The sequence below is a fragment of the Cetorhinus maximus genome, unplaced genomic scaffold (assembly GCF_964194155.1).
Source record: "Cetorhinus maximus unplaced genomic scaffold, sCetMax3.hap1.1 HAP1_SCAFFOLD_196, whole genome shotgun sequence".
NCBI lineage: Eukaryota > Metazoa > Chordata > Chondrichthyes > Lamniformes > Cetorhinidae > Cetorhinus > Cetorhinus maximus.
This window is the reverse complement of record NW_027596175.1, coordinates 196,975-341,153: the sequence shown is the minus strand read 5'-3', so window position 1 is coordinate 341,153 and position 144,179 is coordinate 196,975. Positions and strand designations below refer to the sequence as shown.

The 144,179-nt window shown below is 45.8% G+C and overlaps 1 protein-coding gene across 2 annotated transcripts; it reads right to left on the bottom strand.

Annotated features, from left to right (window-relative positions):
* Nucleotides 1-51,321: 51,321 nt before the first annotated feature.
* Nucleotides 51,322-135,565, bottom strand: LOC144673002 (patched domain-containing protein 3-like). 2 transcript variants are annotated; one of them, XM_078535003.1, is made up of 6 exons: nt 135,415-135,565; nt 99,076-99,155; nt 76,056-76,842; nt 55,730-55,851; nt 55,488-55,633; nt 51,322-53,713 (listed from the first exon to the last, which is right to left on the bottom strand). In XM_078535003.1, the coding sequence occupies exons 3-6, from the start codon at nt 76,782-76,784 to the stop codon at nt 52,053-52,055; spliced, it is 2,658 nt and encodes an 885-aa protein (XP_078391129.1). In that variant the 5' UTR covers nt 76,785-76,842; nt 99,076-99,155; nt 135,415-135,565; the 3' UTR covers nt 51,322-52,052. The 2 variants fall into 2 exon arrangements, with proteins under 2 accessions (XP_078391129.1, XP_078391128.1); XM_078535002.1 differs by lacking the exon at nt 135,415-135,565 and adding an exon at nt 99,394-99,517.
* Nucleotides 135,566-144,179: the final 8,614 nt, after the last annotated feature.

The following is a 144,179-nucleotide window of genomic DNA, read 5'->3' as shown; positions in this document are numbered from 1 at the left end:
CAATTGAACCTGCCTCCACCACCCTCTCCAGCCATGCATTCCAGATCCTAACCACTCACTGTGTAAAAAAAAATCTTGTCATGACACCTCTGATGTTTTTGCCAGTCGCTTTAAATGGATGCCCTTTGGTTCCCAACCCCTCCACCAAAGGGAAAAGCTTCTCTCTATCTACTCTGTCTAGATCTCTAATGATTTTGAACACCACTATCAAATATTTTTTAATTGTCTCTTCTCCAAGGAGAACAACCCAAGCGTCTCTGATCTATCCTCATAAATGAAGTCCGTCATCGTTGGAGCCACCTTTTTTGCACCTTCGCAAAAGCCTTCACATCCTTCCTAAAGTGTAGCACCCAGGTTTAGGTACAATCTTCCCGTTGAGGCCAAACGGGTGCTTCATAGATGTTGATCATAACTTCCTCGCTTTTGTGCTCTATGGCCGGGATTTTCTGCCCCTGCCAGCGGTGAGGTTCATGGTGGGCAGGGGTGGAGAATACGACAGGATGAAAGGAAAAAAAAGAGTTCCCGATGGCAGGAAATAACTGCAGAAACTTGCGGTCCCGTCACGGCGGGATAATGGAGGTTCGCTATTCCCTCTGAAGGCTGTCGGGAACCTGCTTAGCATATAATTAATGGAACGTGAATGGGCACCCAACTGGAATTCTCTTCCACCCCCCCACCACCCAGCATATCATCCAGCCTGCCAGCGGTATTTCTGACCGGATCACCATCACAACGCCGTGTTGCGGACTTACCGGTAAGGCGCAACCTGGCCCATTCTGTGGGGGAGGGGGGTGGTGGGGCTGGTGTGTGTTGGAACACAGGGTCAGGGAGGGCAGAGAAGATGGGTGGTGGGGTGGGAAGGCTGGAGGGGGGGAGGGTAGGAGGAGTGGATGGAATCATGGAGTCTTGCAGGTGTGGGGGGAAGGGACCGGAGTGGTGCAGGGGCCATGGGAAAGCAGGGGGACAGTGATGGGGGGGAAATGGGGACAGTGTGGGGGAGAATGCAGGGTACAGTAAGGGGGTAGGGTTCAGAGGGAGAGGTCTGTGGTGTCGATGGAGGAATCTTGGGGGGCAAACTGAGGGTACTGGTGGTGGGAGGGCACAGTAACTGTTGGAGGGGGCTGTGGGATGCAGTAAGGTGGGAGGGTGAGAGTCCATCTGTGGCGGGTAAAGTGCCAGTTTTGGTGGTTGGAGGGGAGACAGAGGTGTACGCGTATCCTAGGGGTGGGTAGGACAAGGCTGGGCATTTGAACCATGACAGGCGTGGGATCATTGGAGGGGGAAGGCAGTTGAAGAGTTATGGTGTTGGGCTGATGTGTGATGGAGGTGGGTTGAAGGGTGACATAAGGGAGGGTGAAGGTAACACCAGGCCAGTGGTGTGGGGGAGGGGGGGAGGGTGGGGTGGCGGCGGCGGAGGGGAATCAATGCTGTAGGGGCGACAGGACGTGGATTACAGCAAGAGGGTAGATGGTGTTGGATATGGCCTGAAGGCTCACATGCACCATCCTGATGCTAAGACACTGCACTGAGTGCACACCCTTGATGTCCAGCTCAAGAAATGCTGGCTGGGAGGAGAGTCATCAGGTGAGCCATGCTGGAAGTCAGTTCAACTGTACAACTGAAGGGGAACTCTAATAACCTGTCCTGACAAGTGTCATGAAATCCATTGATCTTTGGATCCCTGTGTGCTAAATTAGCAGTCTGTGGAGATTGTAACATTTAAAGGTGGAGAATGTTCCAATGCTTGTTACATTTGTTCCTGCCTAGCAACAAGGGTGGGACCCACTGGGAGTGTTTTGATGGGTCAACAGATCAGTTCAAGGATCAGTGAACAGTTCTTGAGGCAGTCAATTAGTTTTGGGAGAGTCAGGAGTGGGGGAATAAGCACCATGCAGCCAAAGTGCTGCTGTTAGCTCTGAAGAGCTGAGAAGAGGGCTCAGGGGAAGCCATCGTAATCAAAGAGGGCCCAGAGGAAGCCATTGTAAACAAAGGAGGCTTAGGGGAAGCCCATATATAGCTGGATGCAGCTGGGAGACAGGAGTTTGGAGAAACTCAGGGGCAGTACCAGCTCAATGAAGCTAACTGTATAGCAAAGAGCTGAAATTACGCCAGTAAATAAAAGCTGAAGTGCTGACTCGAGAATCCAGGGAGATGGAATCTCAGAAGGCGGGATTGAAGCCCTGTGAGGTGGGCCATTATAAAAACCATCTGAGTGTGAGCAACTTTTGAAGCAAATTCCAAGGACAGATCTTCAAAGGTGAATCTGGAAATCCTTCGTGAGACAGAGTTTGAACAAGATTGCTTGACTTGGTGTTTACTGATGCCTGGGTGGGTTTTTGTGAAATCCATGGACTCTGTCTTGGCTGCATCTGTCATTTACTCTGTAGTGTGATGTGTAGTTTGTCCGTTAATTCACATGTACCTCATACTTACCCTGAATGTTAGAGTATAAGATACACATTGTAAATTGTTTTATTTTTCTGAACTTGTATAGTGAAGTTTGATTTTATTTGTTCAAAACCTATGGAATCTTGTGGCTTTATTCCAAAAGCAGGTGCCTTGAATCGCAAACTTTATATACTTTAAATAAAACATTATTGGTCTCTAACCGATCTCCCCTCAAGTTCTGGTGTCTGGTCAAGGAAAGTAACACAAGAGAAAAGTCTCTCTATAGACACAGAAAGGCAGTGGAGGGAAAGAAACAGTGTGCATGGGAGGCTTCTTGCACATGGCTCCCAAGGGCCTTGGCAAAGATTGATGCCTCCAGGCACAAGCACGATTCAGGGGAATGGACCCAACCTGACTTGGCCCTTGAAAAGGGGAAAACGGTGGGGGTGCTGTACACAGGCATTTAACACAAGCAGCAACAAGAAAAACCCAGCTATAAAGTACAATGAATCATATGTTTACAATGCATCAACATTTATTACAATGCTTGTAAATCCATGATACCAGAGTGAACTTAGAATTTCTTAATTTTCCTTAATCTACCAATATATCTAGGTGCTTCCTCGACATTCGCAGCAGAGACGGAGGCAGCCTGTGACCACTACGACCTGTTGTCTCCAATGATTTTGGCAAGTGTCCTCTGGGAGCCCAAGGCCTGGAGGGCCCTGGCCTTCTTTGGGCCTCCTGTTTGGAGGAAGGTGCACCTTCAGTGGTTCCAGAGACTGGACCTGATGGGGTCACAGGCAGAGGGGACTCAGAACGCATGGACACCTTTGGAGAGTCCTGGGTGGAGACCCCAGGAGTGAATGCCTGATGTTCCTTCCCCCAAGGGCACCTCCCTGGCTCCTTGGGGAGAAGAGGCAGCTGGATGGTGGTCAAGGTGCCCACCCACTTCTCGCATAACCACTGTGAGACCTCACCCATGACTACAAGGCCGGAGTGCAGGTCTGAGTGCATCTTCAGCAGAAACTGTGCATTCTGTTGGACCAGGGTCGCCATGGTGTCTGCTATCTTCTCACGGAGACCTCGATACAACTGTGTCAGTGCCATGACATCAGAGAGCAGGGGGACAGACTCCTCCGCTTCACGTGCCACTCTACTGAGGGACTCTGCCACCTCTACCTGATGTTCCCCGCATCTTGCTGCATCTTCAGCATCTTGTCCATGACCGCTCCCAGAGACTCATCATCAGGCTCAAACTTAGCAGATGCCTCTTCTCCAACAATCCTCCAAATGCCGGAGACTTTGGCTGTAACTGCCTCCTCCTGTTGTGGACCCGCATCTGTGAGGTGATCACCAGAATGTGAGGCCCAGCTTAAACTAGGCCTATAACCTACTGAGGTGAGTGTCTCTGGGCTGGTGGAGGGTGCAGGTAAATGCTGTGTCAGCTCTGCAGGTGATAATTCATCATCCCCGTCCTCTTCCAAGGTCCTCTGTGAGCTGGGGCTGATTTTAGGCATGAGGTTTGGCCTCACCCTCTTACTGCAGGCACCTGTAGTGGAAAGAGGAGAGAATGAGTGGCTGCCTGGGCTGCCTCCTACTTGCAGAGCCTCACGCTCAGGTTTCAAGTTGCTTCCTCACTGGATGGCTGGGGGAGATCGGCCTCGCCGTCACTACAGGCACTGTCACATTCCTCCCCTGCCAACTCGGCAACCCGTGTGCAAGGTACAAGTGGGAGAGGGGGAAGGTTTGAGGGAATACAGTCCACTTGCCTGTATAAATGTAGCTCCAACAGCACTGAGCAAGCTGCATTCACAGCAGGACAACACAGGCCGCTTGATTGACAACCCATCCAGCACCATCAACAATGAGTCCCTCCACCACTGACCCATTGGAAACTGTGTGTGCCATATTAAAGATGGACTACTGCTAGTCCCCAAGGGTACTTCAGCACCCTCCAGACCCATGAGCTCTAGCAGTTAGAAGGACAAGGACAACAGAGGCATACATCAGCGGCATCTGCAAGTTGCCCTCTACGCCAACCAGCGCTCACCCCCAGCCCCCACATCCCTCAAACAATTTGTGCCTTTATTGTGGCTGATTCAACAACCCGCTGTTGCCGCCCTACCAGCAGACCAGACGGAATACAGTGGGGCTATGAGGCAGCACCCAGCACCTTGCAAAGGGCTTTTATACATGGGCAACACAGATGCTGACCTTGCCACTGATGCCCACATCCCATTACTCATCCAGTGAAGTGAGAATGCGGAGTAGAGGGTTCACTTACCCCGGCGATGTAGGTTAGATCATTCATTCAGTTTCGGCACTGCAGGGCAGCCCTCCTCTGTAGAGGTGTGGCATTGACCACCCTAGCGAACTCCTGCCAGGCAGCTGTGGTGAGATGGGTGGGCCTCCTCATCCCATCCCTGGGAAAGAGGACATCCCTCCTGTTCTCCAAGCCTGCAATAGAGTGTCCAGTGAGACATTGCTGACGCATGGGACCAGTGCCTGCTGCTTCCTGGATGACATGTCTGTCTTGCAGAGTCCTTGCATGATATATGAATGTCCGGGTGCCTTTTAAATATGGTGCCCAGATATGACAGCAAGGTACGCAACTTCCTGCCTGCCCCGCCACGCGATTTGGTGTAAAACCTCTAGCTGCATAATTAATGAGCTCAACATCGTGCGACGGCGAATTTACCTGCTACATTCTGCGGCGGAAGTCCCTCCAACTTAGCTGCCCCATCACGGGACTTAGGCCCAGAGTGGTAAGTCCCGGCCTCTGTCTCTATGTATAAAACTTAGGACCCTGTATGGCGGGACCTGGGTTTTATAAACACTTTCGCAACCTAACTTGCCACCTTTAGCAATTTGTATACATATATTCTAGATCTCTCTATTCCTATACCCTCGTTTAGAATTATATCCTTTAGTTTATATTGTCTCTTGTTGTTCTTTCTATCAAAATGTAGCACAGCCATGTATCCACCCATTCTACCAACCTATGTCCTCTTGAAGTTCAACAATATCCTCCTCAAAGTTCACAATGCCTCCAAATTTTGTGTCATCTGCGAATTTTACAGTTGTGCCCTGTGCAGTCCCGTGGCCTAAGACATTAATATCAAGAAAATCCTCCAACTGCTCTCTGCATCCTGTTACTCAATCAACCTCACATCCATGCCACTACTTATATTCCATAGGCCTCAACTTTGCTGACAAGCCTATTGTGTGACATTTTATCAAATGCTATTTGGAGTCCATTTACACCACATCAATGTTACTATCCTCATCTGCCTCCCTGTTACGCCATCAAAAACTGTATCAAGTTAGTTAAACACGATTTGCCCTTAACAAATCCATGCTAGATTTCCTTAATTAATGCACTCTTGTTCAAGCGACCGTTAATTTTGTCCTGGGTTATCATTTCTGAAAGCTCCCCCATCACCAAGGTTGAAGTTGCAGGTTTATTCTTACAACCTTTTTTAAACAAGGGTGTGGCAATTGCAATTCTCCAATCTTCTAGCACCATCCACGTATCTGAGAAGTTTATGGTCAGTACCTCTGCAATTTCTGCACTTACTTCCCTCAGCATCCTCGGATGCATCCCATCCAGTTCTGGTGACTAATTAATTTTATGTATAACCAGTCTTACCTCCCCTTTGGCAATTCATAGCCCGTCCAGTATCTGAATTACCTCCTTTTTTATTATGACTTTGGCAGCAACTTCTTCTTTGGTAAAGATAGATCAAAGTACTCACTTAGTACCTCAGCTATGCCACCTGCCTCCATATGTGGCCATTTTTAGTGACCAAAGAGTCTCACACCTTCTCTTACCACCATTTTACTATTTATATGCTTATTGAGGACTTTTGGATTCCCCTTTACGTTAGTTCCGAGTCTCATCTCATACCCTCTCTCTCTGTCTCTCTTATTTTCTTATTAGCTTCCCCTCAGAACATTCTATAGTCAAAAGCAAAAAACTGCAGATGCTGGAAATCCAAAACAAAAACAAAAATAAAAATGCCTGGAAAATCTCAGCAGGTCTGACAGCATCTGCGGGGAGGAATACAGTTAATGTTTCGAGTCCATATGGTCATACGGACTCGAAACATTCTATAGTCAACCTGGTTGTCAGTTATATTAGCAAGCTCACATCTGTCTGTACCCTTTTTCTGCTTCATCTGTTGCACACCACCACCTTCTCAAGGGCAGTTAGGGATGGGCAATAAATGCTAGCCTAAAAACATCTAAAAATCTGGAATCCTGTGCTCTCCCATATGATGCCATTCTTCACTGTTTCCTGAGTCAAATTCAGTTCCTGCATGATTGCCTACACCTCCCCCAGCCACTTCACCTTTAAGAGGTCCTGGTCAATTTTAAACAGTGTAGTCCTGTGTTACCTGGTGCGAGCAAGTTACAACTTTGAACAACCAGCTAACAGCAGCATGGTTAGTGCTGACAGCAATCAGCAATCGTTCGAATGAGCAGGCAGTGTGACGTTGGCGTGCAGTAACCTGGCAGAGCAAACACCCACGAGAGACTGCCAATTTTGAATTAATTGAAATCAGTGAATAGAGAGTTGGACAGGGTCTATGGCAGGTGCGTGATCCGCTCTGACAGGTTATTGCCCATGTAGCAAAGATGAAAATTTATTCCCTTCAATCGTCACAAACATCAAATTATTTTGAGCTTTCTGATAATCAACACAGTTCAGAAAATGTTCCTTTTTATTAGCGTACATAATAATTGATTTATCGAAACGAGAGGCAGAAATGTTTTCAAATAATTAAGTAGGACCTGCATTAATAGAGAAGTTCATCAGAAATTATGGTTCTTACCTCATGTTCTACTCTATCTCTGCTTTTCTCTGGTCAGCTTGAGAGCAGTGCAGTAATTTATCTCACAAACTTCTATTTAAGTAATCTCACTGGAGGCAGTACATTGATTTTTGACATATATTAACTGGAAATTGTTTTATTGGTTTGATTGGTTTAATGATTAAAGCATTTCCAGTTGCAACATCATGAAGGGTCAACCAGTGCAATTTATGGAGGATCACAATAAAAATTGAAAGGCTGGCTTCAGCTCAAGGTCTTAATGACATGCAGATTGGTATCAATTAACCACAATTTACATAAGAGGGTGCTGCAACCCTCTGATAATTGGCCTCTTTCTGAGCGCTAAACTTTTATGATCAAAATTAATGTGATTTTTATTCCAGGCCACAAGACATAAAATTATATTTATTTCACTGTGGATTTGCTAGTAAGAAGCTGTCCAATAATTAGTATAGTTTTGATGTTTCTTTTGGTAGAAGCTGCTGCTCCCTTAAGACAGACATTTTGCCACCGTCTTGTTTTCAGTGATAAAAGCAAAATACTGCAGATGCCTGAAATCTGAAATAAAAACAGAAAATGCTGGAAAAACTCAGCAGGTCTGGCAGCGTCTGGAGAGAGAAACAGAATTAATGTTTCGAGTCCATATGACCCTTCTTCAGAGCTCTGAAGAAATGCTGCCAGACCTGCTGAGATTTTCCAGCACTTTTTGTTTTTGTTTCGTTTTTCAGGGAGTTCAGTTGAAGATCCTGGACCAGAAGGTATGCAATTACTAGTTTTAAAATTGTGCCGTAAACAATTGTAATCACCGTACCAAACATCAGCCTGAGAGTGAAAAAATATATTTTAAACATTGTAAATCACAAATGCTGAAATTTTTAATTTAAATTTGAAACATTTAAATTAAATTTAGTACAATTTCTTCTCCATATATATATGAGTACAAATTCTTGGTAATTCGGCCTCAAAGAGTAATTATTATGTGGACTGAAGTGGAGACAATTTTTATATCCAATGTCGCCAGTAATTGAAAGCAGCATTTTATTTGGTTAAAAAAACATACTAGGTGGGAAATTCAGGCAGCGCCGCCCGATTCCACACAGTATTTTTCATTGAAATGAGCGCCCGGACCTGCGTCCCCTGTGTGCACCCGAACACCGAGAACTGGCGCAATACTGAAGCCAGGATCCTAAATTTGGATAGTGCAAGTCCTGGCAATGCCTGCGTTGTCCACTCCTGAAAAAAGAAGCATGAAGCTGCAAGATGGTTCCTGCAGAGGCATTATACAAAGGGCCAGGCGTCCTGAGTGCAGTAAGTGCAATTTAAGCAACATTTTCTTAACTTAACTTTGGAAAGTTTCTGAAAGTGATACCAAGTGTGTTTGAGGTGTTTTTGTCAGTGTTGCCTCATCCTCACCGGACGGTGGGGGGGACCTGCCACACCAAAGCTGAAACAGATATTGGGATAGCAGTGACAGTGCCTCTGGAGCTGCAGCACCATGCCCTAAGCCAAGTTGGAGCCAAATCCATCCCTGCTCCTTGACGTTGGCAGAAGGTTGTCTGACAGGCTAGCCAGTGCACCCAGCATCTCTGTGTACATAGTCATTCAGCGCTGTCCCGTGTGCCGCCTCATTGAGGTCCACATCTGAGTTCTTTGCAGCAGTACTTGTCTGCTGGCACCTCGCCCTCCGATAAGCTGACAAATAAAACCAGCCTTTTCCCCTGGCCTGCTTACAGCCCACTTGTGCCCAGTGATTCCTCATGTGCTGATACCAACTCAATGTTATCGTCCAAGTAAGTGCAGTGCCAGTGTCTGAGTGGGTGGGCTGCAAGAGCTAGATCAAGTGATATGGGCGTCTTTATCATTGCTTTGCAGTTGCTCTCTCCCTTTCTCCTTGAGCTGCTGTAGCTGTGCAAGCGATAGTGCTTAGGTGTCCAAAAGCAGCCAAGAGCTTCCACTACAGAAATCTCTATTCCCACATTTCCCTTAACAGGTAGCCTGTCTTTAAGAAAAAGCAGGCTGCCTTTACCACATGGTCTGTAGCAATGCTGCCAGGACCTCTTGCTTTGTGCAGAGCTCTCCAGCAATGTTGAGATGAGGCAACCTGTCCCAGAGGCACAGGAATCATTCAGATGGGATGGGAGGCATTACCCACCTCAACACAACAGGCACAGGCACGCCGCAGATTGCAGCCCCCATGCCTAAAAATTAGGGCACATGAATTTTGCACCCATTATTTCAAACCACATTAAATAACAGACAGACCAAAGGTGAAGTGCCCAAAAGAATATGAAGTAAATTTTTAGACTTCTCCACATAGCCTGTGATCTGGAGGAGCAACTGTCCATTATAGAGACTGCCAATTTTCAATCCCTTGAAATCTGTCTAAATAAGTGGGTGATCCACTCTAACAGATACTATCCATGTGGTGAAGATGAATATTTATCACTTTCAATAATCACAAATATCAAATCATTTCAGGCTTTCTAATAAACTATGTTATTCAGAAAACTCTCCTTTCTTGAAAGATACCTATCATGATTAGCATAAAATAATATCGACAAATGGAAATGAGAGAATGAAATGTTTTCAGATGGTAAAGCAAGACCTGCACTTATATAGAAATTTATCAGAAATTATTGTTCATATTCTACCCCATCTCTGCTTCTCTCCGGTTCAGTTTGGGAACAATGCAGCAATTTACCTCACAGAGTACCAACTAAATCATCACACAAGAGGAAGTAATTTTTTTGACAGCTATCAACTGGGGGAATTCCAGTTGGTTAAAATACTCAGTTATTTAGTTTCATAGCTTAGTTTGATGATTAAAGCTAACAGTTCTCCTGTTAAGATGAATCACCACAAACCTCAAATAATCTTGAGCTTTATAATAGTCTTTGGAGAATTTGCCCTTTTTAACAAAACTAACATGATGAATCATAAATAATATTGATTTGTAGATGCAGTGTCTTTTTTCAAATTAATAAAAAACCTGTGTTTATATGGGAAGTTACCAAATGTCCCAGCGTGTTTCATATACAATGAACGATCAGAAGTTGGGTGATTGCTGTGATAATCTATCTTAATCTCAATAATCTATTTAAAGGGGAGTTAATCCTGTATATATCACCATAAGAGATTTGTGAAGAAATCACTTTAATTAAAATCCTACATACAACATTGATATTGAAACAATGAAGTAATTCCTGAAAATAAGGAAAACGTATATTCGATTTTCTTTTTCAATTACGGTTCTTACAAATTTACAAACAACCATATGAATCAGGAGCAGGAGTAGGCCACTCAGCCCCTCGAGCTTGCACAGCCATTCAATGAGGTCATGGCTGATATGATTGTAATCTCAACTCCACAGTCCTGCCTACCCCCGATAACCTTTCACTCCCTTGCTTATTAAGATTCTATCTACCTCTGCCTTAAAAATATTCAAAGGCCAGAATTTTCCCGGCGTCGATTTGGGGGCGGGGCCCGCTCGCCGAGGGGAAAATGACGTGGGATGACGTCGGGAGGGACCCCTGACATCATCCCGGTCCCTTTAAATTTTCAGGAAGGCGGGCAGACAGCGAAATTAGCTGTCCGCCCGCTGACCAGTTGAGGCCATTGACAGGATAATTAAAGTAATTAAAGGCTCTGTCCGTCCAACCTTAAGGCTGGCAGGCAGGCCAGGAGCCCCAGTGGGCTTCTGATAATACATGAAACCCCATCCACTGGCGGGATGAGGTTTCATGTTACTTTTTAAAAACTTTAATAAATGTAATGTTATATTTATTAACATGTTCCATCTCGTGTGATATTGTCACATGAGGGGGACATGTTAATAATATTTTTATTTTTCTATTTTTAAAGTTTTTTAGACTGTCACTAATCTCCCTGAGACAGCACTTAGTCTCAGGGAGCAGTGCGCTCTTTCGTGCACATGCGAGAAAGAGCACACTTTGACAGATGGGGAATCCCTCCCGCCATCGCACAGGAAGCGCTATGCGCTTCCTGTCAGGCAGGCCGCTGGGTGGGCCTTAATTGGCCCACCCACTCAAAATGGCGGTGGGCCCCGTTTCGGTGGCAGGGGTCAGCTGTCCGCCCGCCACCGAGCCGGTGGGGCCTGCACACCCACCAAGGGCAAAATTCTGCCCAAAGACTCTGCTTCCACCGCCTTTTGAGGAAGAGAGTTCCATAGACTCACAACCCTCTGAGAGAAAAAAAAATTCTCATCTCTATCTTAAATGGGCAACCCCTTATTTTTAAACAGTGAGCCCTAGTCCTAGATTCTCCCACAAGAGGAAACACCCTTTCCACATCCACCCTTTCAAAACCCCTCAGGATCTTAAAGGTTTCAGTCAACTCCCCTCTTACTATTCTAAAACCTTCTCTCAAAAGGCGGTGGAAGCAGAGTCTTTGAATATTTTTAAGACAGAGGTAGATAGATTCTTGATAAACAAGAGGGTGAAAGGTTATCGGGGTAGGCAGGAATGTAGAGTTGAGGTTACAATCAGATCAGCCGTGATTTTATTGAATGGTTTAGCAGGCTCGAGGGGCCGAGTGGCCTATTCCTGCTCCTAATTCGTATGTTCATATGTTCATAAAGTTCATAAGATGATCTGCCTATATTGGGTAGAATAGAATTCATGTACTGGATCAAGCCAAGGAAATTTCTCAACTCTTTCTTATCTCTTGAAGCTTTCATCTCATAGGTGGCTGTGATTTTTTCAAGACTCAGCTTGACTTCGTCAGGTGCGTATAACATTCCAAAGAACTGCCATTCTGTCACCTTTACAATGCATTTGTTTGTGTTTAGCTTGATCCCAGCTTTCCTGGTTCTCTCCATGGCTCCATGTAGATGATGGTCATGATCTTTTTCATCCATGCCATAGATATGGGTATTGTCAGCTATGGCAACTGCTCCTTTACACCTTCAGTATGTTTTGTCTACTTTCTGCTGGAACACATCTTGGCGCACTTTAAGGCCAAAAGGTAGATGCAGAAATTTGTACTGGCCAGAGGATGTGTTGGATGTTGTCAATAGCGAAGATTCCTCATCAAGCTTCATGTTCCAGTAGCCATTTCTGGCATCAAGCTTCTGAAAACCTTTGCCCAGGCCAGTGCTGGGGTGATTTCATCCAGTGTTGGAATGGGGTAGTGATTCTTCTTTATTGCTTGATTCAGATCTTTGGGATCCAAGCAAATTCTTAGCTGTCCATTTGGCTTCTCTCCCACCAGCCACATGACGAGCTGGAAGAAATATTTTTGATGAAGTTCCAGCTGTTTGAGTCTAAAGTGTGATTATTTCTAACTTATTAGAGCCATAAGACATAACAATGTTTTTATTCGTTCATGGGATGTGGGTATTGCTGGTTAGGCCAGCACTTATTGTCCATCCCTAATTTCCCATGCTCAGAGGGCATTTTTAAGAGTCAACCACATTGCTGTGGGTCTGGAGTCACATGTAGGCATTAGTGAACCAGATGGGTTTTTACAACAATTGGCAATGGTTTCATGGTCATCATCAGACTTTTAGGCCTGAATTTTTCAGACAACGTGCGGGGGCATGCCCGACAGCCCACATGTAAAATGACGTGCAATGGCATTGGGCGTGCGTCCCGATGTCACCATGCTGTCTCGCAATGTTTTGTTTGGCGGGCACGCGCCAGAGACGGTTGCGCACCCACCGATAACTGATAGGCCTATTGAGGGTATTAACAGGTTAATTGATGTAATTGTTTACGCTGCCCGTCCAACATTAAGGTTGGCAGGCAGGTGAAAAGACCAAGTGGCCTTCACATTTTTTAGGAAACCTCATCCAGCTCGTGGGTGAGGTTTCCTAAAGCTGTCACCACTCAATTAAAATAAATTTCTGAAATATAAAAGCATGTCCCATGAGGGGACATGTTTAATTAAATTTTCAAACCATTTATTTATTTATTTCAAAAGCGCTTCAACCTCCCTGAGGCACAGAGCTGCCTCAGGGAGATTGAAGCTCTCTTTCACGCGCATGCGTGAAAAAGCACTGGCCACGACTCTCCCTCCTCCCCCATGCCCGCACAGGTAGAACACTATGGCTTGAGTCTCATGCTGGTGGCCCGCCTGTGTAAAATGGCGGCGCAGAGCCGATTGCGGATAGCGGTTGGCTGCGCGACCACCCCCGCCCGCTCCTGCCGAGCCTGCCCGCCGACTGAAAAATTCAGGCTTTAATTCCAGATTTTTACTGAATTCAAATTTCACCACCTGCCATGTTGCAATTTGAACCCAGGTCCCAGAGCGTTACCCTGGGTTTCAGGTATACTAGTCCAGTGACAATACCACCACCTCCCCCATCAGGTTGACTGTGAGCAAAAGCCCAAACATTTTAAAGAATTGAACGCTGAATTAGATTGAAAAGTCAACCTGAATTGATGTCAGAGAGAGACAGAATAAAAAACTGTGAATCGTGTGAAAAATGGAATGGCCACTGCTGCAGCAATAAACACACAGCTCCAGCCCATGGTGAATTGGAAGGCTGATGATGTTGTAGAGGCATTTGAGAAGTTTAAACAAATGTGTGGACTGATATTCAGTAGCTTTCTAAAAGGCACTAGCGAAGTGGAAACGGTCAGCTACATCCTTTTGTGGCAGGAGAGAAAGGGTTAAATTTATTTAATAGCTGAGAGCTGAGTGAAGATAACAGCAAAAATCTGGACAAGATTTTTGAAAAATTCAGCCAAAGTCACTTTGCAAATTCCAGCAAGTCACAGAAGCATTAGGTCATGATATGTCACCCGGGAGTGTTATTTTCAAAGCGTGTCCGCTCCTCTTCTTTCCCCATGGGTAACTGAAAATCCTGCTTCTCTTTCTTTGTCCACAGACTATTTCCAGCATTTGTTTTATGAAGTGTTGCTGGTTTTAAAAGCACGGGCAGAATTTTCCAGTCTCCCCACCCCGCGCCCCCCCCACCCTGCAGCGTGTTTAATCGTAGGCATTGGGGGAGGGCAATGTGGCAGGAGCTGAAAAATTGGTTTCCTGCCAGCATAGGGATCTTGCGCTCCTGCCCACCATGGTGGTTAGCCATTTCTGCCGGAGGCCAGCATGAAACCGCTTTGCATCCTGTTAATGTGATGCAGATAAAGGCCCGACTGGAATTGTCCTCCCGTACATGCCGCCAGCGCGATATCACAAAGGCCCAGAACACATCTGGGCCAACGTGACATCGCAATGTCAGAATTGATTTGAAGAAGTCCTGAGGCAACCTGTGATCATCAGGACAGAGGCCTCCAGTGACTGTGGACCATGGACCACACAGCAATGGGTGGGTGGAGCATCTACCAGGTGGATCTTCGAGCTTCAGAGTCTTCCAGGAGGCCCATCTTCTATGTTCAGGAGGTCCATTTTCTATCTTCAACGGTAGGTCAGTTTATGTCTGTGCACCTTTTAAATATGGCACCTGGATATGATGGTGGGACACGAGCCATCCATCCCACCATGAAAAACATTGGGAAATCCCCACTGCATAATTAATGAGGCCAGCATCAAGCATTATAGCCGGCCTCTGCAACAGGAAATGTTCCCTGTCCCTGCTCCTCACCACGGGACTTTGTCCCGGAATGAAAAATTCCACCCCACCTTTTAACTGGAAGAATGCCTTGCAGTAATCATTAACTAAAAAGTGGCACACTTACCAGTTTAGAATATCCTCAACTGTTAACTGCCTAAAAATGAATTACTTCTTCATCATAAGATTTATGTGGAACAGAATGCCAGAAAGCATTCCAAAGTTCTCACAAACAACATGCACAATCAGTGATGGGTTGCTACAAGAGATAACTTTCAGTCTATACTTTTAAAAATTGGACACAAACCAGTTGTTCAGATCAAATCATGTGAGTATTGACATTTGGTCCACAGACTGTAGCAAGTCTCTGGTAAATACTTAATTAAATCTGGACATAGGTGTGGATATGAACATATGAATTAGGAGCAGGAGTAGGCCACTTAGCCCTTCGAGCCTGCTCTGCCGTTCAATAAGATCGTGGCTGATCTGATTGTAACCTCAACTCCACAGTCCTGCCAACCCACAATAATCTTTCATCTCCTTGTTAATCAAGAATCTATCTAACTCTGCCTTAAAGATATACAAATACTCTGCTTCTACCGCCTTTTGAGGAAGAGAGTTCCAAAGAAGAAATTTCTCCACATCTCTGTCTCAAATGAGCAATCCCTCATTTTTAAATAGTGATCCCTGGTTCTAGATTTTCCCACAAGAGGAAACATCCTATCCATATCCAACCTGTCATGACCCCTTAGGATGTTAAAGGATTCAATCAAGTCGCCTCTTACTCTTCTAAACTCCAGCGTTATCAAGCCTAACCTGTCCAACCTTTCCTCCAATAAGACAACCCGGCCATTCCTGGTATTAGTCTAGTAAACCTCTCTGAACTGCTTTTAATGCATTTACATCTTTCTTTAAATAGGAAGACCAGTACTGTACACAATCCAGGAGATGTGGTCTCATTAGTGCCCTGTACAATGGAAGCATAACCTCCCTACTTTTGTAATTAATTCCTCTCACAATAAATGATAACATTCTATTAGCTTTCCTAATTATTTGTAGTACCTGCATACTAGGCTTTTGTGATTCATGAACTAGGACACCCAGATCCCTCTGAATCTCAGAGATCTGCAATTTCTCACCATTTAGATAATAAGCTTCTTTTCACTCTTCCTGCCAAAATGGACAATTTGACATCTGCCCACATTATATTCTGTTTGCCAGATCTCTGCCCACTCACTTAACCTATCTATGTCCCTTTGTAGTCTCCTTATATTCCCTTCACAATTGATGTTCCTACTTATCTTTGTGTCATGTGTTGTGTTATGTCGATACCTCACAGCTATCTGTGGAATTCACACATCTCATTGTATAAGGATGGGTCTACGCCTAAAGACTATGAAGTTTCCAGGCTGCCTGTCTCCATGTTTCATACTGAACAAAAGTGAAGTTCAAAACTCAGTGGCAACTATCAACTTTCCATTGTATTACTATGCCCCCCACCCCATCCAAACTAGACTGGGTAGGCCTCAGAAGTGTTAACACCACAGTCACATTATTGAAACTGGTGTTCAAGGACTGCACCATTATTACTCCTGGACCCAGAATATCCATCAGAAATAAAAACAAAAAACTACTGCGGATGCTGGAAATCCAAAACAAAAACAGAATAACCTGGAAAAACTCAGCAGGTCTGGCAGCATCGGCGAGAAGAAAAGAGTCGACGTTTCGAGTCCACATGACCCTTCAACAGAACTGAGTATAGTTAGGAGAGGGGTGAAATATAAGCTGGTTTAAGGCGGGGGGCGGGGGGAGAGAAGTTGAGGGTGGGGTGGTTGTAGGGACAAGCAAGCAGTGATAGGAGCAGATAATCAAAAGATGTCACAGACAAAAGGATCAAAGAGGTGTTGAAGGTGGTGATATTATCTAAGAAAATGTGCTAATTAAGAATGGATGGCAGGACACTCAAGGTACAGCTCTAGTGGGGATGGGGTGGAAAGACTGACAAGGTATTAGTTGTAGATTTAAAAATAATGGAAATAGGTGGGAAACCAACGCAAACTGGAGGAACAGCACCTCATCTTCCGACTAGGCACTTTACAGCCTTCGGGCTGAATATTGAATTCAACAACTTTAGATCTTAAACTCCCTCCCCCCATCCCCACCCAGTTTCTTCCCCTCCCTTTTGTTTTTTTCAATAATTTATATAGATTTTTCTTTTCCTACCTATTTCCATTATTTTTAAATCTACAACTAATACCTTGTCAGTCTTTCCACCCCATCCCCACTAGAGCTGTACCTTGAGTGTCCTGCCATCCATTCTTAATTAGCACATTTTCTTAGATAATATCACCACCTTCAACACCTCTTTGATCCTTTTGTCTGTGACATCTTTTGATTATCTGCTCCTATCACTGCTTGCTTGTCCCTACAACCACCCCACCCTCAACTTCTCTCCCCCCGCCCCCCCACCTTAAACCAGCTTATATTTCACCCCTCTCCTAACTATACTCAGTTCTGTTGAAGGGTCATGTGGACTCGAAACGTCGACTCTTCTCTGCATATCCATCAGAAACCATCTGAGAACCAGATTCTGAAAGTAGCTGCAAGGCATCAAACAGCAAAAGTACTTAACCTGTTCTAGTTTCAATGTTCACCTGAGAACCAACCTCCTAGATATTCGACAAGAAACCTCACAGCCTGCTGTGAACCCTTTCCTTTACAAGACCCTGACTTCAACTTTAAAACATTGAATCCATTCAAGGAAATACAGGCCTGTTACATGGAAGACTGGAACTGTAAATCAGGGACTGAATTACTGAATTAACCGTAGTATGTAAAGATGCACCATCTTTATCTGTATCCAGTATTTGTGTGTGTGTGTGTGTGTGTGTGTGTTTTCATGTGTGTGTGTTTTTGTGTGTGTGTGTATGAGATTGAGCGTGTGACGTTGCGTCAACTTGGGGTAAATGTGTAAAAATAAATAACCTTGTTTATTTTTAAACTCATGAAAGCTCACTGCTGTATTATTTAATTGGAATACATATTCCAAGGATACGAAAAGACAGCTTTTTCCATACAAAACATACTGATTATGTGCAGTAAGAAAGCACATACATTCTGTCCGTGACAGTTTATTTCATACTTCGTCTATGTGTGGAGCCTCACGAGATGGGGGAGATCTTAAACAGTTTTTTTGCATCAGTATTTACTCAGGAAACTGGCATAGTGTATAAGGAAGGAAGGGAAACAAGCAGTAGTTTCATGGAACATATAGAGATTAAAGAGGAGGAGGTGCTTGCTGCCTTACAGCGAATAAAGGTAGATAAATCCCCTGGGCCTGACATGATATTCCCTCGGACCTTGAGGGAGACTAGTGTAGAAATTGCAGGGGCCCTGGCAGAAATATTTAAAATGTCCTTAGCCACGGGTGAGGTGCCGGAGGATTGGAGGGTAGCTCATGTTGTTCCGTTGTTTAAAAAAGGCTCCAAAAGTAAACCAGGTAATTACAGGCCAGTGAGCCTGACGTCAGTAGTAGGTAAATTATTGGAAGGTGTTCTGAGAGATCGGATATATAATTATTTGGACAGCCAAGGGCTGATTAAGGATAGTCAGCATGGCTTTGTGCGTGGTAGGTCGTGTTTAACGAACTTTGTAGAGTTTTTCGAGGAGGTTACCAAGAAAGTAGATGAAGGAAAGGCTGTGGATGTTGTCTACATGGACTTTAGTAAGGCCTTTGACAAGGTCCCACATGGGAGGTTAGTTCAGAAGGTTCAAACACTTGGTATCCATGGAGAGGTTGTAAACTGGATTCAAAATTGGCTGTGTGGGAGAAGACAGAGAGTGGTAGTGGATGATTGCTTCTCAGACTGGAGGTCTGTGACTAGTGGTGTGCCTCAGGGACCTGTACTGGGACCATTGTTGTTTGTTGTCTATATCAATGATTTGGATGATAATGTGGTGAATTGGATCAGCAAGTTTGCTGATAACACTAAGATTGGAGGCGTTGTGGACAGCGAGGAAGGCTTTCAAAGCTTGCAGAGAGATCTGGACCAACTGGAAAAATGGGCCAGAAAATGGCAGATGGAATTTAATGCGGAAAAGTGTGAGGTGTTACATTTTGGAAGGTCAAACCAAGGTAGGACATACACAGTAAATGATAGGGCACTGAGGAGTGTGGAGGAACAAAGGGATCTGGGAGTTCAGATACATAATTCCCTGAAAGTGGCGTCACACGTAGACAAGGTTGTAAAGAAAGCTTTTGGCCTACTGGCCTTCATAAATCAAAGTATCGAGTATAGGAGTTGGGATGTTATGGTGAGGTTGTATAAGACATTGGTGAGGCCAACTTTGGAGTATTGTGTGCAGTTCTGGTCGCCTAACTACAGGAAGGATATCAGTAAGATTGAGAGAGTGCAGAGAAGACTTACTAGGATGTTGCCGGGTCTTAAGGAGTTGAGTTACAGGGAAAGATTAAACAGGTTAGGACTTTATTCCTTGGAGCGTAGAAGAATGAGGGGAGATTTGATAGAAGTTTACAAAATTGTGAGGGGTATAGACAGAGTAAATGCGAGTAGGCTCTTTCCACTTAGATTAGGAGAAATAAACACGAGAGGACATGGCTTTAGGGTGAAAGGGGAAAGGTTTAAGGGGAACATTAAGGGGAACTTCTTCACTCAGAGAGTGGTGAGAGTGTGGAACGAGCTATCATCTGACATGGTAAATGCGAGCTCACTCTTAAGTTTTAAGAATAAATTAGATAGATACATGGATGGGAGACGTCTGGAGGGTTATGGACTAGGTGCAGGTCAATGGGACTAGTGGAATAATATTTCGGCACAGACTAGAAGGGCCGAATGGCCTGTTTTCTGTGCTGTAGTGTTCTATGGTTCTACATGTCGGAACATACAACAAACCGATGAATGCTAATGAAAGAAGATGTTGAGTTGTTGAGTACCAGTGGACAGAGTCACATGAGAGGAGTCTCACAAACTCAAAAAGGTAGTATGCAAGGAGACAAGTCGGTCATACTACAAGAGAAAGAATCCTGTCATTCTCCAAGTAGATGCAGCCCTTGTACAAGAGGTGAAAATGATAGCATTCACATCCAAAACTCTAACATCAGCTGAGACCAGGTATGCCAACACAGAAAGTGCTTTTAGCAGTCATGTATGGATGTGAGAAATTCCTTACAAATCTCCACAGGAGAAAGTTCATAGTGAACAGTGATCATCGTTCACAGGAGCAGATCTACAAGAAAAATCTGGTTAAAACACTAGCAAGACTGCAAAGATTACTCTTGAGCTTTCAGAGTTAGGAATTCACTCTTAGGTACAAGCCAGGAAGAGATATGAGGCTAGCAGACGCCCTATCTTGGCTATTGCCAAAGGAGAAAGATGAGATAAAAGATCTATGTATAAAGATCCATCACCTAGTGAATGTAACACCACCAGAATGGGAACAAATTAGAAAGGTGACCAGCAAAGATGGAGAGTTACAGATGTTCTGTCAGTAAGTGATCCAGGGATGACCTGATAAGATACAGCAAGCACAGCCAGCAATACAGCTATCAGAGATGACGCCTCACTAGAAAATAGTGTTCTGCTAGCTGGATCCAGAATAATCATCTCCAAAACGACGCAAAGAACTTCTTCAGAAAATACATGAAGGTCACATGGGAATGGAGAAGTGTAAGCTCACAGCCAGATCAGCTGTGTACTGGACAGGCATCTACAAAGGCATGGAAAGAAATGCAGAAATGCACAGCAGAAAGAGGAGATATGATAGCTACTGAAGTACCACCCAGACTATGGCATACTGTGGGATTTATTCACAAAGAATGAAGAAGTATCTCATAGTTTCAGACTGCTACTTAAAGTTCCCTTTTATTTGAAAGGTGAAGAATTTGAGAGCAACAACAATCATCTCAGCAGTGTGAATTCTGTTCGCTGAGCAAGGGATTTCGGGAAGAATAATAATGGAACCCAGTTCACCTCCAGAGAATTTAAGGAATTTGCTGAACAGTATGGGTTCCACACGTTATCCAAGGGGCATGGGTTTATAGAAAGACATATCCAGACTGTCAAGAGAACTCCCACAAAATGTAGAGAGACAAAGGAAGCCCCAAGCCTTGCCTATTGTCACTCCAATCTATGCCTCTCAAGGCTAACATGAAATCGCCTGCAGAGTTGATGAACGGAAGAAAGTATAAGACAATTTGGCCAAGCAAGATACTCCCTCCAAGTGACCAGGAGGAAGCAAGACAACAACTCACTGATGCACAGGTAGAAGGAGATCAACACTTCAACAAGCATAACAAATCACTACCTGAGCTGTCGAAAGGACAAACTGGATGTACAGGGTCGAATCATAAAAGCCTGGAACCTTGCAAAAGTTCTTGATGAAGCTGAAGCTCCAAGGTCTTACATCATTGAGATCAAAACAGTAAGAGAATGAGAAGAAACAGAATCCATATTCGACCTACACCTGAGCTGGAAAAGCTAAGAAAGATAATCAAAACACCAGTAATATCACTAATCAGCGAGACAACATCAACAGCATCATCATGCAACAAGGGATGCAACATCAACAATGTCACGAGCAAGTGACACAACATTAGCAACATTGAACATGACCCCTACAACACCAGGGACAACACATGCAATATAGTCTATGTAGTGTGCCAACTCATCATCAATGAGAGTGACGAATGCCAAACATACAAGATGGAGGCACAACATCTTACCACCAAAGCGATACAATGAATAATGTTACTCTGAGAAAAGAAAACAAGCTATAGCAGACTCATAAGTGTTCAATTTATTTGTTAAAGTCAATTGTTAATCTTTATTTTAGCTAGAAAAAAGTAAATGATTGGAATAATTATATTTATATAAAGACATTTTTTAAAGAAAGGAGTGTTATATATTGTATATTGTGATATTATTTGTAAAGAACTCAGAACTAATTGTTTTTGTGAATATATATTCAGGGGGTGCTACATTTTACTGTTGCATTGCAGTCATGTGCCGAGTAACAAGAGAGAATCTAACCATTGCCCCTTGACATTCAACAGTTTTACTATTGCTGATTCTCCCACTATCAACATCCTGGGGTTTACCATTGACCAGAAACTGAACTTGACTAGCCATATGAATACTGTGGCTACAAGTGCAGATCAGAGGCTAGGAATCCTGCAGCGAGTAACTCACCCCCTGACTCCCCAAAGCCTGTTCACCATCTACAAGGAACAGGTCAGGAGTGTGATGGAATGCTCCCCACTTGCCTGGATGAGTGCAGCTCCAACAACACTAAAGAAGCTTGACACCATCCAAGAGAAAGCAGCCTGCTTAATTGGCACTCCATCCACAGATGTTTACTCCCTCCACCACTGACGCACAGTGTGTACCATCTACAAGGTGCGCTGCAGGAACTCACCAAGACTCCTCGGACAGCACCTTCCAAACCCACGACCACTACCATCTAGAAGGACAAGAGCAGCAGACGCATGGGAACACCACCACCTGGAAGTTCCTCTCAAAGCCTCACACCATCCTGACTTGGAATTATATCGCTGTTCTTTCACTGTCATTGGATCAAAATCCTGGAACTCCCTCCTTAACAACACTGTGGGTGTACCTACACCACATAGACTGCAGTTGTTCAAGAAGGCAGCTCACCACCAGCTTCTCAAGGGCAATTAGACTTGAGCAATAAATGTTGGCCTAGCCAGTGACTCCCACATACCCTGAATGAATAAAAAAAAACATACCACTCTGTACGGCAGTGGGAGTTAAGGGGGCGTGGGAACTGCTACACCTGTTAATCTACAAAGAGCATAGAGTAAATTGTACGGGCGACAAAGTACACAATGGACAGACTTTTGAAGGTATGATTGTAGCACAACACCATTATTACAATTTCTTTCTTTATTTGCATGAGAAGAGGACACACAATGCTCAAGAATGGAGCAGGACAGAAGCTGTTGTCCCGAACATTTGTCATCCTGACGGTCATTGAGGAGGAAACCCTAGTTAGCTGCCAACCAATGGAGCTGGGACATAGGATGAGCTGAGATAGGAGGAAGACCCTTGGGTGGTGTGAATCCGGAGGTGCTTTTTTGCGATTCCAGCAACACTGCTGAAGAGGCTGGGGAGAGGAGAGTACTTGAAGCTAGGGAAGCTGGCAAGAAGGTAGCATGGGTGGTTTGTGGCTTTGAATGCTTACTGGTATCAGGGGTAAGGTGAGTGTCTATGTTGAATGGTATAAGTTTCTAACATTGAAGCACATCTCCCAATGGTTCATGTGTTTGCAAAGACCAAGAGTATCTCACCAAATTCACCTGAAAGCATGAAGATGCTCCTACCTTTCCTTCTTGTTTCCCACACAGTTGCAACTTCCGCAGGTAGCCTTGAGGGACTGATGTTAACCTCTGAGGATGAGAAGGAGGATGCCTCAGAGGGCGCAGCATCACATAGTTACTCCACATTGGGAACCAGAGAGATACATGCACCTCAGTGGGTATGTGATTCTCGGCTATAATGGATATGCATATGAGCACATCAGAGTCACACGATCAGCTGTCATCGACTGAAGTGGAGCAAGCCTCTGGCAGTCGGAGAAGTGCTGGAGGTAACCTATGTGCTGAACCCCAGTCTGGTGACAAGCCTCTGGAGTCATCTGTCAGGTTGCAGCTGCTGGACGTCCAGCATGAGGTGTGTGGCGATATGGCAGAGCTACCAGAGGTGTTGCATGTTCTGGCACTGACATTGGTGGAGTTCATCAATGCCATGAGCACTGTAATGACCTGCTCAACAGAATGCATGGCTACCCCCATTGACAGACTGAAAGCTGTAATGGAGGACCAAACCCAACAGATCATGGATGCAATCCTGGGTGTACGTTCTGACCTGCACTCCATTGCCTTGTCTCTGACCTCCAGCCTCCAGAGCCAGGGTGAGAGGGCGACGAAGAGCCTGGACTCACATCCAGCTCCTGGTCCCTCTTGGGAAATTAGGGAGGAGCAGCCAGACACCATCGGGGGCCACCTCTACGTGTGCTTCCGATGGGGACAGCCTCTCCTCTGCCCCTCTGCCATTGGCACAGATGCCTTCAAATGCCACAGTAACTGCTGAGTCACTTGCCACTGTGCAGGAGACTCCCACCATGCTGGGTCCCTCATGACCTCAGGCGATGAGAGGTCCAGCACCTGAAAAGAAGCAAGAAAACCCCACATTCGTCACACTTGAGTGACTTTTCTTGTGAGATTTGAACATTCAGGAGGCGGTCACACCCGGTAGATTAAGTACCTCAGGTTCAGTCAGTGGTCAGGGTCAGCAGGGTGTGACTGCAAGTGAGGCAGGTAGAGGGATCCTGTGTTCAGGAACAGAGGAACTTCAGCTCTTGACCTTGTCCAACAGGTACGAGGTACTTGCTCCCTGTGTGGATGAGGAAGAGGGCTGTCGGGAGGATGAGCCAGCTGACCACGGCACCGTGGCACAGGAGGCCATTCAAGAGGGGGGAGCAAAAAGACAAGTGGTAGTTGTAGGGGATTCTATAATTAGGGGAATTGATAGCATCCTTTGTAAGCAGGATCGAGAGTCCCGCATGGTATGTTTCTTGCCCGGAGCCAGGGTGAGGGATGTCTCTGACCAGCTTGAAAGGATATTGGAGAGGGAGGGGGAGGATCCAATTGTTGTGGTCCACGTCGGGACAAATAACATAGGTAAGACTAGGAAAGAGGACCTATTTGGGGATTATCAGGAACTAGGAACTAATCTCATGATTACTACCCGAGCCACGTGCAAATTGGCATAAGGACGCGAGAATAAGGGAAGTAAACACGTAGCTAAAGGAGTGGTGTGGGAAAGAGGGGTTCCATTTCGTGGGGCACTGGCATCAGTGTTGGAACAGGAGGGATCTGTACCATTGGGACGGTCTCCACCTGAACTGATCCGGGACCAATGTTCTAGCGAAAAGGGTAAATAGGGTGGTCAACAGGACTTTAAACTAGAAAGTGGGGGGGGAGGGAAGGGTAAAACTCCAAGAGGTATGACTAATGGGAAACAAAGCAGCAGGTTAGCATGTGGGGGGGGTGGATTCGACTTCATGGAAAATTATGAAAAAACTGAAAAGAAAGGAGAGCCCAGGAGAGGCTATTAAAGTCCCCAGAACACAAAATAGGACAGAGTGTTTGGAAAGAGCTAGGAATCTAACTTCAAGCACATCAGATAAAGGGACGACAATGAGAAAGGGGACGGGAAATACAGGACTGAAGGTGTTGTATCTGAATGCACGCAGTATAAGGTAAATAAGGTAAATGAGCTTGTGGCGCAGATTGAAATTGGCAGATATGATGTGGTGGGGATCACGGAGACATGGTCGCAAGGGGATCAGGATTGGGTGCTAAATATCCAAGGATGTACATCCTATCGAAAAGGTAAGCAGGTTGGCAGAGGGGGTGGGGTTGCTTTGTTAGTAAGAAATTAAATTAAATCGATAGCAAGAAATGATGTAGAGTCAGATGATGTAGAATCTGTGTGGGTAGAGTTGAGGAACTGCAAAGGTAAAAAAAACCATAATGGGAGTTATGTACAGGTCTCCGAACAGTAGTCAGGATGTGGAGCACAAGATACACCAGGAGATAGAAAAGGTGTGTAAGAAAGGCAAGGTTACAGTGATCATGGGGGATTTCAATATGCAGGTAGACTTGGAAAATCAGGTTGGTAGTGGATCCCAAGAAAAGGAATTTGTAGAATGTCTACGAGATGGCTTTTTGGAGCAGCTTGTGGTGGAGCCCACTAGGGAACAGGCAATTCTAGATTTAGTGATGTGTAATGAGGCAGATTTGATAAGGGAGCTTAAGGTGAAGGAACCCTTAGGAGGAAGTGACGATAATATGATAGAATTTACCCTGCAATTTGAGAGGAAAAAGCTGGAATCAGATGTAGTGGTATTACAATTGAATAAAGGCAACTACAGAGGCATGAGGGCCAGAATTGACTGGGAGATAAGTCTAGCAGGAAAGACAGTAGAACAGCAATGGCAGGAGTTTCTGGGAGTAATTTGGGAGACACAGCAAAAATTCATCCCGAGGAAGAAGAAACATACTAAAAGGAGGATGAGGCAACCATGGCTGACAAGGGAAGTCAGGGACAGCATAAAAGCTAAAGAGAAAGCATACAATGCGGCGAAGAGCAGTGGGAAACCAGGGGATTGGGAAGCCTACAAAGACCAACAGAGGACAACTAAAAAAGAAATAAGGAGGGAGAAGATTAAATATGAGGGTAAACCAGCCAGTAATATAAAAGAAGATTGCAAGAGTTTTTTTAGATATATAAAGGGTATGAGAGAGGCAAAAGTGGACATTGGGCCACTGGAAAATGATGCTGGAGAAGTAGTAGTGGGGAACAAAGAAATGGTGGAGGAACTGAATAGGTACTTTGCGTCAATCTTCATGGTGGAAGACACGAGTAACATCCCCAAAGTTCAAGAGAGTCGGGGGGCAGAGGTGAGTATGGTGGCCATTACCAAGGAGAAGGTGCTAGGAAAACTGAAAGGTCTGAAGATGGATAAATCACCTGGACCAGATGGATTACACCCCAGAGTTCTGAAGGAGATAGCTGAAGAGATAGTGGAGGCGTTAGTGGTGATCTTTCAGGAATCACTGGAGTCAGGGAGGGTCCCAGAGGACTGGAAAATCGCTAATCTAACCCGCCTGTTTTAGAAGGGAGTGAGGCAAAAGACGGGAAATTACAGGCCGATTAGCCTGACCTCGGTCGTTGGTAAGATTTTGGAGTCCATTATTAAGGATGAGATTTCAGAATACTTTTTAGTGCAAGGTAAAATAGGGCAAAGTCAGCATGGTTTCATCAAGGGGAGGTCATGCCTGACAAATCTGTTAGAATTCTTTGAGGAGGTAACGAGCAGGTTAGACAAAGGAGAGCCAATGGATGTTATCTACTTGGACTTCCAGAAGGCCTTTGACAAGGTGCTGCACAGGAGGCTGCTCAGTAAGATAAGAGCCCATGGTGTTAGAGGCAAGGTACTAGCATGGATAGAAGATTGGCTGTCTGGCAGGGGGCAGAGAGTGGGGAGAAGGAGGTCCTTCTCAGGATCGCGGCCGGTGACTAGTGGAGTTCCGCAGGGGTCAGCGTTGGGACCACAACTTTTCACTTTATACATTAATGATCTAGATGAAGGAACTGAGGGCATTCTGGCTAAGTTTGCAGATAATACAAAGATAGGTGGAGGGACAGGTAGTATTGAGGAGACGGGGAGGCTGCAGAAGGATTTAGACAGGTTAGGAGAATGGGCAAAGAAGTGGCAGATGGAATACAACATGGGGAAGTGTGAGGTCATGCACTTTGGTAGGAAGAATAGAGACATAGACTATTTTCTAAATGGGGAGAGAATTCAGAAATCTGGAGTGCAAAGGGACTTGGGAGTCCTAGTCCAGGATTCTCTTAAGGTTAACTTGCAGGTTGAGTCGGTAGTTAAGAAGGCAAATGCAATGTTGGCATTTATTTCGAGACGACTAGAATATAAAAGCAGGGATGTGCTGCTGAGGCTTTATAAGGCTCTGGTCAGACCACATTTAGAATATTGTGAGCAATTTTGGGCCCCGTATCTCAGGAAGGATGTGCTGGCCCTGAAGAGGGTTCAGAGGAGGTTCACGAGAATGATCCCAGGAATGAAAGGCTTAACATATGAGGAACATTTGAGGACTCTGGGTCTATACTAGATGGAGTTTAGAAGGATGAGGGGGGGATCTGATTGAAACTTACAGAATACTAAAAGGCCTGGATAGAGTGGACGTGGGGAAGATGTTTCCATTAGTTGGAGAGACTGGGACCCGAGGGCACAGCCTCAGAGTAAAGGGAAGACCTTTTAGAACAGAGATGAGGAGAAACTTCTTTAGCCAGAGAGTGGTGAATCTAAGGAATTCATTGCCACAGAAGGCTGTGGAGGCCAGGTCATTGAGTGTATTTAAGACCGAGATAGATAGGTTCTTAATTGGTAAGGGGATCAAAGGTTACGGGGAGAAGGCAGGAGAATGGGGTTGAGAAACTTATCAGCCATGATTGAATGGCGGAGCAGACTCAATGGGCCAAATGGCCTAATTTCTGCTCCTATGTCTTACGGTCTATTGTTATGAGTTACTGTGTACCTAAATGACCGTTATTTTCCGATTATTATCAGCTGCATTCATTCATTATCTCTATGTGAAAGTATGAATATGGATTTATTTGATGCTCTAATGTGATTCTGTAATTATGTGCATCCTGACGATTGACATTGTTTGGCTGAGTAACATTGCCCATATGAGGCACTGGTATTCCTGTCATGGAACTGCGCAGAGAAGGTGCCGACGGCCATGAAGGTGATATTGAGTAGGGGAAACTCAGCTAATGGAACCTTCTGATGATTAGAGCTTCCTGTGTCTCACAAGCATCCAGACTCTCCCTTGGACAGGCTAGGCCAGTTGCCTCCTCCTCTTCCTCTGACTCCCCATCAGAGAATTTCCCTCAGTTCTTCCTCAGTCAGGGTTTACCCTCTCTGGAGGCCAGGTCTGCAATGCACAGCAGATTGCTACCTTCAGGGAAACTGGCTGGTGCATATTGGAGTGACGTACCTGATCTAACCAGGTGTCAGAATCTCACCTTGAGTAGCCCTGGTGCTGAATAATACGCAGTGAAAACAGGACAGTCCCATCCCCGTATTATCAGGCGCAATGATGTCTGGTCGCGTTCGCAATGTCAGCACACCAGAAAGCAATAATACACTCAGTGGGTGGCCCTAGAAATTGGGAACCCACTCATCACATTCTAATTGTCAATTATTGATTAATTAAGCTTATTAGCAGTCCAATTGACAGCCATAATACATGCTTACTGCAATAATATGGTCAGAGTGTGGGAGGAACATCAGGTCGGGAACTCATTTTTTCAATGGGTCTGGCAGCATCTGCGCAGAGAGAAACAGAGTTAACGTTTCAAATCTTTAGAAGAGCATACAGACAGCCTTCCTGCCCACTGCCAATTGAGACCCTACATTGGGCAATTAATGCCCATTTAAGGGCCCCATCGCGCTGCTGCTGGTATTCATCCAGCAGCAGGTGGGGGGGCTCATCATGCAGGAAGCCTGAAAAGCAAACCCTATCGGGGTTGTTTGCTGGCTCCTAGGTTGGGGTGGGGGTGAGGTGGGGGATGTCCCTCATTCAAAGGCACTCAGCGCCTGATCAAAGGAGCCAGCATTGGGAAGTGGGAGGTTCCTGCTAAGAGTCACCTCCTGCCCTTGTTGCCGAATCCCCTCTCCCCCATGATTCCCCCTTCCCAATACCCACCTGCGCCTTGGTTCATCGCTGATCTTAGGCATCGGGTGGGTGTAGTATCGGCAGCAGTCACCACCTTCCCAGTGGCATTGCCAAGCAATGAAGAGCTGCCGACCTTGCAGTGGCTGGCATAGAGTCATAATGTCTATAGCACAGAAAAAGGCCCTTCGGCCCATCGAGTCTGTGCCGGTCAAACAAGTACCTAACTATTCTAATCCCATTTTACAGCACTAGGCCCCATAGCCTTGTATGCCATGGCATCGCAAGTGCACACCTAAATACTTCTTAAATGTTATGAGGGTTTCTGCCTCTACCACCCTTTCAGGCAATGAGTTCCAGATTCCCACCACCCTCTGGGCGAAAAAATTCTTTCTCACTTCCCCTCTAAACCTCCTGCCCCTTACCTTCAATCTATGCCCCCTGGTTATTGATCCCTCCACCAAGGGGAAAAGTTCCTTCCTGCCTATCCTATCTATGCCCCTCATAATATTATACACCTCAATCATACCCCCCCTCAATCTCCTCTGCTCCAAGGAAAATAACCCCAGTCTATCCAATCTCTCCTCATAACTAAAACTCGGCAGCCCAGGCAACATCCTGGTGAATCTCCTCTGCACTCTCTCTAGTACAATCACATCCTTCCTATAATGCGATTCCAGAACTGCACGCAATACTCTAATCTAACCAGCATTTTATACAGTTCCAGCATAACCTCCCTGCTCTTATTCTATGCCTCGGCTAATAAAGGCAAGTGTCCCATATGCCTTCTTGACCACCTTATCTACCTGTCCCACTACCTTAAGGGACTGGTGGACATGCACACCAAGGTCCCTCTGATCCTCGGTACATCCCAGGGTCCTACCATTCATCGTGTATTCCCATGCCTTGTTTGACCTGCCCAAGTGCATCACCTCACACTTATCTGGATTAAATTCCATTTGCCACTGATCAGTCCATCTGACCAGCCCATCTATATCCTCCTATAATCTAAGGCTATCCTCCTCACTATTTACCACCCCACCAATTTTTGTGTCATCCGCGAACTTACTAATCAACCCTCCTATATTCAAGTCTAAATTGTTTATATATACCACAAACAGCAAGGGCCCCAACAGTGATCCCTGTGGAATCCCACTGGACACAGGCATCCAGTCACAAAAACACCCCTCGACCATCACCCTCTGCTTCCTGCCACTCAGCCAATTTTGGATCCAATTTGTCAAATTGCCTTGGATCCCATGGGCTCTTACCTTCGTTATCAGTCTCCCATGCGGGATCTTATCAAAAGCCCGGCATGTCTTGGTGGGCGAGGGTTCCAACCTTAGGATCCTTGATCCCAGGGAAAGCCCACTACTTCTCAATTAAGCACTTAACTCAGCAGGCCTTTCTGATAAGAAGCAACACAGGACTCTCGCCAGCTTTCTAACTGGCAGGCAAGACACCCCTTTTATCTATTAAGTACCACCCTGTGTTTCAGATGATGTCAACTAGGGGCAGCATTTAGATAAAAAAATAGAAGGGGGCCAAAGATAGATGCTTGCAGACAGGTCAAGAAGAACAAGGAGGGATTGTTTACCATTGTCAAAGTCAACTTGCATGTAATTTCTGATTCCAGTAAGAGCCGTGGTAGTGCTTTATTTAATTGTATATTTAAGTAACAGGATGTTATGACCAATGCAGTTGGTAAAGCGGAGTTATTTTAAAATCCCAGAGGGAATCTTTAAACAACTGTCATAATCAATAATTTTAAGTGTTATGTTTGTGATGCGACTCTAAACTTAGGAATCAGATGTGACTCTAAACTCAGGAATCAGACCACTAGTTCTCAAGGTTTTACATTAAACTAAATTAAACATTTTATTAATTACACTGGTTAAAATATATACACATGGCTACAAATTACTACTATCATAACTTTTAACAAATTCCCAAGCTAATCTCCTTTAAGACAACAACAACCCATAGACTTAACCGAACACCAGGCAAAGTATTTTCACCATACAAATTCAAAATGAGGTTCTTCTCACTGTGGAGCCAGTTGGAGGCTTGCAGCTGCCTTTTGATTCTGCCTGCACACCTGAAACTATTGAAGTTATCCCTATCAGCCCCACTGAATGTTAATTCTCATTGTATCAACAACCTCTTTGAACTTTATCTTTTAACAATGAAACCCCATTCATTGTACTAATTTTATTCATAATATAAACATATTACTTGGTAGCTGTTAGAAAGGTGTCAATTTTCATCCCATTTCTTGAATGCTCTATTAAAAAAATGCAAATGCACGCTATCTCTCTGTTTACATCTCAAAGTACATCAAAGCACCCAGACTAGCTGGCTTTAATCCAAATAAGACACGCCCACAGACCAAACCTCTATTTTATAAGAAAAATATTTTCCATAATATTATATACATTTATAGCTTCATGACACAGGAACAGAGAGAAACAGATATGATATTGTCTCTTTTATTACTGAAGTCATTTTCATGTCAAGGAATTAGGCTGTTATCCTTGTACCATCAACATTCAGCCATGGATCCCCACTTAAAAGCAAAGAAAACCAATGGGCAGAACTTCAACCTCCCAGACTGGGCAGGAGTCAGTGAATGTTAACAAAGCAAAAACATGCCAGCGTGTCAAGAAGATGGTAGGAACCTGTTGAATGTTGATTTTACATCAATTGTATTTAATCGTGTGAGTATTAGCTGGGGATTCACTTGTGCCCTATGAAAAGGTACAGTCTGAAACAGTGATGGTTGACTGAGGAGGTGCATATGTGTATCTCTAAATAATTGCTTAGAAATGTGTGTAAAGATTGGCTCTAGTTTTATTGTTCACCTGGCTTTCTTTAATATAACACCAACTTCCGCATTTAACTTTTGTACATCATTAGCATGCGGGAACCCCTGTGGTACAGGTGGGTCTGCTATTAATATAAATCCTTCTTTTACTTCCCTGCTGCCGTGCACAAGACCTTAGTCTTGGAGGTGGAAAGGAAGAGAGATCATGTTTCCTCAGGGGCAAGGATGCCCTCCAGTCACACACTGGAAAGAGAATGAGAGCAGGTAGCCATGGAAGCCAATTCAAGGAGTCTGGCCCTGAGGCCTTGGCTGCTTCTTCTCCTTTTCTTCCCGTGTTTAGGTGACATATGAAGCAGAAAAAGCACATATGCTTATTTCTGTTTTGATAGTTAGTTTTACCTGGAACAGTTGGCTAGCCTATCACAGAGGCTATAGCTTGAGAGTGTCACTCTAGATCAAGCATGGCTGGCCGAGAGTCTCTCCCACTCTCACTGCCTGTCAAAGGTGTATCGGAAAGACTTACAGGTAGTTAATCAACCTGTTTGGCCATGTTATGAATGCACCTTCCATGGACATCAAGTCCTAGAGTGGGACTCAAGCCCAGAGCTTCTGGCTCGGAGGCAGAGAAGCTACCCAAGATGCTACAAGAACTCTGGCCCTAGCTGTAGTACAGCAGAAATTTTGATGACTTTGCACATGGGGCTAAGGTCAATGAATGCATCGCCATCTCCACTGTACCACCAGGTTCACACACTCAATACACCACAACCTATCACTCATCAATCAGGGCTTATGCCTAATATTTAGATACTCCACCACATCTTCACACACTTATCCATATTTCAAGCCTCACACTTGCACCTCACAGCTTCCACATACATCTAGTTATACAGCTATGACAGGCACTTCACTTAAACACTTTGCAACACATTGACTGACATTCTTCCCTCTTTCTTGTAGGGCAAGGTCACAGTCAACAGGATGCAGCAACAGGGAACTGGCAGGGGACAGGCACCTTTGCATCCCCTGAGCCTCGGAGGAGAAAATGCTGCAAATTATTGGACCAACAGTGATTGAGGCCATTGCACCAGTGTTTCTGAAAACATCCGGGATGATGGTATGCTACTGCCTTATGCACCTGCTCCAATTCCTCTTTACCCTCATCCTGTTATCTGGCATGTAGGGAAAGCTGCAGAAGATGTGAACATGGACCTTTTGGTTTCCACCCAAATTACCTTCCCTCATCCCAAACATCTCCTTCTACATTTTTGGTTTCAAATACTCAAGGCCCATTGCCTGGTCAGCCAGTGCAGCCTTACCATGAAGGGCATGAGCAAGAGCTTTTAGCTTTTTGTTTTTATCTCTGTGTTTAATTGACTGCCACCTCTCTTCAAGAAATTCCCTCTCTGAAGAAGTATTGTTCTGTTCTCCGACAGGATTTCCGCCTGTCGCTTCTGCCCTGCTCACCTTCATTGCTTTCCATTTCTCTCCTGGTGTTTGACAAGGTGTTTACTAAAACCCGCTTTCTCCTATCACTGCTTGCTTATCTCCACAATCATCCCACCCTCAACTTCTCTCTCCCCCTGCCCCCCCACCTTAGACCAGCTTATATTTCACCTTTCTCCTAACTATACTCAGTTCTGCCAAAGGGTCATGAAGACTCGAAACGTTAACTGATTTCTTCTCCACCGATGCTGCCAGACCTGCTGAGTTTTTCCAGGTAATTCTGTTTTTGTGTTGAGCAAGAGCAGGTGTCTGATGAAGAAGCACCATCACTTGATTAGACATTCACAGGCACCAGCTCAGATACTGGTACTACACATGCTTTAGAGGGTAGTATAAAGGTGGGATCAGCACGTAGTGAGTCACTGTTCCAGATTGATGACATGACCTTGGCACTCTGTATGCTTCCATCTGAGGCGGGGTGGGAGCATGAATGCTGTCATCTGGAGAGATGTTTGTACTCCATGGGGCCACTCCTTGGGTGGCACCTCAGCATCTTAGTATTCTCCTGGAGAGCAGATTGCTGGAATGCTCTGATGAGTTGGAAGCCTCTATGAAAAGTGGTTTCCAAAACCATAACAACAGGCTGAGCTTCACAGCAGCAAGCTGAGATTGCCAGACAGCAGTCTGAGCTGACACTGAAGCACTGAGATGGTGACTGCTTGTGCTGCAATGGAAACTGGGACATCTGTCATGAGATGCTGCATTATGGTTGGTTTTAGAGTAGCCACCCATTCCACATTGGAAAGGATGGGCTCCAAGCTCCATGCAAAATCCTGTACCAAGTTGGTGCTCTACCCCTCCATGCTTCTTGACATTGGACACAGGCTTCCTAGCAGGCTTTCCAATGCAACAAGCATTTACATGTGTCCACCCATCAACCTTCTTCTGCATTCTGGGCCATAAAAGACATCACCTGAAATCTCTACAGCAGACATCGTGTGCTACCTTGCCCTCCAGTGTACTGACATCTGCGCTAACCTTCGGCCCTGCCCTGGCTGCAGCGCACTTCCACCCACTGGCTCAACACATGCAGATCCTATTTCTATCCTCTCATCTAAATTATGCACAGTGTCAGGACCTGAGTTGGTGGCTGTGATTGTGAAATTGAGTGACCGTGTGCCTTTATCTTGTTGCTCTTCCTCCAGTGCCTGGGAATATTCCAATTCCTGAGTATCTGAAAGGAAAAAGAGGCAAGGTATGGGTTGTGATGAGGGGAGAGGAGAAAATAAGAAGTACATGCTTACACCGTCAGCAGCCTCTCAGTCAGAAGAGATTATGGGATGAGGGACAAGTGGAATGAGAGATGTAGGATTAGGTATGTGAATACCCTCACCTTCAACCGCTTCAGCTTCACCAGTGGCCATGGCCTCAGCAATGATGGTCTTATGGTTAATAGCCCTTCTCATAATGGTCAGCCCTATCTCCTGCATGGGGATTAGAACAATCTGTTTAGGTAGTGTGGCTAACATAGCTGAATAGCAGCCAATGTATCCAAGCTGATCATATGATCATAAGAAATTGGAGCAGGAGTAGGCCATTTGGCCCATTGAGGCTGCTGTGCCATTCAATAAAACCTTGGCTAATCTGAATGTGGCTTTAACTCTATTTTCCTGCTTGCCCCTTTGACTCCTCTGTTGATCAAAAATGTATTTAAAAGCTATGAGATATGAATTTGAGGCTTCCAGTAATGAAGCATATAAAATCTAGGTATGAGTACTAATCAATAGAGATTGTTGATTGTTGAGTGATGGGCACGTGGTCTATTGAGCAATGGCTGAAGCTAGAGGTGCAGTTGGTAGGATATATTCTTGACCTTGTTCACTCATGTGGGATCATTAACCTTCACAATGCACTGCATCCATGTTCTTGGAGTAATACTTCTGGCACTGATCTCCACAGCCATCTCCTCCCACTACCTTCTGAGCAAATGTCCAGATGACATCTTGCCTCACTGAGAGATCTCCTCCATTCCAACTCTTCAACCAAGATCTCCAGTGCAACCATTGTTCATTGTTGCAAATCAGGCTATTCACAATGCTCTCAGCAGCTCCAGCAGCCACAATGCACCTTCTCTTTAACAGGTGCAGGCTAGCTTTAAGTCGTGCTGGACATTCATGATATTGGGCCCCCTGCTGATACGTGCAACCAATGACAACCAATGATTTCTGAGCTCCAACTGCATGCAGAAATCATGGTAATGCACAGGTGACATGAAGTTGGCATCCTGTCTCCACTTTCAATCAATGGGTGTAAGTTGGTCACAATCACTGCTCCCGTTTTTGGAGGCTGCCCAATTTAAACCTCACAATGTAGCTATTCTCAATCAGCTTATCAAGTTGCAGGTATCAGGAAGACGTGAGAGGCATAGGATTCTTAAATCAAATGAAGGAACGAATAATTTCAAAAATGTTAGAGGTTAAAAGAAAAATATCCTGGCAAACATTTGCATTGCAAATATGCAAATCTTTTATAATGTCATGTATACTATAGATTACCATCGGGAATAAACTAATGAACAACAGAGAAATGAATTTGCCAGTCAATGGCGTTATCCATTGTGTTTCTGGAGTATGTCACTTGCACACTTTCCCTAAATGATTATTTGAATATCAACAGCATTTTCTCCATTACGAAACTGAAAATATATTTGGAACTGTTGTAGTCTGTTAGGGAGAAGTGAATTAGAAGATGGGGAAATGTAATGCATGCAGATGAGCATGGTGCCAGATATGCAATTTCTTATACAATTCTAAGTCTTTGTCATGATGGAGCTTTGAATCAAGTCCCCAAGAAGGGATGGATGCTTAATAAACTTAGAGAAACTAAGAGGGTTAAATTTGATTGTGAATGCTGATTTTTAAGCAGGTGGCATGCCAACTTAGTGCTACCTGCTGTTTTAAATGATTTCAGAGTCAATCAGCACCAACCACACTGTTGGTTGGCTGGGAACTACAGCAGGGAGCCAATATCATGAGTGAATAGCAATACTTAAAGCTAACCTGCACTCCTTAAAGGGAAGATGCATTGTGGCTGAGACAAGTGCAGGCAATCATGCAGGAAATAAATCTGACCTGGGAAACATGGAATAATTGCATAACATGGGAGAGCGTGGGTTCCAAGGTTTTCAAATGGTGCACCATGGGTATAGGAGGGGAAATGAAAAGAGACTTCCTGTATCCGCAGGAAGCCAGGAGCCCTCCAGATACAGGCAGTGAGATGCCCTTATGGTTGCCTGTCAGCCAGCCCAGATTGCTGCTGCCTATGCTGAGATGGTGCAGGGGCCTTCCAGGTCCAAAGCTACTCAAGATTGTCCTCCAAGGCAGTCTCCTCCACTGAAAATCAACAACATTCTTCCACCAGCCATGCTGCAGCCACTGGAATATAGCACTTCATCGGAGCACTAGGATAGTGAAAGGCACAAGGAGGACAAAGCAAACATGAGGGTAATTAGTTGACCTTTGTACACAATATTAAGTTATTTAATTTATAAGTTTATTTTGGAATGTTTATTTTGTGATGAGTTTAATTTTTGCACTGTTACCAAAGAGGCTCTGTGATGGTCAATGATAGAGAGAAGATAAGGTTTGGGTCTGTTGATATATAGGTAATTGGGATTATAGTTACTGGTATCACACTCAGATGAATTCTTCACTGGCCTGAAAAAGAGTGTTGAGGTTCCTTTTTTCCCTCTTCCTCCATGTGCTCCTGCTCCTCCCCAGGCTGCTAATCCCCTTTGCCCTTCTTGTTCTGCTGCTCCTGCTCTGCAATTACTTGCTGTATGGTGCCGTGTTGTAGCTTTTCCCTTATGAGGGTCAGGTTATGGAACATTCAGCAGACACAATATATGTTGACAGCCACTCCACCAATTATTACAGAGGTCATCCAGAGAGCAAAAAGGTGGTATCAGTATCTCAATGGCCTGCTTTATCATGTGCCAGCATGACTTTTATTGTATGCATGCTGTGCAAGTGTGCATACATTGTGCAGCGGAGTCATGACCCAGAAAATCAGGAAATAGCCTTGTCACCCAGTAGCCAACCTTTGGTTTGCTGTGGTGGCTCAGGTGCAGCTGGCTCAGTAGACTGCTACAGAATGAAGGTATCATAACTATGGCCACGATAACGGGCATCGGTATTTGTTATACTTTCTTAAGATGTGAGCGACACTAGCAAGGCCAGTATTTACTGCCCATCTTTAATTGCCCTTGAGAAGGTGGTTGTGAACCACCCACTTGACCCACTACAGTCCATGAGGCGTAAGTACACCCACAGTGCTGTTAAGAAAAGTCCTAAGGTTTTAACCCTTAAGATTTTAAGTGGAGGAATGACAATGTAGTTCCAAGTCAGAATAGTGTGTGACTTCGAGGGGAAATTGTAGGCGGTGGTGTTCCCAAGTGTCTGCTGCCTTTGTCCTTCTGGGTAGTACAAGTCACAGGTTTGGAAGATGCTATTGAAGGAGTCTTGGTGAGTTTCTGCAGCGCATCTTGCATTTGGTGCACAGCATTTGATGCTGCAATTGTGCATCAGTGGTGGAGGGAGTGAATGTTTAAAGTGATGGATGGGGTGCCGAACAAATGGGCTACTTTGTCTTGGATGGTGTCACGTTTCCTGAGTGTTGTCGGAGGTTCATTCATCCAGGCAAGTGGAGTAACAAGTGTTTAATAGAAGGAGGTAGCTTTGGGGAGTCAGTAGCAGAGTTATTCACCACAGAATTCCTAGCCTCTGACCAGATCCTGTAACCACATTTTTATATGGCTGGTCCCGTTAAAGTTCTAGTCAATGGTAACCCCAAGGTTATTGATTGTAGGGTATTCAGAAATGCCATTGAATGTCAAGAGGATATGGTCGTATTCTCTCTTGTTGGAGATGGTCATTGCCTGGCACTTGTGTGGCACGAATGCTACTTGCCACTTACCACCTCAAGCCTGAATATTGTGTAGATCTTGCTGCATGCAGGCATGGATTGCTTCAGAATCTGAGGAATTATGAATGGTACTAAACACTGTGCAATCATCAACAAATATCCCCACTCCTGACCTTATGATGGAGGAAAGGTCATTGATGAAGCAGCTGAAGATGGCTGGGCCTTGGATACTTGCCTGAGCAACTTTTTTTAGCAATGTCTGACTGACCTGATTGGTCCTCAACAACCACAACCATCTTCTTTTGTGCTAGGTATGACTCCAACCAATGGAGAGTTTTCCCCCCCGATTCCCATTGACCTCAGTTTTGCTAAGGCTCCTTGATAACACACTCACTCAGGCTTCTTTGATGTCCAGGGCATTCATTCTACCCCACCTCTTGAGTTCAGTTCTTCTGTTCATGTTTGAACCAAGGCCATTATGAGGTCTGGAGTTGAATGGGCCTGACAGAAATCAAACTGAGCATTAGTGAGCAACTATTGTTGTGTAAGTGCTGCTTGAAAGCACTGTCAACACCTTCCATCATTTTGCTCATGATTGAGAGAAGACTGATGGAGCGGTAATTGGCTAGGTTGGATTTATACTGCTTTTTGTAGACAGGACATACCCCAAGCGATTTTCCAAATTTTCACGTTGATGCCCTTGTTGTAACTTTGGAGTAGTCATGGAACAAGACAAGGAAAAATTATTTGTGATAATACTCAACTGGAGGAGGGCTGATTTCAGTGAGTTGAAAAGGGAACTGACCAAGGTAGACTGAAATCCATGATTGGCAGATAAAACAGCAAATGAGCAATATCGGTTAATAAATGAAAATGAGCACAGATTTATTAAGGACAAATCGGGCTGAATTTTGCCACCTACTTTAAGTCCTGACACCGAGGCTGAAAGTAGCAGGTAACCCCATCAACAGACGGTGGGACCTAGGTTGACATATTACTTGCAATGGTCAATTAAGGATGGCAGCCTGATCCCAAAGAGCTGCCAACCTATTCAGAGGGCCGGCAGCTCAGCGGCCTCAGCAGCGCTACTGCTAGTGGTGGCCATAGCTCAACCTGCTACATTAGAGAGAGCCTCAAAGATGGTCAGCCTCAAAGGCAGGTGAATTAGGTTGGAGGAAGCTGATGTCAGGCAACCAGACCACCAATGGCGTGGGGAGTGGTTGATCAACAATAGTGCCAATGCCGCAAGGTTACCCTCTGTGGGCCATGGAGTGCCCATAAGGGAGGGACTCCCACCCCAGAACCCATTGGGGGGCGGCTAGGCTTTCATCCAATGGTCTCCCCATGTGGTATCAGGTCCACAGAAGTGGGAAGTAGCTCTTATATGGGCACTTAAGTGGCCCATTTGGCTGCCCAGCAGGTGAGTGAGCCGCCAAGTTTTCCACTGCTGGCAATATGGCATGGCAACAGGAAGACATTAGGCTCCCCATCCCAAGCCTCCCCTCAACATTTGCTGTCCCTCCCACCTCCTAACCTGTCAAAAATGGGCCGCAAAAATTCATCCCATCATGTTTGATTGTCCTGATCGCGTTCTTTTCCAAAGTAATAGTGAGAGTTGACGAGAGTAGTGCAGTTATGGTTTCCTTTAAGGAATTTCAAAAGGTGTTTGTTTTTTTTAAAATAACATAGAGTGCTTTGAAATACAATCACTTAGTTTAAGACATCTATGAATCTTATTTGTATGTTGGCTGCTGTATGATGCTGTATGTACCTACATGCAATTGTAATGAAAAGGTGCTCGGCAGAGCAAGGGTTAACATGCAACTGGAGAATAGCCCCAGCTACGGTATGATGTATAGACCCACATGGTAATAGGCTGACAGAACAATCAAGAACCCTCTAGAAGCAGCCTACCTGTATGGCAGCAGCACCATGCATGACATTAACTGAGATATGTGCACAGTTAAAGATTAACAATAAATGGTTCATGTTTAAACATAAAAGTCTAAAGATCTCATCATTGAGACATATAACGAACCCATAACACAACATGGTAATCAGTGGTGGTACGTAACACTCACCAATAAATGATTTGGATGCAGGAATCAGAAGTACAATTTCAAAATTTACCGATGACACCAAATTGTGGATGTAGTTAATACAGAAAATTACAACAAAGTACAGGAAGGCATTAATAATTTTGCAGAATGGGTATGTAATTGGGAAATGAACTTCAAGAAGATATGTAAAAGATGCCTTTTTGTAGGAAGAATAAGGAACCCGCATATTCCTTGGAAAATAAATGTTTAAATGAGGTAAAGAATCAAAGGATCTAGAGGTACAGATACGCAAATCATTAAAAGTAGTGATGCAGGTTAATAAGACCATCAAAATGGTAAACAAAGCACGGTCATTTCTGCGGGGATATAATTGAAAAGCAGAGTAGTTATGTTACATTTGCATAGAATCTAGGTTAGTCCATGTTTGAAATATAGTGAACAATTCTAGTCTCCATATTATGGCCAGAATTTTGACGTCAGCGTGCGGGGGCGGGCCCAACACGCTGACGCGCAATGATGTCGGGCGTACGTCTCGACGTCACCACGCACCATCACAATATTTCGGTGGGCAGGCACGCTATGAGCTCCGATGCACACCCACCATTAATTAACGGGCCACTTAAGGCCCTTAAGCCATTAATAAACCATGATTTTTCAGAGCTCGTGCAATTTTCAGAGTGTCGCATGGGCGCAACAGGCAGGCGGGTAGGCCACATTTTTAAAACTTCATCCACGGACGGGATAAGAGGGGTGAGTGGGCTCGTGAATGCTATTTGTTAGTCATTTATTGGTTAAACTTACTGCTACTAGCTTGTGTGAACAGGAGAACTTCAAATCTCTTCAGAGCTGCTTGTACAGTAATAACAGGCTTCAGGTCAGGACTCTGGAGTAAACATCATTCTTGGGGCCTTGCAGGTTTCTGGCAGCCTTCCCTTACTCTGGGAATGGGTGTTGTGCTCTCCACTGGAGACTCCTCCTCTGAGGAGAAAGAGAGGGCCAGAAGGGGGAGGAGGCCAGGAGTCCATATTCAGCCTCCAGGGGAGCCACCTTTGGGAGGACAGGCGCAGGCAAAGAGGCGCAGGGCCAACAGGAAGTGCAAGGCAGAAGGGGCCACAGAAGACGCCACTATCCTGCTGCCAGAGTTTAAAGGCGGCGAAGCAGCTACCTCAAAATGTCTGAGGTGCAGTGCTGAAGGAGGCTCCGCCTCTCAAGGGAGACAGTGACCTCAATTTGTCAAATGATGGGCCGTGAGATCAGCTCCAACTGAGAGGGTGGACACCCCATGCCAGTTGCGTTGAAGGTTACGGCTGCCCTCAACTTCTATGCCTCCGGCTCTTTCCAGGGGTTGATGGATGATCTTTGCGGAGTCTCCCAGTCTGCTGTCAACAGTTGTGTCAAGCTGGTAACAGATGCTCTGTTCAGGCATGCATTGACTTTCATTCACCACCGCTCAGACGAGGCCATCCAGGCGGAGCGAGCCAGAGGCTTCGTAGCGATTGCTGGGTTCCCCCGCTTCCAGGCTGCAATCGACTGCACATGAGGCCATCAAGGCGCCAGCAGGTGAGCCGGGTGCCTTCATCAACAGGAAGGGCTTCCACTCCATGAACGTGCAGATAGTGTGTGACCATAGGATGCTGATTCTGCAAGTCTGTGCAAGGTACCCAGGCAGCTCCCATGACGCATACATTCTGAGACACTCCCAGGTGCCGAGGCTCCTCAGTGCTCCAGCCTGGCTGGATGGATGGCTGCTCGGTGACAATTGCTATCCCCTCAAAATGTGGCTCATGATGCACCTTCACCGTCTAAGAACAGAGGCTGAGCAGCAGTACAATAGGAGCCATGCCTCCACAAGGGCTGTGTTAGAGAGAACCATTGGTCTTCTCAAGATGCACTTCCAGTGCCTGGACCGTTCAGGGGGCACACTGTAATACCCCTAGATCGTGTGTGACTGATAGTGGTTGCACGCTGCGCTCTCCAAAATCTGGCACTGGAAAGGGGGGACACAGTGGAGGAAGAAGATGTAGATGCAGATGATCTGGCTGCACACGATGAGTCCAGTAGTGAGTCCGAGGACGAGCATGCTCAGGAGAATGATAAGGGGATAGACGCTGACCCGGGCAACCTCCAGGGAGGCAGGGACACCGGGGAAGCTTTGATCCAACAATCCTTCAGCTAGCCCACTGCAGATGGACCTCCAACATATGACAGGGCTGCAGGCTCCATACTCAATACCTAAGAGCAATATCTGCCTGGTTAGGAACATTAATTATTTGACTTGTCAATAAAGCTCAATGACAAACAAGTCACTCATGGGTTTCCTTACACTCCTTGCAGAAGTAACGAAGCACCCTGAGCCTTGTTCAGAACTAAAACACTTAATGATTTTATACAACAGAACAGAAATGAAAGTTCATTCAGAGGTGTTAAGCTGCACACCATCTAATAAGCAACCAATACAGGGGCAACAGAAAACCACCAGTGAAAAGCCCATGGTGTGTCTAAGGTGCCTTATGCTTACGTTTTCGGGTGCAATGTCTAGGTGCTCCCCCCATTGCTGGCACTGGCATTGGAGACAGCCTGCTCACTCTGCTGTCCTGTTGGCCTTGATGACCTTGGCGAGCATCCTCTGGCCTGTGAAGCCTGTGATGGCCCCGTCTGGGAGGGAGCGGCCAATGGCACGGCTGGCATCTCCCCAGTTGCTGCAGCCTCATCGGATGCCATGGTCACTGGCAGAGGGGTGGAGGAGCTGCTGCCCTCATCCAGAGCGCCCTGAGAGGTGCTCGCAGAGATGACAGGCAGCTCGTGTGCCAATGTGAGGTCACTTTGGACCTCCCTGCTCACCATTCATGGATGGACACCTAGCTGGGATAATGGGTGCCCAATCCATCTCCCACACTGACACTGACCAGCTGAGGTCAATGCTGTTGTGAGGGCTTGCAGGTCCTAGTGCATCCACAGGAAGTCCTGATTGTTCTCCTGGAGGAGCCTTTCCGTAAGAGTCACCACTCTCTCCATGGAGGAAGCATTGTGCTCGGCCATGAGGGTCAATGCATTGCTGATGCTCTGCATGGACTCCTCCATCACGGAGACCATGGCACACATTGCCTCATGTATCTCCGCCAGATCCTCCCGCAGTCCCTGCTGGACTTCCAGCGTTTGCTGCCTCAGGGACGACTCCAGGGGCACATCATCAGCCACCGACTGAGCATGTTCCTGGTCCCCTGCAATCCTCTGACTGCCGGCGCCATGGACACTCTCTGTCTCCGCCTGCACCTCAAGCGAGTGTGAAATGCCCTCATCATTGTCCCCCGGGACACTACCGACACTCTTATCCCCACCGAGGTCCTGGCATCTGCGCCAGTGCCTGCCTGGCTGAGATGGTGTGATGCTGGTGCGTGTATCTCTTCAGGGCCCTCAGGTGCCAGTGGCAGGCCCTCTGCCTCCTCAGTCCGGGCATGCTCCAGTTAGGCTGAAAGGAAGAACGAGGACATTTGATTAGTTGAAGTCGTAACACTGTTAATGTGCATGCCTGGCCCCAGGATCAGAATGCGCTCCTCCTTCCATGATCAATGGGAAACCCACGTTGGATGCTGAATTCAATAAACAGTCAACAGTGAAATAGTTGCAATGACAGACATTGTGACCTCAGTGCACGGCACTCTTACCTCCCACTGGCACCCCAACCTCACCGTTGCCAGTAGACCTCTCCAGCTTGACAGCCTCCTGCTTGTATCTGGTTAGTATGAGTAGTAGGGCCTGGCCTCCGCCAGTCCACATCTGTTCAGCGTTATTGTGTGCGGTCTTCTCCTGACAGGAGAGAGGAGCATTGATTAGTCCACCCTGTACCTGGATTGCCATTCCAGCCCCACCTGAGTGAAACATTGCAGGGCTCATGTGATTCGTGACCCTGGAGCTGCCATATACTCACTCCAAACAGCCAGGGCTGACCCCCAGATACTGCCTCCATCACATTTGCCATTCACACTGTATGACCTTCCAAAGCAAGGAAGCACTACCACCTAGAAGGACAAGGGCAGCAGATGGATGGCTGCCCCACCACCTGGAAGTTCCCCTCCCAGTCAGCCAGCATCCTGACTTTGAAATGTTTCGGCATTGCAGCACTGCGCCTAGGTACAGGTCCTTGAGGTCGCCCCTAAAACAGTACTGTGGGTGTAAGTGCACCACATGCAGCGAATACAGAAGCCAGCTCAGCACCACCCTCTCAGGGGCAACAAGGCATGGGCAATAAATGCTGACCCACCCTGCGAGGGCCACATGCCGTGAATAATTCAATGCAGTAACTACATTCAGAGTTGGAGGGTGGGGGGCCAGGGGAGCCAACCTAACTGCTGTGCTAAGTGACCCATTCCAACACGGTACTCACCCTTCCCGATCGCAAGAAGTCGTTGAACTGCTTGCGACTGAACCCAGGTGCGTTGCACACATTGTGTGCGCTGACCCCTTCTGCCACCTCCTTCCAGGCACGTTTTGTCATGTTGGGGGGGCCTCCTCCTCCTATCCCTTGGCACAATGATTTTGCGCTGTGCTGCCACCTCCTCGAGGAGGGCAGCAAGACACTCATCGGTGAATCTCAGGGCCCACTGCCCCACCGACCTGCTTGGCCTGCTGTCCAAGAGCGCTCTCGGGAACCCTTCTGTACGCCATCGTTAGCAGCCTTTGGACAACTGCCTGCACAGTTTTTAAACAGGCCGCCAGGTCACCATTGGACCCAGCAGTCATTGGAGACCCATCGCAGCCTGCCCCCTTCCGCTGTTCTCGGGAGCTGCGTTTCACGCTGGGCAGGCCTTAATTGGCCTGCCCACGTAAAATGGCATGGAGCCGATCGCGGGCAGCGATCAGTTCCGCGCCTGCCCGCGTGCGCCCGCTCCCACACAGCCCGTCCGACATGCTGAAAATTCTCCCCCATATGAAGGATATAGAGACACATGGTGAGAGTGGTAAATGCAGGGTGTACAAGTCCAAATTATTTTTGTATCAATGCAGTGTATCCATGCTCTTTATTTGAATAAGATGTTTTCAGACAGTATTTGGCAATGACAGTAGTATCACACAACAACCTCTTCTGGTGACAACTGATTGCATTACCTGTTGTAATAGCTGATCTTAAATAGCACATAGTTGAGCTTATTAGGCTCTGTCATCATGGACACAGTTATATGAAAAGCAAGCTAATTTTAATTGTCACACAAGAAAAACATGTAGAAGCAACCTCAATAATCCATTCAATTAAAGATGTTTCAACAATCTCTGCAGTATGTACAGTTAAGCAAATAAGTTTGAATCAATTATTTCTATTGCATTAAGAGTAACAAAAGATGCAGCATTTAAACGATGCCTTCTCACAGCATCAGGGTGTCTGGACTTGCTTTATAATCAATGGATTACTTTTGAAGAACAATTGATATCAGATGGGAAAATACAACAACAACAATTTATACTTCTATAGCACCTTTAACATAATAAAACATCCCAGGGCACTTCACAGGTGCATTATAAAACAAAATATGGCACTGATCTGCATGAAGAGATATTTGGTCAGATGACCAAAGACTTGATCAAAGAAGTAGATTTTAAGGAATGCCTTAAAGGTGGAAAAGTGAGGAAGAGAAGCGGAGAAGTGCAGGGATGGAATTCCAGAGCTTGTGGTCTGGGCAATTGAAGGCGCAGTCACCAATTGTGGAGCAATTAAAATCAGGGACCTCGAAAGGCCTCAATTAGATGAGCACAGATATCTCAGGGAGTTGTCAGTCTGGAGATTACAGAAGTAAGGGGTGTTGGAGAGGATTTGAAAACAAGGATGAGAATTTAGAAACCCAAGACACTGCTTAACCAGGAGCCAATTTAGGTCAGTGAGCATAGGGGTAATAGGGGAATGAGATTTGCTGCGAGTTAAGACACAGGCAGTAGAGTTTTAGATGACCTCCAGTTTAGGGAGGGGAGAATGTGGGAGACCAGCCAGGATTGTGTCAGAATGGTCAATTCTAGAAGTAGCAAAGTCAAGAATGAGGGTTTTTGCAGCAGATGAGCTGAGACAGGTGCAAAGATGTTTCAGAGGTGGAAATTGGCTGTCTAGGTGATGGCGTGAATAGGTGGTCTAAAACTCATCCTGGGGTTGAAAATGACACCAACATTTCAAATAGACTGGTTTAGTCCCAGACTGTTATTAGAGGAGGGATGGAGTCAGTAGGTAGGGAATGGAGTTTAGAGAGGGGGCCAAAAACATATGGTTACATTGTCTTCCCAATATTTAATTGGAGGAAATTTCTATGCTGGATGTCAGATAAACAGGCTGAAAATTTAGTGGAATCGAGAGAGGCAGTGATGAGGTAGGGCTAGAAGTACAGAAAACAATTTCCACACAAGATCTCAAAAAGTAAATGAATAAGCAGCCAGATAATCAGTTTTGATAGTGTTGGCTGGCGAAGTGGCATCGACCAAGACTTGCTGCTCTTTTGATATCATGAAGCTTTCACAGGCAGATGGATGGATTTAATCTACAGCATTACAGTAAGCATTAGCTAGAGCTGTATAGAAATGAGTAAAGGGGACATGCACTCAGTAGCTAGGATTTCTGTGACATAATGGCTATTTATGGTAGAATAATGGTGAGAGTTGTAGGTGCAGGGTGTACGAGAGGGAGATGGCATGAAATGTGGTGCACTGATTGTAGTAATTGAAGGAAATTAAGCAGGGAGGTTGCAGATGGTGGTGGTGTGAGCAGGCTGTAAGGGAGTTGAGTTAGGATTGTTAGTTCGACACCACTCCTTTTGCTGCATTCCAGCCATGTCCTCAGTGCAATGCTCCTGGCATTAATCTCTTCTGCAACCTCTTCCAATTGGCAGTAGAGGTGTTGCCTGGAGGACATTCTGTTACCTGGGTTGGGGTGTGATGTAGGTGGGAGTGGTGGGGGCCGGTGGAAGAGGAGAGGAACAGAATCTCTTGCCTCATGACAACCATCTGGGCCAAAACTTCTAAAGTGGCACTGGAGATCTTGGGGATCTGATCTGTACCCATTACTTTCTTCTATCGCATTCCCTGATGTAGGCAGCCAGACTATATCTCCTCTTTCAGACCCGATATCTGTGTCTTAAGTGCCATCAGTCAAACCATATACCCCCACCACCAAATAGGTGTACAGCCAATGACTAGCTGACTGGAGGCCTGACTCGTGATAATAAGATGGCAGCACCAATTTTATAATCCTGTAATAACAAAGTAATTAAGATGGTTCACAAATGCACATGAGGATGCAATTTTTGAGTACTGTCAGGTGTCAAAACAACTAGATTATCAGGAAGCCTGTGGGTTTAAGTGATTACTATTTTGTCTGTAAGTTGAGAAGTTTGTTTACACGCTGATTGCCAAATTATTGCAAAAACATATTTGAACACCAAAGGAAAGAACATCTCTAATTTATGAGTTATTTTTAAGGGAATTTATTGTCTAACATAATTATACCTATTGCATTCACATTTAGAAAATGTAATTAGTTTTTGCCCTGGCTAGAGATTATGAGATAAATTGCCCACCGTTACAAGTTATGACATTAAATTCAATAAATCTGGTCATTTTATTTTTGTTCTAAAAACCCAACAAGTTTACTAATATCCTTCAGGGAAGGAACCTATCACCCTAATCTGGTCTGCAGCTCTTAGTTAGTGATCACTAAGTGTTTGGTTATTAATTTCTTCTGAAGTGGTCGATCAAGCCACTCAGGTGTACAACCACTGGACAGAAGAAGGATCCTCATTGCATCTCAGGATGAATAGGGATGGGAAATAAATCTAGCCATGCCAGTGTCCCACCTGAGAAAAATAAAAACATCTCCAAAGTACATCTCTGAAATTATTTGAACATCTCTCTCATAGGTGTCACACGTATTAAACTTACCCATAATTCTTCATCCCTGCTTCATTATGTACAAATTTTGGTTTGCTTTGGGGGTTTAATGTATGAAGGGCTGAATCTTACAAAGTGTGGCAATCACCGCTGGATAGCCACTCTGTTCCTATTTTCTTACACTAAGGTGGAGCTCTGCATTTCTGGCCTGGCCTTCTGAATGGACCTGTTCAGAAATGCAGAGCGTACCTATTCTTGGAGATCTTCTTTGTATTGCAGGATCGTCAGGGGAAGCCACGCTACGCCCCTTTTGACAGCACTAGCTGCCGCATTTTGGTAAGTCTTCATTCAGTAACACACTGAAAAACTTTGGGGCATTTGAATAGATTTTTCCCTGTGAAATGAGTTAGGGAAGGTGGGTAGGGTGGCAGGGTGGTAGGTGGCAGGGTGGGTAGGGCGGTGATGTTAGGTCAGGGGTAGTTGGAGGGTCGGGGTGGAGTAAGAGGGTCAGAGTGATAGTGGGAGGGTCGGGGGGGGTGGTTTGGAGGGTCAAGCGGGGTCAGAGGTTCGGTGGGTCAAACGGGGTCAGGGAGTCAGACAGTTAATGGAGGTGTCAGTTGTATAGTTACCCAGGAGTTAGACATGGTTTTTTCCTGTCTAATAGTTCCTGGGTAGCTATCCAGTTAAGAACTGTCGACGTGACATTAGCCGTCTCAATTTCTCTGCTCCTCTCACCCATTCTAATCTGTCTCTCTCTGAACTCACTGCACTCCGTTCTCTCAGGTCCAACCCCAACATTGTCATCAAACCCGCTGACAAGGGTGGTACTGTTGTTGTCTGGCGCATTGACCTCTACCTCGCGGAGGCTGAGCGTCAACTCGCAGACACTTCCTCCTACCTCTCCCTGGACTATGACCCCACCACAGAACATCAAGCCATTGTTTCCAGGACTGTCACTGACCTCATCTCCTCTGGAGATCTTCCTCCCACAGATTCCAACTTGATAGTCGCCCAACCTCGGACGGCCCGCTTCTACCTCCTACCCAAAATCCACAAACAGAACTGTCCTGGCAGACCGATCGTGTCAGCCTGTTCCTGCCCCACGGAACTCATTTCTTGTTATCTTGACTCCCTTCTCTCTCCCCTTGTCCAGTCCCGTCCCACCTACATCCGTGATTCCTCTGACACCTTACGTCACATCAACAATTTCCAGTTCTCTGGCCCCAACCGCTTCTTCTTCACCATGGATGTCCAATCCCTCTACACCTCCATCCCCCACCAGGATGGTCTGAGGGCCCTTAGCTTCTTCCTTGAACAGAGGCCCGAACAATCCCCATCCACCACTACTCTCCTCTGTCTGGCTGAACTTGTTCTCACACTGAACAATTTCTCCTTTAACTCCTCTCACTTCCTCCAAATAAAAGGTGTGGCTATGGGTACCCGCATGGGCCCCAGCTATGCCTGTCTCTTTATGGGGTATGTGGAACATTCCTTGTTCCAGTCCTACTCCGGCCCCCTCCCACAACTCTTTCTCCGGTACATCGATGATTACTTCGGTGCTGCTTCATGCTCTCGTCGGGACCTGGAAAAATTTATTAATTTTGCTTCCAATCTCCACCCCTCCATCATTTTCACATGGTCCATCTCTGACACTTCCCTTCCCTTCCTTGACCTCTCTGTCTCAATTTCTGATGATAGACTGTCCACCAATATCCATTACAAGCCTACCGACTCCCACAGCTACCTCGACTACAGCTCCTCACACCCCGCTTCCTGTAAGGACTCCATCCCATTCTCTCAGTTCCTTCGCCTCCGTCGCATCTGTTCTGATGACGCTACCTTCAAAAACAGCTCCTCTGACATGTCCTCCTTCTTCCTTAACCGAGGTTTTCCACCCACGGTCGTTGACAGGGCCCTCAACCGTGTCCGGCCCATATCCCACGCATCCTCCCTCACGCCTTCTCCTCCTTCCCAGAAGCATGATAGGGTCCCCCTTGTCCTCACTTATCACCCCACCAGCCTCCGCATTCAAAGGATCATCCTCCGCCATTTCCGCCAACTCCAGCATGATGCCACCACCAAACACAACTTCCCTTCACCCCCCCTGACGGCATTCCGTAGGGATCGTTCCCTCCGGGACACTCTGGTCCACTCCTCCATCACCCCCTACTCCTCAACCCCCACCTATGGCACCTCCCCATGCCCACACAGAAGATGCAACACCTGCCCCTTCACTTCCTCTCTCCTCACCGTCCAAGGGCCCAAACACTCCTTTCAAGTGAAGCAGCATTTCACTTGCATTTCCCCTAACTTAGTCTACTGCATTCGTTGCTCCCAATGCGGTCTCCTCTACATTGGAGAGACCAAACGCAAACTGGGCGACCGCTTTGCAGAACACCTGCGGTCTGTCCACAAGAATGACCCAAACCTCCCTGTCGCTTGCCATTTTAACACTCCACCCTGTTCTCTTGCCCACATGTCTGTCCTTGGCTTGCTGCATTGTTCCAGTGAAGCCCAACGCAAACTGGAGGAACAGCACCTCATCTTCCGACTAGGCACTTTACAGCCTTCCGGGCTGAATATTGAATTCAACAACTTTAGATCTTAAACTCCCTCCCCCATCCCCACCCCCTTTCCGTTTCTTTCCCCTCCCTTTTGTTTTTTCCAATAATTTATATAGATTTTTCTTTTCCCACCTACTTCCATTATTTTTAAATCTATACCTGTAATGCCCTGTCAGTCTTTCCACCCCACCCCCACTAGAGCTGTACCTTGAGTATCCTGTCTTCCATTCTTAATTAGCACCTTTCTTAGACAATATCACCACCTTCAACACCTCTTTGATCCTTTTGTCTGTAACATCTTTTGATTATCTGCTCCTATCACTGCTTGCTTATCTCCACAATCACCACACCCTCAACTTCTCTCTCTCCCCCCGCCCCCCACCACCTTAAACCAGCTTATATCTCATCTTTCTCCTAACTATGCTTCAGTTCTGCCGAAGGGTCATGAAGACTCGAAACGTTGACTGATTTCTTCTCCACCGATGCTGCCAGACCTGCTGAGTTTTTCCAGGTAATTCTGTTTTTGTTTTGGATTTCCAGCATCCGCAGTAGCTTTTAGCTTTTTGTTTTTATCCAGTTAAGTAGGTCAGAACCCTCCCAAGCCTCCGACTCTATCTCAGAATTGGAGGCTTTTTTGGATGTTCTCAGGGAGCAGGGGAATTGCCCATCAGAAGTTGAAATTTCCTGGACAAACCCGCAAAGTACTTGCATTGGGATTTCCGAGGGTTCAGTAGTACAACCTTGGGGGTAAGTCCAGACTCCAACCATCCGGAGACTGGAAGATCTGTGCCATTGTTTGCTATGGCCATCTTCATATTTTATATAAAAACTGCTGGGAGAGAAAAGTTTTGACTGAGGAACCAAAGTGAAAGGGAGGGTCAAGGTAGAGGGCAACATAAGATAGAAGAATAGGAAAAAAAGAGATAAATTAAGAAATATTGTTTAAGTACCAGCAAAAGAGGATTTTTCAAACCCGTAGGAGAGAAAAACTGAGGAAATTAAGGAGCTCCACAGTATTGAGGTCCTGAGAAAATATAAATGAGCAAAAGGTGATGCCATTGCTCTTGACTTCAACTCAATGGAAATGCAGGAAAGAGTAGGATGGCATATTTGTAGCTTATGATAAACAAGTTGGACCTTACAACAGTTAATTAATTCGAGTTATGACAACATTATGGAGCTTTGAGGAAAAAGAATAAGTCCTATGCTGCCAATTAAGTTCAATGTTTAAGCCCTGGATCACAGTTAAGAAAAGAATATATTAATGAAGTTGCTATAGATCTCCTTGGTCTCATAACGGGCAACTGCTAGTACCTTTCTGTCAGTTCACAGGAATCAGCTCCATTTATTTTGCTATGGTGAACATGCTGGTAGCTGTGGGCATTTCTGCTCTCGCTCCTCTCTTTACTGTCATGTATATTTGAGGGACCATGATTCTGATTGCCACAAGCTTGATAAAGTGTTAGAATCACTGGTATAAACATAATGCCATGAACTGCACCAAAAAATATGACAAGAAACATGATCTTAAAAAATGTTCTAAATATGTAACTTCCTGCAACAGACAACACTGCAATACCCATTATAGTTGAAAGAGCACCTTGTAGAATGGGATAGCCAAGAGAGTACAGTGCATCAATAGCTCGTTCATTGGCACTTGTTTTATCATTTGAAACAAATGCATATGAAATATGAGCTGTAAAGTCCACAGAAAATCCAATACAAATAACCAAATTAATCATAGATATAGAATCTAAATTGACACCCCAGAAAGCCATAAAACCAGCCACGCCCACTAAAACTGATGCAATGGCAAATGTTACCCATAAACAACAAACTGGATTAGGTATTAAGAGTAAAGAAATGACCAACATGACAGCAGTTGCCACAGTTATATTCTGGACTGTAGTGGTCACAATTACAAGAAATTGATCAAAGTAAATGAATGCTGGATGATACACAAGCAAAGGGATTCCACATTCCCTTGCCAAGTTTCTTAATTCAATCAACATGTTTTTTTGATCAAATGAATCACTGACATTCACAATTTGAATGAAAAATCGTGATGCTCTAATGCTCATTTTATCTTCTGAGAGTTCAATATCTTGTTGAAATGTAGGGACAAAGTTAAACAATTTAGATAAATTTCCAATGAATGTTTTGTTCTCCCTTATATCTATTGACATCTTTTCAGCACGGTCAATGTACATACGAAGCCAGGACTCTGACAACTCACGGTCTACATGTGTGCTGTTTTCCAAGCTGCCCATACAGGTTTCAATTTCATCTTGAATGGTGGAATCCCAATATTCCACAGATTCAGTGACAGTAACCATGACTCGTGGTCCATATTCTGAGAAAAAATCACTTTCATCATCATAGAACTTAATCACATATGAATCATCAAAGGCCAGATTTCTGAGATCGATTCCTTCTTTGATGTGTAAACAGCCATAAATACTGCCAGTCAAATATCCAACATACAGGAGCGCCACAATTGCCTTGGTCCATCGGTTTGTAAGGAATGGACCATAATATTTCTTAAAGAAAAAATAAATTTTATGTTCTGATTCTGCACCTGATTCCTGATTGTAAGTCCCACCTACACAACATAATCCATAGAGTTTAGATTCTCCAGGTTTATGATCTTCCTCAACCTTCCTGAACGTCAGCCAATGCTTGTTACTGGCTTCTCTTCTTCCGTTCAATGCGAGAACAGCTCCAAAAAATGTAATGTTGTAAATGAAGCAGAACAGAACAGTTGTGCCTGTGTAAACACAAAATGACTGCACGGATGGAAAAGGTGTCATGACACCAATATAAAAGGCCAAAACATTAGTCAGAGTGGTGATTGTAATAGAAACAGCTGCTTCAGCGTAAGTCTTTGCCAGGCGATCTTCAACTTTATCACGCACTTTTGTCTTTTGCCAGCTAGCGAGCATAATAAACATATCGTCCACACCAATACCTGTAGACCAAATGTCACGTATGATAAATCGGCCATTAACATGTTCGGCTTTTAATATTTTTAGTGTAGTGCTCTAGTAATTTAATAAAAGAATATTTCTTTAAAGAAAAGTACGACTGACTTTCTTTTTGCATTCAGGGTATGTGGCCACATATGCAATTTGTCAAACAGTTGTATAGAGCACTACCATTAAGTGTAGGTGCAAAGTTTGAAAATAGTAACAAAAGCAGAAGACTGACTCTACTACACAATTAAGAGTTGCAGTAGATTTTTTTGTTCATTAAAAGTGCTACTTCGTACTTTTTCCTGTTATGTGAATAGATAATCCATAGTAGGCAATTTTCATGGATTTTCCTGCAGAATTCTGTTAGGAATAAAATTAATTGAAGGAAATTATTATAATCTATTGAAATAAGGAATTGCCTCAATCGAGTTAAAGCATGCAGAAATTGTTTTAATTTCTTTTGCAATATTTTAAAGGAGCAAGATTTGATCTTTTTGTAGTTTTGTGAGAGAAATCCATCCATCTTCTTGGCTTTCATGTAGCCTGGAAGCAATCAGAAAGGGAGGTCTTTTTTTCTGTTCTGGCTTCTCTGGTGCTAAGTTTGCATCTGTATTTCCTAATAGTCTAATGGAAGAATCGAGTTCTTAAATAGAGTGGTCTGGTGACACCTGGAGCTATATAATCCTGTGTCTGACGGCTAAAGAGAAATCATTGAGCTAAACTGTCATTGCCTGATATTGAGTTTTTTTAACTAAATACTTTCTTAACATTATACATTGTGGAAAACAGCTCTTGGATAGCTGAATGTTTATTTGAAAATAACATCATGTCTCAATGGATGGCATTATTGTCTGTCAAATTGTCTCAAAGTATTAGAGACAACTATTAAAAGCCAACTATTTTTGTGCAGTCCACCATTTTTTGTAATGATTCACACATTGCACAAAATATAAACTGATATCCACCAATCCTTCTCCATCCAATTGCCTCTTGAACCTATTTAGATTGAATGTTTAAGCAGCCTCCTCTGGCAACTTATTCCTCATCTCTTTAATACTTTGGATGATAAAACCCTGTTTGAATTGTCTTCTAATGTCCCTAACTTTTAATTTGTGTACTCTGGGATTTGAAGCCTTCAACACGGTAACAAATAAGTCTGTCAATTTTGTCAATTTTCTTCATAGTCCAGAAAAATGCAGTTAGGCGACCTCAAAGACTTTACTTTTCTAAAGAAATTTCACTGAGGGCTGAATTTTCATGGCCACCCGTGAACAGGAAAGCAAGTGGGTGGATCCGTAAATTAGGGTGCCATTCCACTGGCAGTCTACCCAACCTCCACCACTGCAATTTTTCAAGCTTTTACTACATATATCACCCATGTGATAGAATTGATGGTTTTGGGTTGGTTATTAGAAAAAGAGAAAAAATAGTGACTAAACCTGGACTTTGCATAGTATATATAAACTATAAAAGATTTGCTAGTTAACATAAATACAACGTAATGCTTTATCTATGTTTACATATAATTAGCCATATTCAGTATGTGAAGATTATATGGATGCTAAGTTATAGCATAGTATTTATGCTGCTGCAGTGTGTCTTGCTTAGGGTAGGTTTCAGTTACAACCACCTACTGCGGCCAGAATGCTGCCAAGTTGCAATTTACTACCAATTTACTGCCACAAATATCTCTGGAACCTGCCAGAACAGAGTCTAGACACAAGCCTGCTTGATGGACAATGATATTCCACAAATTGATGAGATACTGACCTAGAATCAGAAAGGGTGCATTGGCAGTATTGATGGCAAATGACATCCCACAATACAGCAGAAATCCAAACCCTGTAAGCACAGCTAATCCAGCTGATATGACTCCCAGAGCAGCAACCCAGACCTTATTCCGCACACAGTCAAGCCTGAAAATAAATGACATTACTTCTTTAAGATAACATTTTATGTGAAATATTTATCATATAAAAGTATGCTGCAAGTTCCATAGAAAATAACATTACCTCATGCAAGACATGATGGAAAAGGATATTGAAAGCAAATATGTTACAGAAAAAAGTGGAATAATTCTTTTAGAATTTTTTTCAAATTCTTCTTGCCTTGATACAGAAGTAAAATGTGAAACCTGCAATCAGTAAAAATAAATGTTATTTACATACTATCATCAAGTGACTAAATGCTTCTGAATGTACAACAGCAAATAAGAAGACCTCGTTGTCTCATTCATACAGTCTTGCTGTACAACAGGAGGCTATTCAGTATATTCAATGACTTAAATCCAATATTATGCTTGATAATATAAGTATTTATATACAGTATAGTATTTTGTAGGATTTACCTGTTAATTAATAATTTTTCAACTATTCTGTAGTTTTTTTTAACCAGTTTGAATATTTTATGTAGAATTTACAGGACAAAAACAGGCCAGTTGGCCTAACTGGTCTGAACTGGTGTTAATGCTCCACATGAACCTCTTCACATCCTTTTTCATTCAACTCTACCTACATATCCTCCTATTCCTTTCTACCTTATGTACTTATATAGTTTCCCCTTAAAGACCTCAATGCTATTTGCCTCAACTATTCCATGTGATATCAAGTTGCATATTCTTAGCAGTCTTTGGGTAAAGAAGTTTCTCCTGAGTTCACTATTGGATTTATTATTGACTAGCTTGTATGTAAAATAAGCACTGACTTCAAGGGCTGAATTTTCCCCCCGTTGGGGGGGGAAGTTGAAAGCTGGGCGTGCACAGGTGTGCTTCCGATCATCGCCCCCAATCGGAGGCGCGGCGCCTATTTATGTGGGCGGGCCAATGACGTCTGCACAGAAGCGCTATGCACTCCCTTTGCGGGCAGGGGCGGGATATCCCAAAATCGAGAGCGCATGCGCACGAAAGAGCACACCCATCTCCCTGAGGCTAAGTGCAGCCTCAGGGAGATCGGCTCAAAATGTACAAAACCGAAAAATAGAAAAATAAAATTTCCCTAACATGTCCCTTCATGTGACAATGTCACATGAGTTGGGACATGTCCATAATTGTCACAAAAACTTTATTACAATTTTAAAACCTACATGAAACCTCATCCCGCCTTGGATGAGGTTTCATGCATTTTCTAGTTTGCGCCGGGGCTCCTGGCCTGCTCTTCAACGTTAAGGTTGGATGGGCAGGTCCTTTAATTACATAATTGACTCTGTCAATGGCCTCAATTGGCCAGTGACAGGTCAGCGGGTGCATAGCTGAGTTCGCTGCGCCCCCGCCTTCCTGAAAATTTAAATGGGGCGTGGTGACATCGGGAGATCCCCCCCGACATCACCGCGCGTCATTTTACGTATCGGCGAGCGGGCCCTGCCCCCGCTCACCGACGCATAATATCCTGCCCCAAGAATCGTATTTGGGAAAACATTTTTGTTTGCAAAATATTGTCACATAATTGAAACAACTTGCCTGAAAAAGCATAACTATGTCATAAAAAGTCACTCCATCAACCACACATAATTGGGTAGGTTTTGATGTTGTGCAATAATGAAAATGAACAAAAGTGAATCAACAGCCCATCTTCAATCACTCTCCATTTTTATTTCTTTGAAGCTATGTTCTAAGCTCTTGCTCTACCAACCCACACCTGAGCTATCTGGATTTAAGTAAGTCAGAAAGAATGATGCTGGCAGCGGTCAGAGAGAGCAAGGACGGGAGCTGAGTGGTCAGAGACAGTGTGAGTCTGTGAACAAACACCACAGGAGAGAAAAACATTGCAATGAATTCACCACACAAGATGGCATACAGTGGTATGTCTACAGATAAGATTTAATTAAATTAAATTTATTCGAAATTTAAAGTAAGCTAGATCAATTAATTAGTATAAAAACTAAAAGTAAGCCAAGTTGATAAAATACATAAACTTTAATATCATATTTTACACATTGTAAATTGTATAACTTATTATAATTACGATCAGTTTTCAATTAATCAGATCGAAGATGATAAAGTTAAGATTATAGGAGGGATACCAATATAAAAGGGTGTTGAGGCTTTCAGTAAATTAACATTGGAAATTTATAGATAACAAAAGTAACACATTTCATTTTAAATTACGATAAAATAAAGTGATGGCTGCACAAAGGGAGTTGAATATTGGGTAGCTGGTGAGTCTTTCTCTAAGTTTTAAGTTTATTCTCTTCATTTAGTTACTGAGTACGAACTTCGGACATGCACGCGGGTGCATGCTGGAAAAGCTCCCTGAGGCAGATGAACATTCTTAAAAGTAAAAAATAAAGATTTCTCTAATGCTATAAAACATGTCCCCTCATGTGACTCTATCACATGAGCAGTGACATGTTATTAATTAAATTTTAAAATTTTTATTTTATTTTTATTTGCTGTTGGAAAGCTCATCCCGCCCTTGGATGAGGTTTCCTAAAAAATGCAAACGCCGCTTGGCCTTTTTGCCTGCCTGCCAATTGTAAGGTTGGACGGGCAGCGAAAAATTTCTTTCAATTACCTTTTTAATGGCCTTAATAGTCCTTTTAATTGTCAGCAGGCGCACTGCCAACTCCAGTGTGCGCCCGCCGACCGAAATATCATGCGAGTGCGTGATGAGGTCGGGACGCTCGCCCGACGTCATTGTGCGTCAATTTACACTCAGTCGGGTCGGGCGCGTGCCCGCCTGACAAATTGAAAATTCTCCCCCTGGGATTTTTGGGACCAGTTCTAGAGAGGTTAGAACCTATACCTATAGGCGGGTTTTACATCAACAGAATCAGGGCCAATGTCCTCACGTGGAGTTTGCTAGTGCTGTTCAGGAGGGTTTAAACTAACTTGGCAGGGAGATGGAAACCAGTATGTTGCATTAGAAAGGATTGGACGAGATAGATAGCACTAGAGTAAGCTATTAGATGGGATTAGATTAAAATGGAATGCAATAAGGTTTAAATCAGGATAAGTGTGCTGGTATTTAAACACAAAGAGTAAATGGGACTGATGAGCTTCAGGATATATTGCCACATGGGAATATGCTGCTGTGGCAATAATGGAGACCTGGCTCAAAAAAGGCAGGACTGGGTATTAAATATTCCTGGATACAAGATGTTCAGGAAAGATATGGAAAGAAAGGAGGGTGCCAGTATTAAGGAGAAAAGTGCTGAGAGAGAGGATGTCCTAGAGGACTCAAGGACAGAATCTAATTGGTTAGAGATAAGAAACACTAGAGGTTTCATTATGCCACTGAGTGTATTCTATAAGCTGCCAACTAATTGGAACGATATTGAGGAGGAAATTTACAGGGAAATTATAGAGAAGTGCAAGAATTATAGTGTACTAATGATGGGTAATTTAATTATCCTAATATAGACTGGGATAGTAACAGTGTAAAAGGTAGAGAGGGGGAAGAGTTTCTAAATTGTTTTTCGAAGAATTGTCTTGATCGGTATGTTTGCAGCCCAACAAGGAGGCAATGCTGGATCTAGTTCTGGAGAATACCTCAAATGGATCAAGTGTCAATAGGGGAACATTTAGGGAACAGTGATAGTAGTTTTATAATAAGCTTAAAGTTAGCTATGGAAAAGGACAAGAAGCAATCTAGAGTAAAAATGCTTAATTGGAGGAGGGTCAATATCAATGGGGTGAGAACAGATTTGACCCAGGTAAATTGGAATCAAAGATTGGTAGGCAAATCTGTAACAGAACAATAGGTTTCCTTTAAAGGAGATGGTTTAGTTCCCTGGATGACGAAAGAGTAAGGTGAAGCAGAAAATGGCTGTGTGTGACAGATGTCTGGTTGGTAACAGAATTGGGAATTAGGCTGAATATATAAAGTTCAGAGGGGAGTGGAAAAGGAAATAAGGGAGGTAAAGAAAAGAGTGTGAGAAGAGACTGACAGCTAATATGAAAAGCAATCCAAATGTCTTCTCTTGGCATATAAATAGTAACAGGGTTAAAAAGAGCAGGGTTGAGGATGATAGGGGACCAAAAGCAGTGGGTTTGATGGGGGGGCTGTCTGTGGTCAGGGGGATGGTGGGGAGAGTCCCATGGGGGGGGGGGGTGGGGGAGATTTGTGGAATTGGTCTGGGTCTTTACAATAGTTCCGCAGAAGTTAGAAGAGGTTTTAAATCCTCTAACTTTTTCTGGGTAACTATTGGTATAACCCTGGCGGAATCATCCAAAGTTTGCGATTTAAATCGCATTTTTGGATGGTTCACAGTGCCGTGCATTTGTCCATGGGAAGTGTGCATTTCTGGGCAATTGCTGTGCAAACCCTCATGTGGGAACTTTCCAAAGGGATTTCCCAGCGCATCTTTGAGGTACCCCAAATCCGATGCTGGGGAGCGTGGAAGTTATGGGCCATAAATTTTAAAAGGCCCAGGCAACGAAACATGAACAAGTCAAATTCAAAGAGTGTTTTCTAACTTCAGTCCTTTGAAGACAGCAGCTTGAGGCATAGATGCTGAAAGCTTCTCACACTTGTAAGATCTTAAAATGCCTTCCATTACAAACAGTCTTCTCTCCTTTATACATATTTTCCTCTTTGAATGCAAATAGCCATTGTTTCACTATGTCTTTGGACTTTAACTTCCTGATAATAAAAGCCTCTCATAGCGCTAAGTTTTACCAGTAATCTTTGGGGAAAATAAACACACTGGGCAGAATTTTATGGCTGACTGGAGGGTGACTTAAAATGTTGCGCGCTGACGTCGGGCGAGCGTCCCGACGTCAGCATGCGGCATCGCGATATTTAGGTGGACGGGCGTGCTATGAAGCGTGACGCGTGCCTGCCATTAATTAAAGGCCTTGTTAAGGCCCTTAACTCAGCAATTGACGCCCATTTTGAGGAGCCCATGCGATCTTCGCCTCAGCGCACGGGCCCAACAGGCAGGCGGGTAACTAATTTTTTAACAAACCTCATCCACGGGCGGGATATGTGGGCTCAGAGGGGTCGTTCATGTTTTTTCTGAAGTGTTTAATGCAGAAAGTGTTTTAAACTTGCCTGTGTGATTGTTAGCAGTTCAGATCGATTTCCAATAGCTTTCTCAGTACTTTGAAGCTTCAGCTCAGCAGTCTACAGACAGTAATTTTTATCAGGCCTGCAGCTTTCTGGAGGCCTCCATTTAGCCTGGGTATGGGTTCTGACATCTCCACTCGAGGCAGCTCCTCTGAGGAGGAAGGGAGGGATAGAAAAGGAGGAGGCCAGGAGTGGACAATCAGCCTCCTGGGGAGCTACCTTTGGGAGGCCAGGTGCAGGCACAAGGGGCGCAGCGCCAAGAGGTTGTCCAAGGTGGAAGGGGCCGCAGAACACGCCACTCTCCTGCTGCCAAGGTATACAGGCGGCGAAGCAGCTACCTAAATATGACTGAGGTGCAGTGCCGAAAGAGGCTCCGACTGTCAAGGGGGACAGTGAACTATATCTGTCAGATGATTGGTCCTGAGATCTCCCCTAACTGTGTGGGTGGACACCCCATGCCAGTGGCTCTCAAGGTCACAGTTGCCCTCTACTTCTATGCATCTGGCTCCTTCCAGGGATTGGTGGGTGGATCTTTGCAGTGTCTCCGAATCAGCTGTACACACTTGTGTCAAGCAGGTTGCAGACGCTCTGTTCAGATGGGCATTCAGACTTCCACTTGCCTGGAAGAGCGCAGCTCCAACAGCACTCAAGAAGCTTGACACCATCCAGGACAAAACAGCCCACTTGATAGGCACCCCATCCACAAACATTCACTACCTCTGCCACCGACGCACAGAGGCAGCAGTATCTACCATCTACAAGATGCACTGCAGGAATTCACCAAGGCTCCTTCGACAGCACCTTCCAAACCCACGGCCATCTAGGACAAAGACAGCAGATGCATGGGGACGCCACCGCCTGGAAGTTACCCTACAAGCCAGTCACCATCCTGACTTGGAAACATATCACTGTTCCTTCACTGTCGCTGGGTCAAAATCCTGGAATTCCCTCTCTAACAGTACTGTGGTTGTACCCACACCACATGGACCGCAGTGGTTCAAGAAGGCAGCTCACCACTACCTTCTCAAGGGCAGTTAGGGATGGGCAATAAATGTTGGCCTAGCCAGTGACACCGACATCCCATGAATGAATTAAAAAGGACCAATAACAACACAAAGAAGAACTTTTTTAAACAACGAGCGGCTAAGATCTGGAGTATCTGAGACTGTGATGGACACAAATTAAAATATTGCTTTCAAAAGGAATTGGATAAGCACCTGAAGAAATGAGAGGGGATATGATTGAAACGTATAAAATTCTAACAGGACTAGGCAGACTGGATGTAGAGAGGATGTTTCCCCTGGTTGGGGAGTCTAGAACCAGGGGCCACAGTCTCAGGATACTGGGCAGGCCATTTAGGACTGAGATGAGGAAATATTTCTTCACTTAGAAGGTAGTCAACCTGTGGAATTCTCAACCACAGAAGGCTGTGGAGGCCGAGTCACTGAGTATATTCAAGAAAGAAATTGATATATTTTTGGATATTAGGGGCATCAAGGGGTATGGAGAGAAAGCGGGAATATGGCATTGAGATGGAGGATCAGCCATTATCATATTGAATGGCTGAGCAGGCTCGTAGGGCCGAATAGCCCACTCCTGCTCCTAGTTTCTATGGAAGCCTAGCAGGAGCAGTTCTACAATCCTCAGTCCACTCATAACTGTATGCCTTCAGTTTGACAAAGTTCCTCAAGGAGATGTCTTCCAAAATGGGACATGGCATTCTGTGTCACCTTGATGGTGTAACTGAAAGGTTACATTTGTGCCAAGGCAACCAAGGACATTACACAGATTTAATTCCATTTTGACATCATCTAGTCCTTTGTGCTGCCTTCTCCTCCATCACCTTGACATCTGTCACTCTCAGTTAGGGATGCAGGCGTGCATTCATCCTGACCTTTGCATGGTTTCAGCCAACCTGAGGATCACAAAGTTCATACAGTCAGTCTGCCCTCATGGCCAGCCCTGGCCCTTGCCAGCTGCAAAATGCAAAGACACCATGAACCATTACCACAAGGTAATGCTTGTTTAATAATAGGGAGCACTCAGCAGGCTCATTACATTCTGGGTTGCATCCCATTGGTACATTCAAAACTGCCAAAAGCTACCATATGCACTTCCAGAGCATGCTCCAAGGCTCCTTTGATCACAGCACTTTACCACTTGTACTTATCTTCAATCGACAAGTGTACAGGCGAGGGACGCCTACTCAAAATGTGTGGCTCTGCACTGCATCTCTACACTGTGACGAGAGCCTTGTGTCCGTAATGCAGACAACTGCAAGATCATAAAGGCAGGAAGTTGGAGGCTTGAGTGCCAGCAAATTGAAGTGCCTACAAGGGTCTGAGCGCCAGCACTTAAAGGTGGAAAGGTGTTCGCACTTCTCGCTGAGCTTATCAATTGTGCACTGTGAGAGTCGGATACATGCAAGGTGGACAGGGTCGCTCACAATCTCTGAGCAAGGTCTGATAGATAGAGAATCCTGCCAGATGACAGTAAGTAAATGAGCTGTGAGGATCTATGACCCTTCTCCATGCATTTACACATGTCTCAATGGATACGAGAGCTTCACATTACAATGATGCAGACAAGACGGGTGAAGAGCTTAGCCTCAATCTTAAACAGCCAAAAATGAAGATGACATGAAGCAACATGTCATGTGGACAAGGTTCCTTACACAAGCAGACTTGACATTAAAGACGAGGATTTTGGAAAATTATATGCATGCGCACACACACTGTGGTAATATGGAAGCTGACAACATCTACCTGAGGCACCTGGTTTCAAATCTGCAATAAGTGGTGGTAGGGACCATTGTGTCACACCTGATGGACAACAATAGAGCAGATCATAAAGAGGTGGCATAAACAAAAGATGTGAAATGGGTGTTATTGTATTTACATTGTTGCAAAGTATATAACATGTGGTTTACACCCCTGTTACCGTGGTGCTCCTAATGTTTCTTAATTTTCCCAACCCTCTTGCTTTATCTTGGAGCATCCCGACATCCACAGTGGAGGTGGAGGCAGCCTGCTGAATGCCATGCCCTGTTGTCCGTGATGACTTTGTGAGACATCCTCTGAAGGGCCGAGACTTGGATGGCCCTGGCCTGCTTTGGGTCTCCTGCTGTGGGGCAGGTGCGCCCTCCTCGGCCTGTGGAGCTGGAGGTGATGGGGTCTCAGAGAGGGTTGGGATTGGCTGGACACTCCCAAAACCACCTGGGTGGAAGGCCCTGGGGTGTCAAGATGCTGGTTCTCCCTCCCAATGGGTGTCCGAGTGTCCCAGGCTGACTTGAGGAGACAGGTAAGCTGGAGTGAGATAAAGTTGCCCTGTCCCTCTCTCGCATAGCCACTGATGGATGCTACACTGATGAGTGCAGCTCCTGGCGCAGTGCAGGACCTATGACCTGAACCAAGGTCTCTGTGGTGGCCACCATCCTACGGATATTGACCTTGGTGCATTGGCATGCTGGTGCTATAACATCAGACTGAACACGGAAGGACTCCTCCATCGTTCATTGCAATGTGTGCAAAGCAGCTGAAATTCTTTCCTGATATCCCCTTGACTATCGCTGAAGTTTCACCAACTAAGTTAGGACCAAGTCCGGAGGAGCGTCATCAGACTTGGACTTCGCAGATTCCTGACCTCCAGCTGTCCTCTGAGCGCTGGCTACCTTGGATGTCCCTGTCTCCGCCTGCTGTAGACCAGATAGTGTGCTGTGCTCACCAGATTGTGACCCCGAGGCTTCTCTAGAACTAGGTCTCGCCGACGTGTGTGTTTCTGCGCTGGTGGAGGGTGTGGGTGAGCGCTGTGGCGGGTCTTCAATGGTGCATTCCTTTTCTTCCTGCGAAGTGTCTCCAGGGCTGGAGATGAGGGCCTGCTGGATGATGCCTTTAGTTGCTTTCCAGAGGTGCCTATGAAACAAAGTAACGATTACTTAAGCATGGCAAGCGACTGGAAGGTAGCAAACTGGACTCATGGTATGGCTGTCTGAGGAATGAGCTGGTGCAGGGTCCTCACTGGCATTGGCACCACCGATTTCACCGTTGCCACATGCATGATCCCTGCCCTGTCCAGCCAGCATGATGGCACACTCGTCATATGGAGTGAGGGCCTTGATTTCAGCAATTCCACCCCCTGTCTCGGACCTCTCCGTCCTATTGTGTGCGAGCTTGTCCTGCATGAAGACAAATGGAGAGATTGTAAGCAGGACATGTGCCAAGACAGATGATAATGATTGTGTGAGTGGAGCAGTAGATGGGATGAGGACACAATCTACAGAGGATATGAGCCCAGATGGAGATGCAAAGGTGTGTATGAGAGAGTGAGTGATGATCTGCCTTCAGCTAGCATTGTGTGAGATCTCTGTGGAGTGTCATCTTGCTAAGGCCTGATGGGCTTGTGAAAGTGTGAGATGAGGGTGATGAGATAGTTGACTTACCCTGCCAGAATGGATGAGATCATTCATCCTTTTCCTACACTGGATTGCAGACATTTTCTGCCCCACGTTTGCGCTGACTGATGAAGACACCGTCTCCCAAGCTGGAGTGATGGCATTGAAAGACCTCCTCTGGCCATTACTGGGGTAGAGGACATCTCAGCGGGCCTCAACAGGGTTCAGCAGGTGGCCCAGCGAAGTGTCACTGAACTTGGGAGCCACACTCTTCTTGCCTTTCAGCGCCATTTCTTCCATGGGGGCTATCCTGGTCTGGAGACATTGAGAAGGCAGTGTGCCGGTGCAATTTAAATATGGTGCCCGGAAGACAGAACCGCTGAGTTCTGGGCACGTAAAACAGAGTCTGCCTGCAATCCGACGTGCTTCCAGTTTCTGCATAATCAACAAGGCGGAAGGCAGACAATACGGCATGAAAATCCGCCACTTTTCCACCTACCATAGCACAGATGGGAAAATCCTGCTCTATGTTAGGAAAAAAGAAACTTTGAAGGTGGATACAGATTTTTCAAGTAGTTTGAATTGGCAACTCTTAAATGGAGTGATGGGCTTCCATGTTTGACATCCATCTAACTGAACAAACAAAAATTTTATAACTGGTTTGACCCATATAAGTTTGCTGGCAGAAACAGTACATTTAGAGCAGACTCTGTACACGATAAACATAACATTTAGAGCAGACTCTGTACACGATAAACATAAACATTCTTTGGATGTTCTGGAAGTTCTGTGTAATGATTTTGGGAGCTGAGCTGTGAGAAGTTGGAATTGGGGTGAAGGGAGAGTTGAATTTGTAAAGAGGGCAAGGAGAGACCAATAGGTAGAAGGCAAAGAGCTATTCTATTTGCTCACTTGTCTCATTGCTGTTGGTTATGAATTAATTCACTCTGTTCTATATACCTGGCCATGCATGGAGTTTGTCTGAAAGAAGTTGAAGTCAATGTTATCTGATGCTTAGGAAAGTAATCACCTAAGGACTCAATTTCCATACTTATAAGCTCCATGGTAACATAGTAAAGAAGCTTCTCAGCATTTACAGATGATTTGAATTTAGACATATGGAACACAACCTTAGCATTTGCCGATGACACAGAAGTAGGGGAAAACTAGTACAATGGCTACAAAAGACTTCAGAAAAAAATTGACACGTTGATAAAATAGGCAGATAGATGGAAGATGCAATTTAACATGGAGGTGTGAAGTAATATTTTGTGGGTAGAAAAACAAGAAATTGAAGAATGCGCTCAATGAAAGGACACTGAAAAATGTTGAAGAACAAAAAGGACTAATGCCTAACATTGGAAACTTAAAGAAGTGATAACTGCAATCAGTTGAGTCCCAAACCAAGGGGTACGTAACACCGGTAGGGTGGCGGTGAAAGACAATGAAGGTGGTACACCGATTGACCGTGCCTTCTTCATTAAGAATCCTTTTGGAGTCCTGTGGATTTGAAGTTGTGGAGATCTACTGCCTGCAAGACTTCCCCAGTGCTGGATACTTCAATGTGACCTTAAAAAATGTTGCTGCGTGCATCAAGTTCCTGAAGGTGTTCAGGAAGAGAGACCAGCCACAGATGAGAATCCTCACGGTGTTCTCCGTCGCAGTGGGGCCATGTGACGACTATGCATCTCTACAACCCCCATGTCCCTGTCGCTGATGTGCTCACCTTCCTCACCAGGTATGTCAACAAGTTTGGGAACTGCACTGAGGTCAAAGGCGCCTTCGGGATTTGGACCAGCAAATGCCAGGTCAAGGTCACACTCAAGATGGATGGTAAGGGAGCAATCCTTCACCCTCCTTCCAGCTTCGCTATTGGGGGAAGCAGTGGCTACCTTGTCTATGCTGGGCAGCCCAAACTTTGTCACTCATGCGGCAAATCTGGTCATGTGCCAACCAACTGCAGCACCATCCTCTGTAAGAATTGCAAGCAGGAAGGGCACCAGACAAAGGACTGCAAACAGACTAAGTGCTGCAACCTATGTGGCGAGGCAGCCCACCTCTACAAAACATGCCCCAAATGCTCCCTCACTAATGCACAGGTGGCCAAAACCAATGGGGGGCAAGCAGATGAAATGGTCAGTGTCATTATCACCAAGGACACTTGCAAACCTCCACCCACCAAGGCCTCCAGTGAGCACAATGGGACAAAGGAGGAGACAGAGAGAGAGACAAGATGAAGGGAAACATTGAGGCAGCAGATGGCAAAACAACTGCACTGTCTCCTGAACCTCCCTCTCCTCGGCAGAGCGAACCAACGGAGGAGGAACCAACAGACAATCAACCGGGGGAGTGGCAGCTGGTGAAGAGGACCAAAAAGAAGAAGGGGCTAAGAAGGGACCCAGCCACTTTGCAGACGAGTGGCAAGAGGCGTCTCCCATCCTACATGGATGACAAGGGCCACTGCTCTTCAGACAAAGAAGGGCAAGGGCGGCACCAACAGAAGAAGCGGCAAAGCTCTAGGGAGCTGGAGGAGGAGACACCTGAGCTCCAGAACATTGGAGACAATGAAGAGACCAGCGCACCCCAACTTCGTCCTCCACTTGAAGAGGCCAGCACACCCCAGTCCCAAGGAGCTGGGAGCAGTGAAGCACTCAGTGCACCCCAGATCCGGCAGGGCTGATGGCAGACTGGACGCCACATCCAGACTCCTGATGGAAACAGTAAAGGATGCCAAGCTGCATGACGTCTTCAGCAACCCTGCAGATGGAGTGCAGGGTAGATACACCTGGTCACGGCCAGACGGGTCCAGCCATTCCAGGATAGACTTCCTGTTTGTGTCCCATGCGTTCATAGTCAGATCCACCAATGTCAAGCCAGTGTTCTTCCATGACCACTGCTTCCTAATGGCTGACTGTCAGTTACAGGAAAACCAGAGGGTTGGCAGGGGACATGGAAGCTGAATGTGCAACTGCTGACCCCAGAGAACATTGAGGAACTCAAGAGGGATTACTAAGGTTGGAGAACTGTGAAACCCCTCTTTGAGTCCTTGACACACTGGTGGGAAGTGATCAAGGAGAACATCAGGAAGTTTTTCATCCTCAAAGGTGTCCAGAAAGCTAGAAAGGAACAGAGGGAAATGTCTCGATTCCAGAAAAACATGCATAACCTGCTCTGGCTGCAGTTGATGGGGGACGATGTCAAGGAGGAATTCCAAGAGGTGAAGAGCCAGCAAGACTCGCTCTTTGCCTCAGAGGCCTCTAAGATCATCTTCCTGTCCAGAGTCTGCTCTGTGGAGCAGAATGAGATGTGCTCACGTACACAGAGACAGCTCTGTGATCAGCAGCCTGAAGGAAGAAGACGGCTCAGTAGAGTCATCGCAGTCCAACATTTTGAGGATCAGCAAATCCTTTTATGCCGGATTGTATGATGTGAAGCCCACAGACAACACAGCCTCCTGGTCCTTCCTGTCCTCTATCACAGAGGTCTTAGACGACAGTACTCGGGAGAGTCTGGACAAACCGCTAAGTCCTGGCAAACTGACTAAAGCCCTTGAGTCCTTCGGGGAGATTAAAACTCCCAGAGGTGATGGCTTACCGGCTGAGTTGTATTCGGCTCTGTGAGACTGGATTGGCCCAGACCTGCTGGAAGTATATGAGAATATGCTCCTAGCCAGCAGCATGTCAGAATCCATAGAGTCATAGGGCTGAAATTTCCCACCGTTGGGGGGGAAGTTGATGGGTGGGCGCATACGGGCGCGCTTCCAATTGGCGCCCCTGATCAGAGATGTGCCGCCATTTTATGTGGGTGGGCCAATTAAGGCCCGCCCAGCGTGACGTCTGCACAAAAGCGCTATGCACTCCCTGTGCAGGCAGGGGGAATCCCAAAATCGAGAGTGCGCTCTTTCGCGCATGCACACGAAAGAGCGCGCTCATCTCCCTGAGGCTAAATGCTGCCTCAGGGAGATCGGCTGTACATGTAAAAAAGACAAAAATAGAAAAATAAAATTTCCCTTACATGTCCCCTCATGTCACATGAGTTGGGACATGTCCATAATTTTTACAAAATCTTTATTAAAATTTTTTAAAGCCGACATGAAACCTCATCCCGCCCGTGGATGAGGTTTCATGTTTTTTCTAGTTCCCACCAGGGCTCCTGGCCTGCCCGCCAACCTTACAGTTGGACGGGCAGGTCCTTTAATTACTTAATTGACCCTGTCAATGGCATCAATTGGCCATTGACAGGTCGGCGGGTGTGCAGTCAAATCAGCTGCGCACCCGCCTTCCTGAAAATTTAAATCGGGCGCGGTGATGTCGGGAGGTCCCCCCGACGTCATCGCGTGTCATTTTACGCGTCGGCGAGCGGGCCCTGCCCCCACTCGCCGACGCGTAAAATTCTGCCCATAGAGGTCTACAGCACAAAAGAAGGCTCTTCGGCCCATCAAGTTTGCACTGGTCAAACAAGTACCTAACTATTCTAATCCCATTTTCCAGCACTAGCCCCATAGCCTTTTATGCCATGGCATCACAAGTGCACATACAAATACTTCTTAAATGTTATGAGGGTTTTTGCCTCTACCACCCTTTCAGGCAGTGAGTTCCAGATTCTCACCACCCTCTGGGTGAAAAAATTCTTCCTCACATCCCCTCTAAACTTCCTGCCCCTTACCTTAAATCTATTCCCCCTGGTTATTGATCCCTCCACCAAGGACAAAAGTTCCTTCCTGTCTACCCTATTTATGGCCCTCATATTTTTATACACCTCAATCATGTCCCCCCTCAATCTTCTCTGCTCCAAGGAAAATAACCCCAGTCTATCCAATCTTTCCTCATAACTAAAACTCTGCAGCCCAGGCAACATCCCGGTAAATCTCCTCTGCACTCTCTCTAGTGCAATCACATCCTTCCTATAATACGGATTCCAGACTGCACACAATACTCTAGCTGCAGCCTAACCAGCATTTTATACAGTTCCAGCATAACCTCCCTGCTCTTAAATTCTATGCCTCGGCTAATAAAGGCAAGTATCCCATATGCCTTCTTAACCACCTTATCTACCTGTCCCGCTACCTTAAGGGACCGGTGGACATGCACACTAAGGTGCCTCTGATCCTCAGTACTTCCCAGGGTTCTATCATTCATTGTGTATTCCCGTGCCTTGTTTGTCCTGCCCAAGTGCATCACCTCACACTTATCCAGATTAAATTCCATTTGCTACTGATCAGCCCATCTGACCAGCCTGTCTATATCCTCCTGTAATCTAAGGCTATCCTTCTCACTATTTACCACCCCACTAATTTTCATGTCATCCACGAACTTACTGATCAACCCTCCTACATTCAAGTCTAAATCATTTATATATACCACATACAGCAAGGGACCCAACACTGATCCCTGCCATGAGGAAAGCCATCATCATCCTCATCTACAAGCAGAAGGGGGAAAGGGAGGAAATTAGAAATTGGTAGACCATTTTACTGTTGAATGTGGACTATAAGAATCTGTCCAAGGTCATCGCCAATCGGGTCAGGTCTACTCTAGAGTTGGTGATCCATCCTGACCAGACCTGCACTGTACCCAGCAGGGAGATCTCTGACAGTCTCGTGCTACTCAGGGATACGATTGCCTATGTACAGGACAGGGATATGGACATCTGCCTCATCAGCCTGGACCAGGAAAAGTCCTCTGACAAACACCTACATGGTGGATGTGCTCTCCAAAATGGAGTTTGGGGAGGGAATCCACATGGATCCAGCTGCTCTACACAAACATCTGTAGCGCAGTTTCAATCAATGGGTAGGAATCAGAAAGCTTTCCAATTAAATCTGGAGTCAGGCAGGGTTGCCCTGTCTCCCCTGTACTGTTCATGTGTTGCATAGAACCCTTTGCTGAGTCTATCAGGAAGGATCCGGGCAAAAGAGGAGTGATGATCCCAGGCAGTGGAGGCACCCAGGTTAAAGCCTCCCTTTACATGGATTGTGTCGCTGTCTTCTGCTCGGATCCGCTGTCGGTGCGCAGACTGATCAACATCTGCGATCAGTTTGAACTGGCCTCAGGAGCCAAGGTGTATTGTGGCAAGAGCAAGGCCATGTTCTTTGGGGACTGGGCTGACCGATCCTTTATCCCCTTCACCATCAGGTCAGACGGCCTGAAGGTGCTGGGGATATGGTTCGGAAGGATCAGGGCATGCATTAGAAGCTGGAAGGAGCAAGTGGAAATGGTGAAAAGAAAACTGGGCATTTGGGAGCGAAGCTCCCTCTCCATTGCAGTTAAGAACCTGGTCATCAGGTGTGAGGCACTCTCAGTGTTGCTGTACATGACACAGGTTTGGCCCATCCCACACTCCTGCGCGGTGGCGAGCAGCTGAGGCATCTTTTGCTTTGTCTGGAGGTCGAAAATGGATTGTGTTTGCAGGGACATGACGTACAAGCCTCTAGATAAAGGGGGAAAAAAACATGCCCAACATCGCCCTCATCCTGATGGTCACCTTTGTGTGTGGCTGCGTCAAGCTGTGCGTAGATCCTCGGTATGCAAACACCAAGTGTCACTACGTGCTGAGGTTCTACCTGTTCCTGGTGTTGCAAAGGATGGGTCTGGCTACGCTGCCGCAGAAATCTCCAAGTAGCTGAACCACCTGTCCCTCGTGGAAAAATTTATGCAGAGAAACACCTTTGATCACAAGTCCATCAGGCAGTGTTCTGCACGTAACATCCTAGAGGCCCTGAGGGAAAAGGAGATGGTGGATCCTATCGGATGGTTCCCCGAGCAGACTATCAAAGTCATTTGGCAGAATGCCCCATTGCCAGAACTTTCCAACAAGCACTAAGAGGTAGCTTAGGCGGTGGTGAGAAGGGCCCTCCCCGTCAGATCCTTTCTACCTGCCAGGAGTCTCACCCCTCTGCACATTGCCCTCGAGGTGGCTGTGGTGGGGAAGAGACCGTTGTTCACCTCGTTGTGGAATGTGCCTTTGCAGTGGTTTTTGTCGAGGTTCATCCCGAGCAATTCTGTGACACAGGACTCTGTGTTTTACGGGCTGTTCCCAGGGACACACACTGAGACAAACATCAACTGCAACTGGAGGATCAACAACTCGGTGAAAGACGCTCTTTGGTCTGCCTGAAACTTGTTGGTCTTCCAGTGCAAAGAATTGTCCCTGACCGGGTGTTGTAGACTGGCACATTCCAAGGTCCAGGACTACGTGCTGAGGGAAGCATTAAGCTTGGGGCAGCCACCGCAAAGGCACAATGGGGAAAGGTCGCTTTCTAAGACCTTTCTGGCATAGTGCACTGAGCGGCTAGGAATTGTATAGACCTCTCAGGCTGTTTGACTCACAATGAATGTATGCAGTGAATACTAAAAATATCATAATTGTATTGAAGTACCTCAGAGTGCAACATGATCTATGTCGATAACTTGAATACCATTACACTGTCTGTAATGACCATGTTAAAATGTTTGTAATATTCATTGATTGTATTGAAGCACCTCATGATCTATATGGAAAAGTTGAATATGATTGCACTTTTTCTGATGGCCATTTTGAAATGTTTTGTAATGTTCTTTTAGATATTTCATGAATAAGGTATATTTTTCCAAAAAAAAACAGAAAGACCTGGGTTAAAATATATAATCCCTGAATGTGAAAATGCAGGAAAGTGCAGTAAAAAAAAAAGGCCACCAGGGTATGGGGATTTATAAACAGGGCATAGGTGTAAAGAATTAATAATACATTTATTCAGAACATTGATCTTGCCACCGCTGAGAGTATAATACACAGTTTTGGGAACCCAATTATAGAAAGTACATTAAAGCCGTTGGAGCATATAATGTAGATTTACCAGGATAAACTAGAGATGGGAAACTATAGTTATGAGGAGAGACACTGGGACCATTCCCACCACAGTGGAGAAAAGGGAGATTATAATCAAATTATGTTGGTTTTGATAGAGTGAATAGAAAAAGACTATTTCCTTTGGTTGGAGAGTCAGTGATGAAGAGTCAACAAGCTAAAATTGTCACTAAGAGGAGTGAGGTTAGGAGAAATTTCTTTGCATGGTGGATTACTTTGTGAATCATGGCTGGGATTTTACATTTGCAAATCGGGACTGCCGCGATTCCATGTATACATAAAATCCGGCATGATGACATCGGGTCATGAACCCAACATCAATACGCCGATTTCCTATAATAGGGTAGGCAGGGTGTCGAAATCGGCAGCCTGCCCTCCATTTTTAAAATATCATTAATGGGCCACTGACCTTGTTACAAGCCAATTAACCTGAATATTATGCTGCCCACACATAACAAGCCTAGCATGAGCAGGCAGACACAAGTGGGAATCCATTTTTTCACCATCTGAGGCTAAAAAGCAGGAAGGGGGGGTAATCCTTTGGGCGGTGCCCTGTGTGCATGGGGGGCACCCCGCAAGATGATACTCCCCTTTGTGCTCCCTGCCTGGCCTCCAAAACTCATACCTCCCACCTGCCCCCTTTCCCCACCTCAATCCTTCCCCACCCAAAAATCCTGGACTTAGCTGAGTTGGGTCCTCCAGGATCCATTGCTCCTTGGTCATGCAGGACTCAGTAGTGGGCACTCCTGGGATTGCTAGAGCTGCTGGCCAATCAGAGGCGTGTCTTCCTCCAACTGAGGGGTGGAAGTCTCATTCTCTGCTTGTTTAGGTTGCCGGCAGCACGTTATCACTGCAGGGTGGCCTATTTTTAAATTGGTAATTTGTGATCAACTTTTGTAACCGGGAGGCAGGCAATACTCCTCCCCTCCTCCAATAGGCTGCTGTTGCCTGCGTAAAAGTTACCTCACCTCAATAGTACAGTGTGTGAAGTGCTTTGAGATGTCCCTCAAAGACATAAGGCCTTATAAAGGCATTATAAAAAAACGTACTATATATTCTGCCCTATCAATGGGAATTTGCAAAAACAATTGGAATAAGGACCGATCTCTCATTAATGTGACCTGCTTGGCTCTCAGCATATTGAAACAGAAATAGGCCATTCAGCTCTTCACATCTGTTCTGCCATGCAATTAAATCATGGCTGATCTGTACCTCAAACCTATTTATCCACTTTTGCTCCACATTCTTTGATACTGTCCCACCGAGATGGCATGTAACTAAAAGAAATCTGTTTCTCTTCCATATTTTCTTGCTTAAATTTTGGTTTTTTTATGGACAAATGACTGGAGTGATAAAATGGCCACTGCTGACTAAATGATGGTAGTTCTGGAAGTTTCTGAGCAGTTTAAAAGTAGACAAAGGCTAACAAATCAAGCTCCTGGAACTTGCATTGTATAAATATTCCAGCCAAGCCAACACAAAGGGTAGTAGACAAGACATTAGCACCAGCCAGCTATGGACAGAGGCAGAGCTATTTGTGACTTCTCATCTCCAATATTGTACTAATGATTCTACAGTTAGCCGCTCAAAACACAATAGGTTTTAACAAGGGGCCTCATTAGCTGAATAGCTCAACCCGAAAGTACCCTATCACATGACCGAGGCTTGAGCTGTTTGAATTGCTTTAATTAAACAGATTTTGGGTTGTATCTTCAGTTGCTGTTTAATCTCAGAAAAGAACCAGGACTCCAGGTTAGTAAACCACCCTGTCTGCCATTTACCACCAAACAGTGCAGCAACGGAACCAGGGCTCTGTTCAGGTTTTAAGTTACCTGGCCCTCATCTACACTGTGTACTACTGGAACATCTGAACTTCTGTATCTGTGTCTAGAAGACTAATTCATCTCTACGTGCCTTCTTCCATCATGCCATCATCACTTCTGGAAAAGCGGATCACCCAGCAAAATTTTCAGCCTACTAACCCTTGAATGAATGCACCATTGGATTTTTTGATTCTAGACTCTGGACTCACGTGAAACTCTAATTCTTATTTTTATCGTGGTCTTTGCCCTGAACCCCTTTCTTTCCCTTCTCTCTCTTTTATTGTATGAATACAAAAAGGGGCGGATGTTGTGAAACCCCTTCCCACATTTTGTGTGTGTGTAAAATAAACTACCCCTTTTAATTTAATTTATTTCGAGTTTGCTTCAGTTGGGGTTATTAATAGAGGACTGGATCACTCCAAAACTGAGTCGTTGGGGAAAATATAAAGGGGAAAATTAAAAATCAAAAACACCTTTCAGTTTATGGACAGGTAGTGAGTGAAGAAATCAGGGCTGTTCTAAATTAAACCACTCCTGAACATAACAATACCCTTACTTGACAAAAATCTATGGATCCCAATCTTGAAAACTTGACAACCTAGCATCCAAAACCTTTGGAAGAGAGAGTTTGAGATTTCTATTTGCCTGAGGACCACTGAAGAAGTTGGAGGAATTATATTAGATACAGCAATGGCATATCATAGTTTCATGCAATCTTATCTCACAATCCTGTTTCAGCAAATAATGGTCAACTATGCCTTGCTGGAAACTTATTAATAAGTTAACTTTGATCTGATTGAATCCAACTTATTGACCTTGAAAAATATATTTTATACCTTAATGCAAATATTGTATATACTAAAAACAATGCTTTACACATTTATAAAGGCACATCTGGATTTCAAAAACATTTTTAAAAAAACTTAATAAAGTAATAAAATTTAAAGTTAGTGAAGCAACAGTATAAACCTGTGGACATCTATTATTTTTACACAATCTTGTATCATTTCTCAGTGAAATGTGATAAAGTTGCAATTTTTTGCAGTGTAGTATTCTCAAAAGAATTCCATGAGTATGGGAAATTTTCAGGCATGTCACAGCCATATTATTTTTCCCAAATATTTCAAATATATATTTACAAGGATGGTCAATGATTTTAAAAGTATGACAAGTAACTAAATAGAACATTTCTGAACACAGCATAAGGCCAAATTCTGCGGGCGGGGAAGAGATGGAGTTCTCCAAAATAGTTAATTCGCTAATTTTAAATCCTTACCTCAATATGTGTTGAATGTGCAAGGTCCCTTGGGAATTCACTAAGAAACTTCTCAATCCAAAGTAAACTGAGTCTCTTGTTTTTTTCATCATCTTCTCTTAATTGGTAACGCAGCCTAAAAGCTTTAGCCTTTTTGATAACAGTTCCAATCTCATCTAATTGAACTCCACCCACTATATTAGCAATAAAAGAACGATTTGCTATTGGGTAAGAAATATTTGTTTTCTCAACCAGATAAGGGTCATAATTTAGCAAATCTAAGAGTGCATTTGAGAAGCAAGTGGCTCCTGATTTTGCACAGAGATTAGAATAATTATAGACAGTGCCATTGTCATAAAAGTGAAAGTCTTTGACTTTTTTATCAATTAATATAATCTCTTCAAATGCTGCTTTTGTAAGGATGTTGCTATCTTTTGAAACAGCAATGAAAGAAGCAAATGTTCCCTCAGTGTAAAGCCTCTGTCTGGAGAAGAATCCAGAATCATTGGTTGGAAAATGTTCTTTAATGAATTCCCTCTCTGATTTTGCTGGCCCATTAGTGGGTGTGAACTGTTCCTCTATGTTATTGCTTTCATTTTCAGCAAAGAAGCAAAATCCTGCCCCTATTCCTCCGGAAACAACCAGAGGAACCAGCAAGAACCACCAGGGATTTTGACCAACACAAGTTCCCAGTTTCCTGAATGCTGCACAGAGAGGTTTTTCAATACAGTCCGTCTGACACCAAGCCATAATAAAAACAGAACTGAAGCTTTGGTTCCAAGATTTTCAATTCAACAAACTCAATATTCTGAAAGACAAAGACAGAAATAATGATTAAACATTGATTTTCCTAACATGGGTTATGTCATGTAATGCAAAAAACTTGTCCAGTACAGATTGACTGATTCTAATTAAAATGTTTTGACTGAGAGATTACCCATCATTCTGATCACCCATGACTGGATTCAATTCAATAACAGGAACTGGGGACTGATAGAATTTGGGCATCTGGGTATATCAACAAAACTTGCACTTATAGAGCACCATTAATGTAAGAAATCCTCCTAAGGGACTTCACAGGAAAGTCACCTGCCAAAATTTAACACCGAGCCACATTATGACCAAAACTTGGTCAAACAGGCAGGTTCAAAAGAGCATCTTAAAGGAGGCGAGAGATGTAGACAGGTGACTAGGTTTAACATAAAATCATTATAACACAAGAAAAAGGTGCAGCTGTAGTCATAAGGCCCCTCAAGCCTGACCATTCAATAAGATCATGGCTAGACTACATCAACTCCACTTTTCCATCTGATCCCCATACCCATTGATTCCCTGAGCTCCAAAGAACTATCAATCTCAGTTCGGAATATAATCAACAACTGAGCTTTCACATCGTTTTGGGGTAGAGAATTCCAAAAATTAACAATGCTCTGAATTACAAAATTTCTCCTCATCTCAGTCTTAAATGGCCGACCCTTTATCCTGAGATAAAGCCCATGGTTTTAACTTCCTAATCAGAAGAAACAGCCTCTCAGCATCTAAACTACCAAATCTGCTAACGATTTTATGTTTCAATGAGATTACCAGTCATTCTTTAAACAACAAGGAATATATTCCCATTCTACTCAATCTCTCAAGATTGTCTTTTCATCCCAGGAATCAGTCCCTTTCTTTCTTACACTCATGCTAAGGCAAATATATCCTTCCTGAAGAGATCAAAAGTGTACACAGTTCTCCAGGTGTGGTCTCACCAAAGCCCTGTATAATTGCAGTAAGATTTCCTTAACCTGATAATCTAACCCCCTTGTAATAAACGTTCCATTTGGCTTTCTGATTTATTTCTTACTCCTTCCTCACAGCTTACTTTCCCACCTAGCTTTGTATTATCAAACTTGGATATATTACACTCAGTCCCCTCATGTAATTTTCTTCATCTGAGGGAGGGAATTCAGAAACCTAATGCCTAGCAGCTGAAGACATGGCTGTCAATGGTGGATCAATTACAATTGAGGGTGTGCATGAGGCCAGAATTTAAGGAGCACAGAGAGGAGGGTTGTATAGCTGGAGGAAGTAACAGAGACAGGGAGTGGCATTGTCATGAAGGAATTTGAAAGCAAGGATGAGAATCTTCAAATCGAGGTGTGGCTGGACTGGGGCCAATGTAAGTCAGCAAGCACAGGATTAGTGGATGAACAGAACTTGAGATGAGTTAGAATACAAGCAGCAGAGTTTTGGATGAGTTCAAGTTCATGAAAGCTGGAAGACAGGAGGCCAACCAGGAGACTGCTCTGAAGAAGAGTCATACGGACTCGAAACGTAAACTCTGTTTCTCTCTCCACAGATGCTGCCAGACCTGCTGAGTTTTTCCAGTGTATTCTATTTTTATTACAAGAGACTACTGGAATAGTCAAGACTTGTAAAAGCATGGATGAGGTCTCCAGCAACAAATGAGCTGAAGCAGAGGCAGAGACAGCCGGTGTTACAAAGGTGAAAGTTGGCATTCTTGATGCTGAAGTAGATATGTAATTAGAAGCTCATCTTAGGGTCAAAAAGGACGTTAAGGATGTCAACGATCTGGTTCAACCTCACAGGTGACCAGGAAGAGGGATGTAATTCTTGGCTAGGGAACAGAGTTTGTGGCAGGGACCCAATGGTTTTGGTCATCCCAATATTTAGTTGGAAGAAATTTCTGCTCAGCCAGAACTGGATGACGGATGAACAGTGTGACAAATCAGCGAAAGTGCAAGGGGCGTTTGAGGTAGTGGTGTGGTAGAGCTGTGTGTCATCTGCGTACATGTGGAAATTGGCATTCTTTTTTCAGATGATGCCACCAAGGAGCAGCAGGTAAATGCGAAACAGTAAGGGACCATGAATAGATCCTTGTAGGACTCCAGAGGTAACACTGCGGGAGCAGGAAGAGAATCCATTGCAGGTGATTCTCTGGCTATGACTGAATAGATAAGAATGGAACCAGGCAAGGGCAGTCCCACCAAGCTGGGTGATGAAGGAGAGGTGTTGGAGTGTGATCCGCCATGTCAAAGGCTGTAGCGATGTCGAGAAGGATAAGGAGGAATAGTTTACCACAGTCACATAGGATGTCATTTGTGACTTTGGAAGGGCCATTTCAGTGCTATGGCAGGGGTGGAAAGTTTTTTGAGGGGGTTCAGATGTAGAGTTGCAGGAAAGATGGGCTCAGATTTGTGACGCAACAACACATTCACGAACTTTGGAAAAGAGAGGGAGATTGGCGCTGGGCAGTACTTTGCATGGACATAGGAGTCAAGGTTAGGTTTTTTGAGGAAGGAAGTGAGACAGCAGCTTTGAATGAGAGGCAAACAGTAGGAGAGGGAGCCATTAACGATATTAAATAACGTGGAATCCAGGATGGGAAGCTGAATGGTTGGTAGCTTGGTGGGAATAGTGTCAAAGAAGCAGGAGATGGGTCTCATGTATAAGATTAGTCTGGGAATGAGAGGAGCTAGGTGAGAGTCAAGAGAAAGATGCAAATTCAGGGCTAGGACAGGGGAGAATTTTAGAGGAAGTTGGACCTGGCAGGCTAAAGGAAAGGTGGGAAGCGGCAGAGTTAGCTGAATGGATGTTCTCAATTTTAGTGACAAAGAAGTCCATGGCCTCCTCATACTTGCTGGAGGTGAAGCTGGAGGAGGCAAGGGAAAGATGTTTAAGAAGACGCTTTGCAGTGGAGGTGAAGCTAGGGTTATTTTTGAATTCCAGAATGATCCTGGAATAATTTGCCATTTTAACAGAGGAGCACAGAACCTAATAGTGCTTTCTGTAGCCAACCAAATCTGGTGATAATTGATTAAGCCAGTTGCCCATCAAGTCTGCTTGCATACCTTGCTTTAAGGGAGGGGGAATGAGGGCCATACTAAGGGGAATAACCAAGGTGAGAGAAAGTAATAATTTTAGCAGGGACAAGAGCATCAAATGTGTAAATGAGGGTGGGATTGGGCAGATTGGTTGCTGCACAAATGTCATTGTATATGGAGTGCCAAATGCTCGAAGTTTGAGAATTTGGAAGTGTCATTATACATGAAGTACGAAGAGTCTTTTCTCGGGGTGAACACAGAAGTAAGTGAAGTTGGGAGGGAGAAGGGGTATGTCAGTGAAGATGGATATAAGTGGTCAGAAATGGCCTTATCTGTGATTGCCACAATAGGAATACAGAGGCTAAATGAGATATCAAGGTGGAGGAGATCACAGACTCTTCCTCACGTCCTGAGCATCACATATGTCAGGCTTCAGCCAAATCATTCCATGTGATATCAAGAAACAATGACTCACACTGGATACAGCAAAGGCATGCACTGGAGTGCTGCTCTGGGTTGCAGTAGAGTGCTTAAGTTGGAGTTTGGTGACTGAGGGAATTTAAGGGTTAATTTCTACCTAAAGCGTGGTCTTTCTTTAATTTAGTAATTAACTGAAAGTTGCTGTTTGGACTGGAAGCAGGTGAGTTTTAGGCCAGCTTTAAAACAGGGCTTATACAGGCTCTGCTTATAGCTACAACTGGTTAATTAGATAACAGGCTTAAACAGATTTTCAGAGGCTAGATTCAGCCTGTGTACTGGAGTGCTGCCCTGGGCTGCAGTAGAGTGCTTAAGTTGGAATTTGGTAACTGAGGGAGTTTGCTGAGGAGGGAACGAGGTGATCCTATGAGTATGATTGGGTAAGTATTTACTACTTTTATCGCTTATAGTTTTTAAGGTCTTATTTTGTGCTTCATTGTTTATAAGAGCTATATTCTGTAACAACTTGGCGCAGGGAAGAAGGGCCCTAGCGTATTTGATATTAAGTATCTTCCAAAAGGTTTAATTTAATTTAAAGGTGTAAGTCATGGCAGGAGAGCTCAAAGCCGTGCTGTGCTCCTCCTGCTCTGTGGGAAGCCGGGAACATTTCCAGTGCAGGGGGCCAGCATGTGTGCAGGAAGTGTCTCCAGCTGCAGCTCCTGGAAGCTGGGGTTTCAGAGCTGGAGTGGCGGCTGGGGACATTGTGGAGCATCTGCGAGGTGGAGGGTGGATAGCACATATAGAGAGGTGGTCACACCGCAGGCTAAGAGTCCACAGGCAGAGCAAGAGGACTAGGCAGGCAATGCAGGAATCTCCTGTGGCTATTCCCCTGCAAAACAGATATACCGCTTTGGATACTGTTGGGGGGCAATGGCCTCTCAGGGCAAAGCAGCAACAGCCAAATTCATTGCACCATGGTTGGCTCTGCTGCATAGGGAAGGAGTAAAAAGTGTGGGAATGCAATAGTTATAGGGGATTCAATTTTAAGGGGAATGGATAGGCATTTCTGTGGCCACAAACGAGACTCCAGGATGGTATGTTGCCTCCCTGGTGCGAGAGTCAAGGATGTCTCAGAGTGGCTACAGGACATTCTGAAGGGGGAGGGTGAACAGCCAGTGGCCGTGGTACCTTAACGCGAGGAGCATTCGCAATAAAGTGGATGAATTAACCGCGCAAATAGATGTAAACAGGTATGATATAGTCGGGATTACGGAGACATGGCTGCAGGGTGACCAGGGGTGGGAACTAAACATCCAAGAGTATTCAGTATTTAGGAAGGACAGACAAAAAGGAAAAGGCAGTGGAGTTGCATTGCTGGTTAAAGAGGAAATTAACGCAATAGTGAGGAAAGATATTAGCTCCAAAGATGTGGAATGTGTATGGGTAGAGCTGAGAAACATCAAGGGGCAAAAAATGTTAGTGGGGGTTGTATATAGACCCTCAAACTGTAGTGATGTTGGGAATGGCATTAAACAAGAAATTAGAGATGCATGCAATAAAGGAACATCTGTAATTATGGGTGACTTTAATCTGCATATAGATTGGGCAAATCAAATTAGTAACAATTCCGTCGAGGAGGAATTCCTGGAGTGTTTACAGGATGTTTTTCTGGACCAATACATTGAGGAACCAACGAGAGAACAGGCCATCCTAGGCTGGGTATTGTGTAATGAGAAAGGAATAATTGGCAATCTAGTTGTGCGAGGCCCCTTGGAGATGAGCGACCATAATATGATAGAATTCTTCATCAAGATGGAGAGTGATATAGTTGATTCTGAGACTAGGGTCCTGAATCTTAATATAAGGAAACTACGATGGTATGAGACGCGAGTTGGCTTTGATGGATTGGGAAACATTACTTAAAGGTATGACGGTGGATGGGCAATGGCAAACGTTCAAAGAGCGCATGGGTGAACTGCAATAATTGTTTATTCCTGTCTGGTGCAAAAGTAAAATAGGAAAGGTGGCCAAACCATGGCTTACAAGGGAAATTAGAGATAGTTTTAGATCCAAGGAAGAGGCATACAAATTGGCCAGAAAAAACAACAGACCTGAGGAGTGGGAGCACAGCAAAGGAGGACCAAGGGATTGATTAAGAAGGGGAAAATAGAGTACGAGAGTAAGCTTGTGGGGAACATAAAAACTGACTGTAAAAGTTTCTAAAGGTATAAGAAGAGAAAAAGATTGGTGAAGCCAAATGTAGGTCCCTTACAGTCAGAAACAGGGGAATTTATAATGGGGAACAAAGAAATGGCTAACCAACTAAATACATACTTTGGTTCTGTCTTCACAAAGGAGGACACAAATAACATACCAGAAATGTTGGGGAACACAGGGTTTAGTGAGAGGGAGGAACTGAAATAAATCAGTATTAGTAGGGAAATAGTGTTGGATGGGGAAATTGATGGGATTGGAGGCCGATAAATCCCCAGTGCCTGATAATCTACATCCCAGAGTACTTAACGAAGTGGCCCGAGAAATAGTGGATGCACCTTCCGAGATTCTATAGACTCTGGAACAGTTCCGACAGATTGGAGGGTAGCTAATGTAACCTCACTAGTTAAAAAGGGAATTTGAGAGAAAACAGGGAATTATAGACCAGCCAGCCTCATGTCGGTAGTGGAAAAAATTCTAGAGTCCATTATAAAAGATTTAATAGCTGAGCACTTGGAAAACAGTGGCAGAATTGGACAGAGTCGGCATGGATTTACGAAAGGGAAATAATGCTTGACAAATCTACTGGAGTTTTTCGAGAATGTAACTAGCAGAGTTGATATGGCGGAGGCAGTGGATGTGGTTTATTTGGACTTTCAGAAGGCTTTCGACAAAGTCCCACAAGAGATTAGTGTGTAAAATTAAAGCGCATGGGATTGGGGGCAGTGTATTGAAATGGATAGAGAACTGGTTGGCAGACAGGAAACAGTAGGAATAAACGGGTCTTTTTCTGAGTGGCAGGCAGTGACTAGTGGGGTACCGCAGGGATCGGTGCTGGGACCCCAGCTATTCACAATATATATTAATGATTTAGATGAGGGAACTAAATGTAATATCTCCAGATTTTGCAGAGGACACAAAGCTGGGTGGGGGGGGTGGTGAGCTGTGAGGAGGATGCAGACATGCTTCAGTGTGATTTTGACAAGCTGAGTGGGAAAATGCATGGCAGATGCAGTATAATATGGATAAATGTGAGGTTATTCACTTTGGTAGCAAAAACAGGAAGGCAGATTATTATCTGAATGGCTATAAATTGAGAGAGGGGAATGTGCAACGAGGCCTGGGTGCCCTCGTACGCCAGTCACTGAAGGTGCAGCAGGCGGTAAAGAAGGCAAATGGTATGTTGGCCTTCATAGCCAGAGGATTCGAGTACAGGAACAGGGATATCTTGCTGCAATTATACTGGGCCTGGTGAGACCACACTTGGAATATTGTGTGCAGTTTTGTCTCCTTATCTGAGGAAGGATGTACTTGCTATAGAGGGAGTGCAAAAAAGGTTTACCAGACTGATTCCTGGGATGGCGGGACTGACATATGAGGAGAGATTGAGTTAGTTAGGATTATATTCGCTGGAGTTCAGAAGAATATGGGGGGATCTCATAGAAACCTATAAAATTCTAACAGGACTAGGCAGGGCAGATGCAGGAAGGAAGTTCCCGATGGTAGGGGAGTCCAGAACCAGGGGTCACAGTCTGAGGATACAGGGTAGACCATTTAGGACTGAGATGAGAAGCAATTTCTTCACCCAGAGAGTGGTGAGCCTATGGAATTCACTACCACAGAAAGTAGTTGAGGCCAAAACATTGTATGTTTTCAAGAAGGAGTTAGATATAGCTCTTGGGGCGAAGGGGATCAAGGGATATGGGAAGAAAGCTGGAGCAGGCTATTGAGTTGGATGATCAGCCATGATCATAATGAATTGCGGAGCAGGCTCAAAGGGCCAAATGGGCTACTCTTCCTATTTTCTATGTTTCTATGTTATATATAAAGTGAGAAATTGCAACGGTGTGTGCCATCCACAAAAAAACAGTAGAAATTCAATCCAACCAATCACTGCCCCATAAATCTACTCTGGATCATCAGCAAAGCCATTGATAGTGTTGTTGAGAGTGCTATCAAGCAGCACTGCATCGTCAAAAACCTGCTTATCAGTAGAAAATGCTGGAAAAACTCAGCAGGAATCGCAGCATCTGCAGAGAGAGAAACAGTGGGCGGAATCATCCCAGATTTGCACTAAGTGCGGTAGCGGGTGGGGGAAACGTTTTTCCCATTGGCTACAATGGTGGCTTCTCACACCATATCGTCTCAATCCCACTGCATTAATTATGCATTCCCAGGAAACATGCTGTTTCAATGACAGGTGGGCTCATTCGCCCGCCACGCCATCACTTTGCTGCTTCCTCATGCCGGGCGCCATATTTAAAGTGCAGCCACACACCTCTCTGTGCTTCCAGTCCAAGACTGCTGCATAGAAAATATGGCCCCGCAAGGCAAGACGACTGCAGCCCCCAGGTTTAATGACGTGTCCCTGGAGCACCTTTTGGATGCTGTGGAGGTCCGCCGTGATGTCCTCTACCCTGGCTCTGGCCACAGGATGGGCAGCAACATCACCAATCTGGCTTGGGAGGCAGTTGCAATGGTGGTCAGCGCTAATGCCCTACAAAAGAGAGCAGCCATCCGGTGCCGAAAAAGGATGAATGATCTCCTCCATTCCGCCAGGATAAGTCACTCTTTTTATCACTCTCAACTCTCTCACTCTCAAACTCATCACACATCCACAGGGATCTCACACCTCAAGGGACAACACCTATTAACTTTCACACATGCCCTCTTGTCTTCCTCAGACTCATATCCTCTGGAGCTCACGTCCTCAACCTGTCCATGTCTTCGCTCACCACACAAACATTTCATGCAGCGCCATGTATCCTGTTCATGCTCTCTCCATTTGTTGTCATGCAGGAGAAGCTCACATCAGCAGGGAGAGGTCACAGACCCAGGGTGAAGTGGCCCACATTAGGCCCCTCACTCCCTTTTACAAGTGTGCTATCATACTGACTGGTGAGGACATGGACTGTGCTTACGGCAAGTGTGAGGTCGGTGGCAAACGCCCACATGGGGATCCTGCACCACATGATCCCTCTCTCAATTCAAATGTGAGTGCTCTCTCTCCCGCCTTTGACTGCACTGTCATGCATTAATTACTTTAGTACTTGGTTCTATTTTGGTTCACAAGGAGCTCTGCCAAAAAACTGACACCCTTAGCCAGCCAGTCCCTCAGCTCCATCCATGTCCTCACCTCCAGCCAAGAGAAGTTCTCCTCCATTGAAAAGCTGTAAATAAGCAGCCTGGAAGACCCATCACAGAGGCATCTGTGAGGTCCGAGTCAGGTGATGAACCTCTGGATTTGGCCTTCCAACTCATCTTGGAGAGTCAACAGAAGTTGGGGGGGACATCAAACAGAGCTGATAGAAGCACTCAACAGAGTGGCACACGAGTCGGAGGAGTGTATCTGCCTGTTCTCTGATAAAGTTGTGCCCACATGTGTGCGTATGGAGGCCTCCATGGGGAGGATAGCGGATGCCATAGAGGTTCTGATCCAGCAAAATGTGGAGATGTGTGCAGACCTGCAGTCCATTGCAGGAGCCATGGATGAGTTCCTGCAGTGGTGATGCGAGGAAGAAAGAGGGCACCTCTCCCAGGTGCTCTTTTCCTTCGTGGAGTCAGGCCGTGGCCCCCAGGCACCCAAAAGGAGGAGGAGCAGTAGCTGGACGCCCCTGGGTCATCCACTCAGGAATCTTAAAGGCTGTCCTCTCTCTCCAAGCCCCCTTTGCCTGTGGCCCCCTCCTTCTGTCACCACAGAGGTAGCAGCTGGCCCACAGGAGGATAGCCAAAGCAAACCAGGGCCCCCCAAGGGCTCGGCTCTCCAGAGGGCCCATGCCGAAGTCATCAGAGGCAAGAGGGCCAACCATTGCACAGGCTGTCTCCACCCCTGCTATGGATATCAGTGAAGCAACTAGAAGTCTAAGGCATTCAAAAGTTAAGAAATCCTGGTCAGAGTTGGTTGCATGGGTGAACATATTTTGTCACTTTACTATCTGGAAATATATTCACTTTCACTGAATAATGTGTAATGGTGTCTTTCAGCTTCATCCACTGCATTCCCACCCCGCTCCCCCCACACCCCCACCCCCCACACTATCAGTTCAGCTGCATGCAGCCGGCTGACGAATGATTCAAGAGAAAGGTGTGTGTGTGACAGGGCCTTTCGGAGCCTGGTGCAAGCATCTCCCATGCAGATCCTTCCCATTTTACACCCATCTCAGTGTCCTGAGCATTTTCAATGTTTCCTGCTGGGGTTTGCTTTCAGTTGACCATGTGAACTGACCTTCATCTCTGCCCACCCACTGATCACACTCGCATGCAGCACCTGATCATACCCACCACAACTCATTTAACTTTCAGTTTAGCCTACATGGTAGTAATACAGTTTTCTTCTGCTCCCCCATCCTTTCCCCTCACCCAGTCACCCATTTCCTTTCCCCAATCGCTGTTCGCCCCCGGCATCACCTTCCACCTCCCCTCCATGACCTACTACCACAACCCTTTTCTTTCAGGGATGTCCAGGTGAATGTGCACATTTTCTTTCTTTCCCAAAAATCCCACCTCCATCCACATTAACCTCCCCTACCTCATCCTTCGCACCCTCAGGGTCCATGTCTGCCTCTGAGTCCGTACCAACCACCGTTGTCACTGTCCCTTCTACCAATACTGTCAAATTCTCACCCTCTCACTCTACCACCTCACTCTGCCCTTAGTTATTCTCACCATTCCCTCGTACCATGCCCACCCTCAGTTCACTTCCCAGGAGGCAGTCGTAGACTTATCAGAGCTCCCCCTTGCACGTTCGCCTGGACAGCACTCCCCCACCACCTGTGACTCCTTCCCCCTCCAGAATCTTCCCCCCCCCCCCTTGGAACCCCTCCCCCCCCTTGATAGAGGATACAAGTGACATCCTAGAAGCAGCTACAAATCAGGAAATAGAAGAGAGGGAGGAACTCAGGAAAATTACAATCATCAGGGAAGTGGTACTGAGTAAATTGTTGGAGCTGAGGGCTGACAAGTGCATGAGTCCTGATGGACTTCATCCTAGGGTCTTAAAAGAAGTGGCTCATGAGATAGCTGATGCATTGGTTTTAATTTTCTGAAACTCCCTGGATTCGGGGAAGGTCCCATTAGATTGGAAGATAACAAATGTAACTCCATTATTCCAAAAGGGAAGGAGACAGAGCAGGAAACTACAGGCCAGTTAGCTTAACATCTATTATAGGGAAAATGTTAGAAGCTCTTATTAAAGAAGCCATAGCAGGGCACTTGGATAAGTTCAAGGTAATCAGGCAAAGTCAACATGGTTTTGTGAAAGGGAAATCATGTTTAACCAATTTATTGGAGTTCTTTGTGGATGTAGCATGTGTTGTAGATAAAGGGGAACCGGTGGATGTACGTAGATTTCTAGAAGGCATGTGACAAAGTGCCACATCAAAGGTTATTGCATAAAATAAAAGCTCATGGCATAGGGGGTAACATATTGGCATGGATAGAAGATTAGCTGGCTAACAGCAAGCAGAGGGTAGGCATAAATGGGTCTTTTTCAGGTTGGCAAGATGTAACAAGTGGTCTGCCACAGAAATCAGTGCTGGGACCCCAACTGTTCACAATTTATGTAAATGACTTGAATGAAGGGATGGATGGGATGGTTGCTAAATTTGATGATGACACAAAGATAGGTAGGAAAGTAAGTTGAGAAGAGAACAAAAGGAGACGACAAAAAGATATAGGTAGGTTAAGTGAGTGGGCAAAGATCTGACAAATGGAGTATAATGTGGGGAAAATGTGAAATTGTTCATTTTGGCAGGAAGAATAAAAGAGAAGTGTATTATCTAAATGGTGAGAAATTTCAGAGCTCTGAAATGCAGAGGGATCTGGGTGTCTTAGTGCATCACTTACAAAAGGCTAGCATATAGGTACAGAAAGTAATTAGGAAAGCGAATAGAATTTTTTTTTTTATTCATTCACAGGATGTGGGCTTTGCTGGCTGGGCCAGCATTTTTTGCCCATCCCTAATTGCCCTTGAGAAGGTGGTGGTGAGCTGCCTTCTTGAACTGCTGCAGTCCATGTGATGTAGGTACACTCTCAGTGCTGTTAGGGAGTTCCAGGATTTTGACCCAGCAACAGGTGCATAGGAACACTACCACCTCCAGCTGCCCGCCTCCAAGCCACATGCCATACTGACTTTGAATTATATCATTGTTCTTTCACTGTAACTGAGTAAAAATCCTGGAACTCCCTTCCTAACAGCACTGTGGGTGCACCTACACCACCATGGACTGCAGCAGTTCAAGAAAGTGGCTTACCACCACCTTCTCAAAGTCATTTAGGGATTGGCAATAAATGCTGGCCTGGCCAGCAACGCCTACATCCAGTGAAAGAATAAAAAGCATCTCACCTTATTCCACCCCTATTATCTCCCCTTCTAAATCCTTGTTCTCTACCACCTATTCAAGTAACATGCCATGTTTCTCACTGAGCTATCTTTGTACCTTTTCTGTCAGCCTCTGTGCTGTGTATTCTTACCACCAGTCATTTTAATCTCAACTCATTATGCTCTTTGTCCTCTGAGTTTACTGCCATCCTATCCCATCTTAATCTCTCCCTAAATGTAAACTCCCCTGTCCATATTCATGGTCACCCTTCAAGCCACTTACCATCCTGACTTGGAAATATATCGCCATTCCTTCATTGTCACTGGGTCAAAATCCTAGAACTCCCACCCTAACAGCACTGTGGGTATACCTACAGCACATGGACTGCAGCAGTTCAAGCAGGCAGCTCATCACTGCAAGGCCATTGGGGCAATAAATATTGGCCTAGGCAACAAAGCCCACATCCCGTGAAAGATTTTTTAAAAATGGAATTAACAATAAATGCTACCTTTGCCACATTCCAAAAAGAGAATTAAAAAAGGTGACCATGAATATGGAACGGGAAATTTATATTTAGGGAGAAATTAAGAGGGGATAGGATGGCAATGAACTCAGAGGATAAAGGGCATGATGAGTTGAGATTAAAATCACTGTGGGTGAGAACATATGGCAGAGGCTGACTGAGGAAAAGTATAAAGATAGCTCAGTGAGAAACATGGCATGTTACTTGAGTAAGTGGTAGAGAACAAGGATTTACAAGGGGAGATGATAGGGGTGGAATAAGGTGAGATGCTTTTTATTCTTTCACTGGATGTAGGCGTTGCTGGCCAGGCCAGCACTTATTACCAATCCCTAAATGACTGAGAAGGTGGTGGGAAGCCACTTTCTTGAACTGCTGCAGCCCATGGTGGTGTAGGTACGCCCATGGTGCTACTAGGAAGAGAGTTCCAGGATTTTGACCCAGTTACAGTGAAAGAACGACAATATAATTCAAAGTCAGTATGGTGTGTGGCTTGGAGGCGGGGAGCTAGCAGATGGTGTTCCTGTGCATCTGGTGTCCTTGTCCTTCTAGGTGGTAAAGATCGCAAGAGCCTTGGTCAGTTACTGCAGTGCATCTTGTAGATAATACACACTGCTGCCATTGTGTCAATGGTGGAGGGAGTGAATATTTAAGGTGGTGGATGGGTTGTCAACCAAGCGAGCTGCTTTGTTCTGGATGGTATGGATCTTCTTGTTGATGCTGTACTCATCCAGGCAAGTGCAGAGTACTCCATCACACTCCTGACTTGTGCTCTGTAGATGGTGGACAAGCTCTAGGGAGTCATAAAATGACCCACTGCAGAATTCCAGCCTCTCTCCTGCTCTTGTAGCCACAGCCTTTATATGGCTGGTCCAGTTCAGTTTCTGGTCAATGGTAAGCCCCCAGAATGTTGGTAGTGGGGTATTCAGTGATGATAATGCCAAGGGCATGGTTAGATTCACTCTTCTTGGAGATGGTCATTGCCTGGCACCTGTGTGGCACGAATGTAACTTGCCACTTATCAGCCCAAGGCTGAATGTTGTCAGGATTGCTTCAGTATCTGAAGAATTACAAATGGTGCTGAACATTGTGCAAAAATTAGCGAACATCCACACTTCTGACCTTATTATGGAGGAAAGGTGAAGCAGCTGAAGATGGTTGGGCCTAGGACACTACCCTGAAGAACTCCTGCACTGATGTCATGGAACTGAGTTGATTGATTTCCAAAAACCACCTTCCTTTGTGCTAGGTATGACTCCACCCAGTGGACAATTTCCCCCCTGATTCCCATTAACTTCAGTTTTACTGGGGCTCCTTGATGCCACTCTTGGTCAAATGTTGCTTTGATATCAGAGGCTGTCACTCTCATCCTACCTCTTTAATTCAGCTCTTTTGCCCATGTTTGTACTAAGGCTGTAACAAGATCAATGGCTGAGTGGCAGAACCCAAACTGAATGTCAGTGAGCAGGTTATTACTGAGTATGTGCCACTTAATAGCACTGTTGACAACCCCTGCCATCACTTTAGTGATGATCAAGAGTAGACTGATAGGGCAATAATTGGCCGGGTTGGATTTGTCCTGCTTTTTGGGACATGACATATCTGGGAAGTTTTTCACATTGCCAAGTAGATGGCAGCATTGTAGCTGTAATGGAACAGCTTGACTAGGGGGCACGGCTAGGTCTGGAGCAAAAGTCTTCAGTACTGTTGCTGGGATGTTGTCAGGGCCCATAGCCTTTGCAGCATCCAGTGCCTTCAGTCATTTCTTGCTATCACGTGGAGTGAATCAATGTAGCTGAAGACTGGCATCTGTGATGTTGGGGACCTCAGGAGGACACTTGGCACTTCTGGCTGAAGATGGTTGCAAATACTTGAGCCTTGTCTGGGCTCTCCATCATTGGGAATGGGGATATCCATGAAACCTCCTCCATAGTTGTTTAATTGTTCACCCCCATTCTTGACTGGATATGGCAGGACTGCAGAGCTTAGATCAAATCCATTGGTAATGGGATCACTACTCATGCCCCTAGTTCATATGTTTGTATTGTAGGCTGCTATATGCTGCTTGACATGTATGTAGTCCTGTATTGTAGCTTCTCCAGCCTAGTACTGGTCCCAGCATGCCCTCCTGCACTCTTCATTGAACCAGGGTTGATTCCCCGACTTTTTGGTAATGGTAGAGCGGGGGATATGCTGGACCATGAAGTTGTAGATTGTGACTGAATACAATTCGGTTGATGGCCCACAGCGCCTCATGGATGCCCAATTTTGAGTTGCTAAGTCTGTTTGAAATCTATCCCATTTAGCATGGTAGTAGTGCCACACAACACGATGGAGGGTATCCTCAATGTGAAGCCAGGACTTGTCACTCTTACCAATACTGTCATGGACAGATGAATCTGCAACTGGTAGGTTAGTGAGGATGAAGTCAAGTAGGTTTTTCCTTTTTGTTGGTTCCCTCACCACCTGCCACAAACCCAATTCAGCAGCTACATCCTTTAGGACTCAGCCACCTTGGTCAGTACTGGTGCTACTGAGCCACTCTTGGTGATTCCTCAGCTGAGGAGGGATGTCACTTAAGAGGTTTCCTTGCCCCTTTTTGACCTGATGCCTTGAGACTTCATTGGCTTTGGAGACAATGTTGAGGACTCTCAGGACAACTCCCTCCTGATGGTATACCACTGTGCCGCCACTTCTGGCGGGTCTGTCCTGCTGGTGGGACAGGACATATCCAGGGATGGCGATATCTGGAACAGTGCCTGTAAGGTATGAATCCATGAATGTGACTACGTCAGGCTGTTGCTTGACAAGTCTGTGGGACAGGTCTCCCAATTTTGGCACAAGCCCTGAGATATTACTAAGGAGGACATTGCAGGGTCAACAGGGCTAGGTCAATGCTGGGCGGTCCATCTGGTTTCATTTCATTTTGACTTTTTTGTAGCGGTTCAATTCAACTGAATGGTTTGCTAGGCCATTTAAGAATCAACCACATCGCTGTGGGTCTGGGGTCACATGTAGGACGACCAGATAAGGATGGCAGATTTCCTTTCCTAAAAGGCATTAGTGAACTGGGGGGGTTTCACGACAATCAACAATGGTTTCATGCTCACCATTAAAGAAAAGCATTTGATTTCAGATTTTTATTGAATTTAAAATCCACCAGCTGCTGTGGTAGGAATTGAACTCATATGCATTATCCTGGGCCTCTGGATTGTTGGTCCAGTGACATTGCCGCTGTACCACCACCTCCCCAAATGAGGACAAGGTGCCAGAGAAGTAGGTAGACAGACCAAGGTGTGATTTGGTGACAGAGACCACATCACCAACACAGTGATCCGAATATGGAAATGCTAAAAGAAATAGCCATGCAGGAATGTTTCATTATATCCAACAGCCATGTTTTGGTCAAGACCAGGGTTCCTCTGCAATTATCCAGTCAGCTTATGGATGGCAAAGATGTTCAGAAACAAGCAGGCATTCTGGAGGAGGTGATAGTTAATCTGTTGGCAGGATCCACGGTGTCACAGTCGGGAGCATTAAGTGGGCCAGGAAGGAAATTGGGAAGATGAGCCCCAGCAGGCATGCTGGATGGGAAGTTTGGTGAGAGAGTAGGATGGGGAAATTTGGACTGCTGCTCGTAAGGAGGCAGAGGCTGCCAAAAGAGGCATAGAGGGAAGCTGTACACTTATCAAAGAGTCTGAGATGGTGGTTGGAGAGTAGGAAGGTAAAGGAGTTCTGCAGAGTTGAGGTGGGGATTTGCTTCAGGGAAGCAGAGTACTCATGGAGTGAAATGAAAGGAAGCATGGTGACAGAAGAAAGAGGCCTAGAGCATTAAAGGGAAAGGAGGGAAAAGAGGAAAATAGAAGTGATATGCTGTAAGGCAATCCAGCAGCTTTTTAAAATTTATGTACCCCAATTAACTGATTGCAGAACCTGCTCTTATTGATTTGATGTTTTGTATTTTAAACTCTGGATGGACCTCATGAATTGTTCCCATTAATTCAGTGTTTTTATATTCATTCAGTAATTTATAGTTTTACCTGTAGAACAATATAACTGGTTGTGGTGTGGATCCTGTGTGCAGAGTTCATCAGGTGGTAGAGACACGGAGTAGAGAGGACATTGCGACGAGGGGAGAATAATCTTAACCAAAAATATCATCAGTGGGGCTCATATATATTGAAATTTTTATTAATAAAAAGGACTAGGGATATAAAATAAATACACAGTGACATGCCAAGGCATGTCATTAAGCTGGTGGCCCAGATTGATTACACCATTCTATCCGCAACAACCCTCAAAGACAACGACTCCCCTGGGAAGATGTAAATGGCTTTCTTCCTGCCTTACCTGAGCTAAGGTATCCCAAACAAAGGACATTTGTTACTAGTATGCATCACCTCACCCCTTGTTGTTAACAGGAAATGGTCATATGGTAGGTGCACATGAAGGGGGTGGTGAGGTGCCAGAAATGAATCACCCAAGGTACTGAAGGCCAATTGGATAACCCATTTCGGGGTTTTGCCTTATTTGTCAAAGGGAAAAGGGGCTGGAGTCAGAAAAAGGGTTTAAAAGTTACAGCCCAAGAAGACATCGACACTACAGTCGAAGAATAGTGGCCTGGTCAGTCACTGGAAGATGTGCGGAGACGTCGCCTGGTGGGCCAACCAGCTGAAGTGTGAACTCATGCATGCAGGATCGCCAAGAACCTGATAGTGAGTATCGCTGTCACTGTGGATAAATAAAGCTTTTCCACCTGAAGTGGAAATTGCATCGAAGGCTGGTTTTGTCAATGATACCCAAGGTCTGGGTTATAGGGTAGTGAGACCCCCCATTCAAGTGTCTTACAGTGCTTGTATCTAGAGCAGCAGCCAAAGCATGCATGCACGTGCACACAGGAAACTCAAGTTACATGAGCATGATTACGTACCAAGATTAGGACAGATATGTCTGAGTAACAAATGGAAAAAGGTAGGAGCCGATAGAAAGAAATTCAAAGTTAAAGTCAAACAGACCATGGTGGAGTAAGGTTGACAACGGTTGGGTAAATTCAGCTAGGAACATCGATGAACTGAGGTATGGGGCCAGAACTTCCAAGCAGTAGCTTCTTTTTACTTACACTGGAATGCAGCTGTACCTTTCTTACCCGAACTTCTGACTCAGGCTGATTGAGAAAAGTGTAGTGCAACAGCTTCTCGAGGCCTTCAGTCACGTGCAGCAGAGTCAGGGGGAGTGAAACCACGCCTCATTTTTTATGCCACGAGCTGCCAAAAAGCAGGTAAGTTTAAAGGTCCCAGTCACTTTGAGAAGCCATGGAGAAGGTAAGTCTATAAGGTAAGGGGTAGGACGGGGTGGGGGGGGGGGTCGTCAGGTGCTCAGTGAGGTGGGGGTTGAGTGGTCTATGGGGGAGAGCTGGGCTTTTTTTATTTGCTCACGGGACTAGGCCAGCATTTATTGCCCATCCCTAACTGCCCATGAAAAGTTGCTGGTATGCTGCCTTCTTGAACTGCTGCAGTCCATGTGTTTTAGGAACGCCACAGTGCTGTGATGAAGGGAGTTCCAGGATTTGATCCAGCGATAGTGAACGAACAGTGATATAGTCCCAAGTCAGGATGGGGTGTGACTTGGAAGGGAACTTGCAGGTGGTGGTGTTTCCATGCATCTGCTGGCTTTGTCCTTCTAGGTGGTAGAAGTTGCATGTTTGGAAGGTGCTGCTGAAGGAACCTTGGTGAGTTTCTGCAGTGCACCTTGTAGATGGCACACACTGCTCCCACTGTGCATTGGTGGTGGAGGAGGGAGTGAATGTTTAAGGTGGTGGATGTGATGCAAATCAAGCAGGCTGCTTTGTCCTGGAAGCTGGTGGGCTTCTTGAGTGTTTTTGGTGCTGCATTCATCCAGGCAAGTGGAGAGTATTCTATCACTCTCCTGACTTGTGCCTTGTAGATGGTGGACAGGCTTGGGGAGTCAAGAGGTGAGTGACTCTCTGCAGAATTCCAAGCCTCTGGCCTGCTCTTGTAGCCACTGTATTTAAATGGCTAGTCTGGTTCAGTTTCTGGTCAATGTCTGTTGGCATCGCCATCGCTGAACCAATGAATGTAAAGGGGAGATGGTTAGATTATCGCTTCTTGGAGATGGTCATTGCCTGGCACTTGTGTGGCATGAATGCTTCCCACTTATAAGCCCAAGCCTGAATATTGTCCAGGTCTTGCTGCATATAGATACGGTCTGCTTCAGTATCTGAGGAGTCACGAATGGTACTGAACATTATGCAATCATGTTTGGGAAGATGGTTGGGCCGAAGACACTACCCTAAAGAACTCCTGCAGCGATGTCCCAGGACTGAGATGATTGACCTCCAACAACCACAACTATCTTCCTTTGTGCTAGGCATGACTCCTAACCAGTGGGGAGTTTCCCCCTGATTCCCATTGACTTCAGTATTTCTAAAGCTACTTGGTGCCACACTCAAGTCAAATGCTGCCTTAATGTCAAGGGCAGTCACACTCACCCCACCTCTTGAGCTCAGCTCTTGGTGTCAGTGAGCAAGTGATGGCTGAGTAAGTGCCACTTGATAGCAGTGTCGATGACACTTTCCATCACTTATCTGATGATCGAGAGTAGTCTGCTGAGGTGGTAATTGGCTGGATTTTTCTTGCTCTTTGTGGACAGGACATACCTAAGCAAATCTCCACATTGCCGATAGATGGTAGCGTTGTCACTGTACTGGAACAGTTTGGCTAGGGGCGTGGCTAGTTTTGGAGGACAGTCTTCAGTACTATTGCCAGAATGTTGTCAGGACCTATAGCCTTTACGGTATCCAGTGCTTTCAGCTGTTTCTTGATACCACAAGGAGGGTATTGAATTGGCTGAAGACTGGCATCTGTGATGCTGGAGACCTCCGGAGGAGGCCAAGATGGATCACCCACAGCTCTTTTGGCTGAAGATGGCTGCAAATGCTTGAGCCTTTTCTTTTGGACTGATGTGCTCAACTCCCCAATCTTTTGAGGATAGGGATATTTGTGGAGCCTCCTCCTCCAGTTAGTTGGTTAATTGTCCACCACCATTCACGACTTGATGTGGCAGGATTGCAGAGTTTAGGTCTGACCCATTGGATGTGGGATCGCTGAGCTTTATCTATTGCATGCTGTTTCCTTGGCATGCAAGCAGTTGCCTGTTGTGGCTTCACCTTGTTGACACTTCATTTTTCAGTATGCTTGGTGTTGCTCCTGTCGTGCCCTCCTGCATTCGTGTTTTTGTACACAATTCTGCTGCTGCTGATGGCCGACAGTGCCTCATGGATGCCCAATATTGAGTTGCTATATCTGATCCAAATTCCATTTACCATTGTGGGTCTCCATAACGTGAAGCTGGAGCTATGTCTCCACAAGGACCGTGCTGTGGTTACTCCTTCTGATACTGCCATGGTCGGATGCATCTGCGGCAGGCAGGCTGGTGAGGATGAGGTCAAATAGGTTTTTCCCTCTTGTTGGTTCCCTCACCACGTGCTGAAGGCCCAGGCTAGCAGCTATGTCCTTTAAGACTCAGCCAGCTTGACCACTAGTGGTGCTACCAAACCACTCTTGGTGATGGACATTGAAGTCCCCCACATAGAGAACATTCTGTGCACTTGCCAACCTCAATGGTGTTCAACATGGAGGAGTGTTGATCGAGGAGGGGGGTATGGTGGCAGGAGATTTCCTGGCTCATATTTGACCCAATGCCATGAGCCTTCATGGGGTCCAGAGTTGATGTTGAGGACTCCCAGGCCAATTCCGTCACCACTGTGCCACCACCTCTGCTGGGTCTATGGGACAGGATATACCCAGGGATGGTGATGGTGGTCTCTGGGATATTGTCTATAAGGTATGATTCCATGAGTATGACTATGTCAGGCTGGTGCTTGACTAGTCTGTAGGACAGCTCTTCCAATTTGGCACTAGCCTCCTGATGGTAATAAGGAGGACTTTGCACGATTGACAGGGCTGAGTTTGCCATTGACGGTTCCAGTGCCTCGGTCGATGCCTGCTGGTCTGTTGGGTTTCATTATTCCTTTTTTAGACTTAGTAGAGTTTTTTGATACAACTCCATGGCTTGCTAGGCCATTTCAGAGGGTATTAAAAGGCAGCCACATTGCTGCGGCCTGGAGTCACATGTAGGCCAGACCAGGCAAGGACAGCAGATACCCTTCCCTAAAAGACAATAGTGAACCAGAAGGGTTTTTACCCTTCTTTACCATTAGACTTGCTTTTAATTCCAGATTTCTAAATTGGATTTAAATTCAATCAGCTGCCTTGGTGGGATTTGAATCCGTGTACATCAGGATTAGCCTGGGCCTCTGAATTACTAGTCCAGTGGCAATACCACTATGCCACCACCTCCCCTGGTAGGTGCAGAGGGTCAAGAGGTTAGTCGGGGTGGGGGATAGTCCTAGGGTCGGGAGGATAGTCAGCAATGTAGGGGATGGTCAGGGTGGGAGGTAGACAGGAATTCAAGGTGGTAATTTGGAGGGAGTCCCAAGAGTGGGTCAGGATGAGGGGGGTTGGTCAGTACTATTGTTAGCCAGGAGTTATAAGTGGTTTTAATTCTTCTAACTTTTCCTGGGTAACTATTCTGGTAAGACAGCTATAACCATCTGAAGGCTCTGATGGTTCCCAGTGCAGGGTAATTGCCCATTGGAAGTTTAAACTTCCTGGGCAATTCCTGTGCAATCCTTGCATGGGGACTTCTGGAGGCGGGTGGGTTCCCTTCGGAGATCAGAGGTTATGGGCCATGCAGAGTAAGTTGAGAGGCACTGATATAATTCCTGCTCCTGCACCATGCTACATGGTGAATAGGCAGCCTTTTTCTTAAACCAAGAATAACATAGTAAAACAAGTGTAAATGCAATGAGTGGGAAATGTTACATAATCATGGATATATCAAGATAAATATATATCCCAGGAACAAAAGCTGAGACCTGATCATTTTCATGTATTAAAATGTTGCCAGGGATTTAATTTACAGAATCTCAGTGCAGAAGAGGCCCATCGAGTCTGCACTGACACATGAGAAACACCTGACCTACCTACCTAATCCCATTTACCAGCACTTGGCCCATAGCCTTGAATGTTATGACGTGCCAAATACTCATCCAGGTACTTTTTAAAGGATGTGAGGCAACCTGCCTCCTCCACCCTCCCAGGCAGTGCATTCCAGACCGTCACCACCCTCGGGTAAAAAAGTTTTTCCTCACGGCCCCCCTAAACCTCCTGCCCCTCACCTTGAACTTATGTCCCCTTGTGACTAACCCTTCAACTAAGAGGAACAGCTGCTCCCTGTCCATGCCCCTCATAATCTTGTACACCTTGATCAGATCGCCCCTCAGTCTTCTCTGCTCCAACGAAAACAACCCAAGTCTATCCAATCTCTTTTCATAACTTAAATGTTTCATCCCAGGCAACATCCTGGTGAATCTCCTCTACACCCCCTCCAATGCAATTCAATTATAACCCACCCCTTCTGGAGACAAAAAATGTTCAATCATGTTAAAAACTGTAAGCTTGTTTCCATATTCACCCAAAAAGTATTAAAATCGTCTAAGGTGGGGTTGGGAAGCAGTGATGAAACTGCAGAATTTATTATCTCATATGCTCATCCACATGTGCAATGATTAGGATAATTATACTGTGGATTTGATGCATTTTATTCTGTATTTTTTAAATTTTATTTCAATTTGAATTTTGTACAGTTTGTGACACACTTACTCATGATGTCTGATTGAGGTTGTGGTTTCTGCTTTGACCTTACACCTAGTGCTTGTCAACTTAAAACTAAGCCATAGCAGCTGAGACAAAAAGCAGAACAGTTGCAACTGACTTACCGATTTATTATCGCGACTGAATGACTGGAACACATTAACAATAATTACAAACATACAAAAAAATCAACACATTTATTGAAGAAAAATAGTCTCATTGTCATCGTTAAAGTTTTGAAACAGATGTTCTACCATCTTGTCAGGGAAGTGTACCAGTTAACATTGTTTCAGCATTACATGTAGGTAAAGCATAAAAAAAACCTACCTGATAGATGCAGACATTTCCAATTATGTGGCTAAGATCAATTCCTGCTAAGTGCTTTTCATGCCGTAAGCTGGAAAGCCTTTCATTAAGAGACACAAGCTGCTTCTGGTTTTACTGAAGTAAAATGCAGCGTCAGTGACATATGACAGACCACAGGGAAGCAGGAAAGGGCGGAACACGTAAGCACTTGTGCTAGAGATAAACATGCTTTGTTTCTCTGCATCATTTACGCATGTAATTGAAACGAAATGTTGAAAATTTGACGGCCCTTAAATGGGGCCCAATTTTGTAAAGTTTTGATTAGCATGGAAATTGTCCACATTTCAAGGTGTGATGCTGGAATAATTATGAGTTAGATGGAACATTGCTCCCAGGGCCATTTTTCCTCCAGCTTTTTTTTATTTGTGGGATTTTATATGGGATGAGAACCTCACTGTCAAGGTCAGCCCATCCCTATTTGATGTTCAGAAGTACTGCTCCAGTTCTTGTGGAGTAGGTACACCCTATCTGTTGAGGGAGAATTTTCAGGATTTTGACTAGCAACAGTTAAAGAACGGCGATATAATTCCAAATCAGGATGGTGTGCGACTTGGAGGGGAACTTGCAGATAGTTTTACCAATGAGCTTCCTCCTCCCCCACCCCACAACCCATACCCCAGATTTTGTAACTTTTTGTGTCAATATAGAATGCCATGGCAGCAGACACAATGTCGGAATCAGAGTGACTCACAACCAACAACTTCACCACGAACATATTGAGCTGCCTAAAGAAGACCTGGGGAGAGAATTTTCGGCTTGGTGAGCAGGGGCGGGGCCCGCTCACTGACGTGTGGTGACATCGGGCGGGCGTCCCAACATCACAGCTCGTCATTTAGATTTTCAGTTTGGCGGGCGTGCAGCTGACTTGGCTGTATGCCCGCTGAACTGTCAAAGGCCTATTAAGGCCATTAAGAAAGAAATAAAGTATTAAGAAGGCGAAGAGCCCTGGCAGCCTTCACATTTTTCATGAAACCTCATCCACAGGCGGGATGAGGTTTCATGAAGGGTTTATTAATCAAATAAAACATTTTCAAGCATTTCATAAACATGTCCCAGCTCATGTGATGCTGTCACATGAGGGGGCATGTCTAAATAATTTTTCTGTCTTTAATAAAAACTTTTATTCCAAACTTTATCTCTCCAAGGCAACTCCGTGCCTTGGAGATTTCTGCACTCTTTCGCACGCACTTTCGGGCCCGCCCACATAAAATGGCGGCAGAGCCCCGATTAGGGGCGCCGATTGGGTTCATGCCTGCTCCCGCCCACGCACAACCCCCACAATGGGGGGAAATTTCTGCCTCTGTTTTTTTTAGAAAAAATATAAGAAAGACACTGGTCAAAAGATGGCTTTACTGTAAAGGGACCCTTCTGGAAAATTTCTATGTGGATCATACTGAGAGCCCTGTCCTGTGAGGACATGGAATTTCACACCTGGGGAGTTGTCAAGGCCCACTTCAAACATAGACATTTGAAAGGAAGGCATAAAAAATGCAAAAGGCTTCACTTTTAAATCAAGGTTTCTCTGAAGACAATGGAAACTGTCCCCCAGTCAGCTACATCCGATCAGACATCCAAAAACCATCTCCTGTTGATTTATATCTAAGAATATGTCAAAAAGCTTGAGATGAAAGCAAAATGGACTTTGGATTGAAGTCCCTCCCAGGAATACACAGAGAAATGAGTTTAAAACTGGCTCTGAAAAACAGAGCAGAAGAACAATGACACAGAAGCAAGAAGCATACCTCTCCCTAAACAAAAACAAAACTACCTGGAAAAACTCAGCAGGTCTGACAGCATCTGCGGAGAGGAACACAGTTAACGTTTCGAGTCCATATGACTCTTCAACAGAACTAAGGAAAAATAGAAAAGAGATGAAATATAAGCTGGTTTAAGGGGGGTGGGACAGGTAGAGCTGGATAGAGGGCCAGTGATAGGTGGAGATTTCCAAAAGATGTCATAGACAAAAGGACAAAGAGGTGTTGACAGTGGTGATATTAGCTAAGAAATGTGCTAATGGTGACATTAAGGGTAGAAAGCAGGATGAGCAAGGTACAGATAGCCCTAGTGGGGGTGAGGTGTGGGGGGAAGGGATCGAAATAGGCTAAAAGGTAGAGATAAAACAATGGATGGAAATACATTTAAAAATAATGGAAAGAGGTGGGAAAAGAAAAATCTATATAAATTATTGGAAAAAGGGGGATCAGAAAGGGGGTGGGGATGGTGGAGACAGTTCATGATCTAAAGTTGTTGAACTCAATATTCAGTCTGGAAGGCTGTAAAGTGCCCAGTCAGAAGATGAGGTGCTGTTCCTCCGGTTTGCATTGAGCTTCACTGAAACATTGCAGCAGGCCAAGGACGGACATGTGGGCATGAGAGCAGGGCGGTGTTGAAGTGGCAAGCGACAGGGAGGTCTGGGTCATGCTTGCGGACAGACCGAAGGTGTTCCGCAAAGCGGTCACCCAGTCTGCGTTTGGTCTGTCCAATGTAGAGGAAACTGCATTGGGAGCAGCGAATGCAGTAGACTAAATTGAGGGAAATGCAAGTGAAATGCTGCTTCACTTGAAAGGAGTGTTTGGGCCCTTGGATGGTGAGGAGGGGGGGAAGTAAAGGGGCAAGTGTTGCACCTTTTGCGGTTGCATGGGAAGGTGCCGTGGGAGGAGGTTGAAGTGTAGGGGGTGATGGAGGAGTGGACCAGGGTGTCCCGGAGGGAATGATCCCCGCGGAATGCCGCCGGGGGGGTGAAGGGAAGATGTGTTTGGTGGTGGCATCATGCTGGAGTTGGCGGAAACGCAGAGGATGACTCTCTGAATGCGGAGGCTGGTGGGGTGATAAGTGAGGACAAGGGGTACCCTATCATGGTTCTGGGAGGGAGAGGAAAGTATGAGGGCAGATGCGTGGGAGATGGGCCGGACATAGTTGAGGGCCCTGTCAACCACCGTGGGTAGAAAACTTCAGTTAAGGAAGAAGGAAGACATGTCAAAGGAACTGTTTTTGAAAGTGGCATCATCAGAACAGATGCGACGGAGGCGAAGGAACTGAGAGAATAGGATGGAGTCCTTACAGGGTGTGAGAAGCTGTAGTCAAGGTAGCTGTTGGAATCGGTAGGCTTATAATGAATAATGGCGGACAGTCTATCACCAGAAATTGAGACAGAGAGGTCAAGGAAGGGAAGGGAAGTGTCAGAGATGAACCATGTGAAAATGATGGAGGGGTGGAAATTGGAAGCAAAATTAATAAATTTTTCCAGGATCCCTCTCCCTCTCTGTTTCTCTATCTCTCTTGCTGAAAACAAGTGTCTTTAAGGCAAACAGAAGCAAAAAAGAAACACCAGTCTTCTAAGTCATTCCTGCAGAGACGAGCAGGTCATCTGTCCCTCTGGGGACAAGCCAACAAGTGTCTCCAACAGACTGTAAAACTGCCAAAGTCAGCTCCAGAGTTCTACTGAAATCACCTAACGACCGCAACATACCACCAGCTACACCTTATGGACAAGCCAAGGACTTATCTGTATATTCTTAACTTTTATTTGGACTCAACTATCTTTTCTGATCTGTGTTGCATCTTTTATTATTTTTCCTCAGGTTTTAGTAATTAATAAACTTACTCTTTCTTTGACTCAAGGAAACCTGGTTTGATTGGTTCCTTGTTTAAAAATAAATACATTCGGAAAAAGTGTCCACACGGGAAAGAATTTTAAACAAACCTCTGTTGCGACCAACCAAAGGGGTTTTAAAAAAAAAGGGGGAGCCAGCTCATTCCTCCTCACCCAGTTATAACAAGAAACAACTCCTTGTTCTTCTAGGTAATAATGGTCGCGTGTTTGGCAGATGCTGCTGAAGGAACCTTGGTGTGTTGCTGGTGTACCTTGTAGATAGTAACACTGCTGCCACTGTGCGTCGGTGGTGGAGGGAGTGAATGTTGATGGTGGTGGATGGGATGTCGTTATAGCAATCTGTTTTGTCCTGGATGGTGTCAAGCTTCTTGAGTTGGAGCTTTACTCACCCAAGCAAGTGGAGAGTATTCTATCACACTCCTGGCTTGGGCCTTATAGATGGTGGACATGCTTTGGGGCGTCAATTGGTGAGTTACTCACTGCAGAATTGCCAGCTTCTGATCTGCTTTTGTCGCCATGGTATTTATATGGCTGGTCCAGTTCAGTTTCTGATCAATGTTAACCCTCAGGATGTTGATAGTGGAAGATTCAGCAATGGTAATGCCAATGAATGTGAAGGGGAGGTGGTTATATTCTTTGTTGGAGGTGGCCATTGTCTGCCACTTAGGTGGCAAGCAACATTTTCACCACACATTAGCCCAAGCCTTAAATGCTGTCCAGGTCTTGTTGCATACAGGCACTAACTACTTTAGTATCTGAGGAATTACTAAATATTGGGAAGATGGAAAACATTTAACCTGTAAATTCCCATCACTGATTTCCGCACCCCCTCCCTTGACCACTGTCTCAAGTTAAACCAAATTGTTTGCAATCTCGATGCTTGTTCAACCCATGAACTGAGTTACCCACTCTTCTCCATCTTCTCCATCACAATGACCACTTACTCCCACCTCACCTGCCACTGCCCCTACTTCATCCATCTGCTTTTGAAACACTCATTCTTGCCTTTGTCAGCTTTATTCGATTACCCTCCTGCCCTCCTGACCAGACTCAATCTTCTACCCTGCATAAACTTCAGCTGATCCCAATTTGTGTCACCCAAGTTATATTCTGCAATATGTCCCACTCACCATTTACCCCATTCTCCTGCTGGTTCAAATTTAAAATTTAAATCCTTCCGCAGCCTCATTCATCTCCTTGAACCCTATTAATGCTCTGTCCACTTCATTACCTGACTCTGGATCTTATGCATCCCACTTTCTATTGACCTCACCAGTGAGGGTCATGTCTTCACTCTCCTAGGCTGTATGGTTTGTAGTTTCCACCTTAAACTCTTACCATCTTCATCTTATTCATCTTTAAGTTGTAGCCTGCTGCACATGATGTGAACTTAAGACCATCAAAGTCACTTATCCAGTCAAAAGTGCAACCTCACGTGCATTTTTACTCTCCCACTTTGTACTCTGACCTTGCCAAATGGAAATCTGGGGGGGAAAAAAATCTGCTGGCAATTCTGGAGGAAAAAAAAATCTAGAAAATTTCTCTCCAAGTTCCTGAAGCAAGCTCTGGGAGATTGTAGGAGCCCAGGATTCCTTGTATTACAGCCAAATAGCAACTTAGAATGGAACTCTGAGGGATTTTTCAATTTGAATCAATTCTGAACTCATGAGATATCTCAATGTCTAGCAGTGGGTGATGGTTCTTTGTAGAGTATTTCCTGGCATCCTACATCACTTTTTAACAAAGGAATGTAATAGGCATAGCTGCAAAATGGCAGAGTGATTAAAGTCAGTTATATGCAAAAGGCCAGAATTGGAGGAATGCAGAAATCTTGGAGGGTTGTAGGGTTAGGGGAGGTTAATTGAATACACGTGGTGGGCATTGACTGGGGATTTACTTGAGCTCCTATAAATAGACACAGACTGAAATTGTGGTTGTTGGGTTTATGGAATATATGCTTGTAATGTATAAGCTCTATAAATAGATATAGAAGTGTGCAAAGATTAGCTCCGGTTCTATCCTTCACCAGTGGCTTGCTGGAATAGAACATTAATAGCAAAGGATGGTTGCCTAGAGTTGAAGGTTGGAAGCTAAGAAAAAAATTGTCTGCCAGAAAACTACTATCCTAGGGACCATTGTGAAAAATGGCAGAAAACAACTCTGAATCATATGACCAGTAGACAAATGAATATGCGGACAGAGCTTTTGTCCCTACCAAAGAGAGACAAAGTATGGCCTTGGAGTTGTTGCTTCCTACAAGAAGTAAAGTTAAAAAGTGTTTTGTGAGCTGGAAGCCTGTCAGTTGGATAGTGATGAATGTTTGGGCCTTCTATTACAGTTCTTGGATGAGATTTACAAGAAAGATGATCTGTTAAGTGCCTATAAGGCATGCTCAGACCTTGATAGAAATCAAAAAACAGATGGAGGAACACATTATGGACTTTAACAGATTGTATAAAAAGATTGAAGAAATTCAATTTGAGAATCTCTGGATCAGCACTAGCATTTAATTTGCTATATTGTGCTTAGGTGTTTCATATGGACAGGCTCCTGGTTCTAACTGGTGTTTGGTTCGGTTCTCAGAGAGGGAGACCCTGTTGGATCAGATGTCAACTTACTTGAAAAAATTCCTGGGCAAACAGTCATTTCCTTCAGTCTTCAGTGGAACAAATGAGACATTCCACAGTGACACAATGAATAAAGGATTCAATGATTGCCAGATTTCAAACTGGTCCAGATAATGGATATACACATCAAAACTTTGGCAGGATTAATGACAGGCATGAAAGCATCATGAGCAGATCCAGCTATTATTGCAGAAGACAGAATTCTGAGGAAGGTGAAGATAATGATGAATCTGAACAAATTATACTGGTCACAAGGCGTTTTAATCCTGTGATGAGTGTATTAATCACCGAGACATTTAACTGTGCAGTGCTAGATAATGCTTGCGCATCGGTGTTTTGTAGAATAAATTGGTTCAAAGGTTACCTTAATTCACTTGACAGTACAACATAGAAGGACTATTTGCTTTAGGGTTGAGGTCACGAAAAGTTTGTAATTCCATGTAAAACAGCTGGAGTAAGAAGCCATTTTACAAGTACAGATGCAGACTAGTGAGATACCTATGCCGTTGAGTAAACCTTCTATGGAAAGTGCACAAATGAAACTTGGCGTGGAGCATGAAAAGACAATTATTTTGCCTGGGTCTTCTCAGCAGATCTTTAGACAAATATTAAGGGCATCAGGTGATAAGAATTTGAGAGAAAAGAGCAAATTGTCTTAATGTTACATAGACAATTTACCCTACTTGTCAAAGGTTTAAAATCCTGCTAAAAGGTATGGGTATGGTTGATGAAAAGAATATGAAATTAATAGAAGTTAGGAGTGTGAAATATGTAAAAGTATTGGAGAGTGTTAACATATTTTAAGCCTTCCATTGGCAAGTGACTTTGACAAGGTAGTTGGCATGGATCTAAAGGTATTAGACAAAGGCAAAAATATTTTCTTTCTGCATTATGTAGACCTTGTGACCAGATTTAAGTCTTTCTACATTAATACATAGTATAAACAAAATCATGGAGAAATGGATAGGGACCAGACTTGGGCACCAGCAATATTTCTGACTGATAATGGAGGGAAATTTACCAATGATGAGTTCAGAAAAATGTGTGAAAACCTGAACATCATGGTCATGAATACTGTAGCTCAAGGTCTTTTCAGCAATGGACTTTGTGAAAGGAATCATGCGATGATAAATGAAATGCTGCATAAAAATTTAGCTGATCAACCAGACTGCAAGTTGACAAATCCGTCCTGGTATGGGCAGTTCATGCGAAGAATTCACTCCAAACAATTGGAAGGCATCATCTTCCTCAGTTCTCTGCCCAAATGCAGGTCTTTAGTGATTATCCACCAAACTACAGGTAGGGCAAGGTGACAGATCTCAAATCTACCTCGGTCAGAAACAGGGATCGAACCCCATGCTGTTGGCACTAATCTAACCCATTACAACAGCTGTCTAGCCAATTGAGCGAATCAGCTCCACTTAGAAGGTATAGTCCCTATCAATTAATCTATGGCAAAATCCTGTTAATCTTGTGGGACTTTTAAATATACTGGTTTAGATATTAAACAGAGTAGCTCTGGAATAACTTTAAATCTACAATCAGATTTAGAGAATATTACACCCATCTCAGCACAGAAAGATGATGGTTTAAAGAAGACACAGAGCAATTGTGAAGCTTGATTGGTCAGTTGAACTGATCGGGCACACATTCTAGACTAGATGTTAGTTTTGATGCATTGGGAATTAAGCATTAGAGTGAAACACCCTGAAGTAAAGAATATTTTAAGGGCAAATAAAACATTATAAAAAATAAACCTAGAGAAATACGTATAGTTCCCATCCTTACATAATTCAAAGAACATGAAACTATTAATTTTTAACAATGCTTCACATGTGAATCATCTTGATGAGTATTCAGCTGGCTTCATATTTCTGATGGATGAAAATGGGAAGCGTCATCCTATAGCTTGGGATTTTAAAAAATAAAAATGGGTTGATAAAAGTTCTTTAGCTGCTGAAAAACTGGTTCTTGTGGATTCAGTGGATATGGGATTCTATTTAGCAACTATGTTAAGTCAAATTCTGTACAAGAGGAGTTCTGAAAATAGTATACCCATTGAATGTTATGTGGATAATCATTCATCTTGAAATAATGCACACTCTGCGAAAAATTGGAGGACCTCCTTGTGAGAGTGCTGCTGCTGTTCCTGTTTCAAGGTGACCATCATCAGGTCCAGGCAGCTATTCAGCCTGATGCCTGCCTTTCTTCCATAACTATATCTGCAGCAAGTTTTCCCTGGAAAGGGAGCGTGTGGTGTATACAGGTCGTCTTAAGGCCTTCTGCAACTGGCGGACATTGGGGAGACTGGAGTGTATCATCAACCCCAGAAATGTCACCTTAATTTGATTGGTTAAGTTTCCTTTCAAAGTTTAGTTTTTGTTATAGTGTCTAGCGGCATACTTTTGAAAAGGGGTAATTAGTTTTGTTTTATTGACAATCTTTTGGTTGGATCAAAAGACAAACTAAAACTATGATTGTTGGGTTAGGAGGTGGATGTATGTAATGGGTAACACTGTAAATAAATACGAAATCGTCTGATTTTTAGATCCAGTTCTATCCTTCACCAATTAGCTTTCTGGAATAGAACACCCTTTCTCCATCACTGTCTCGACAACTCGGAGAGGGGGCTACATTTGAAAAAATAGGAAAACTCACTAAGCCGGTATGAAAGTGTCCATTTCCGGTTTAATCAGACGAGTAAACTACACTGACAATGCGTCAGTAATTATAATATTTAAATGAGGCTGCGTACCTCAGGATTTATTATCAATTTGAATTTACATGCATCCACCTCCTAAACCAGGGCTTGGGAAACCCAGCAGTTAGAGGGGGACAGGAACCAATGATCATCATGTAATCTTTCGGACCCACAACCACCATCTAAACCTATCCTGCAAGACGAGCCACCCCCGATCATCCTTCATAACTGCAATCAGTGCCACTCGACAAACTGAGGCTGCCCCACCATGGGATATCTCTTCCCCCCCGTAATGAGCCCACCCCTTGATTTTTCTTCTCTTCAGCAATCCGAGCCCACTGTGGGAATCAAGCCCAACCCGTGATCTGAGCCAAGTGGCTGATCTCTCCTTTCTCCAGTAATTTAAGCCCATTACACGATTGGAGGCCATTATAGCAAACACTCTTCCCTCCTGCATTCTGAGCGGGCCTGGGATCCGAATCCATACCGTGCTCCAATTTCATGCCACTATCTCTTGCCCCAACCCCACAATCTCTCTTCCTTTCTGCAATCTAAACCCATCTTGTGATCTCTCTTACCTCCTGTAATCTCTGCTCCCTTTCACCATCTTTTTTCCCTCCTGAAACTTAAACCCGCTGTTCAATCTGTACCCACCATGCAACTTGAAGTCACCTCTTTTCTATCCAAGATCTAAGCCTTCCTGTGAACTCTTTTGTTCCCGCAATCTGACCCCACCTCACAATCTATCCATTCCTGTGATCTAAGACCATCATGCAAACTCTCTCTCCTTCTTATACGTCAGCTTGTTGGACCTATAGAAAAAAACTCCTGCTTTTCCTGGCCCATAAGCAGTGCTGCAAAGGCACATGCCACTTCCTTTTACCTATAGGGTTTCCCAAGTCCAAGAATTCCAGCTTTGATTAAAAATGAAGACTGCATAAAAATGGAGGCACGTAGCCTCCTTAAAAGGTCTCAATGACTGACATGCCTCCTGAGAACAGATTGGTCACCTGCCCCTTCCTTGTCCTGCCCAGGTTAAAACCAGAAGTTAGTAGGTTTGAGGCCTGTGGGCTTCTGATTCAGTTATTAACATTTTAACCTCCCACACGACCCAAAACATCCACTTTTGGAGTTAAAATGACCCACTAACAAATTACCATCTTTCTTGTGGGAGAAGGTCATGAACAACTCCAGAAAGCACACTACCAACAGATGAGAACAGCATTCCACTTCAAAAGAACAGTGCTGGCCATCACAGGCAGGCACAGAATGTGATCATGGCAACTGGCAACACTGGAGGAAATGCTGTGGGATCTTCACATCTTTTCCTACTTTCCCCTTATTGCTTCTATCTCACAGTCTGCATGACAAATTGTAGAAGTTTCACCACACCACTTATCTTTTTCTGCTCTGCCTTTTTATTCTTTCCTTTCAGCTACTGAAGATGTGAACATAACTCTGTCACTTGACGAAAAGGAGGCCAACCTTCCTAATGAGTTAGCATCACTGGATCTCACCCGTACCAGCTCAAATACTGGCACTACATGTAGTTTGGTGTCCAAGGGAGAGATGCCTATATGTGGTGATCATAGATTACAAGTGTGCAGGAAATACATTAGGGAGATAGGATGCCATAAGTGCCAGCTCGCCCGACGGTGTGATCATATTCCAATTATATACGAACATATGAAATAGGAGCAGAAGTAGGCCATTCGGCCCCTCGAGCCTGCTCAGCCATTCAATAAGATCATGACTGATCTGTTTGTGGTTCTGCTGCAGAAGGCTCAGATGCAGACTTCAAGAGGCACATACTACCAAAGAATGCTGATGGGGATATGTATTTTCTTTCAAAAAAGTCTTATGTATCAAGTCATTACACCTGCTCTGGCTTCAATATGCTCTTTGCATCATCTGATGCCAAATTCCATCTTTCCCCAGATGGATTTCTGAGGACTGGCAAGTGGTATTGAGGGGGTGGGGTTGTGGTTACATTTTCAGAAGTAGAGGGACCTGGTTCTTCTTTTGCCCCTTTTGTTTCCTGATTTCCAGCTTCAGGATAGAAACATAAATTTGAAAATATGTTGGGGCACACTAGAATTCCACTAAAGCACACTTAGGAATGATAGAGGAACCCATGCATAACACCTATCCAATTTTCCTATTACAGAGTAAAAAAAAGAACCTTGCTCCCTGCCACCTTCCCCAAATATTGCTTCCTTCTTTGCCATATCTGTCTTTATCATACTTCCACAACACACACACAAAAGTTTGCAGTACTTCATTTGGTTCATAGGAAAGTGGGTTATTCAGTTCCTTGTGTTTGTTCCATCATTCATTTAGATCGTGGCGTACCTTAGCCTCAACTGTATTTAACCTGCCTTTTGCCTTAACTAACAAAAATCTGTCAGTTTTGAAAATTTCAATTCACCTAACCTCTTGCAGGAAGAAACTTCCGAATTTCCACCAGTGCGTGTGGAAAAAATATTTCTTAATTTAGCTCCTAAATGGCTTAACTCTAATTTTAAGATATACTCTCTTGTTCTGGATCATCCATCAGAGGAAATTGTTTCTCAGTAATCTACCCCATCAAATCATTTTATCATTCTAAACACCTCAATTAGATCCTTGCACAGATACCAGGTTGAGTATTATGAAGAATCCATCCCCTTTAAGTTAATTCAGACCTATTACAACACGACTTCTTTCATCTTTCATGAGTTTTCTGATGCCATCCGACACAAATACTCAATTGCTAGCAGGACACTCATCCTTATCCCATCCAACAATATTCAGATTAGTTGACCTCAGAATTCCAAAAGGATCAACACCAGCAGTTGTCAGCAACTGTATGTTTTGTGCTACCACATTTCCAATAATGAAATGATTAATGATCCAACAGAGGACGCTGGTGAGAAGTGACTGAAGCATTCTGGGAGAAGTCAGCGCAGTCACCACAACTCAGGAGGGAATCGAGGAGAAGGACTCTTGCACTCAACAGGAGGAAGGGCATCCAACAGAGGGTGTTGGTGAGAAGTGACTGAAGCATTCTGGGAGACTGGGTTACCTATCACCGTCCGAGTCACGGTGAACCACAGCGACGAAGGAGGATCACCTATGGATCGGGGCTTCTTCACCAGGAGGATCCTGTTGAAGGCGTGCGGCTTCCAAGCTACGGAGATCTTCACCCTGCACGACTCCCGCAAAGGTGGTTATTTTGACGTGACGTTCAAGCAAGTGGCAGACTGCGTCCGGCTCCTGAGGGTGTTCGAGGAGAAGAGAGACCTGCCGGAGATGAAGATCCTGACGGCGGAGCCGCACTTTTCTCTGCCGTTGCAACGGGAACGTGAGGTGATGGTGCATGTGTACAACCCCTTCGTCCCTGTCGCCGACGTGGTCACCTTCCTCACCAGGTACTTCGATAAGGTGGGGAGCGGCACCGAGATTCGAGACGACTTGGGGATCTGGACAGGCAAACGCCTGTTTAAGGTCACGCTAAAGACCGATGGTAAGGGAGCCATTTTCCACCCTCCTTCCAGTTTCGCAATCGGGGGAAACCGTGGCTACCTGGTCTACGCTGGGCAACCCAAGCATTGTCGCTCATGCGGCAAGGCTGGTCATGTGGCGGCCAACTGCAGCGCCTCCCTCTGCAAGATCTGCAAACAGGAAGGGCACCAGACAAAAGACTGCAAACAGGCCAAGTGCTGCAACCTGTGTGGCGAGGCAAGTCACCTCTACAGGACCTGCCCCAAACGCTGCCGTACTTACGCACAGGCAGCCAAAGCCGACCACGGGGAAGCAGAAGAAATGTTCCGTGTCACTCCAACCACCAAGGCCCCCAGGGAGCTCAACGGGACAAAGGAGGACACAGAGAGAGACAAGGTGGAGAAAGAGATTGAGGCAACAGAGAGCCAATCAACAGCACTACCCCCTGAACCTTCCAGTCCTCAGGACAGCGAATCAATGGAGGAGGAGGCAGCAGTGGAAAAGCAGCAGGGGGAGTGGCGGACGGTGAAGAACAAGAAAAGTAAGAGGGAGCGAAGAAGAAGCAAAGGCGTTTCCCAGAGAAGCGGCAAGAGGCGTCTCCCATCCGACACGGATGACAAGGGCAGCAGCTCTCCGGATGAGGAAGTGCCAGAGCGGCACCGACAGAAGAGGCGGCAAAGCTCCAGGGCGTTGGAGGACGAGACACCCGAGCTCCAGAAAATTGGAGACAACAAGGAGACCAGCGCACCCCAACTTGGCCTGCAACCTGAGGAGGCCAGTGCACCACAGCCCCTGGAATCTGGGAGCAGTGAGGCAATCATCGCACCCCAGCTCCAGGAAGCCGGGAACAGCAACCCCCCAGAGGGGGTGAGTTTTGGAGAAGCTTCTCCAGCAAAGGTCACCTCAAAATCCGCTCACTACGTGAACCTCCAGATGCCACTGGAGCAGAACACGGCCAAGGAGATCTACCTCAGCCCATCCAAAGTGAAGGAATTTGAGCTCACTACGGGTATGAAGGAGCAGACTAAAGGTCTGGGACTCTCAGAGACAGTGGGTTTGGTAGGAGAATAAATGCTTTAATATGGGTTTAAAGATTGTATCCATAAATGTGCGTAGCATTAAATCTACTACGCGATGTGTTGCGACCTTGGACTACCTAGCCAAGGTCAAAGCTGACCTGTTGTTTCTGCAGGAGTGTGCGATACCGCACCTCAGCTCCTACAGGCAATGGTCACGATGGTGGTCCCACGGGCCATCGATCTGGTCGGGCGGAAACGACTCTCGTTCCTCCGGCCTGGGTATTCTGCTGCGGGGAGGCAACTTCACCGTCTCCGAGGTCAAGGAGGTGGTGGGCGGGCGACTCCTGGTAGCAGACGTAATGTACAAGAACGCTCCACTCCGGTTAATTAACGTGTACGGCCCGGCACAAGGGGCTGAGCGGCTGGAGGTTTTTCAGCAGCTCCCACTGCTGCTGGCGACCTCCAGGCCGGTCATTCTGGGCGGGGACTTCAACTGCATCATCGATGCGGCTGGACGATCCGGCAGGGCCGGAAGCAGATTGGACGCTACGTCCAGATCCCTGATGGAAACAGTTAAGGATGCCAAGCTGCACGACGTCTTCAGCAACCCTGCAGACGGAGCGCAGCGTAGATACACCTGGTCGCGGCCAGACGGGTCCATTCGTTCCAGGATAGACTTCCTGTTTGTGTCCCGTGCATTCACAGTCAGATCCACCGAGGTCAAGCCGGTGTTCTTCTCTGACCACTGCCTCCTACTGGCGGACTGCCACTTGGAGGAAGACCTGAGGGTGGGCAGGGGGGCATGGAAGCTAAATGTGCAACTGCTGACCCCAGAGAACATTGAGGAGCTCAAGAGGGATTACAAAGGTTGGAGAACCGTGAAACCCCTCTTTGAGTCCCTGACACACTGGTGGGAAGTGATCAAGGGAAGCATCAAGAGGTTTTTCATCCGCAAAGGCACCCAGAAAGCTAGAAAGGAACAGAGGGAAAGGTCCCGACTCCAGGAAAAGATGCAGAATCTGCTCCGGCTGCAGTCGATGGGGGTCGATGTCAAGGAGGAGCTCCAAGAGGTGAAGGGCCAGCAAGCCTCGCGCTTTGCCTCGGAGGCCTCCAAGATCATCTTCCGTTCCAGAGTCCGCTCCGTGGAGCAGGATGAGACGTGCTCACGTTTCTTCTTCCAAAAGGTACACAGAGAGCGCTCTGTGATCAGCAGCCTGAAGGAAGAAGACGGCTCAGTAAAGTCATCACGGTCCGACATTCTGAGGATCAGCAAATCCTTTTATGCCGGACTGTATGACGTGAAGCCCACGGACAGCACGGCCTCCCAGTCCTTCCTGTCCTCTATCACGGAGGTCCTAGACCACAGTACGCGGGAGAGCCTAGACAAACCGCTAACTCCTGACGAACTGACTAAGGCCCTCGAGTCCTTCGAGAAGAGTAAAACCCCCGGAAGCGACGGCCTGCCGGCGGAGTTGTATTCGGCTCTGTGGGACTTGATCGGCCCAGACCTGCTAGAAGTGTACGAGAGTATGCTCCTGGCCGGCAGCATGTCAGATTCCATGAGGAAAGGCATCATCACCCTCATCTACAAGCACAAGGGGGAAAGGGAGGAAATTAGAAATTGGCGACCCATTTCACTGTTGAATATGGACTATAAGATTCTGTCCAAGGTCATCGCCAACCGGGTCAAATCCGCTCTGGAATTGGTGATTCACCCTGACCAGACCTGCTCTGTGCCAGGCAGGAAGATCTCTGACAGCCTGGCGCTGCTCAGGGATACGATTGCCTATGTACAGGACAGGGGTGTGGATACCTGCCTCATCAGCTTGGATCAGGAGAAGGCCTTTGACAGAATATCGCACACCTACATGGGGGATGTGCTCTCCAAAATGGGCTTTGGGGAGGGAATTCGAAATTGGATCCAACTGCTCTACACTAACATCAGTAGCTCAGTCTCAATCAATGGGTGGGAAACAGATAGCTTTCCGATTAAATCTGGAGTCAGGCAGGGCTGCCCTCTCTCGCCTGTCCTTTTTGTGTGCTGCATAGAACCCTTTGCCGAGTCCATCAGGAAGGATCCGGGCATAAGAGGAGTGACGATCCCAGGCAGTGGAGGCACTCAGGTAAAAGCCTCCCTGTACATGGACGACGTCGCCGTCTTCTGCTCGGATCCGCTGTCGGTGCGCAGACTGATGCACGTCTGCGACCAGTTCGAACTGGCCTCGGGAGCCAAGGTAAATCGTGGGAAGAGCGAGGCCATGTTCTTTGGGAACTGGGCTGACCGATCCTTTGTCCCCTTCACTGTCAGGGCTGACGGCCTGAAGGTGCTGGGGATATGGTTCGGAGGGACCGGGGCATGCGTTAGAAACTGGAAGGAGCGAGTGGCTATGGTGAAAAGGAAACTGGGCATGTGGGAGCGACGCTCCCTCTCCATTGCGGGTAAGAACCTGGTCATCAGGTGTGAGGTACTCTCGCTGTTGCTGTACGTGGCGCAGGTCTGGCCCATTCCACACTCCTGCGCGATGGCGATCACTCGAGCCATCTTCCGCTTTATCTGGAGGTCGAAAATGGATCGTGTCTGCAGGGACGCGATGTACAAGCCTCTAGATAAAGGGGGAAAAAACGTGCCCAACATCGCCCTCATACTGATGGCCACCTTTGTGTGCGGCTGCATCAAGCGGTGCGTAGACCCTCAGTACGCAAACACCAAGTGTCACTACGTGCTGAGGTTCTACCTGTCCCCGGTGTTGCGAAGGATGGGTCTGGCCACGCTGCCGCGGAACGCTCCAAGTAGTTGGACCGTGCCGTACCACCTGTCCCTGGTGGAAAAATTTATGCAGAAAAACACCTTTGACCACAAGTCCATCAGGCAGTGGTCAGCACGTAACGTCCTAGAGGCCCTGAGGGATAAGGAGAGGGTGGACCCTGTGGGATGGTTCCCCGAGCAGACTGTCAAAGTCATTTGGCAGAATGCCTCATCGCCAGAACTTTCCAACAAGCACCAAGACGTAGCTTGGCTGGTGGTGAGAAAGGCCCTCCCCGTCAGATCCTTCCTACACGCCAGGAGTCTCACCCCCTCTGCACGATGCCCTCGAGGTGGCTGTGGTGGGGAAGAGACCGTTGTTCACCTCCTTGTGGATTGTGCCTTTGCAAAGAAAGTCTGGAGAGAGATGCAGTGGTTGCTGTCGAGGTTCATCCCGAGCAGTTCTGTGACACAGGACTCTGTGCTCTACGGGCTGTTCCCAGGGACACACACCGAGACAAACATCAACTGCAGCTGGAGGATCATCAACTCGGTGAAAGACGCGCTTTGGTCTGCCCGAAACTTGTTGGTCTTCCAGCACAAAGATTTGTCCCCGACCGATTGTTGCGGACTGGCACAATCCAAAGTCCAGGACTACGTGCTGAGGGACGCACTAAAGCTTGGGGCAGCTGCCGCAAAGGCGCAATGGGGAAGGGTCGCTGTCTAAGACCTTTCTACCACAGCGCACCGAGAGACTGGGAACTGTTTAGAGCCCCTCGGGCTGTACAGATCAAAATGAAAGGCTGTAAATGACTGTAATATTGTTTGTACTGATGCACCTGGTGATACATTCTGTAAAAGTTTAACCTGGATTGTACCCTTGTAATGTTGTTTTTGAAATGGTTTTGAATGTGATTGAAGATATTTTATGAATAAAGTATATTTTTACAAAAAAAAAAAAAAAAATTCTGGGAGACTGGATCGCTTCTCGGCCTCTTGGCTAAGATCAAGTGTTGCAGGGGCGACACCATGGTCCTGCCAAGGCAAGGTCGGGATGGAAGGGCGATAACCAATCGCAATCCGAATTCATACCGTGGGTTACCTATCACCGTCCGAGTCACGGTGAACCACAGCGACGAAGGAGGATCACCTATGGATCGGGGCTTCTTCACCAGGAGGATCCTGTTGAAGGCGTGCGGCTTCCAAGCTACGGAGATCTTCACCCTGCACGACTCCCGCAAAGGTGGTTATTTTGACGTCACGTTCAAGCGAGTGGCAGACTGCGTCCGGCTCCTGAGGGTGTTCGAGGAGAAGAGAGACCTGCCAGAGATGAAGATCCTGACGGCGGAGCCGCACTTTTCTCTGCCGTTGCAACGGGAACGTGAGGTGATGGTGCATGTGTACAACCCCTTCGTCCCTGTCGCCGACGTGGTCACCTTCCTCACCAGGTACTTCGATAAGGTGGGGAGCGGCACCGAGATTCGAGACGACTTGGGGATCTGGACAGGCAAACGCCTGTTTAAGGTCACGCTAAAGACCGATGGTAAGGGAGCCATTTTCCACCCTCCTTCCAGTTTCGCAATCGGGGGAAACCGTGGCTACCTGGTCTACGCTGGGCAACCCAAGCATTGTCGCTCATGCGGCAAGGCTGGCCATGTGGCGGCCAACTGCAGCGCCTCCCTCTGCAAGATCTGCAAACAGGAAGGGCACCAGACAAAAGACTGCAAACAGGCCAAGTGCTGCAACCTGTGTGGCGAGGCAAGTCACCTCTACAGGACCTGCCCCAAACGCTGCCGTACTTACGCACAGGCAGCCAAAGCCGACCAGGGGGAAGCAGAAGAAAGGTTCCGTGTCACTCCAACCACCAAGGCCCCCAGGGAGCTCAACGGGACAAAGGAGGACACAGAGAGAGACAAGGTGGAGAAAGAGATTGAGGCAACAGAGAGCCAATCAACAGCACTACCCCCTGAACCTTCCAGCCCTCAGGACAGCGAATCAATGGAGGAGGAGGCAGCAGTGGAAAAGCAGCAGGGGGAGTGGCGGACGGTGAAGAACAAGAAAAGTAAGAGGGAGCGAAGAAGAAGCAAAGGCGTTTCCCAGAGAAGCGGCAAGAGGCGTCTCCCATCCGACACGGATGACAAGGGCAGCAGCTCTTCGGATGATGAAGTGCCAGAGCGGCACCGACAGAAGAGGCGGCAAAGCTCCAGGGCGTTGGAGGACGAGACACCCGAGCTCCAGAAAATTGGAGACAACAAGGAGACCAGCGCACCCCAACTTGGCCTGCAACCTGAGGAGGCCAGTGCACCACAGCCCCTGGAATCTGGGAGCAGTGAGGCAATCATCGCACCCCAGCTCCAGGAAGCCGGGAACAGCAACCCCCCAGAGGGGGTGAGTTTTGGAGAAGCTTCTCCAGCAAAGGTCACCTCAAAATCCGCTCACTACGTGAACCTCCAGATGCCACTGGAGCAGAACACGGCCAAGGAGATCTACCTCAGCCCATCCAAAGTGAAGGAATTTGAGCTCACTACGGGTATGAAGGAGCAGACTAAAGGTCTGGGACTCTCAGAGACAGTGGGTTTGGTAGGAGAATAAATGCTTTAATATGGGTTTAAAGATTGTATCCATAAATGTGCGTAGCATTAAATCTACTACGCGATGTGTTGCGACCTTGGACTACCTAGCCAAGGTCAAAGCTGACCTGTTGTTTCTGCAGGAGTGTGCGATACCGCACCTCAGCTCCTACAGGCAATGGTCACGATGGTGGTCCCACGGGCCATCGATCTGGTCGGGCGGAAACGACTCTCGTTCCTCCGGCCTGGGTATTCTGCTGCGGGGAGGCAACTTCACCGTCTCCGAGGTCAAGGAGGTGGTGGGCGGGCGACTCCTGGTAGCAGACGTAATGTACAAGAACGCTCCACTCCGGTTAATTAACGTGTACGGTCCGGCACAAGGGGCTGAGCGGCTGGAGGTTTTTCAGCAGCTCCCACTGCTGCTGGCGACCTCCAGGCCGGTCATTCTGGGCGGGGACTTCAACTGCATCATCGATGCGGCTGGACGATCCGGCAGGGCCGGAAGCAGATTGGACGCTACGTCCAGATCCCTGATGGAAACAGTTAAGGATGCCAAGCTGCACGACGTCTTCAGCAACCCTGCAGACGGAGCGCAGCGTAGATACACCTGGTCGCGGCCAGACGGGTCCATTCGTTCCAGGATAGACTTCCTGTTTGTGTCCCGTGCATTCACAGTCAGATCCACCGAGGTCAAGCCGGTGTTCTTCTCTGACCACTGCCTCCTACTGGCGGACTGCCACTTGGAGGAAGACCTGAGGGTGGGCAGGGGGGCATGGAAGCTAAATGTGCAACTGCTGACCCCAGAGAACATTGAGGAGCTCAAGAGGGATTACAAAGGTTGGAGAACCGTGAAACCCCTCTTTGAGTCCCTGACACACTGGTGGGAAGTGATCAAGGGAAGCATCAAGAGGTTTTTCATCCGCAAAGGCACCCAGAAAGCTAGAAAGGAACAGAGGGAAAGGTCCCGACTCCAGGAAAAGATGCAGAATCTGCTCCGGCTGCAGTCGATGGGGGTCGATGTCAAGGAGGAGCTCCAAGAGGTGAAGGGCCAGCAAGCCTCGCACTTTGCCTCGGAGGCCTCCAAGATCATCTTCCGTTCCAGAGTCCGCTCCGTGGAGCAGGATGAGACGTGCTCACGTTTCTTCTTCCAAAAGGTACACAGAGAGCGCTCTGTGATCAGCAGCCTGAAGGAAGAAGACGGCTCAGTAAAGTCATCACGGTCCGACATTCTGAGGATCAGCAAATCCTTTTATGCCGGTCTGTATGACGTGAAGCCCACGGACAGCACGGCCTCCCAGTCCTTCCTGTCCTCTATCACGGAGGTCTTAGACCACAGTACGCGGGAGAGCCTAGACAAACCGCTAACTCCTGACGAACTGACTAAGGCCCTCGAGTCCTTCGAGAAGAGTAAAACCCCCGGAAGCGACGGCCTGCCGGCGGAGTTGTATTCGGCTCTGTGGGACTTGATCGGCCCAGACCTGCTAGAAGTGTACGAGAGTATGCTCCTGGCCGGCAGCATGTCAGAATCCATGAGGAAAGGCATCATCACCCTCATCTACAAGCACAAGGGGGAAAGGGAGGAAATTAGAAATTGGCGACCCAATTCACTGTTGAATGTGGACTATAAGATTCTGTCCAAGGTCATCGCCAACCGGGTCAAATCCGCTCTGGAATTGGTGATTCACCCTGACCAGACCTGCTCTGTGCCAGGCAGGAAGATCTCTGACAGCCTGGCGCTGCTCAGGGATACGATTGCCTATGTACAGGACAGGGGTGTGGATACCTGCCTCATCAGCTTGGATCAGGAGAAGGCCTTTGACAGAATATCGCACACCTACATGGGGGATGTGCTCTCCAAAATGGGCTTTGGGGAGGGAATTCGAAATTGGATCCAACTGCTCTACACTAACATCAGTAGCTCAGTCTCAATCAATGGGTGGGAAACAGATAGCTTTCCGATTAAATCTGGAGTCAGGCAGGGCTGCCCTCTCTCGCCTGTCCTTTTTGTGTGCTGCATAGAACCCTTTGCCGAGTCCATCAGGAAGGATCCGGGCATAAGAGGAGTGACGATCCCAGGCAGTGGAGGCACTCAGGTAAAAGCCTCCCTGTACATGGACGACGTCGCCGTCTTCTGCTCGGATCCGCTGTCGGTGCGCAGACTGATGCACGTCTGCGACCAGTTCGAACTGGCCTCGGGAGCCAAGGTAAATCGTGGGAAGAGCGAGGCCATGTTCTTTGGGAACTGGGCTGACCGATCCTTTGTCCCCTTCACTGTCAGGGCTGACGGCCTGAAGGTGCTGGGGATATGGTTCGGAGGGACCGGGGCATGCGTTAGAAACTGGAAGGAGCGAGTGGCTATGGTGAAGAGGAAACTGGGCATGTGGGAGCGACGCTCCCTCTCCATTGCGGGTAAGAACCTGGTCATCAGGTGTGAGGTACTCTCGCTGTTGCTGTACGTGGCGCAGGTCTGGCCCATTCCACACTCCTGCGCGATGGCGATCACTCGAGCCATCTTCCGCTTTATCTGGAGGTCGAAAATGGATCGTGTCTGCAGGGACGCGATGTACAAGCCTCTAGATAAAGGGGGAAAAAACGTGCCCAACATCGCCCTCATACTGATGGCCACCTTTGTGTGCGGCTGCATCAAGCGGTGCGTAGACCCTCAGTACGCAAACACCAAGTGTCACTACGTGCTGAGGTTCTACCTGTCCCCGGTGTTGCGAAGGATGGGTCTGGCCACGCTGCCGCGGAACGCTCCAAGTAGTTGGACCGTGCCGTACCACCTGTCCCTGGTGGAAAAATTTATGCAGAAAAACACCTTTGACCACAAGTCCATCAGGCAGTGGTCAGCACGTAACGTCCTAGAGGCCCTGAGGGATAAGGAGAGGGTGGACCCTGTGGGATGGTTCCCCGAGCAGACTGTCAAAGTCATTTGGCAGAATGCCTCATCGCCAGAACTTTCCAACAAGCACCAAGACGTAGCTTGGCTGGTGGTGAGAAAGGCCCTCCCCGTCAGATCCTTCCTACACGCCAGGAGTCTCACCCCCTCTGCACGATGCCCTCGAGGTGGCTGTGGTGGGGAAGAGACCGTTGTTCACCTCCTTGTGGATTGTGCCTTTGCAAAGAAAGTCTGGAGAGAGATGCAGTGGTTGCTGTCGAGGTTCATCCCGAGCAGTTCTGTGACACAGGACTCTGTGCTCTACGGGCTGTTCCCAGGGACACACACCGAGACAAACATTGACTGCAGCTGGAGGATCATCAACTCGGTGAAAGAGGCGCTTTGGTCTGCCCGAAACTTGTTGGTCTTCCAGCACAAAGAGTTGTCCCCGACCGATTGTTGCGGACTGGCACAATCCAAAGTCCAGGACTACGTGCTGAGGGACGCACTAAAGCTTGGGGCAGCTGCCGCAAAGGCGCAATGGGGAAGGGTCGCTGTCTAAGACCTTTCTACCACAGCGCACCGAGAGACTGGGAACTGTTTAGAGCCCCTCGGGCTGTACAGATCAAAATGAAAGGCTGTAAATGATTGTAATATTGTTTGTACTGATGCACCTGGTGATACATTTTGTAAAAGTTTAACCTGGATTGTACCCTTGTAATGTTGTTTTTGAAATGGTTTTGAATGTGATTGAAGATTTTTTATGAATAAAGTATATTTTTACAATAAAAAAAAAAATTCTGGGAGACTGGAGGTGTCAGCTGTGGCTCAGTTCATAGCACCCTCGCCTTTGAATCAGAGGGTTGTGGGTTCATGTCCCACTCCCGGAAACCAAGAACTGTGATTGTACTCAAAAGAGTTGCAATCTGTGACTGTTGATAATGCGAAAAAAAAATTCTGGGAGAAGTCAGCGCAGTCACCATGACTCAGGAGATTCTGGGAGACTGGAGGTGTCAGCTGTGGCTCAGTTCATAGCACCCTCGCCTTTGAATCAGAGGGCTGTGGGTTCATGTCCCACTCCCGGAAACCAAGAACTGTGATTGTACTCAAAAGAGTTGCAATCTGTGACTGTTGATAATGCGAAAAAAAAATTCTGGGAGAAGTCAGCGCAGTCACCATGACTCAGGAGGGAATCAAGGAGAAGGACTCTTGCACTCAACATTTGAAAAAGAGCACGGATCTTGAAGGCAGGTCAGTTGAAAAAGAGCGTGGAGAGCGTAGGGGAGGTCATTTGAAAAAGAGCGTGGATCTTGAAGACAGGTCAGTTGAAAAAGAGCGCGGAGATTGAAAATAAAAGGAGGAGAAGCCGAAGAGGAGTGGCCAGCCTGTGAGCGGCCAGTGGGTGTGTGGCCCAGTGAAGGAGTGGAGCTTTGAGGCTTTAGCTCGAGAGGCTTAGGCGAGCAGAGGCTGAGTACGAGCTTGCTCCCAGTGGGGTAGGGCCGGGTAAAGTCCTTTTAAGTAAATTAGGAGTAGGTAATGGAGGCAGCAGTTGGGGCAGTCGAGTGCTCTGAATGCAGCATGTGGGAAGTCATGGACAGCACAATTGTCCTTGATGACTACACCTGCAAAAGGTGCATCCAGCTGCAGCTCCTGAGAAGCCGAGTTAGGGAACTGGAGCTGGATGAACTTCGGATCATATGGGAGGCAGAGGCAGTAATAGACAGGAGTTTCGGGGAGACAGTCACCCCTAAAAGTCAGGAGGCAGGCAGCTGGGTGAATGTCAGGAGAGGGAAGGGGAATAGACAGAAAGAGCAGAGCACCCCTGTGGCCGTTCTCATCAACAATAGGTACACCATTTTGGATACTGTTGGTGGGGACGACCTACCAGGGACAAGTTGTAGTGGTCGCATCTCTGGCACCGAGGCTGGACCCTCAGCTCAGAAAGGATGGAGGGAAAAGAGGAGAGCAGTAGTGATAGGGGATTCGATAGTTAGGGGGACAGATAGGAGGTTCTGTGGGAGAGATCGAGAATCCCGGACGGTCTGTTGCCTCCCTGGTGCCAGGGTCCGCGATATCTCGGATCGAGTTCTCAGTATTCTCAGGAGGGAGGGTGGGCAGCCAGATGTCGTGGTCCATATAGGGACCAATGACATGGATAGGAAGGAGGAGGAGGTCCTGCAAAGAGAGTTTAGTGAGTTAGGTGCAAAGTTGAAGGACAGGACCTCCAGGGTTACGATCTCAGGAGTGCTACCCGTGCCACGTGCTAGTGAGGCTAGAAATAAGAGGATAATGCAGCTAAATACGTGGCTAAGGAGATGGTGCAGGAGGGAGGGCTTCATGTTTCTTGACAATTGGGCTCTGTTCCAGGGAAGGTGGGACCTGTTCCGACGGGACGGTTTGCACCTCAACTGGAGGGGGACTAACATCCTTGCGGGTAGGTTTGCTAGTGCTGCTCCGGGGCGTTTAAACTAGATCTGCAGGGGGAGGGGAACCAGAGTGTTAGAGCAGATAGTGAGGTAGAGGAGGATAAAGGTCAAGTGAGGAATGCATGGATAGACAGAAATCAAGGGTCCGTACATGATAGAAATGTTCTCAGGTGCATCTATTTCAATGCAAGGAGCATTGTCGGAAAGGCAGATGAGCCTAGGGCGTGGATTGGCACGTGGGATTACGACATTATTGGTATTAGTGAGACTTGGTTGCAGGTGGGGCAGGACTGGCAGCTCAATGTTCCGGGGTTCCGTTGTTTCAGACATGATAGAGGGGGAGGGATGAAAGGGGGAGGAGTGGCATTACTAGTCAGGGAAAATATCACAACTGTACGTAAGCAGGACAGCCCGGAGGGCTCGTCTACAAAGGCCATATGGGTGGAGCTGAGGAATGGGAAAGCTGTGACCACACTAATAGGGTTGTATTATAAACCACCCAATAGTCAGAGAGAATTGGAGGAGCAAATCTGTAGAGAGATAGCAGACCGATGTAAGAAACAGAAAGTTGTGATAGTAGGAGATTTTAACTTTCCACATATTGACTGGGACTCCCATACTGTAAAAGGGCTGGATGGCTTGGAGTTTGTCAAATGTGTTCAGGAAAGTTTTCTAAATCAATATATAGGAGGTACCAACGAGAGATGATGCAATACTCGATCTCCTATTAGGGAACCAGACAGGTCAAGTGACAGAAGTATGTGTAGGCAAACATTTTGGGTCCAGTGATTAGTGTCATTAGTTTTAAGCTAATTATGGATAAGGATAGGTGTGATCCTCGAGTTGAGATTCTAAATTGGAGAAAGGCCAGTTTTGTGGAAATGAGAAAGGATCTAGGAAGAGTGGATTGGCATAAGTTGTTTTCTGGCAAGGATGTGTTCAGTAAGTGGAAGGCATTCAAAGGCGAAATTTTGAGAGTGCAGAGTTTGCATGTTCCTGTCAGGATTAAAGGCAAAGTTAACAGGCATAGGGAACCTTGGTTTTCAAGGGATATTGGCGATCTGGTTAAGAAGAAGAGAGAGGTGTATAGCAGGTATAGGCAACAAGAAGCAAATGAGGTACTTGTAGAGTATAGAAAATGTAAGAAAATACTAAAAAAGGAAATCAGGAAGGCAAAAAGAAGACATGAGGTTGCTTTGGCAGATGATGTGAAGGTAAACCTGAAGGGTTTCTACAAGTATATTAAGAGTAAAAGGATAGTAAGGGACACAATTGGTCCCCTTGAAGATCAGAGTGGTCGTCTATGTGTGGAGCCTCACGAGATGGGGGAGATCTTAAACAGTTTTTTTGCATCAGTATTTACTCAGGAAACTGGCATAGTGTATAAGGAAGGAAGGAAGGGAAACAAGCAGTAGGTTCATGAAACATATAGAGATTAAAGAGGAGGAGGTGCTTGCTGCCTTACAGCGAATAAAGGTAGATAAATCCCCTGGGCTTGACATGATATTCCCTCGGACCTTGAGGGAGACCAGTGTAGAAATTGCAGGGGCCCTGGCAGAAATATTTAAAATGTCCTTAGCCATGGGTGAGGTGCCGGAGGATTGGAGGGTAGCTTATGTTGTTCCGTTGTTTAAAAAAGGCTCCAAAAGTAAACCAGGCAATTCCAGGCCAGTGAGCCTGATGTCAGTAGTAGGTAATTTATTGGAAGGTGTTCGGAGAGATCGGATATATAATTATTTGGACAGCCAAGGGCTGATTAAGGATAGTCAGCATGGCTTTGTGCGTGGTAGGTCGTGTTTAACGAACCTTGTAGAGTTTTTCGAGGAGGTTACCAAGAAAGTAGATGAAAGGCTGTGGATGTTGTCTACATGGACTTTAGTAAGGCCTTTGACAAGGTCCCACATGGGAGGTTAGTTCAGAAGGATCAGACACTTAGTATCCATGGAGAGGTTGTAAACTGGATTCAAAATTGGCTGTGTGGGAGAAGACAGAGAGTGGTAGTGGATGATTGCTTCTCAGACTGGAGGTCTGTGACTAATGGTGTGCCTCAGGGATCTGTACTGGGACCATAGTTGTTTGTTGTCTATATCAATGATTTGGATGATAATGTGGTGAAATGGATCGGCAAGTTTGCTGATGACACTAAGATTGGAGGCATTGTGGACAGCGAGGAAGGCTTTCAAAGCTTGCAGAGAGATCTGGACCAACTGGAAAAATGGGCCAGAAAATGGCAGATGGAATTTAATGCGGAAAAGTGTGAGGTGTTACATTTTGGAAGGTCAAACCAAGGTAGGACATACACAGTAAATGGTAGGGCACTGAGGAGTGCGTAGGAACAAAGGGATCTGGGAGTTCAGATACATAATTCCCTGAAATTGGCGTCACAGGTAAACAAGGTTGTAAAGAAAGCTTTTGCCATACTGGCCTTCATAAATCAAAGTATTGAGTATAGGAGTTGGGATGTTATGGTGAGGTTGTATACAACATTGGTGAGGCCAACTTTGGAGTATTGTGTGCAGTTCTGGTCGTCTAACTACAGGAAGGATATCAGTAAGATTGAGAGAGTGCGGAGAAGATTTACTAGGACGTTGCCGGGTCTTAAGGAGTTGAGTTCCAGGGAAAGATTAAACAGGTTAGGACTTTATTCCTTGGAGCGTAGAAGAATGAGGGGAGATTTGATAGAAGTTTACAAAATTGTGAGGGGTATAGACAGAGTAAATGCGAGTAGGCTCTTTCCACTTAGATTAGGAGAAATAAACACGAGAGGACATGGCTTTAGGGTGAAAGGGGAAAGGTTTAGGGGGAACATTAGGGGGAACTTCTTGACTCAGAGTGGTGAGAGTGTGGAACGAGCTACCATCTGACGTGGTAAATGTGGGCTCACTCTTAAGTTTTAAGAATAAATTAGATAGATACATGGATGGGAGAGGTCTGGAGGCTTATGGACTAGGTACAGGTCAATGGGACTAGCGGAATAATATTTTGGCATAGACTAGAAGGGCCGAATGGCCTGTTTTCTGTGCTGTAGTGTTCTATGGTTCTATGGAAGCAAGATGTAAGGAAACATCCTCTGGATTTGGACTTTCCGGACTCTGGCAATCACGTGAACTGATATTCATTTCTGTGGGGTTTTTTTTACTGTAAAGTTATTAATAGTTGTAAAATCCCCTCTTTCCTATGCCATTGCTGTATACTGTGTCTGTGTGTGTGTGTGTGTGTGTGAAACTGTGATCATCTCCCCAGGTTTGAATGCGTGAATAAACTAAAATTCCAATTTAATTCTAAGAGAGTTTGCTGAGAGTCACTTTAAAAATTGACTACACAAACAAAGGTTTGAAATAAGTGCCACAGTCTATTTTTAAAATGAACATTAGGGCGAACTTCTTCATTCAGAGTGGTGAGAGTGTGGAACGAGCTACCATCTGACGTGGTAAATGCGGGCTCACTCTTAAATTTTAAGAATAAATTAGATAGATACATGGATGGGAGAGGTCTGGAGGGTTAAGGATTAGGTACAGGTCAATGGGACTAGCAGAATAATATTTCGGCACAGACTAGAAGGGCCGAATGGCCTGTTTTCTGTGCTGTAGTGTTCTATGGTTCTATGGAAGCAAGACTCAAGGAATTTCAAAGCCTTGGGTGTTTCATCTATTGATGTCCATGTGTTCATTTTAGTTTTTTTCCTCCTTCACCCACTGGGTTCACACTCAGGAGCACAAATGTCAAGCACCTGCACAAAATGATTCCAGAAAAATTCAGCCAGCATTTCAGAAGTTCACGAAACATTGTAGAAACAAGAATATAAGCTTAGAGCATAGTTTCCATGGAATATATATATGGAATATATACATCAAAGGAGATGGTTAAGCCCCTTTGCTTTGGATCAACAGTGCTATTCTTGCTTCTGCTTTTGACAAAATGGGTTCAAGCCCAACTCCAGGATTTCAACACATAATCTGGGCTGAAAGTTCAGTGTTCTATAAAGGAAGATCACATTATCAGAGGTGTTTCCTTTCAGTCGATATATTAAACTTAGGCCTTAGCTTCTTGTCTACATAGACACAAAAAGATGCTACAGCACATTCCCCCAGTGACCTGGCCAGCAGTTCCACTCAACCAATACCAACAAAGTAGGCCGACATTCCTTTCATTTCCTGTTTGTGGGATTTTGCTACATGAAACCAGCTGCTACATTTGCCTAAAGAATTCATGAAAGTAATTCTTCAGCTATAAAATGCTTAAGGAACTTGTGCATATTATGTGAAAGGTGCTAAATACGAACATGTGAATTAGGGGCAAAAGTAGGCCATTCGGGCCCTCAAGCCTGCTCTGCCATTCAATAAGATCATGGCTGATCAGATTGTGGCCTCAAATCCAAATTCCACCTACCCCCGATAACCTTTGACTCCATTTTTCTGTTATTGTGATTTTATCTCAGGATTTGATAGCTTCTTATTCTAGAAGAAATCTTGTCGGAGACAATGGTCTTTGTTGAAAACACATTTAATTTACATACTAACTATTTACAAAGGTTAAGCAAGACCAAGACATAGCTGGAACTACTCTCTAAGGTGCCTCACATTCATCTTTTCTCAGCGAATGACATGACTGTGACATGGCAACTGAGCATGTGCGTAAGGAGCTATCATTATAGTTAAGCCCTTAATCTACATCAGCCCCCAAATTCACTCTTCCCACAAACTGTTAAGCTCATGTATTATTTACAGTTTCCAGCCAATTTCTACTTCACCCTCCCCGCCCCCACCACCTTCAAGTCATTTTCACCAAAGGCATCAATCCCCAACAGTGTTCTCAGCTATGTTGCAGGGTGTGGAGAATGTATGTACTCCCTTACTGGCTCCTTGGAAGACAAATACACTGGTGAGTGGGAAAGCAGCTTCTCATGACAGGTGGCTCCAGGGTTGTGACACTTACGATGACCTGAATGCAAAGGCAGTGAAGACTAATCAAGGAAAAACTGATTCAAGGGAGAGCCCTCCAGGGCTCCAACGATCACAACTCCTTGAAAGGAAGACAATGGACTGAAATTCTCCCTCTCCCCAGTGTGCATTGCAGAAGAAGATGAAAGGTAAATATCCTGGCTTGACAAAACAAAGCACTTTCAGCTCCAATGAAGATCTTTGTAGCTGCATCATTTACAGCTGCTGTGAACACAAGAGAAGCAATCGATAACTGAGCAAGGAATGAATCTGGTAGACGAAAAGAACATCCTGAAGACACTGTTGGAGATGAGGAAAGAAGGACTTCCTTACCACTCTTAGAGTAGAAATTTCTCTTTCTATAGGTAGGGGTATCTCTTCCATGCTTGCTTCAGTGTGAGGCTGATCCACTGCAGACAATGAGATCTTGGGGTCAGCTGCAGAAAGTAGGATTGCACTATCGATGGAATAAACTTCAGGCCCAGGATCTACAGGAAGTTCCTGCATAGTACTCTGGTTTGCAGACTTGCTTGAAAGTTCAACATCAGCTTCGGGTGTTTTTACTACAACAGTCTCAATAGTAATAAGAAAGGCCGCTAGTGCCAAAACTTGTTCAGATAGTTGCTCTGCAGCCGACTCTTTCGTCTGATTCTGTGGCTATTACCTTAGATGGAGTATAGCATTTATACACTCCTATACTGCAATATGTTCACTTCCTTTTGTTACAGCATTCCTAATTTGTAAATCCCTCTCTGTGGCTTGGTAGTGCTGTGTGACTGCTAAAAGCTGGGGTTTTAGTTCAGCTTTCTCTTTTACGCAGTTAGATTTCTCCAACTCGTACTTAATTTTAATATTTTCAAGCTCAACTTTAAATTTTTCTAAGGTACTCATCAGCTGTACAAGCTGCTTCTTTACTGAAAAGAAGCTTGAGTGTTACCATGGCTTGCTGATGAGATCCAAGTGCTAACTTACATTTGTACGGATTAATAACCCCTTAGCTCCAAATTGGATCACACCCATGGTGAATGTTAAGTGTCTAATCCTTCCTGGATAGCTTTTTGCTGGCTGCTTGCAATTGTTGTTACATGTCGGTGGGCTCAGACAAATTCACCTCTTTACCTTTTCAACAAAAGGGTAATTCTCCTCAAAAGAGTAAAAGACTACGTGATCATTGGCAGTGGAATCAAAGGGTGTAGTAAGGTCCAGGACCTCTTCTTCCTACAGACCATCTGCCTCTGCAGCTTCATTCTCTTGCACTCTTTCCTGAAAGAGCAAATTAGGGTCTAGAATGTCATCTTGCGGGTGGTTATCGTCATTCTTGGTGCATCCTGTTACTGCTTCTTCTAGTCTGTCCCCAAAGAGAAGTTAAATATCTACAATATCGTCCTGTGGTTCTTGGGAGTTGAATTGAGGATGGTTGCAGTGTCAATTTATTCAGCCATGAAACTCCGTCAGATAACATGAGACACCAGCTCCCATGTCCAGCTCAAATTCATAAATGTCAGCACTCCAAAACTAGTTTTTATTTTCTGTTATTTCTTCTAGGAAGATGATTTCTTGGCTGTCAAAGTCTTGCATTTCTGGAATGGAGGGTCCTTTAGCAGAATTCTCTTTCAGTCTTATAAACACAGATTTCTTGGAACAGCACACCACTTTAAAGTGGCCTAACTTGCCATAGCCATGGCACTGCACAATTCAAGCACGGCATTCTTCCCACCTGTGGACCTTCCCATCACAGCAGGGACATTGGAAAATGGTGGCTGGCACCTTTTCAGGGCATTGCCCTGGTTACTGCCTTGCGATATTCTTGGTTTAACAACCCACAAATTGAATGACTTTTGGGAAATTTCCCTCATATCTCTGATAAAAGTTTTATTCTGCCTCCACTGTTTGGTCTGTCAGGCCAGTTGTTCAGCTTTGCTTAAATTTAAATCTTCCCGAGATTGTAAGAAGTCATCCAAAAAATTAACGACTATTCTATCTCTGATCAGGTCAGCTTTTAGGTGTTCCATACTCTCAATTTTCACCTAGGCAGTACAAGTCATTGATGAATGAGTCAATCCCTTCACCCTGTTTTTGACTGCACCGATTTAAATTTCACCCTCTCAATGACAATATTTTTACAAAGACTGAAGTACGAGTCAAAGGCTCCAATGACATCCTCGTAGGTGGCTGTCTCTTCGTGCGCCTCTTGTCTGGCCAGCACATCATCTGCTATGTTCCCAACAACATATAGCAAAGTGTTAACTTAAGCTTTGTTCGCTTTTTTGGCAAGACCTGAGGTTTTGCGATACAGGTTAAAATTTCTTCACCAATTTTGCTGTTGCTCAGCCTGTCTGGGGCCCTCCATATTTTGAAATGATTCTAGTAGGGGAAAAGTAGTAGCCATTTCTCACCCTGATTTGTTGTTGTCTTTTCCTGCACTTGTCTTGCCAGAGCATCCATCATTATTTTGTCATCTGTGGTGTGATTGCTGGGTTCGTCTTGAAGTCTTTCACCCACTAAACTGCACTGTGCCAGGTTTCACATGAGGTTTTTCCAACCGTTTCCTACTGTTTCTCTGTGAGTGTACTGATGTCACCTGCTGTAATTGTGGTTTTACCGTAGGAATCGTTAGCTTCTTACTCTAGAAGAGGAAATCTTGCTTGAGACAATGACTTTTGTTGAAAATACATTTATTTACATGCTAACTATTTACAAAGAATAAGAAAGGCTAAGACATAGCTGGAGCAACTCCCTAAGGTTTTTTTTTTTGAAAAATATACTTTATTCCTAAAATATCTGGAAGAACATTCCAAAACATTTCAAAATCACCATCACAAAAGTACAATCAGATTCAACTTTTACACATGGATCACAAGGTGCATCAATAAGGAGCAACTCTCTAAGGTGCTTCATACTCATCTGCTCTCAGCGAGTGACATCACCCTGACACAGCTCCTTATGCACATGCTGAGTAGCTATCATTAGAGTTAACCCTTTACTCCACAGTTGTTAGTCAAAAAATGATAATGTAACTAAGTTCTGTTTTTCTCCAGCTGTATTAATTACAAACTTATTAAGTTTCTCAGTTGCTTTGTAAATTGACAGTCAAAGGGAAATTCTCATTATAATTACATTCTGTGAATTTTCCATTCTGGAGTACATATTGGGTCTTGGGCGGAAATAAGAGTGATTTCCGCTTGGGGGCGGGACAACTGGACCCCTGTGATCTCGCGCTGGTCAGCTCATTACATACACATGCGCAAGGAGCACGGAAAATCTTGTGGTGGCGGTGGGCAGAAGTTACCATCCCCGCTCTTACCTCATTGGGTCGAGGGTCCTGGCGCCATATTTAATGGGCACCCAGACAGCCATTGAGCTTTCAACCGCTCATTGCAAGCCAGGACAATCAGTCTGGCTGTTGTTCCAGCAGAGACGACCTGTTGCAGATAGCAGAATGTCACATAGCAGACATTGACACCATGGTTCAAGGACGTCTCCCTGCAGTTTCTCCTCCAGGCCGTCCAGGAAAGGCAGGGTGTCCTGTTTCCCAGAGGTGGCAGCAGAAGTCCCTCCCATGTGATCTGGTGGAGGTTAGCACTCATGGGCCCTCTCCAGATACGGTCTGCAGAGCAGGAAAAGGATGAACGATCTGCTGTGCTCCCTCAGTAAGTGGCACTGTCTATTCATTGCAAAGTGACACTCATAAGGGCATCAGGCAATGTACGTATGTGAGTGCAGAGGGGTATCAGGCAGGAGTTTTGGTTGCAGGGCTCAGCAGCAGATGGAACATGTGCACTGAATACGTGACGGTCACTTCATGCTGTCAACGTTCTATCAGTTGCAAGACATTGTACTTGTTAATCATTATTAGGGAGGATTCCTGAACTGCTCATGCATGCGTTTGGATGACACTCAATCCTTCTCTGTCTGCAGAACAAAAATGCTCACAACAGTAGGGAGCAGGAAGGCTGCGTGCGGCCGGAAATTTGAGTCCTCACCACCTAAATGGAGGAGGCCGCATAACTAGCCGGGAAGGAGCAGGGCCATGCCTGCATCGAAGGCAAGACAGGACTCTCTCAGAAAGCCAATGGATGCCACCAGTCTGCAGTTGTCAGATGCGTCGGGAGAGAGACATGGTAGCCTACTTAAGCATCCAGTAAATATTTCTCTTCTTCACTCCAGGTACCTGCAAGAAAACAAAGGAGAGGAAAAGAAAGCAGTCCAACCCCAGCTGCAGCTCAGCCTCCGTCACCACCTGAGTGGATGGTGATTCAGAATCCTCAGGGATACACTATCACGCTGTTCACCTGCACACTCCAATAGCACAGATACAGTTACCTCAGTGGGTACACATTCTAAAGTATGATCAGGGTCACAATCTGGTAAGCACATCACAGACAGATTCACATCTGACAGAGACAGCTGAGGCCTCTGACATTCGGAGGACCGCTGGAGACCAGGCCCCTACTCAGCCCCATGCAGATGATGAGACTCTGGGCTCGACCATATGAGAAATGTTAGGGATGCAGAGATTGGCAGGGGAACATCAGGCAGAGGCCATGAGCAGACTGGGCTGAAGGCTGAATATTGTCTGTTGTCATGGCTCCGGCATGCGACTGCTTAGCCGCCTCCATGGAAAGGGTGACGGCTGCCTTGGAGACCAATATCCAGCAGAACACACAGTGGCTGCTGGATATGCGCTTGGACTTGTACACCGTCGATCTAGCCATGGGCGCAGTGCCAGCAGTGGCTAGGCGAGAGGGGGACAGGGTACCTCGAACCCCCCTCCAGGTGCCCTTTCCCCTCAAGGAGTCAGGGAGGCACCATCAGGCACCCACAGGGAGGAGGCGGAGCACCACAAAATCACCCTGGGGGCTTCATCCCAAGACACTCCAAGGTTACCCTGCCACTCAACCACCCCTCTGCCAGTGACCCCATCGCCCCAAGGTCAGGCAAAGGCAGGTGCACCTGCAGCTGTCCAGGAAAGCTTTAGCAGGCCGGGGCCCCTCTAGGGCTCGGGTCACCAGAGGATGCCCAAAGTCATCACAATCAATAGAGCATAACAGTCAGCCGGCTGCCTCTACCTCAGTTGTGGTTATTGGGGCTGCACATAGGCTTAGTAATAGGAAACGAAGGGACATAGGTGGCACAGGTCTCCAACTATTGTACAGACTTTTGGCACTTGTAAATATATGTTCACTTGCACTGTTGGAAGTTTCCTGGATTCTCATCTTGCTGCTTAGTTGCTTCAATGGTTATTAGCATTTAAGGGTGTGGAATTTGCTCCCACATTAGAGTCCATTAATGCCCTCCTATAGAGCCACTTCTCTCATATTATCAGCATTATGATCACTGAATATTCCAACATGAGGATGCTTAAGCATTGGCCAGCATTTGAGAGTTCAGGTTGAGCACGCATCACGCAATCCATTACTTGCAGCTCACCAGGATCTGACCTCTGAGAATGATGGCTACACAGAGTATGCAGCAAAGTCATTGCATCCCCTGCTGCTGTTGCCCTGACAAGAGGGAATGTGGGATGGATGCAAAGAGTCTTCAAGGGAGGTTGAACAGTCTGTGTAATTGGCAAGGAACAATGTAGATACAGCATGTCTCTGTAATGACTATCATTTCATTTATATTTTCTATCTGTTATGTTGTTATGAATGTTGTGTGCATTCAGATACAGAGCCTTTAACTCTGTCTTTTAGTACTTCTGCAATCTCTGGCCATATTGCTCGTGCACTCTTAAGTTTGTACTCTGCCCCTTCCTGCCACACTCTGGTTATCATTACCCATATCGCCACCGCGCTCTATTACCTTGTTGCTTCCCTTCAATTTACTACATCTCCTCTCGTATGATCTATTCCCCCTACTATTTACTTAAAGCCCTCTCTATCACCCTAGTTATACGACTTGCCAGAACACTGATGCCAGCACGGTTCAGGTGAAGACCATTCCAATGGCACAGCTCCCACATTCCCCAATACTGGTGCCAGTGCATCATGAATCAAAACCCATTTCTCCCACACCAGTTTTTGCGCCGAGCATTCATCTCTCTAGTCTTATTTACCCTACCCCAATTTGCTCACGGCTCAGGTAATAACCCAGGATATTATTACCTTTGAGGTTCTGCTTCTTAATTTAGCCCCTATCTGCTCACAATATCCAAGCAGAAACTCTTTCCCAGTCCTATCTATGCCTTTGTTGCCCACATGGACCACAACAGCTGGATCTTCCCCCTCCCATTGCAAGTTCCTCTCCAATCCCAAGCAGATATCCTGAATCCTGTCACCTGGTAGGCAACACGGCTGTCTGGACTCTCGCTCTCATCTGTAGAGAACTGTGTTAACCCTTCTGGCCATAATGTCCCCTACTACTGCTATTAACTCCGCCTCCCCTGACTTGAATAGCTTCCTATACCACGGTGCCATGGTCAGTTCGCTCATCCGCCTTGTAGCTCTTGTTTTCATCCATACAGACTGCAAGAGCCATGAACCTTTGGAAATTGCAAGGGTTGAGGTTCCTCGATTTCTGCTTTTTGGGTCCCCATACCTGCCTCACTCACAGTCACACCCTCCTGTTCCTTAACACTGACCAAATCAGAAGACACTATCCTAAAGAGCATGAGCGCTGCCTGGTACAAAGTGTCCAGGTAACGTTCTCCCTCCCTGATGCAATGCAGTGTCTGCAGCTCAACCTCTAGCTCAATGACTCTGACATTTACCACAGATGTGTCTGCCCTGGATTAGACTGGTGTCCAGGAGCTCCCATATTCTTCAATCGCAACTCACCACCTGCCCTGCTATCTTTATTATGTGTTAATTAGTTATTTTTAAAATTAATTTATAATTAATAGACCCGACTACTCCCAATAAGCTTTACTACTGCTAGCAAGCCTTAGGGTTAGGGCTAGTGCTAATGAAATCTTACAATCACTAAATTACGTGAGTTTTCAAAGAAAACCAAGCAAAATACTCACAAACCAATCACTTACCTGTTTCCCTGTGACATCAGACTTTGATTTTCTTTTCAGAACATGGTCGGTTCTCAGGCTTGACCCAGCATCTTTTCAGCTCTCACTGGTCTCTTCCCCTATTGCACCTCTTTTCAACTCTCGCCAGTCTCTCCCCTCTTGCTCTGCTTTTCAAGTCTTGTCATGTTAAATAAGGCTATAGAAGAGGGCCGTAGGAGAATATTTAAATTAATGAAGAGAGGGAAGTGAACAAAACAGACCAGAGAAGAAAAAACACACACCAGGAGCAAGGCTATATAGAACTATGTAGAATTTACAGCACCAAACCAGGTATTTAAGCCCAACTGGCCTATGCCAGTGTTTATGCGCCATATAAGCCTCCTACTTTACATCATCTATCTATTCTTCAGTTTCCATCTGTCGGTTTCAGATCTGCAACTTGTCTTTTACTTTCATTTTTGCTGAAACAAATGTCTTTGGGAGAACGGGGTGGGGTGTGGGGGAGTGGTATAAGAATAACATGGAAAAAGCAAACGGAGAACATAAAACAGAACCAGGGCACTTGCCCTAGAGTCATGTGGTTGAGGTTTCAAGCCCTACTTCAAGGACTTCGGCACATAATCTAGGCTGTCCTTGATGGGAGTATAGAGGTGTCATCTTCAGGACAGACATTGAAATGAAACTGCATCAGGTTTAGGTGGATGTAAAAGATCCCAATGTTTCATAATAGTATAGGTACATGTATATCATGAATGATAATTTTAAAAGATTGTCCCTGGTCATTTTGAATAAAATTGTAAATTGTCAACGTGAATTCAAAATCTCAGGCAAAAGTTAACACAGCATTTTCACTGGCATTCAATAAAAGTTTGTACTGTAGCTTGTTCAGTGCAACTAAATCTCAGACAAAGTATCAATGCTACACTATTTGAAGATAGGTATATCTTTTTAAGGTGCATATTTATGAAGGTTAGAGGTATCAGTAGTAATAACTGAACTAAAGGCTGTTGTAGCAATTGGAAACAATGACCCAATAGGATGTCAAAATTAGCCTGAATATGTTCAACATATAAATGCTTAGGTTTTTCATGAAAAATATGTTACTCAAAACAGGCAATGACCAGTTCTATATTTCTTAGAGACAAGTCACATTTAACAACATTAAATCTGACCTTTGTCTTTAATATCTAAAAACAGGAACAATAGTTATAGCAAAGCATATCTTCACATGACAAATAAGTTGTCTTACACCACTTATTACTAGCTCATTTGAAAACTATTTTTTACTCGATCATGGGATGCTAGCATCACAAGACCAGCATTTGTTGCCGGTCCCTAATTGCTCCTGAGAAGGTGGTGGTGAGCTGCTTTCTTGAACTGCTGCAGTCCGTGTGAGGTAAGTACAGCCACATTGCTACGATATTAGTTCTAATAAAACATGCCATACGCACTGACCTAGAATCAGAGAAAGTATATTAGCAGTACTGATAGCAAATGACATCCCAAATACAGCAACAGTCCAAAGCTATAGAATAGCTTATTCATCTGGTAGGACTTGGATAAGTGACCTAGACCTTCTTCCTCACAGTCAAATGGCATATCTTCTGTAATCTATTTTAGATTTAATTTTAGTTGCACAAAAAAAATGTGTTGGCATGCTCAAGTGAAAATAAGTATAAGTAATACTTTGGCATTTTGTTTCTGTCCTGATATCAAAGTGAAATATGAAACATGTAATTCAGGAAAAAAGCTGGAGGATAGCTGGTGGCTCATGCATATGGGCAATGATGAAACTTGCAAGATATTGCCACCCCCTCCCTGGAAAAGCACAAAAAAAGAGCAGGCAAGATTTTAAAAATTAAAACTTTACATAAATCTTAAGTAATTATTGCAAAACTTTAAATAAAAATTGAATCAACTAGCTAATTTCTATATTTGGAAACAATTATAATGCTAACAGCTAGGCCACAGGTCCCTACGTTGGGAGTGGAAGGGGGTGCCACTTCTGTTTCGACAGGGATCGGCCAGCCGCAGGCAATCTTCTGACTGCCAGCCAATTCACAGTGGGGAGGGGTTGGCACTGACCGTTGAGTGCAAAAGCAGCTTGCGAGGTGGCAGAAACATGGCAGATATTAAAAGGACTGCCAGCACTGCATTTAACAGGGGCCATCTGCTTACCTGGAAAGCTGAGAAACATAAGGAAACCTACAGCTAGAATGGCAGAAGGAAGACCTTGGGTGGCCCCACGGTTCAGCAATACCTCTCTGCAGGCTCACCTCCAGGCTGCAAGGACATGGCAGGAAGTCTTGTCCCCTAGGAATGGGAGGAGGAGATCTGCCTGCCTAACCAAGCAAGCACAGGCGGAGATTGCAGAAGAGGTCAGCAGCCATGACTTCACCACCTGGACACAATGCCACAAGTGCATCAATGACCAGTCGATCTGCCAAAGTGAGTACGCCACACCTAATTTCTCTTTGGGCCATGCATGTGCCAGTAAAAGAGGATGTGTTTGGAGGAGAGGGAGTGACCACCCAGTCAGTGGTAAAAGAATCAGGCAGCAGCATATGCCAGAGGCATAGCTGCATTTTGGTGGGTGACACTCCTCTGTCACTGTTGATGCCCACAAGATCCCTCAAGTGTGGCCACAAGGAGGAGGCATTCATGTGCACCCCCCTCCCCCCATCATGGAACATTGCCAACAGCATAGGCATTGTGCTCGTCTCCATGGGGAGCCTAACAGTGCTAATCTTTGAGCTTGCAGGATAAGACAGCCCGTACGATCCAAGGCAGACCTATCAAAGTCGTATCATTTCTGTCCATCCTGACCTTCATGAAGGAGGCGTTAGAAGTTGCAGGACAGCACAGCAGCCGCCCATTACTGATTGCAGCACAGGAGTGCCCACCCAGGAGAGAGTGTGGACAATTACAGGGGCACAAGGGTGCATTTGGCATACACAAAGCATGGTGTTCATATGTCCACCACTGGACACATGGAGGTCCGCAGTAGAGATAGTTAGAATTACACAATGGGAAGCCCATAACCCTTCATTCTATCTATTCTCTCACGCAGTTCAGGGTTAAGCCGAAGAGCAGAGAGCTGGAGAGACCAGGGAACAGCCAGCCACCTCTGAAGAGGGAGGAGTCAGCAACATGACAAGTGCTGCAGCAGCAGAGTGAGGCAAGGGAACATCTAGCAGAGTTTCCAAAGGCTATGCACACCTAAGCACAGACAATGGAGGAGTCCATCCAGGCCATGAGTGCTGCCATGTCTCTGGCAATGTGCACTGGCTTCCTCCATTGGGAGTCTGGCAACCCTCATGGAGAGCATGAACCAGCATAACACTTAGTGGATGCCAGTGATGCAGTCAGACCTGTTTACGCTTGCCTTGACCATGAGTACTATGCAGCAAGTGGCAAGGGAGTGTGACAAGGTGCCTAGAGTCTCTGCCATGTTCTCTCACTTCATTTCATCAGGGAGGTAGAAGTATGACTTGGATGAGAGAAGCAGCAGCTGCCTTCTGCATCTGGGGACTCCTCTCCCGGCCCTCCTGATGTGGCCAGTGGCTCCTCAGCCCCATCTGCCATTGACACCAGTGCCTCAAGTTGTCACAACAACAGAGAAGGACCCTACACTCTGTAGGAGTTCCTCAGCATGCTGGGGCCCTAGAGGCCTCAGGCAACCAGAGGATGAAGGATAAATCATCCCAAGCAACAGGGAGGCAAGGTCAGCATCCTGCCTCCAATTCAGCTGCAAGCACAGGGGGAGCACCACATAGCAGCACGGTAAGAAAGAGGGCAATTAGGGATGGGTAATAAATGCTGGTCTAGCCAGTAACCCCACATCCCATGAATGAATAAAAAAAGAAATTTAAGAAGATCACCTAGCTGCACTTGGGGTTAACTGAAGAGTATCTAAATATTACACCTCTTGTTTGTTGTACTGCTTAATAAAGGATTAATGTATGCCGCACTACATCTCCTCCCAATTCTTGCTGCCCTATGGGACTTCACCATCATCCTAGCTCCCTCAAGGGGCTGGTCACAAGAGTTGAAGCCACATGCAGTCAACACTTCACCCTTGCTGCTGTATGATGTGCACCTGGGTTCTGGTTGATGGAATGGAAATGAAGGCAGCAACAGCAGATCTACATGAAGGTAAGAATTTACTGGTATGGATCCAACAGCTTGTAAGGGTCATATGAAACATCTATGTATTAGCAACTCCAGAGCCCCCTTTGTGCATATCTCATTGTGCCTTGCCTGGTGATCACTGGGGTCCCTCATCTTGCTTTGCCTGGTCAGGAGCTTCCTCCATGTCCTCATTACCGAAGGAAGCATCACAATCCACATGAAGCTCTTGCTCAATGCTTTTCTCTGCAGCGCCAGGTTGTGCAGTGCACAGCAGACCACTACAATACACAAGACTCTCACTGGGACATGCTGAAGGACTCCATCAAATCGATCAAGGTACATACGAGCATATGATTTAGGAGCAGTATTAGGCCATTTGGCCCCTCAAGCCTGCTCTGCCATTTGATAAAATCATGGCTGATCTGATTGTGGTTTCAACTCTACTTTCCCAAGTACCCCCTATACCCTTTTACTCTATTGCTAAAATCAAGAATCTAAGTCAGTCTTAACAATATTGAATGACCCTGCCTCCACTGATCTCTGGGGAAGAGAATTCCACAGGCTCACGACCCTCAGAAAAAAATTCTCATTTCTGTCTTAAATGGGAGGCATCTTATCTTTAAACTGTGTCCCCTAGTTCTAGTCCCTCCCATAAGGAGAAACATTCTTTCAGCATCCACTCTGTCAAGTCCCTTCAGGATCTTATATAGTTCAATAAGATCACCTTTTTATTCTTCCAAATTCCAATGGATACAGGTCCAACCTTTCCTCGTAAGACAACCCCTTCATCCCAGGAATTAGTCAGGTGTACCTTCTCTGAAGGGGGTACTGGAGGGAGTACAGAGGAGATTCACCAGGATGTTGCCTGGGATGAAACATTTAAGATATGAAGAGAGGTTGGATAGACTTGGGTTGTTTTCGTTGGAGTAGAGAAGACTTAGGGGCGACCTGATCGAGGTGTAAAAGATTATGAGGGGCATGGACAGGGTGGATAGGGAGCAGCTGTTCCCCTTAATTGAAGAGTCAGTCACAAGGGCACATAAGTTCAAGGTGAGGGGCAGGAGGTTTAGAGGGACATGAGGAAAAACCTTTTTACCCAGATGGTGGTGACGGTCTGGAATGCACTGCCTGGGAGGGTGATGGAGGCAGGTTGCCTCACATCCTTTAAAAAAGTACCTGGATGACACTTGGCACGTCAAAACATTCAAGGCTATGGACCAAGTGCTGGTAATTGAGGTTAGGTAGGTAGGTCAGGTGTTTCTCACGTGTCGGTGCAGGCTCGATGGGCCGAAGAGCCTCTTCTGCACTGTGAGATTCTGTGATTCTGAACTGCCTCTAATGCAATTATATCCTTTCTTAAAAAAGGAAACCAAAACTGTACACAGTACTCCAAATGTGGGGTGGAATTTTCCATTCTGGAGACAAAGTGTGGCAGCGGACAGGAAAGATGGTGTGATTCCCACTGGGGAGCAGGGCAGATTTTTGCACCAGATCTTCCACTTTTCAGCTCATTAATTATGCATCAGCAAGGAGCTTGTCGAATCTCATGGCAGACAGGCAGTGATTCATCTGCCCCTTCATTACCTCATGGAGTCAAAGGTCCTGGCGCCATATTTAAATGCCACATACATTCACTTACTGCAGGTCAGGTGTTGTTGCAGCGAGTAAAGCAATGTCCCCGAAAAGAAACAAACTACTTGCACCACGGTTCAGCAAACCATCCCTAGGGATTTTCCTCCAGGCTGTACAGGAGGATGGCAGATTCTCTTTCCGAGAGACGGGAGCAGGACGGTCACGCTCTTGACCACGTCAGCCTGGGAGGAGGTCACCAGGGAGGTCAGCGCCAATGCCCAACAAAAAAGGTCCGCCCTGCAGTACAGGAAAGGATGAATGATCTGATGTGCTCTGCCAGGGTAAGTGAACCTTTTACTCACTCCAAACTCTCAATCTCATAAGGGCATCAGGGGGTCTAAAGGATTAGAGTCCACAGGGACATCACACACCAGCAGCAGACGGGATATCACCGTTGCATGTCTGCCTGCCACTTTATGATCCCCATCTTATGTTAGATCCTGCACAAACAGGGTCTTAACCCTTTACTGAGAGGGCTGAGCACACACAGCAGGCATGCATGCTTGTGAACTGCCCTTTCATCTACAGTGCTCACAGTCAATCCATCTGTCTTTATGCTGGAAAAGCTTGCCTATAATCGGCATGACAGGACCAAGATCGGAGTGGGGGACCCCAGAGCTGAGGACACTCACGTCCCATGAGGAGAAGGCTGCAGCGCTGGCTGGTGAGGACAGAGGTTGTTCCTGCGCGGAACTCAAGATCGGCTTTAATGAACAAGCCTGTGAGGTATCATGCAGTATACATCAGCTGCATGTGGTAAACGACTGTGGGAGCCTACCTAATCAATCACTAATTATCTCTTTTCTCTATTCCAGCCACCAGCAAGGAAAGACGGATGAAGACGATGAGCAAGCACCTAAGCCCCAGCCCCCAGAGCACCTCCAATGAGGCTGCTGAGGAACCATCGGATGAAGGCCAATCACCGCGTTCACCTGCACCCTCCACCAGCGCAGATACATGCACCCCAGTGGGTCCTAGTTCTAGAGTAGCCTCGGGGTCATTATCTGGTGATCACCTCACGGACACGCATCCACAGCAGGTGGAGGCAGTGACAGCCGAGGTCTGACGCTCAAGAGGACTGAGGAGAACAGGCCCCTGCAGAGCACGAGTCTGATGACGAGCCTCTACAATCGACCCCAAGAGAAATGTTGGAGATGCAGAGAAGGCAGGGGAACATCAGGCAGAGTTGTTAGAGGCTGTCACCAGAATAGAACAAAAGATGGAGGAGTCCGTGCATGTTCTGTGTGATGTCGTGGCTCTGGCATGCAAGTGCATCAAAGTCTCCGTGGAAGAGAGGTGGCCGCTTTGGAGACCCAGGTCCAGTAGTTTCTGCTGGATTTGCGCTCGGACCTGCACCCCATTGCTCTAGCCATGGGTGCATTTCAGCAGTGGCTAGGCAAGAGGGGATGGGGCACCTCGACTCCCTCCAGTTGTCCTTTCTCCTCAGGAAGCGGCCCTAGGGCACACCAAGGGAGGAGAAGTGCCAGCCAGACACTCTGGGGGCAGCCATCCAGGACTCTCCAAGGTTGTTCTGCCACTCAAAATCCCCTCTGCCTGTGACCCCCCCCATCAACTCCAGCATATCAGGCTGAGGAGGGTGCACCTGGCCCAGAACTGAAGATTCTTAGCAAGCCAGGGCGATTCAGACCTTTGGCCACCAGATGATACCCATCAAAGTCATCTCAGGCAACAGTGCATAGCAGTCAGCAGGTTGCTTCCACACCTAGGAATTTTCCTTTAGGAAAATTAAGAAATTTTGAATGCACATGGTGGTACGAGTGTTCATTCACTGTAAATAAATTTTGCATTTATCCCTCTCCAAACAAAGCTTTTCCCGCCGGCTGCAATGGCAGATTTTTGTGCCGTATCATCCACTCTCAGCATGTCCAACCTCATTAATAATGCATGCACGGGAAACACGTTGGATCGCTGCGGCGGCCTTGAATTTGCCCGCTACGTCGTCACCTTAGCGCTTCTGCACTCCGGGCACCTTATTTAAAAGCACACCGGAGCACAGCCTACTTCATGTCTACAGGCTAGGACTGCTCCAGGCGACAGATGGCCCTGAAACCAAGGAAGGCTGCAGCTCCCAAATGTAGTGATGCCTCACTGGAGCGCCTTTTGGGCGCCATGGAAGCCCACCGCGATGTCCTATAACCCCGCTCTGGCCACAGAAAGTCCACCAGAGTCACTAATCCAGTCTGGGAAGCGGAGGTATTGAGGGTCAGTGCCACTGGAGCACAGAGGTGGTCAGCCATCCAGTGCAGGAAGAGAGTGAATGATCTCATCCGTTCCGCCAGGGTAAGTCAACCACCTCATCACTCAACTCTCACATTCACAAACCCATCACACATCCACAGGGATCTCGCACCTCAAGGGACATCACTAACTCTCTCACACACGCTGACATCTCCATCAGGCTCACATCCTCTGGAGTTCACGTCCTCGTCCGGACCATGGCTCCACTCATCGCACAAACATTCCACGCGTCCTTATCATTTGCCGTGACATGCATCCTGCTCACACTCTCTGTTTCCATGCAGGAGAAGCTGGCTCACAACAGGACTGAGAGGCTCCAGTCCAAAGACGGAGTGGCCAATATTAGGCCCCTCACTCACTCAGAGGAGCATACCATCACGCTGGCTGATGAGGACATGGACCATTCCTACAGCGATGGTGAGGTCGGCAGCGAACACCCACGTGAGGATCCTGCACCAGATCAACCATCTCTCAACGCAACTGTGAGTGCTCTCCCGTTTTGGACTCGGCTGCCATAAACTAATGATCTCTACTTTGATTCACAGGGAGTTCTGCCAAATGACCGACGCCCTCAGCCAGTCAGTCCCTCAGCTTCATCCAGGTCCTTACCTCCAGCGAAGAGGACACTTCCTCCATTGAAGAGCTGGAAATAAGCAGCCTGGAAGACCTGTCACAGTGTTTACCCACACCTTCCACCAGCGCAGACACACACCTCGGTGAGACCTAGATGTAAAGCAGGCTCGGGTTCACAATCTGGTGGTCAC

What these genes read in the sequence shown, in the direction of transcription:
- LOC144673002 (XM_078535003.1), bottom strand. Translation starts at nt 76,784, where the DNA reads ATGGCTTGGTGTCAGACGGACTGTATTGAAAAACCTCTCTGTGCAGCA. An exon ending in CACATTCAACACATATTGAG is followed by an intron (nt 55,852 to 76,055) that starts GTAAGGATTTAA and finishes TACTGATTGCAG; the next exon opens with GTTTCACATTTTACTTCTGT. An exon ending in TCCATCATGTCTTGCATGAG is followed by an intron (nt 55,634 to 55,729) that starts GTAATGTTATTT and finishes ATTTATTTTCAG; the next exon opens with GCTTGACTGTGTGCGGAATA.